This window comes from Salmo trutta, chromosome 15 (assembly GCF_901001165.1).
Source record: "Salmo trutta chromosome 15, fSalTru1.1, whole genome shotgun sequence".
Lineage (NCBI taxonomy): Eukaryota > Metazoa > Chordata > Actinopteri > Salmoniformes > Salmonidae > Salmo > Salmo trutta.
The window spans coordinates 36,737,279-36,876,874 of NC_042971.1; the positions used below are offsets into that span (position 1 = coordinate 36,737,279).

At 43.3% G+C, this 139,596-nt stretch overlaps 3 protein-coding genes across 9 annotated transcripts; 2 read left to right on the forward strand and 1 right to left on the reverse strand.

The window, feature by feature from the left end:
* The first annotated feature begins 31,934 nt into the window (after window positions 1–31,934).
* Window positions 31,935–54,239, forward strand: LOC115148910 (SAM domain-containing protein SAMSN-1). 4 transcript variants are annotated; one of them, XM_029691214.1, is made up of 6 exons: window positions 31,935–32,168; window positions 41,352–41,487; window positions 46,290–46,426; window positions 46,682–46,891; window positions 47,131–47,281; window positions 53,053–54,239. In XM_029691214.1, exons 1-6 carry the CDS (start codon window positions 32,106–32,108, stop codon window positions 53,073–53,075), a joined length of 720 nt encoding a protein of 239 aa, XP_029547074.1. In that variant the 5' UTR covers window positions 31,935–32,105; the 3' UTR covers window positions 53,076–54,239. The 4 variants fall into 4 exon arrangements, with proteins under 4 accessions (XP_029547074.1, XP_029547077.1, XP_029547075.1 ...); XM_029691215.1 differs by lacking the exons at window positions 31,935–32,168; window positions 41,352–41,487; window positions 53,053–54,239 and adding exons at window positions 35,249–35,453; window positions 35,659–35,857; window positions 47,677–48,173; XM_029691216.1 differs by lacking the exons at window positions 31,935–32,168; window positions 41,352–41,487; window positions 53,053–54,239 and adding exons at window positions 35,496–35,857; window positions 47,677–48,173.
* Window positions 54,240–57,696: 3,457 nt separating this feature from the next.
* On the reverse strand, window positions 57,697–111,409 carry LOC115148911 (glycerophosphodiester phosphodiesterase domain-containing protein 5-like). Of its 3 annotated transcripts, none has more exons than XM_029691220.1 (16): window positions 111,339–111,409; window positions 86,510–86,687; window positions 71,678–71,781; window positions 71,374–71,467; window positions 71,216–71,275; window positions 71,009–71,107; window positions 70,813–70,906; window positions 70,472–70,617; window positions 68,510–68,592; window positions 67,985–68,135; window positions 67,550–67,771; window positions 67,286–67,431; window positions 66,952–67,099; window positions 59,333–59,415; window positions 58,393–58,505; window positions 57,697–58,262 (listed from the first exon to the last, which is right to left on the reverse strand). In XM_029691220.1, the coding sequence occupies exons 2-16, from the start codon at window positions 86,627–86,629 to the stop codon at window positions 58,186–58,188; spliced, it is 1,740 nt and encodes a 579-aa protein (XP_029547080.1). In that variant the 5' UTR covers window positions 86,630–86,687; window positions 111,339–111,409; the 3' UTR covers window positions 57,697–58,185. The 3 variants fall into 3 exon arrangements, with proteins under 3 accessions (XP_029547080.1, XP_029547078.1, XP_029547079.1); XM_029691218.1 differs by having other exon boundaries at window positions 111,042–111,409; XM_029691219.1 differs by having other exon boundaries at window positions 111,324–111,404.
* A 9,879-nt stretch (window positions 111,410–121,288) lies between these two features.
* LOC115148913 (serpin H1) lies at window positions 121,289–126,739 on the forward strand. Of its 2 annotated transcripts, XM_029691221.1 has the most exons (6): window positions 121,289–121,445; window positions 122,862–122,976; window positions 123,320–123,940; window positions 124,048–124,146; window positions 124,280–124,512; window positions 124,823–126,739. In XM_029691221.1, exons 2-6 carry the CDS (start codon window positions 122,967–122,969, stop codon window positions 125,123–125,125), a joined length of 1,266 nt encoding a protein of 421 aa, XP_029547081.1. In that variant the 5' UTR covers window positions 121,289–121,445; window positions 122,862–122,966; the 3' UTR covers window positions 125,126–126,739. The 2 variants fall into 2 exon arrangements, with proteins under 2 accessions (XP_029547081.1, XP_029547082.1); XM_029691222.1 differs by lacking the exon at window positions 122,862–122,976.
* The last annotated feature ends 12,857 nt before the right edge of the window (window positions 126,740–139,596 follow it).

Genomic DNA, 139,596 nt, shown 5'->3' on the forward strand with positions numbered 1-139,596 from the left:
GTGATGACCAAGAATCCGATTGGTCACTCTGACAGAGTTCCAGAGGTCCTCTGAGGAGATGGGAGAACCTTCCAGAAGGACAACCATCTCAGTAAAAGGCACATGACAGCCCACTTTGAGTTTGCCAAAAGGCACCTAAAGATTTCCTAGTCTGATGAAACCAAAATTGAACTCTTTGGCCTGAATGCCAAGCATCACATCTGGAGGAAACCTGGCACCATCTCTACGGTGAAGTATGGTGGTGGCAGCATCATGCAGTGGGGATGTTTTTCAGCAGCAGGGACTGGGAGTCTAGTCAGGATCGAGGGAAAGATGAACGGAGATAATTACAGAGAGATCCTTGATGAAAACCTGCTCCAAAGTGCTCAGGACCTCAGACTGGGGGCGAAGGTTCACCTTCCAACAGGACAACAACCCTAAGCACACAGCCAAGACAACGCAGGAGTGGCTTTGGGACAAGTCTCTGAATGTTATTGAGTGGCCCAGCCAGAGCCCGGACATGAACCTGATCAAACATCTCTGGAGAGATCTGAAAATAGCTGTGCAGCGACGCTCCCCATCCACCCTGACAGAGCTTGAGAGGATCTCCAGAGAAGAATGGGAGAAACTCCCCAAATACAGGTGTGCCAAGCTCGTAGCGTCATACCCAAGAAAACTCAAGGCTGTAATTGCTGCCAAAAGGGCTTCAACAAAGTACTGAGTAAAGGCTCTGAATACTTTTTATTTTGAATAAATGTGCAAACATTTCTAAAAAACAGTTTTTGCTTTGCCATTATGGGGAATTGTGTGTCGACAAAAAAAAAACAAAAAAACAAAACAAGAAAAACTATTTCAGCAGTTTTAGATTAAGGCTGTAATGTAACAAAATGTGGAATAAGTCAAGGGGTCTGAAAACTTTCCGAATGCAGGAGCAGCGTCTTTCTTCAGCCTTGTAGACAACCATACTGCTAGTAATGACGTTTATTAGGCCTATTACATAGACATGTAAGCTACTGATGCGCAGGTCAGGTGTTTCTTCACCCGCACCCACCCACAGTTGCAAAACAGTATGTGATAGTGAAAATCTGAGGTCTGCACCTGACCCTAACCCGCAAATAGGCCGACAGAAAACGCGCTGTACAGTCAGAGATGGCGTAACGATTTTTTGACAGGGGGTGTGGGATTAATCCCCTCGAGTCTATTGACACACCGGTGATGTGACAACTTTTGTTTGTAGCATCCAAACTGTTTGGGCTACAAACTAATAGGACCCCACTGTAGAAAGAGGAGACGCTCACGAACATGATAGTCTTCGTTTTGCTCTATGACCCCCACAAATGTCCAGGGACTCGTCTAAAGGTAAGAGAGTTTTGTGCCAACAAAAATAAGGGGTTAAATATATGTAAAAAATATATATTTATTTCCTGATCTTTCTTATATCTCTTAGACACTTCAAAACCATATTTGTTATGATACATTTTTTGACTGTCCTTTTTGGCATTCATGAATGTGTTATTCAATGCGTTTCTATGGGTCATGTTAGTAAAGGCCAAATTCTATATTTTATCACATTTTTATTTTTGTGATACCTAAAGGGGTCCTAAAATTTGAAATCAAATAGCTAAATGATCCATTGTATGACCTTCTTAAAACAATTCCATATGTTAGCTTAGACCCCCCCAGCTTAGACTTGTAGGATTTTTTTAAAGCCTAACTTAAATATGTTTTTTAAAATAATTTCTGACATTTTGCTAGGTTATTTGTTAGTCAACTTGTCTTAGATACATGCAGCTTCTCTTCTGTCATTACTGCCCTAGAAGACTATAGTACATAAACCCTTGCGCACCAGAATAATTACATAAATTGATGAATACTTCAATCTAGTTGACATCAGTAAAGTTATCTCTTTCATCTCTGCAATACCCCCCCCCCCCCCAAAAAAAAAAACGGGAACGATTTTCCATGCAAAAAAATCCAAATGACATCAGTTTGAATGGTTTTAAGGGAATTAAAAGCTGTGAAACGGCCAACATGTTTCTGATAAGATTTCAGTTCGGTTTGGATGCATATTTTATGTGGTTGAAATACTAATCAGCTTTTATAATGCTGATTTTATGACAGAAGTTTAGGATGGCACCGACAGATATGGCAGCTCTGCTTCTAGCTCCTAAGCAACTTTGTAGTATTTTGTCTTTTTGTGTGTTATTTCTTACATTATTAGCCCTGAAAATGTTTTGTGTTATTACATACAGTCGGAAATAACTTTTGGATATCAGAGCGGCGGTAACTCTCCAGCATTATGACCAGGAATACTACTTTCCTGAATTGGATCCTTTGTTTGTACCCCCAGGGCAATTTAACTTATTCCAGAGGCTGCTGCAAAACACAGCCTGCAGAGAAGAGGTATTCGGAGTGGACTTCTAGCCCAATTCAGGAGGCGTACACACCATCCACTGCTTCCAAGTATATTACTCACTAATGTTCAGCCTCTGGATAATAAAGTAGACGAGCTCAGGGCGAGGATCTCCTTCCAGAGAGACATCAGGGATTGTAAAATACTATTTTTCACAGAAACATGGCTCTCTCGGGATATACTGTCCACGTCCATACAGCCAGCTGGGTTCTCTGTACATCCCGCAGACAGGAATAAAGAACTCCCCCAGAAGAAGAAAGGCAGGGGTGTATGTTTCATGATTAACTACTCATTGTGATAACAGACAGAAACTTAAGTCCTTTTGTTCACCCGACCTAAAATACCTCACAATCCAATGACGACCGTAGGACCTCCCAAGAGAATTGTCTTCGGTTATAGTCACAGCTGTGTATATTCCCCCTCATGTCGATACCACAATGACTGTGATATGTTCCTGGCAGCCTCTGAGAATAATATTGACAAATACACGGATACGGTGACTGAATTCATCAGGAAATGTATAGGAGATGTTGTACCCACTGTGACTAGTAAAACCTCCCCCTAACCAGAAACCGTGGATAGATGGAAGAATTTGCGCAAAACTGAAAGCGTGAACCACCGCATTTAACCATGGCAAAGTGACTGGGAATATGGCTGAATACAAACAGTTTTTCCCTCTGTAAGGCAATCAAACACGCAAAAAATCCGTACAGAGACAAAGTGGAGTCGCAATTCAACGGCTCAGACATGAGACGTATGTGGCAGGGTCTACAGACAATCACGGACTACAAAGAGAAAACCAGCCACGTCGCGGACTACGACATCTTGCTTCCGGACAAGCTAAACACCTTCTTCGCCTGCTTTGAGGATAACACATTGCAACCAAGGACTGTGGGCTCTCCTTCTCTGTGGCCGATGTGAGTAAGACATTTAAGCGTATTAACGCTCGCAACGCTGCTGGTCCAGACGGCATCCCTAGCCACGTCCTCAGAGCGTGCGCAGACCAGCTGGCTGGAGTGTTTACGGACATATTCAACCTCTCCCTGTCCCAGTCTGCTGTCCCCACTTGCTTCAAGATGTCCACAATTGTTCCAGTACGCAAGAAAGCAAAGGTAACTGTCATCATGAAGTGTTTTGCTAGTTAAGGATAATATCACCTCTATCTTACCTGACACACTAGACCCACTTCAATTTTCTTACTGCCCCAATAGATCCACAGACATTGCAATTGCCATCGCAGAGCACACTGCCCTATCCCATCTGGACAAGAGGAATACCTATGTACGAATGCTGTTCATTGACTATAGCTCAGCATTCAACACCATAGTACCCTCCAATCTCATCATTAAGCTCGGGGTCCTGGGTCTGAACCCCGCCCTGTGCAACTGGGTGATGAACTTCCTGAAGGTAGGAAAAACACCTTGGTGGTGCGATCTTCCCAATGCATCACCAGGGGCATATTACCAGCCCTCCAGGACACCAACAGCACCCAATGTCACACGAAGGCCAACAAGATCATCAAGGACATCAACCACCCGAGCCACACCTGTTTACCCGCCTATCATCTAGAAGGCGAGGTCAGTACAGGTGCATCACAGCTGGGACCGTGAGACTGAAAAACAGCTTCTATCTCAAGGCCATCAGACTGTTAAATAGCCATCACTAGCCGGCTTCTCCCCAGTTATGCAAACCTGCACCTTAGAGGCTGCTGCCCTATATACATAGACTTGGAATCACTGGCCACTTTAATAATGGAACACTAGTCACTTTAATAATGTTTCTATAATGTTTACATATTGCTTTACTCAATACATATGTATATACTGTATTCTATTCTAATGTATTTTAGTCAATGCCACTCCGACATTGCTCGATCTAATATTTATATATTTTTTAATTCCATTCTTTTACTTTTAGATTTGTGTGTATTGTTGTGAATTATTAGATACTACTGCACTGTTGGAGCTAAAAAAAAACATGCTTCTTGAATTTAATCTAACATTAGTAGCTAGTAGCCTAGTCAAGGTTGCATCATGCAATATTGGCACACTTCAATTGTGACAGACCAAGTGGAACAAAAGTAAACCTTGAATTTGAAGGTTTAAAATATCCCTCTGGTGGCCAAGTTGACCTATTTTAAGAAATTGTTGGTAGATATAAAGTCTAAGATCTTTGATATGCTGATGCGGAATTTGTTACAGAAAATATTCCCTACCAGCTGGTCAAGTTATTATAGGGCTAAATGTGCCAGGTTATCTAATGGGAACAGCTTACATGTAGAGTTTTATCACTACCTCAACAATTTTATTTGGCTGATGCGCATTTTGAGACTGAGAAAAAGTTTGAACTTAAATGTCAACTTTTTCTAATGTTCGCAAGTATGGACCCTGTGTTTCTGAGATCACAATGTGCAGAACAAGTGAAGGTGCTTCTTTTTCTGCTGCCATAGTGAATACCACTGCATTTCTAACAGCATGGGAACAAAACAAGTAAAACACTGAATTACAATGGTGGAGGAAGGCATTCACATCCACTGATAGCCTCACAGTATCAACAGACTACAAAATCCAATTACCTTATTCATACATGGAGCAATGACCTTTAGCTGTAACATTCAAATGGTCAACTCCAATATAACTCTTCCAATAAAAAGTTGCCATAAGAAAAAGTTTTCCCCCAAAAGCTTATCTTAAACTGTGGCTATATTTTCCAGGGGATCTGTTTTGAGTCCTACATAAGTCATCTGAACTACAACTCCCAAGGAGAACGGAGATCAGATACAGAGGCCCGGCATCAAGGGCGGTGACTCGATTTAAACGGGAAGTTCTCAGTCATCGCAGCACAGAATGCCAATCTATCTTCCCAGTGTTTGCTATATCTCCGTGCCTCATTTTTCATCCTTCTCTCTCAATACCCTGCTGTTTTATGCATTCCCTCCGTCTCCCTTTCTCTCTCTCCCTCTCTCTCTTTTCGCGTTTTCCATGTACCCCACCCTATCCCTCCCTCCCCCTCTCTCTCTCTCTTACATGCTGATGAGGCAGCTGTGAGGAAGCAGTGTAATAAAAAGAAGAGCTAATGAAAGGTTGTGAGGGGTCAGCATGCTAAAAATACCTTCACGAGACAAGGGGATGATAGGATGACCATTCTAAGGGGACAAACTGTTTCACTTTTTGACTAGAGGGCATCCAACGTTCAAAAGGTTGCAAGTAAGGGCGCAGGGTCATAACCCCTGGGTTTAGATTCCGAGTGCCCTGCGGTTCAGAGGGGACGGGGGGACGGGGGGGGGGTCAAAGGTTTGGCCTCCATCCTGTGTTCGGATGGGTGAACAAAGGCTGCGGTGTAAATTAACATTTAATCCTCCTTGTTTTACCTCAGTCTCAGGCTCCAGACTCACCAACGATAGTACAAACCATTTGGGACGTCAACAATTAATATGATGAATTTGTAATTCTAATTAAATATTGCCATCGTGTACAGTAGACAGTTCATGGTCATATTGCGAGTACCAATATACTGAAATATTTCCAAATCACAAGGAATATTTCATTGAATTTTAAGTAGCAAGGGAATAGTAAGAGAACTAATGAAAGCTATCTTGGTTTAGCATTTCAATAGAGATGTAGTGATCCCTAAGACATTAGTAGTGAGCTTTGTTGATTCTTACTACAGCGGCCCAAATAATTAAGCAATATTAAAATTTCATCCACTTAATAACATCCAACAAAAATCTCACCTGACAGCAAAAATTATTGTTATTTTTCCTGTGAAATGATTGATATGAACAGATTTTTTTTATTTTAAACAAAACTACTTCTTACAGTAACACAAGCGTCAATGTGTTTTGCAAGTGACAAGACGTGTGTTACATCAGTCATAGTGAGTGGAGTATTGAAAACAGTATGACATTAACCCTATTTTCCCCTGGGTTTTCTTGTGTATATGAGAACTGTGACAGTTCATGCAGAGCTCTACTGAAAAACAGTAGGAGTAACACTGCCATCTTGAGGAAAACAGTGGAGTCTGTCCCAAATGCAGTGTGGGTAACTGCTTAGAACTTCCTGTAGAGGGCCCTGCAATGCCAACTATCCAGTCCAATTTTATATGATGATTCTAACAACAGCATGAAATACATTCTAAATGTAAAGTTATTTTAATAAATCATATATATAAGATGTCACATGAACAATACAAACACGCAAGAGAAGTCTGTAAGAAAAGCCACTTGGGTTAAATCAATAGACTTGATATACAGTTGAATTAATGTCATAATTCACAGAATTTGTGATTTCATATATTCCGGCCAGCTGGTTGGATCTCAACTGTAGAGAATAAGTGGGTAAAGCAGCAGAGACATGATATATCTGTGTGTTTCCAGTAGTAGAGTAGCCTCCTCCTCCTCCTCCTCCTCTTCCTCCATCTCCTCCACCACCTCAGGATCTTGTATTCTAGCAACCCGGATCAAGTTATACACCCTGTGCCAGGGATCAGTCTGACTGAAACAATGGCAGATAACTGTAGGACAGCAGCACACCGTCAGTCTGCAATGGTCAGAGTGTGGCGTTGCAGTAATGCATGGCTTTTAATGACTATCCTACAATATTAACTGCACTCCTCAACTGTATTCTAGGCCACTTCAGTAGTCACAACAGAAAACATAGCCAATATTGGGTTTATAACTTGGCATTTCATTGCAGTAACTGTTATCTGAACAATGGATGGGTGTATTTATTATATATTTATCCCATTGATCGGGTTCCTGCCAACAAATATCTGGGCATCTGGATTGACAAAGACTTAATGTTTAAAAACATACGGATAAGCTAGTTAAAAAGCTAAGATTTAAAGTGGGCTTTTTTTTAAAATAGATCTTGCCTCTCCTTTAATTGCAGGAGGTAGATTGTACAGTCGACTTTCCTGACAGTTCTTGATTATGGTGACACCATTTACCAGATTGCAGCAGCCACTACTCTTAAACCTTTGGATTCCGTGTACCATAGCGTCATTCGTTTTATCGTTGGTGACAGTTTTAATACTCACCACTGCATCAAAAGGTTGGCTGTTCCTCATTAAAGTCCCATAGATCAATTAATTATTCCCTTTTTGTTTACAAAGCCTACTACACAAGCTTCCAACTTACCTAACTTTGTTGCTAACGTATATATTTTACATTTGAGTAATTTAGCAGACACTCTTATCCAAAGTGACTTACAGTAGTGAATGCATAAATTTCATTTCATTTTCATACATACATTTTTTTTTTCTTTTCGTACTGGCCCCCCATGGGAATTGAACCCACAACCCTGGCGTTGCAAACACCATGCGTTGCAAACACCATGCTCTACCAACTGAGCTACAGGGAAAGAATGACCTACCAAACCATTTCACAGGGTTGGTTAACTCTTCAGATTCCTCGAGTCTCCACGGAATTGGGTAAATCCGCTTTTAGTTTTTATGCTCTACATTTTGGAATCCCTTTCAAAATTCATTACATTTGGATTCCTTGGTGGCACAAGATAATTTCTAAACACCAATGATAGATGAGTTCAACGAGGTGTGCAATTGTTTTGATTGATTGATTTAATAACTTGTTTATGATGGCTGTGATGTTAGTGACGCTCTAATGTAAATTACTTGTTATTGTATATTGTTATATATATTTATTATCTTTTACTTTATGATCTCAGGGCACAATTGAAAATAAGACCCTGGTCTCAACTGGGCTCCCCTGATTAAATAAAAGTTAAATAAAAGTGTACGATGTACATGACACTGCATGTGAGATCTCTTCATGGAAAACAAATTGTACCTATTCTATTCAAAACTACTTTTAAACCATTAATGTTATGTGATAGACAGTATATCGTACAGTATATTGCCATGCAAAGAACAAGGCTGCTGCTATGCGTGTTGGAGTGAGAGTGATGACAAAGTAGTTTGAGTCTTGCTCCAGCAGACTAATCTAAATCCCCCCTCCCCAGTAGGAGCCTAGCGTGAAGGCCAGGACACACACACACACACACACACACACACACACACACACACACACACACACACACACACACACACACATACACACACACACACACACACACACACACACACACACACACACAGCTCTAATGAATTTACATGCAAGCCAAGCGATACGCCTATCCCTCTGAACCCTGACAAATGCATGCCTCATACATGAGTGGAGAAAAGGTGACATAAGGTGTTTATAACAACTTCATAACTTGCTACATGACACGTGACGTTAGCCCATTGAGCTAAAGCCTAGGCCTCAGTTCTGGTAGCTATGACAAGTCTTCAGGTCTGAAGCAACATATCACACACAATGTGGTATCAGTGCTGACAAAAGCAAGACATGTTGTTCTAAATCAGGGATAGGCAATCCTAGCGGCACCTCTTGTGACAGCGAAGAGAAAAAAATATGTTTTAAAGTTAATTTCTTGCAAATCTGCACATTTTTCCATGGGGTGCAAAGAAAATGTTGTGGACGTTTTTAAAGCACGTTTGTTGCAATTCTACAGAATTTTACTATGGGGCAGAGAGATGATTTTGCAATTTTATAACTCATTTCATGAAATTCTACAAATTTTGCCATGGCGTGGAGAGAAAAAATTGCAGTTTTACAGCCAATTTCCTGCAATTCTACACATTTTGCCATGTGGGGAGGTAAATGTTTGCAGGGTGAATGGGTAAGATTTAAGTGCCTTTGAACAGGGTATGGTAGTAGGTGCTAGGCGCACCGGTTTGATTGTGTCAAGAACTTCAACGCTGCTGGGGTTTTCCCGCTCAACAGTTTCCCGTGTGTATCAAGAATGGTCCACCACCCAAAGGACATCCAACCAACTTGACACAACCGTGGGAAACATTGGAGTCATCATGGGCCAGCATCCCTGTGGAATGCTTTCGTCACTTTGTAGTCCATTCCCAGATGAATTGAGGCTGTTCTGAGGGCAAAAGGGGTGCAACTCAATATCAGGAAGTTGTTCCTAATGTTTTGTAAACTGTTTTTTTTTTTGCAGTAAAATTATAGACCAAATGTTAATTATGTCTTGGGAACAGGAGTGGATTTCTTTATTTCTTTCATCTTGAGAAAATGAGAATGCGTGTGGTGTAGCCCAAACAAATTGCAGATTGTTCACAATGCATTAATTCTATTGATTTATGACATTATTTTGATGAGCAAGGCTTTATTTGGTATTCTAGAGTGTCACGGCTGTCGAAAGGATCGGACCAAAGTGCAGCGTCGTTGTAGTTTCACATTTTATTAAATCTGTGAAACTTTGCAAAACATAAATAAACAACCCAAAAAACAACAACATAGAAATAGAAAAACTAGAACTTAAACATAGAAATGGAAAACAGAAAAACACAAAACAACCCCTGTCATGCCCTGACCTACTCTACCATAGAAAATCACATCTTACTATGGTCAGGACGTGACAGTACCCCCCCCCAAAGGTGCAGACTCCGAATGCACCTAAAACAAAAGAAACCACAAAACAAAAGGGAGGGTAGGGAGGGTGACAATTGTCTATGGAGGCTCAAATGCAGTCCACATAACCTTAACCTCCAGCAGAGGAGGCGGCTCCGGTTCGGGGCGTACTCCCCGCTCCACCCGCTGATCCTTCTGCTTTATTACCACCTGACCGTGGATCGTCGTCGAAAGAACCGGACTGTTGATCATTGCCGGAGGTTCTGGGCTGCAGGCCGCCGCCGGAGGCTCTGGGCTGCAGGCCGCCGCCAGAGGCTCTGGGCTGCAGGCCGCCGCCAGAGGCTCTGGGCTGCAGGCCGCCGCCAGAGGCGCCGGACTGGGGAGCGTCGCCGGAGGCTCCGGACTGTGGAGCGTCGCTGGAGTCTCCGGACTGGGGAGCGTCGCTGGAGGCTCCGGACTGGGGAGCGTCGCTGGAGGCTCCGGACTGGGGAGCGTCTCAGGAGGCTCCGGACTGGGGAGCGTCTCAGGAGGTTCTGGACTGGGGAGCATCGCTGCAGGCTCCGTGCCATGGATCATCGCTACAGGTTCCGCGCCATGGATCATCACTGGAGGCTTTGTGCCATGGATCATCATTGGAGGCTCCGGGCCATGGATTATCACTGGAGGCTTCGTGCCATGGATCATCTCTACAGGCTCCGGGCCATGGATCATCACTGGAGGCTTCTTTCGTGGAGCTGGAATAGGTCTCACTGGACTAGAGAATGTCGCTGAGAGTTCTGGACTAAGGAACGTCACTGGAGGCCGGGTGTGCGGGGCAGGCACAGGGTATCCTGGGCCATGGAGGCGCACTGGAAGTCTGGAGCTTATGGCTGGCACAACCTGTCCTGGCTGGATAACCTCCATAGCCCGACAAGCGCGAGGCGTTGTGACAGGTCGCACAGGTTTGTGTTAGCGAACTGGGGTTACCGTGCGTAGAGCTGGCACAGGATAACCTGGACCGAGAAGACTCACCGGAGACCAGGAACGCTGAGCAGGCATACTCCTTCCTGGCTCAATGCCAACTCTAGCACGGCACCTGTGAGGAGCTTGCACCGAGCGCACCGGGCTGTAGCTGCGCACTGGTGACACAGTGCGTATCTCAGCATAACATGGTGCTTGCTCGATCACTCGCCCCCCACAGTAAGCACAGGGAGTTGGCTCAGGTCTCCAACCTGACTCTGACAATCTCCCCGTGTGCTGTCTCTCGCCCTTGCCTTGTTGTTGGTACAGCGCCTCATAATGACGTCGCTCCGCTTTAGCTGCCTCAATCTCCTTCCTCGGACGGCGATACTCCCCAGCCAGCCTCCAGGGTCCTTTTCCGTCCAGAATTTCCTCCAAGGTCCATTTCTGTTGCTCCTGGGTATGCTGCTTGGTCCTTGTGGTGGGTGATTCTGTCACGGCTGTCGAAAGGATCGGACCAAAGTGCAGCGTGGTTGTAGTTCCACATTTTATTAAATCCGTGAAACTTTGCAAAACATAAATAACTGAATTTACAAAACAACAAACCGTGACGCAGAGAGAAACAAACACTACTCAAAAGATAATCACCCACAAAACCCAGGAAAAAAACCCCAACTTAAATATGATCTCCAATCAGAGGTAACAAGGACCAGCTGCCTCCAATTGGAGATCAACCCAAAAAACAACAACATAGAAATAGAAAAACTAGAACTTAAACATAGAAATAGAAAACATAAAAAAACACAAAACACCCCCTGTCACGCCCTGACCGACTCTACCATAGAAGATCACATCTTACTATGGTCAGGACGTGACATAGAGCATCAATGAACGACAGAAGAAACGCTGCATGTGTCTAAGTTTACTAAGTTTACTAACAAATAGTCTACTTAATAACTAGAAAAAAAATAACTAGATGCACCCCCTGTCAAAAAATCTTTCCACCATCCCTGGACAAATTAGGAATAATCTGGATGCTGTATTATTTTATAGACCCTGGCTGTCATTCCCTCTTTTGTCTTTCATCCAGATGTTGACACTGGTTTTTATCTGGCTATGATAGGCTCTCTGCAACTGTCACTTCCTGACCAGTAAAAGGGGTTATTTGTCATTGTAGTTTGGTCAGGGCGTGGCAGGGGGTGTTAGTTTTGTGTGTTTCGGTGTTTTTGGTTTAGGTTCTATGTTTAAATCTAGTTTCTATTTCTATGTTGGGTTTTTGGCAATGATCTCCAATTAGAGACAGCTGGTTGTCGTTGTCTCTAATTGGAGGCCATATTTAGTTGTGTTTGTTTCACTTGTGTTTTGTGGGTGGTTGTTTTCCTGTATAGCCTGTGTTGCCTTATGGAACTGTTTCGTTGTTTGTTTATTTTGTTTAAGTGTTTTCTTTAAAATAAATTAAGAAGATGAGCACTTTACCCGCTGCGCCTTGGTCCAATCCTTACGACGCCCATGACAGCAACAGAATTAGGTCAAGTCTGAGAGAGTTAGAACTATAAGGAATCAAGGTAAGACCCAAGTGCAGACTGTGTGAAGTAACAATGTTTATTGTAACCACAGGGGCAGACAAACGACAGGTCAAGGCAGGCAGGGGTCGATAATCCAGAGCAGAGGCCAAGGTACAGGACGGCAGGCAGGCTCAGGTCAGGCAGAGTTCGGAAATCCACAGGTTGAGCAAAGGTACAGGACGGCAGGCAGGCTCAGGGTCAGAGACAGACAGTGGTCAGGCGGGCGGGCACAGGGTCAGGACAGGAAAAGGTCAAAAACCAGGAAGATGAGAAAAAGAGAGACTAGGGAAAACAGGAGCTGAGACAAAACGCTGGTAGGCTTGAACAAACAAGACAAACTGGCAACCGACAGACAGAAAACACAGGTATATATACACAGGGGATAATGGGGAAGATGAGCAACACCTGGGGGGGGCAGCACAAGGACAGGTGAAACAGATCAGGGAGTGTCAAGAGGGATGGGCAACTGGCGGCGAGAGGGCTGCATGGGGTCTCAACTTACTGTTGACAGTTCCAATAATAGAATACACAAGGTGCAATTTCGACATTTGGTTTTGCATCAGCAGTCACACAATTAGCCCATGTCAGCAAATGTTTTTTATTAGTAAGTTACTCTAGCAGCCAGCTATCTGAACTTGTAGTAAGCATGGTCAAATTACCGACCACGGTGGGGCCCATTGATCATCAGTAGGCTACATGTGAGGCCTACAGTCCGTGCCCAGACTTCAGTTCCTATTCCAACTTTTACTGTTTCCATCTGAACTTCAAAGGTGATAGGCATACTAAGCGAAACTGAGCGAAACGCAAAAAAACAACAGAAAATGGGATAAGATGTTTACATGTCTCAGTACCAGTCTTAGATCAGCATATCCCAGGCTTCTTATTCGGGTTTCTCAACACCAGAATAGAGCTCATTCGGGTTATTGTAAACGGAATATGATGTTTATACGCATCCACTAAATAAATTATACTTGAGTACCCCGAATAATAACGAGATATTGGTGTGCATGTAAACATGGTCAATGATGCTGACTTGAGGCAGATCTGGATGAGAGAATAGGAGGGATGCAGACCAGAAATTCAACACACATGTGCCCACCATATGAGAAATATGCTGAAGTAGTGAGTGATGGAGCAGAACTACAGTTAGAGGACAAGGAGAGGAAGGACTACACAGGGGATAAACACTGAGACTCACATCTATAATAATAATGTTCTTTTTCTGAGGCCAACCCTCTCTGGGACCTCTGCTTAGAGCAAATGAGCAATATAGCCTGGTGATTGAAAACAGATATGATTCCTTGGAATGGAAAAATAATATCACTGTATTATAAACAATTGTATTTAGAGATAGATGGGATTTGTGTAATAAACATATGGACAATATGGTTGTTTTTCTGAGTTTCTGCTGCTCTGGTCAATGGTCCGGCAAATCACCTCTGAAACAAATACTACTTTAGGACTGAGGCTGAGCCAATGGAGTTTCTTGAATAGTATTTGTGGATAGAAAATAGGTACATTTTTAAATAGTGCCCTCAAAGCTCATCACTAAGCTAAGGTTCCTGGGACTAAACACCTGCCTCTGCAACTGGATCCTGGACTTCCTGACGGGCCGCCCCCAGGTGGTGAGGGTAGGTAGCAACACATCTGCCAAGCTGATCCTCAACACTGGAGCCCCTCAGGGGTGCGTGCTCAGAGACCTGGCCGGGTGGGGCATTGGAAAACCTCCCTAGTCTTTGTGGTTGAATCCGTGTGTGAAATTCACTGCTCGACTGAGGGACCTTACCGATAATTTTATGCGTGCGGTACAGAGATGAGACAGTCATTCAAAAACCATGATTAACGCTATTATTGCACACAGAGTGGATTGCAACTTATTTTGTGACTTGTTACGCACATTTTTATGATTTAACATAATTAGGCTTGCATAACAAAGACTTGAGACATTTCAGCTTTTCATTTTAATTTGTAAATATTTCAAAAAACGTAATTCCACTTTAACATTATGGGATGTTGTGTGTAGGCCAGGCAGTAACATAACTAAATGTGGAAAAAGTCAAGGGGTGTGAATACTTTCTGATGGGGTGTCTAGCTGTGCCACAGCGTTTGATTTCCCCAGTAATCTGAGTTTAACAGCGTTGTCTACATGTTATGCACAATTCTTTGTGCATAACATTTCAGACATGACAGAACCCTGTTTTAAATCCTTACACCCAGACTTGAACCACACCTTCTCCACCGAATCGCACGGCAGGGAAAGCATAATAGTGATTGCTTTGCGATGCTCCTTGTTAGCTACTGCTTCCTTCCAACAGCTTAATGTAGATTTTGCGATTTCTGACTTGGCATGTAATGTTTATGTCCCATGGCTGATGAGCACCAAGAAATGTTATCTTTCATTTCTCTTCATATGGCAAGGATTGAAAAGGATTTGCCAGTACATTGTCAATGTGACTAATGATGATGACTGCTTGCTTGCTAGCTAAGATTTTGAAAGTATGATGTTGACATGATCAGTCCAATTAAAGCTACGGGAGATATAACGTGATTTGACTTCATTTTGATGAACTTGAGCCTTCTTGGATGAGCACTTCTACTGTAAATCAAACACTCCCATTGTTAGGGCAGAGAGACATGTATCTTGTCAGTATATCCATAATCTTCAGCCTTGCTCTCCCGTAAATTCTGCAGTGACACCATGTCCACATGAGTGACAGAAACCAGAGCCAATTAACATTAGCTTTCCCTGGCAGCCCCTCCACCACAGAAAGCACTGAGCTAGGCTGAAACAGTTGCATTTTGGAGCTGCCTGGTACTTTATGAACTCAAATATTTTTTTACATTGTTTGCTCAACTGATATGTGACATGAATTAATGCCAGAATTACATGCAAAACAGGCCTACTTTTTTATTTTATTTTTTTGCCCCACCTGCCCTGAATGACAGGTTGCCACTGTGTGTAGGTGTAGGGTTAACTACTCAAACTACCACACATGGTCCAGAATCCAAATGAAACTGCCCCGGCCATCTGTCTCAGCCTCAGTTTGTTTTTTTACACCCAACAACAGACACCCTGTTTGCTCTTATTCAGCTGTCTCATTTAACATAATCCCTCCACATAACGAAGCACTGCAATGTTGTTTTTTTTTTCACTGTTGTGTCATCTGCAAACTTGATGATTGAGTTGGAGGCATGCATGGCCACGCAGTCATGGGTGAACAGGGAGTACAGGAGGGGGCTGAGCACGCACCCTTGTGGGGCCCCAGTGTTGAGGGTCAGCGAAGTGGAGATGTTGTTTCCTTCCTTCACCACCTGGGGATGGCCCGTCAGAAAGTCCAGAACCCAATTGCACAGGGCGGGGTTGAGACCCAGGGCCTCCAGCTTGATGATGAGCTTGGAGGGTACTATGGTGTTGAATGCTGAGCTGTAGTCAATGAACAGCATTCTTACACAGGTATTCCTCTTGTCCAGATGGGATAGGGCAGTGTGCAAGTGTGATGGCGATTGCATTGTCTGTGTACCTGTATGCATGGTATCCATGGTTAAATGCGGTGGGGTGCGCTTTCAGTTTTGTGGGAATGCCGCCATCCATCCATGGTTTCTGGTTAGGGTAGGTTTTAATAGTGACAGTGGGTACAACATCTCCAATGCACTTCTTTATAAACTCACTCACCGAGTCAGTGTATAGATCGATGTTGTTATCTGAGGCTGACCGGAACATATCCCAGTCTGCGTGATCAAAACCATCGTGAAGCGTGGATTCCGATTGGTCAGACCAGCGTTGAATGGTTCTAGTCACTGGTGCATCCTGTTTGAGTTTCTGCCTATAAGACGGTAGGAGCAAGATGGCGTCGTGGTCGGATTTGCTGAAGGGAGTGTGGGGGAGGACTTTGTATGCATCGCGGAAGTTACGCATAGTGCAATCAATATGCTGATAGAATTTAGGTAGCATTGTTCTCAAATTTGCTTTGTTAAAATCCCCAGCTACAATAAATGCAGCCTCAGGATATATGGTTTCCAGTTTACATAGAGGCCAGTGAAGTTCCTTGAGGGCCGTCTTGGTGTCTGCTTGTGGGGGAATGTACACAGCTGTGACAATAACTGACGAGAATTCTCTTGGGAGAAAATATGGCTGCCATTTGATTGTAAGGAATTCTAGTTCGGGTGAGCAGAAGGACTTGAGTTCCTGTATGTTGTAATGATTACACTATGAGTCGTTAATCATGAAGCATACACCCCCGCCCTTCCTCTTCCCAGAGAGGAGTTTATCTCTGTCGGCGTGATGCATGGAGAAGCCCGTTGGCTTGAACCAATTCCAACACCATATCCCGAGAGAACCATGTTTCCGTGAAACAGAGAATGTTACAATCTCTGATGTCTCTCTGGAAGGCAACCTTTGCTCGAATTTCATCTACCTTGTTGTCAAGAGACTGGACATTGGCGAGCAGTATACTCGGGAGCAGTGGGCGATGTGCACGTCTACGGAGCCTGACCAGGAGACCGCTCCGTCTGCCCCTTCTGTGGCGCTGTTGCTTTGAGTCAGCTTCTGGGATTAGGTCCATTGTCCTGGGCGGTGGTCCAAACAGAAGATCCGCTTCGGGAAAGTCGTATTCCTGGTCGTAATGTTGGTAAGATGCGCTTTTATCCAATAGTTCTTCCTGGCTGTATGTAATAAGACTTAAGATTTCCTGGGGTAACAATGTAAGAAATAATACATAAAAAATAAAAATACTGCATAGTTTCCTAAGGACTCTAATTGAGGCGACCATCTCTGTCGGCCCCATCTTGTTTGTACAAATACTCCTGATTTTCACATACACTGCTGCCATCGAGTGGCCAAAATCTAAATAGTGCATATTTTCAAGAATTGTGGTGGCTGCAACATGTTATGGGTATACTTGTAATCATTAAGGAATGTGGATTTTTAGGATAGAGAAAACCCGCAATGAAGCTAAGCACAAGCAAAATCCTAGAGGAAAATCTGGTTCAGTCTGCTTTCTTCCAGACACTGGGAGATGAATTCACCTTTCAACAGGACAATAACCTAAAACACAAGGCCAAATCTACACTGAAGTTGCTTACAATGAAGACAGTGAATGTTCCTGAGTGGCCGAGCTTTGACTTAAATCTGCTTGAAAATCTATGACAAGACCTAAAAATGTTTGTCTAGCAATGATAAACAAATAATTTGAGCTTAAAGAATTTTGAAAAGAATAACGGGCAAATGTTGCACAATTCAAGCATGGAAAGCTCTTAGAGACTTACCCAGAAAGAGGGGTGTGAATACATACGAAAATAAGATATTTTTGTATAAAATTCAGGCTGTAACACAACAAAATGTGGACTAAGTCAAGGGGTATGAATACTTTCTGAAGGCACTGTAGATGAGCTATCGACCTTCACAACCAACAAACGGAGGAGAATATGTACATGCTTGCCAGAATTTTAACATGCATTCAATTGTGTGTCTGAACAAATAGGCCTATAGGCTACGTATGTCTCAGCTCGCTAATGTCTTATGTCCCGTTTAAATCTTGAAGTATTTCATTAAGTCATACGTCATCTTTACAGAGTCTTGCCCCGCTATTGAACGGAAAAGTGTAGTGTTTCTAACACAAGATGGAGGAGAGCCTGTCTTTTGTTAGAGATCACATTCATTTTGGGAGATTGCAAAATATGACCGGAGCAGCTAGTCAGCTAAAAACTAGGCTTTTTTTTCTCCACCTTTATTTAACCAGGTAGGCCAGTTGAGAACAAGTTCTTATTTACAACTGCGACCTGGCCAAGATAAAGCAAAGCAGTGTGACAAAAACAACAACACAGAGCTACACACGGGATAAACAAAGTACAGTCAATAACACAATAGAAAAATCTGTATACAAATGAAGTAAGGAGATAAGGCAATAAATAGGCCATAGTGGCGAAATAATTACAATTTAGCAATTAACACTGGTGTAATAGAATGTACAGATGAGGACGTGCAAGTAGAAATACTGGTGTGCAAAAGAGCAGAAACACAAAAATAAATATGGTGATGTGGTAGGTAGTTGGATGGGCTATTTACAGGTGGGCTGTGTACAGCTGCTCTGACAGCTGACGCTTAAAGTTAGTGAGGGAGATATAAGTCTCCAACTTCAGTGATTTTTGCAATTCGTTCCAGTCATTGGCAGCAGAGAACTGGAAGGAAAGGCAGCCAAAGGAGGTGTTGGCTTTTGGGATGACCAGTGAAATATACCTCGTGTGCTACGGGTGGGTGTTGCTATGGTGACCAGTGAGTTGAGATAAGGTGGAGCTTTACCTAGCAAAGACTTATAGATGACCTGGAGCCAGTGGGTTTGTCGACGAATATGTAGTGAGGGCCAGCCAACGAGAGCATACAAGTCGCAGTGGTGGGTAGTATATGGGGCTTTGGTGACAAAACGAATGGCACTGTGATAGACTGCATCCAATTTGCTGAGCAGAGTTTTGGAGGCTATTTTGTAAATGACATCGCCGAAGTCAAGGATCGGCAGGATAGTCAGTTTTACGAGGGTATGTTTGGCAGCATGAGTGAAGGAGGATTTGTTGCAAAATAGGAAGCTTATTCTAGATTTCATTTTGGATTGGAGATGCTTAATATGAGTCTGGAAGGAAAGTTTACAGTCTAGCCAGATGTCTAGGTATTTATAGTTGCCCACATATTCTAAGTCAGAACTGTCCAGAGTAGTGATGCTAGTCGGGCAGGCGGGTGAGGGCAGCGATTGGTTGAAGAGCATGCATTTATTTTTACTTGCTTCTAAGAGCAGTTAGAGGCCATGGAAAGAGTGTTGTATGGCATTGAAGCTCGTTTGGAGGTTCGTTAACACAGTGTCCAAAGAAGGGCCAGATGTATACAGAATGGTGTCGTCTGCGTAGAGGTGGATCAAAGAATCACCCGCAGCAAGAGTGACATCATTGATATATACAGAGAAAAGAGTCGGCCAGAGAAATGAACCCTGTGGTACCCCCATAAAGACTGCCAGAGGTCTGGACAACATGCCCTCCGATTTGACACACTGAACTCTGTCTGAGAAGTAGTTAGTGAACCAGGCGAGGCAGTCATTAGAGAAACCAAGGCTGTTGAGTCTGCTGATAAGAATGCGGTGATTGACCGAGTTGAAAGCCTTGGCCAGGTCGATGAAGATGGCTGCACAGTACTGTCTTTTATTGATGGCATTTATGATATCGTTTAGGACCTTGAGCGTGGCTGAGGTGCACCTGTGACCAGCTCGGGAACCAGATTGCATAGCGCAGAAGGTATGGTGGGATTCAAAATGGTTGGTGAATTGTTTGTTAACTTGACTTTCGAAGACTTTAGCAAGGCAGGGCAGGATGGAAATAGATCTGTAACAGTTTGGGTCTAGAGTGTCTCTCCCTTTGAAGAGGGGGATGACCACGGCCACTTTCCAATCTTTAGGAATCTCAGACGATACGAAAGAGAGGTTGAACTGACTAGTAATAGGGGTTGCAACAATGGCGGCAGAAAACTTTAGAAAGAGAGGGTCCAGATTGTCTAGCCCAGCTGATTTGTAGGTATCCAGATTTTGCAGCTCTTTCAGAATATCAGCTGTCTGGATTTGGGTGAAGGAGAAGCGAGGGGTGCTTGGGCAGGTTGCTGCGGGGGGTGCAGAGCTGTTGGCTGAGGTTGGGGTAGCCAGGTGGAAAGCATGGCCAGCCGTAGAGAAATGCTTATTGAAATTCTCGATTATCATGGATTTATCGGTGGTGACAAGATACCATAGTAGATAGTGACCTCCACCCAATAATTATCCTCAAAAACAAATGGCATTGCCATCACAATAAACTTAAACGGGAGGCAAAAGTCATATAATCTAATTGACTTAAAAGCCAATGTGTGTTATTTAACATTACTATTAAAATAGTTCTCACTTACAGGAATGGGTAATTGCTTACAAGTTGCTATCTATCCCATAAAGTCATCACCGAAAACCTCATATTTTCATCTTCTTATGTGGTTTGGTAACTTTCTGTTCTTCAACGGACTCTGGCTGGACTGAAGACGACGCACGCCAAAAAATAATCTAAGTATGTGTCGTCCGTCTCGCAGTGGAGCTTTCAACCTAAAGGGGGCGTTACGTTTCCACTCAGTTGTGTTCATCCCCATTGAAATGCATGACATCCGGCGCAACGTAACTGAGTGCTTATGGGTAATGTGAATGAGGCTTTATTCTAAATTAAAGCTTGCCTCTTATGCGCTCATCGTTCACTTATGCCACAGTTCGTACATCTCCATTGTTATATTGCTTATATAGACTGAGGGTACAAAACATTAAGAACAACTTCCTGATATTGACTTGCACCTCCTTTTGCCCTCAGAATTGTGTTCTTCAGGGATGCTGGCCAATTTTGATGCCGACGCTTCCAACAGTTGTGTCAAGTTGGTTAGATGTCTTTTGGGTGGTGGAGCATTCTTGATACACACAGGAAACTGTTGAGTGTGAAAAACCCAGCAGTGTTGCAGTTCTTGACACACTCAAACCGGAGCACCTGGCTCCTACTACCATACCCCTTTCAAATGCACTTAAATATTTGGTCTTGCCCATTCACCCTCTGAATGGCACATATACACAATCCATGTCTCAATTGTCTCAAGGCTTAAAAATTATTCTTTAACCTGTCTCCTCCCCTTCATCTACACTGGTTGAAGTGGATTTAACAGGTGACATCAATAAAGGATCATAGCTTTCACCTGGATTCACCTAATGTTTTGTACACTCAGTGTAGGTCTATCTCATTAGTATCTTATTCATTATTTTAAGCAATGTTAGTTTGATGTATTGCATTGTTTTGCTTACTATGTGCGTATTATAATTAGTTAATGTGCTTTTCTCCTCAAGAAGGGCATACTATATAATGTTGTTGGGTCTTTAACCGTTTTTGCCAGGGACAGTGTCTTCCCGTTCAACTATTTTTGTTCAACAAAAAGTTAAATAATAGACCCATGTAGCCTAATTCCAGTCCATATTGCGTGGGTTGTTTTGTTTGTCAATGCACTGTCTGTGCATCAGTATATTGTCTATAAAAGTGGATCCTCATGATTGTATTTTCAGTCTTTTTTAGTCCACATAATAAAACATTTAAAATGGTAGGCTAACCGCTGATTCCGCGTCTCTCTCTCTCTCTTTGACTTTCTCTCTCTCTTGTGTGTGTGTGTTCGTGGTGACTTAAAGAAGAGTAACGTTAAGTCCTCAACATCTTGCTGAATTTATTTTCACTAACATCTATATACATTTCTGTTGCTGTTGTTAGGTTCTTAACAGAGTTAAAAACTCATAATGGACAACTAGAAAAAGCTCAAACCAAGTTAAATCACCCACTGGGTCAAACAGCTGCAAAGACATGACAGATTACACAAGCACATATATTTATAACCTTCTAATAGGCAGGGTCAACTCCTTACACATTTAGAAAACCAATGCATCTCTTTTGCTAGACATGAATTTAATTAGTTCCTCTCACTGTTTCTAAAACCATTGTGGAAGTGTGTGTGAGATAGGACTGTAGTAGGAAAGTCGTTGTGGTGGGCCTCTCTGGCCCCCCTCCCAGATTTGTTGATTTTACCTTGAGATGCATTCCTCACTCCTCCCTAAAGTAGTTCCGTAGTCGGCCTGCCTTATCAGAGACTAACAATTTCCTTTTGCCTCCCTCCTTAGAAACATGGAACAGAATAGTCTTACTCTTACTCTCTAACTCTTCAGTCTTACTCACAGTGACTTTCCATATTCCTAGTTCCCATCTACCCTTCATTGACCCCAACATATACATTCCTTATACATGTGAAGTAATTCATGAGTTCTAGTATGGTAACATGAATCAGTACATTTCAAGCTAGAATCTAACACTGTCCATTTTGAAAGTTCTGAAATAATTGGCCTATCTCGTCGCAGCACATTTGCTTGCACTTGCTTATACTGAGAGCTAAGTGTTAATGATAAGAAAAACAAACATTATGCATTTACTGTACATAAATGTAATCATGTTTGTGAATGGTTCAAAATTCAAAACTCATGTCGGCATTCATTATTATTGAAGGAGAATGTGGTTCTTATCGAGTCAGCAGAAACCATATTCACTTAACAAAGTCAGCCATATCAGCTATGGTTTTTAAAAAGCCAGTAAATTAGGCTGAATTAACTGTTTGGCTGCCAGACAAGGCTCTGCTGATAGCCTAGTGTAGCGGTGGTAAGGACTCCCTCCATGGTGCTGAATGGATAAATACGTAGCCTGTGCGTCATGTTCGGGCCATTACTGTGAGTTGAGATACAATTAGGAAAAGTGAACAGCAATGAAATATAATGATTAGGTCTGATTTGGACAAATTGACCAATGTAATGAATAATATGGAAATTGCCTTTTATGTAGAGCCATGTTGAACATTAGGCCTAACCATGGTTTTCACTAGAAAAATTGGGGATGTATGAATGTAACTCATTAAACTTTTGATTTCACTATCAATCATCTCTGATTGTTCTTTTGTTTATGCAGGGGGTGAACTTCGAGGCCTGGAATCCAAACTATGAGCCCCCGGACAGCCACCAGCAGGACATGGTGAGTGTTATTGTTAGCAGGAGTGACCAGAGGCCTCATGCTCATGGAAACTGATGGTGTATCCAGTGGTGTGTCCAGGGCATTTTGTATAGGGTGGCCAAGGTGGGTCACAGACCCAATTTAGGGGGGCAATAACATTTTAAACCTTAATCGAAGCAAGTGGGTTTATTTTATATAATGATGATGGTTCAATGCATTAAATGCTTCAGCTTCGTCTACTCCAAAGTCCAGCATCCAAATAGTGCACTGTGCACACACCATTTGAATGGAAAGGGACATCTCTTAAAAACACCATAATTGTAAAAACATTCAGCCTACAAAGTGTGTGCCAAGGGAAGCTAAGCTTCTATTGCACCAGAGAAAGCATCCAAACGAGGCAAATAGCGCCCCTCTGTCTTAAAGCTGATTTAAGCTGTCCGGAGACACTATATGGAGGAAGGGTGTGACACAATTGTGGAGACCATGAAGGGCAAATCAAGCTCAGTACAGTAACCTCCCAAATTTTGTAACAATGCGTAGGGCTCCGTATAACTCCGCATTGACATGATTGGTTGATGGTAGGAGGGGGCAGTACATCCTGTGTAAACATAAACTCACATCCTTGAAAACTTCCTTCACAACAAACATGGAGAACTTTGACAAAAGGCTATCAGAACAAGTTCGCAAATATAAACAACGTTATGATACGTGTAGGGATTTCGAAGACACAAAAATGAGTTTGAACTCCTGGAAAGAGATAATGGGGAGGTATGGGGAGGTAATTGGGATGGAAGGGGAAGCTTGCCACAAGAAAGGGAGGTAGTTGATTGATTGATTTTATTTGACAATATAAAATATACTGAACAAAAATAAAAACGCAACATGCAACAATTTCAATGATTTTACTGAGTTACAGTTCATATAAGGAAATCAGTCAATTTAAATAAATACATTTGACCCTAATCTATGGATTTCACATGACTGGGCAGGGGCGCAGCTATGGGTGGGCCTGGGAGGGCATGGGCCCACCCACTTGGGAGTCAGGCACACCCGGTGGAGAGCCAGGCCAAGCCAATCAGAATGAGTTTCTCCACACAGAATGGATTTATTGCAGACAGAAATAATAACCTTTGAATGGGATATGGTAATAGGTGCCAGGCTCACCAGTTTGAGTGTGTCAAGAATTGCAACGCTGCTGGATTTTTCTTGCTCAACAGTTTCCCGTGTGTATCAAGAATGGTCCACCACCCAAAAGACATCCAGCCAATTTGACACAACTGTGGGAAGCATTGGAGTCAACATTGGACAGCATCCCTGTGGAATGCTTTTGACACCTTGTAGAGTCCATGCCGCACAAATTGAGGCTGTTCAAGGGCAAAAGGGGGTGTAACTCAATATTACAAATGTGTTCCTAATGTTTTGTACACTCAGTGTATGTCACGTCCTGACCATAGTAAACTGTTATTTTCTATGGTAGAGTAGGTCAGGGCGTGACAGGGGTGTTTTCTAGTTTAGTTTTTCTATGTTGTTCTGTTCTAGTTTTGTATTTCTATGTTGGGCTTTGTTTGGGATGATCTCCAATTAGAGGCAGCTGGTCATCGTTGTCTCTAATTGGAGGTCATATTTAAGTTGGTGTTTGTCCCACCTGGGTTTGTGGGAGATTGTTTTTGAGTAGTGTATGTTTCACCTCTGCGTCACGGTTTGTTGTTTTGTTCTGTAGTTTATGTTTATGTATTGCATAGTTTCACAGTGTAAATAAAATGTGGAACAACACACATGCTGCACTTTGGTCCGCTTCTTCCTACGACAACCGTGACAGAATCTCCCACCACAAAACTACCAAGCAGCGTGATTAGGAGTGGACCTGGGAAGACATCCTGGAAGGCAAGGGGTCCTGGACGTGGGAGGAGATCCAGGCTGGATGGGATCGCCTCCCATGGAAACAGGTGGAGGCAGCGAGAGCAGAGCGGCGACGAGATGAGGAACTAGCACGGCAACGAGGCAAGCACGAGAGGCAGCCCCCCAATTTTTTTGGGGGGGGGGCACACGGGGAGATTGGCTAAGTCAGGGTTCAGACCTGAGCCAACTCCCCGTGCTTAAAGTGGGGAGAGTAGGACTGGTCAGGCACCGGGTTATGCGGTAATGCGCACGGTGTCTCCAGTGCGTAGCCACAGCACGGTGCACTCTGTGCATGCTCCCCGCAGTGGCCGTGCTAGAGTTGGCATTCAGCCAGGAAGGATTGTGCCGGATCAGCGTTCCTGGTCTCCGGTGCGTCTCTTCGGCCCAGGTTATCCTGCGCCAGCTCTACGCACGGTACCCTCAGTTTGCCAGCACAAACCAGTGCGACCTATTCCAACGCCTCATGCTTGCCGGGCTACGGGGGTATCCAGCCAGGATGTGTTGTGTCAGTCATAAGCTCCAGACCTCCAGTGCGCCTCCAAGGCCCAGTATGTCCTGCGCCATTTCTACGCACTGTGTCGCCAGTGCACCTGCACAGCCCAGTTCATCCTATGCCAGCAACCCGCCCTTGCCGGACTAAAGTAAGCATCCAGCCAGGACGGGTTGTGCCAGCCATAAGCTCCAGACCTCCAGTGCGCCTCCACGGCCCAGTATACCCTGTGCCTGCTCTGCGCACCCGGCCTCCAGCGACGTTCCCCATTCCGGAGCCTCCAGCGACATTCCCTAGTCCGTTGAGACCTGTTCCGGCTCCACATAAGAAGCCTCCACTGATGATCCATGGTCCGAAGCCTCCAGTGATGATCCATGGCACGAAGCCTTCAGTGATAATCCATGGCCCGGAGCCTCCAGTGTTGATCCATGGCACAAAGCCTCCAGTGGTGATCCATGGTGCGGTGCCCGCAGTGATGATCCATGGCTTGGAGCCTGCAGCGACGGTCCCCAGTCCAGAACCTCCTGAGACGGCCTGCAGTCCGGAACCTCCAGCGGCAGCCTGCAGTCCGGAACCTCCAGCGGCGGTCTGCAGTCCGGAACCTCCAGCGACGGTCTGCAGTCCGGAACCTCCAGCGGCGGTCTGCAGTCCAGAACCTCTGGTGATGATCCACGGTCCGGTGACACAAAAGCGGAGGGATCAGCGGGCGGAGCGGGGGTTACGCCCCGAACCGGAGCCGCCTCCTCTGCTGGAGGATCCGCTGGATGATAAGGTTCTGTGTACTGCACCAGAGTCGCCATAGACACTTGTCACCCTCCCTACCCTCCCTTTTTTTTGTTTTGTTTGTTGTTGTTTAGATGCATTCAGAGTCTGCACCTTTGGGGGGGTACTGTCACGTCCTGACCATAGTAAGCTGTTATTTTCTATGGTAGAGTAGGTCAGGGCATGACAGGGGGGTTTTCTAGTTTAGTTTTTCTATGTTATGTTCTAGTTTTGTATTTCTATCTTGGGCTTTGTTTGGGATGATCTCCAATTAGAGACAGCTGGTCATTGTTGTCTCTAATTGGAAGTCATATTTAAGTTGGTGTTTGTCCCACCTGGGTTTGTGGGAGATTGTTTTTGAGTAGTGTATGTTTCACCTCTGCGTCACGGTTTGTTGTTTTGTTCTTTAGTTTATGTTTATGTATTGCATAGTTTCACAGTGTAAATAAAATGTGGAACAAGACACACGCTGCACTTTGGTCCGCTTCTTCCTACGACAACCGTGACAGTGTATAACAGGAAGACTGTTACTCAAGACTCTACTTGAGTAAAAGTCTGGATGTACTTGGTTTTAAATATACTTAAGTATCAAAAGTGAAATAATAAATCATTTCAAATTCCTTATATTAAACAAACCACACCATTTTCTTTTGTTCTCTCTTGATAAGTGGGGGAATTGGACAAAATTTCCTGACGTGCTAAGCATTCAACATGTAACTAGTACTTTAGGGTGTCAGGGAAAATGTATGGAGTAAAATGTAAAAAAAATCTTTAGGAATTTAGTGAAGTAAAAGTAAATAAAAATATATAAAGTACATATACCACAAAAACCTACTTAAGTAGTACTTTAAAGTATTTTTACTTAAGTACTTTACACCACTGATTTAAATATACAAGATATACACAATTAATGCAAAGATATCGATTTGCCCATCAGTGGCCTATGTTTTCTTTAAGTGCTAAATACTGACTGTAGTGTATAATAGATGACACAGCCATTGTAACGTGCGTCGTATAGAGTGGACCAAGGCGCGGCGTGTTGAGTGCTCATGATTAAACTTTAATGAAAACTAAACACTTTTACAAAGAAACAAAAACGACAGCAAACAGTTCCGTCAGGCAACAGACAACAAAACGGAAAACAACTACCCACAAACACAATAGAAAAAACCCAACTTAAATATGATCTCCAATTAGAGACAACGCGAACCAGCTGCCTCTAATTGGAGATCATCCCAAAACTCCAACATAGAAATAGAAAAACAAGAACTAAACATAGAAACAAAAACATAGAATGCCCACCCATATCACACCCTGACCTAGCTAAACAGAGAAAAAACAGCACTCTTAGGTCAGAGCGTGACAGTACCTTCCCAAAGGTGCGGACTCCCGGCCGCAAACCTGAACCTATAGGGGAGGGTCCGGGTGGGCATCTGTACTTTGCGGCAGCTCTGGTTCGGGGCGTAGCACCCCCACCGCCCGCTGATCCCCCCGCTTCTGTGTGTCCGGAGGAACCAGACCGTGGATCATCGCCGGAGGCTTTGGACCGCCAACCGCCGCTGAAGACTCTAGGCTAAAGGCAGCCGCTGAAGGCTCCGGGCTGCGGATCGCCGCTGGAGGCTCCGGGCTGCGGACCGCCGCTGGAGGCTCCGGGCTGCGGACCGTCGCTGGAGGCTCCGGACTGCGGACCGTCGCTGGAGGCTCCGGACTGGGGACCGTCGCTGGAGGCTCCGGACTGGGGAGCGTCGCTGGAGGCTCCGGACTGGGGAGCGTCGCTGGAGGCTCCGGACTGGGGAGCGTCGCTGGAGGCTCCGGACTGCGGACCGTCGCTGGAGGCTCCGGACTGGGGAGCGTCGCTGGAGGCTCCGGACTGGGGAGCGTCGCTGGAGGTCAGGACTGGGGAGCGTCGCTGGAGGCTCCGGGCTGAGGAGCGTCGCTGGAGGCTCCGGGCTGAGCAGCGTCGCTGGAGGCTCCGGGCTGAGGAGCGTCGCTGGAGGCTCCGGGCTGGGGAGCGTCTCTGGAGGCTCCGGACTGGGGAGCGTCGCTGGAGGCTCCGGACTGGGGACCGTTGCTGCAAGCTCCATGCCATGGATCTTCTCTACAGGTTCCGTGCCATGTATCATCACTAGAGGTTTTGTACCATGTATTATCTCTACAGGCTCCGGGCCATGGATCATTCCTACAGGCTTCTTGCCATGGATTATCCCTACAGGCTCCGGACCATGGATAATCCCTACAGGTTTCTTGACATGGATTATCTCTACAGGCTCCGGGCCATGGATTACCTCTGGAGGCTTCGTGCCATGGAACATCCTTACAGGCTCCGGGCCATGGATCATTACTACAGGCTTCGTGCCATGGATCATCTCTACAGGCTTCGGACCATAGATTATCACTGGAGGCTTTCTCGTGGAGCTGGAACAGGTCTCACCGGACTGGAGAGACGCACTGAGGACCGGATGCGCAGAGCAGGCACCGGACAGATCAACCAACAGATCAACAAATGTTCTCAGGTGACTGGGCAGTAGTGGAGGCTGTTGAGGGGAGGATGGCTCATAATAATGGCTGGAATGGCGCAAATGGAATGGAAACCATGTGTTTGATGTATTTGATACAATTCCACCAATTCCGCTGCAGCCATTACCACAAGATCATTCTCCCCAATTAAGGTGCCACCAACCTCCTGTGCTGGACAGACACCATGAGGTATAGATAGGCCTACTGCTCTGCTGGCCAGGTTTGGCAGGGTGGTAGGGGTAAGGAAGAGGAAGAGGTAAAAGTAGGCAGTGAACGAAGCATAAGAGACGTCAGGTGTGTGTCTGTGGCGGCAGCCACATAACAGACACTCGTCGACTTTCATGGCATGTGAAGTTTTCACTTGACAACTTGAGAGTACTAGGCATTACATAATGCACACTGATATTATGGACACTGAAAGCCTACCCATATTATTCTGCTGCAGACTGGTGATGCGGGGGCTGACATCTCTGAATCTAAGGGAACGCTGAAGAGGTTCCAGAGGCTAGTGAGAGTGAAGAAGGGAAGCCAGATGGGACTAGATGATGGAAAGACTGATAGCAATGGTTCTCATGAGTTCAATGAGTTCTCATGGGTGCACCTCGGCACAAAAAGCAAAGACAGAGCTGCCTGCCTGCCTCTTACAGAACAGATCTTATGAATTCAAAACCCCTACAATTATAGGGTGAACTCTTGTTCACAAAGCTAATGATTTTATCATTCTTTAGAGATTAACTGACGTATCATCCCACAAGGCCATAATCAGAATCTATGAATGAATAGGCCTACAAAGCCCCTTATTTCTCTTCTTGTCCAGGTCACTTGGCAGACTCTGTGTTCAGTAATGACAGTCCCGTCATTACCTGCATCAGGCTGGTGAAGAAGACAGAGAAGAAGACCTCTAAAGCTGCCAATACCATCACCACAGAAGCAGCAGACTAAGGAGACCAATGGGAAAGCTGGGGAAGGACCTTGGAGCACTGGGGTTCACGACCACCACTGGGGCCCCACAGAAGTCCCTCCACCCTGGGACGTCCTCTACCACACCTGCCACCAGGCCCCAGGCGAGTCCTGGAACTGTGGCTTCGACTTCACCCTGCCCCGAGCAACAGCCTGGGACAACTTTGAGAATCTGGTCCAGGAACTTGACAGCAAACAGTTGCCCCCAGATTTCTTGCTCCAATGGGTCATCCGCTTGATCACAGATCTTGACATCTCAGAATCCACGGTAAGATACAGTTCACTTAAAGCGGTGTGTCCCAAAACCGGGCCTCGGGTACCCTCAACAGTACATACAACAGTACAAGCACACCTGATTGTACTTGTCAACTAATCATCAAGCCCTTGACAAGTTGAATCAGGTGTTTTTGTCGGGGCTACAACAAAAATGTGTACTGCTGGATGAAATCGTGGACAGGAGTTGGGAAACACTAACTTAAAGGACCTACAATTAGGGTTGCACAATTCCTGGAACTTTCAATAAATTCCAGGGTTTTCCCAAAATCCCAGTTGGAGGATTCCCGGAATCAGGTGGGAATAAGCAGGAACTCCGTAATCTTCCAACCAGGAGTTCTTGAAAACCAGGGAATTTATTAAAAGTTCCCGGAATTTTGAAACCCTAGATATGATAGAGGTACTGTGGGACAATGTGGGACTGGTGTCCTAAGAAATGATTGCTTTGTAGGGCACACTTAACAATGACAAATAAATTGATATCCATTTTTATTAAGCATTATGATTTCTATACAAAATAATTGCTGTAATTGAACACTACACAGGGAAAATTATTATTAAGGCAAACTTAAGGCCTTAGTACCGGGTCGGACCCCCCTTTGCCTCCAGAACAGCCTGAATTCTTTGGGGCATGGATTCTACAAGGTGTAGCGTTCAAACATTGTTCAATTGGTATCAAGGGACCTAATGTGTCCCAGGAAAACATTCCCCACACCATTACAGCACCGCCACCAGCCTGTACCATTGACACCAGGCAGGTTGGGCCCATGAACTCATGCTGCTTACGCCAAATCCTGACTCTCTCATCAGCATGACAGAACAGGAACCGGGATTCGTTGGACCAGGCAATGTTGTTCCCCTCCTCAATTGTCCAGTGTTGGTGATTGTGTGTCCACTGGAGCCGCTTCTTCTTATTTTTAGCTGATGGGAGTGGAACCTGGTGTGGTCGTCTGCTGCAATAGTCCATCCGTGGCAAACACCAACGTGTTGTGCGTTCCGAGATGCCGTTCTGCACACCACTGTTGTACTGCACCGTTATTTGCCTGTTTGTTGTCACGTTGGTATGAATGATTTGGGAGAAAGGCCCAGGAATGCGTAATATTTTTTTTTATTTCACCCAAATTATGGCATGCAGTGTAAATGCACGGGGACGAAGACCAAACAAACAATACAAAACACAGGGTAGAAACCCAAACAAAAGAGCAAGGAGTACCTCGAATAAATAACACAAGCGCAAAATGATTAATACACGGGACATGACCCGTAATGATCTGGGAAATCCACAATCGCACAAAAGCCAAAACACACAGCACAGGTACTCACACGCACCAACGGACATTGTAACAATAATCGACAGGACACTGGTAAACCAAGGGCACACTTATACAATTACTAATCACTGGGAATAGGGGCCAATTGTGCGTAATGAAAGTTCCAGAGGGATCCGTGACATTTGTGGCCTGCCTGTTAGCTTGCACAATTCCTGCCATTCTCCTTCGACCTCTCTCCTTAACTATGTGTTTTCGCCCACAGGACTTGTTTGTCGCACCATTCTCGGTAAACCCTAGACACTGTCGTACGTAAAATGCTAGAGGCCATCTGTTTCATTCCACGCGCAAAGTCGCTTAGGTCACTCGTTTTGCCCATTCTAACGTTCAATCGAACAGTATCTGAATGTCTTGATGCCTTTATATAGCAAGCCACGCGACTCACTATCTGTAGGAGCAAAACAAAAATGTGAACGGGTGTATATTTTGTATTCATTTAACAATGATTTAACTTAGTAAGGTAATAGAGCTGAAACTGCAATAGGCAGGATTTGTGGAATTCACCCCTTCCTGTGTTCACCAGTCTCTTGGCCACTTCCTCATCAGTAGTTTTACTGGTTACAGTGAGTTGCATTTAACTTGGTGCATTGTCAAAAAGTGTCATGTAGGCAACAGTTTGTGACATTGATTGAAAAGTCTTTCAACTTTCATAAAATGATTTTACCATACAACAACAATCCAGCAGTCATCAATGAGGCTTTCTTGGTGCGCTGAAGATGTTTCAGTGTATGCAGCTTGTTGACGAAACTTTACACATTCCACCTAAAAGTACAACACATTCATGCCTTTGACTACAGATAAACAGACTGTGTAGATATAGTCACATCCTGCTTGACATAGAGGAAATCTACCTGCTCTGCAAAACTGTTGCGGTATAGTTGGTTGTTGATATGATGATTGGTCGAATAGGCTACAGCACAGTTGTTTTTTATCCAAAATAAAAAGGGTCCAGCGGTAATTCAGATTAAGCACAATGCTTCAGAGGAAACTGTCAAATGTCTCAAAAAAAGACCCAAAGAGCAAGACTAAACCAAAGGTGAGATCTTTTCAATGTCAGGTTTTTGGGGGGTAAAATTTGCTTTCGATTTGCTACTATCCAATGTAATAACAAAAAACAACATTTTATATGTCTAAGTCGTTGGGCATTTTGCTTGACATTTTTAAACTGTGTGTATTACAATAAATTGAAACGCTCTAAGGCATATTTGTCCAAACATTGGGCTGTATTATGCACATCAAATCAAATCAAACTTCATTTGTCACATGCGCCGAATACAACAAGTGTAGACCTTACCGTGAAATGCTTACTTACAAGCCCTTATTAACCAACAGTGCAGTTCAAGAAGAGTTAACAAGAAAATATTTACCAAATAATCTAAAGTAAAAAATAATAAAAAGTAACACAATAACATAACAATAACGAGGCTATATACAGGGAGAACTGGTACCGAGTCACTGTGCGGGGGTACAGGTTAGTAGAGGTAATTTGTACATGTAGGTAGGGGTGAAGTGACTATACATAGATACTGTAATAAACAGCGAGTAGCAGCAGTGTACAAAACAAATGGAGGGGGGTGGGGGGTCAATGTAATAGTTCGGTGGCCATTTGATTAATTGTTCAGCAGTCTTATGGCTTGGGGGTAGAAGCTGTTAAGGAGCCTTTTGGTCCTAGACTTGGTGCTCTGCTACCGCTTGCCGTGCGGTAGCAGAGAAAAGAGTCTATGACTTGGGTGACTGGAGTGTTTGACAATTTTATGGGCTTTCCTCTGACACTGCGTATTATATAGGTCCTGGATTGCAGAAAACTTGGCCCCAGTGATGTACTGGGCAGGATATTAAAGATGAAGATTCACTCAAAAGATTTGAGTTCATTATAAAAGCAATACTAGCATTTGCTGCTCTTGCTATTTGACCATTATTTCTATTAGATAGCTTTCCCCAGTAGGAGATGGTGACTGCAGCCGGCCAAGGTTCACGGTTCAGTAATGGTCAGATGGTCAGTGTTGGGCCACAAGCCAGGGTTTAATGTAGCAGATGTTGGGCGAGAGCCTCAGAATTAATCTAATGGGCCGCCAGTGAACAACGGATCATTGCTTTTCACTATCTCTCCATTTTAATGATGCTTTTGCCGATTATCTTTCAATTAGATTATCTTCAATTAGATGACAGGTTTTAGGGAGATCAGGAGGACTAGAATGTGCTAGAACAGTGGTTCTTCCCACACGTCACGTGTATCTCTATGGCCACAAGCACTGACCATGGCACAAACGGTTCACCCTTTTTGTTGGCAGAGAGATAATTGTACAGGTTTAAAGCTTATTTCCTGCAATTCTGTCCATTTTGCCATGGACAGATGTCATTTTCTTTGCCATTTAAAAGCACATTTCCTGCAATTCTACACATTTTGCCATTTCTTATTAGTGTTCATGTGATATCTGAGTGACTCAAACATTACAACAAAATCAGTGGGTAAAAAAACCTAGCTAAAAAACATTATCTGACATGATATAGTTGATCTGGACATTTCTGATGTTATAAATAGATCTCCAAGGTCTGCAATGACTGACATGACAAGAAGAAAACAGCTGATACACTAGCCGATTTTACCCAAATGTTTTTTTTTGAGGGGGGGGTCAGTGCACCCTTGCCAACCCCTCGTGTCTCCCCTAAGAGGCTCGCCCCACTCTGCTAGAATAATAAAATTCATAACAATAACAATATTATATATAACAGGAAAACAACACTGAACAAATAAAGTAGCAAAATAATAACAAAATACTATAATATTCAATGTATTAATTTAGATTTAGCATAATATATACAATCTATGGAAAATGGGATGATACAAACCTCATTAGCTGCAGTGAAGCTGAGCACCACTCAGCACTCATCCATTACTATCCAGTAGTTCTCATAATGCTCATGAGTCAAAACTGAAACTGCAGTTACATCATCAAATCCAACCCTAATCAAATGCAACATTAGATACAATTCACTACAAAAAAAATCAAGAAAAATCTTAATCCAGTGGATAAAATGCCTTAATAGAGCCTGATGGTAATACAGACAGTACTATGTAAATACATGACCAGACGAACAGCAGATTAGATGGTTTACAGGGTATAGGCCTACAGACATGACTGCTCGGAGTTCTACATAAACACGGCAGCCAGACAACATGTGTCCTGCTGTTACCATCCAAAACACATTTTAATCCGTTAATCTCCCATCTCACCCAGCGCTCCAACAGCTTTGGCCGATTTGACACCTTCAGACACCAACCAGCCCCAGTGAAGCCAGAGGAAAATGGCGATTCTTCAGTACGTGAATCATATGTCTGATTTTGTCGGCTATTTCAACCAGTAATTCCTTATAAGTGACACTGTAAACTCCCTCTGCATTTGGGCATCCGCTTTCTTTTCGTTGAACTTACATTTCACTCTTTTGACTTTTATCCGAGGTCTGTCCCTACAGGCTCCGAGCCATGGATCATCACTACAGGCTTCGTGCCATGGATCATAGATTATCACTGGAGGCTTTACTTGTGGAGCTGGAACAGGTCTCACCGGACTGGAGAGACGCACTGAGGACCGGGTGCTCAGAGCAGGCACCGGCCATACTGGGCTATGGAGGCGCACTGGAGGGAGAGTGCGAGGAGCAGGCACAGGACATACTGGGCTATGGAGGTGCACTGGAGGAAGAGTGCGAGGAACAGGCACAGGACGTACTGGGCTATGGAGGCGCACTGGAGGAAGAGTGCAAGGAGCAGGCACAGGACATACTGGACTATGGAGGCGCACTGGAGGGAGAGTGCGAGGAGCAGGCACAGGCATACTGGGCTCTGGTGGCGAACTGGCGACACAGTGCGTAGAACTGGCGCAGGATATTCTGGGCCATGGAGGTGCACTGGAGACCAGGAATGCTGAGCAGGCACACTCCTTGCTGGCTGAGTGCCAACTTTAGCACAACAACGGTGAGGAGCTTGCACTGAGCGCACCGGGCTGTGAGTGGGCGACACAGTGCGCATCACCGCATAACACAGGGATTGTTGGCTCGGTAAGCACGGGGAGTTGGCTCAGGTCTTAAACCCGCCTTAGCTAATCTACCCGTGTGCCCCCCCCCCCCAAAAAAAAATGTTGCCGCTGCCTCTCGGGCTCATGTTGCTTTTTTGCCCGTTCCTCCAGTATCGCCGTTCTGCCCTCGCTGCCTCTATCTCCTCCTGCGGGTGGCGATACTCCCCCGGCCTTGTCCAAGGTCCTGCCCCATCCAGGATCTCTTCCCAGGTCCAGTCCTCTAATCCACACTGCTTGGTCCAATCGTGGTGGGTAGTTCTGTAACGGGCGTCATATAGAGGAGACCAAGGCGCAGCGTGTTGAGTGCTCATCGTTATTCTTTAATGAAAATGAACACTAGACAAAATAAACACTACGGGAGTCTTGACGTAATTCAAGTAGTTTTTGTGCCGCGTCTCTCCCGGATACCGGAGAATCTAACACATTCCTCACCTCTACCATGAAATCTTCCAGATGGTGACAAATGGCAGATTGCTGCTCCCAAACTGCCGTAGGAGAGCAGGAGAGCGCCCTTCCCGACATTAGCGTAATAATATACGCTATCTTCGACCGGTCCGAAGGGAACGAAGATGGCTGCAGCTCAAAAATAAGGGAGCATTGAGAAAGAAAACCCGTCAGGTTCCAGGATCCACAGAATATCGCTCCGGAGGAGGTAAGCGGGGTTCTCGGGGAGCCGGGGTAGGTTGTAGAAACCCACAACTGATAGTAAACAGGTTACTGGGTGGTTGGGAGGTCTCAGAGGTGGCAGGCTGCCTATGAGCTAACTCACTGATTCGCTCCATGATAGCCTTGAACCCTTGGTCGTGGCATTCCGTCATGGAACGAAGCCCTTCCAAAAGGTCCAGCAGTAGCTCCTCTCCCTGCAGGGAGACAGCGTGGCGGAGCTGGTCCAAGTCTGCTGGGTCTGTCATGGCCAGTTCGTACTATAAGGGCACAAGGCAAGACCCAGATGCAGACACGGGAGGCAGATGGTTTAAGTCTTTGATATTTATTAACAATCCAAAAGGGGTAGGCAAGGGAACGGTCGTGGACAGGCAAAGGGTCAAAACCAGTTCAGAGTCCATGAGGGACAGTGTGGCAGGCAGGCTCGAGGTCAGGGCAGGCAGAATGATCAGGCAGGTGGGTACAGAGTCCAGAAAACAGGCAAGGGTCAAAACAGCGAGGACTAGCAAAAGAGAATAGAAAAGGCAGGAGCACGGGAAAAACATGCTGGTTGACTTGGAACATACAAGACGAACTGGCACAGAGAGACAGAAAACACAGGTTTAAATACCCAGGGGATAATGGGGACGATGGGTGACACCTGGAGGGGGTGGAGACAAGCATAAAGGACAGGTGAAACAGATCAGGGTGTGACACTCAGATCCTCAAAAGGTTCTATAGCTGCACCATCGAGAGCATCCTGACTGGTTGCATCACTGCCTGGAGTGGCAACTGCTCGGCCTCCGACAGCAAGGCACTTCAGTAGTGCGTACAACCCAGTACATCACTGAGGCCAAGCTTCCTGCCCTAGTCATAGACTGTTCTTTCTGCTACCGCACGGCAAGTGGTACCGGAGCGCCAAGTCTAGGTCCAAGAGGCTTCTAAACAGCTTCTACCCCCAAGCCATAAGACTCCTGAAAATCTAATCAAATGGCTACCCAGACTATTTGCATTGCCCCCTCCCCCCCTTTACTCGGCTGCTACTCTCTGTTATTATCTATCCAGAGTCACTTTAATAACTCTACCTACATGTACATATTACCTCAATTACCTCGACTAACCTGTGCCTCCGCACATTGACTCTGTACCGGTACCCACTGTATATAGTCTCGCTATTGTTATTTTGCTGCTGCTCTTTACTACTTGTTACTTTTATTTCAAATTCTTATTCGTATTTTTTAAACTGCATTGTTGGTTAGGGGCGTGTAAGTAAGCATTTCACTGTCTAATACAATTTGATTTAAAGTCGCAAAGAAAACAGGAGCTGCCTCCACTATTCCAGCACCATTTCAACTTCAGCATCATCAAATCACCTATGCGTAGTCTAATACAGTGACAACTAAAAGATACCAAAAAATATTTTGTCCAATCAAGGTAAGCTAAATATGATGTGGCTGTCCATGGTTTTGATTTATGTGTGTGCGTGCATTTGTGAAAGTAGAAAAAAACATGTTGACCCTATGCCATCCTCCTCTCTTTCATGTTGAAAAAACGGTCTATGACTCTTTCATACAGTAAACACTTTCAGATTTTGTTATCCTAGGCTACCTGCTAAAATGGTTGCTCGTAAGCCTAACTTCCTTTCATGGGCAACAATGTGCCAGGCCAGCCAGTTAATATTAGCCTACTACATCTAGCTACATATTGAACTTCCATTCTCTCAGTGGCACAATGTATGAATTTATGGTTGGATCAGAATATAATCATTGGCCAGTACGAATAATTAAGTAAAACCACAAGTCCAAATCCCAATATCCATCCATGGAAATGGCCAAGTTTTTTTCTGTCAAATATGTTTTGCTCTCAATGTGATTGGAGTGAAGCCAAATCCAAACTGGCTTCCCTTTAAACTTTTTTTGGTGTGCCGGGACCATTCACAGTTGAGCTCACTCAGTTTAACACAAAGCTTATATACTTTTTTTAATCAAGGGAGGCCAAATGCTCACTGGCTCCCCCTGCATTCAATGCTACAGGCAGCAAACCATTTCATACTATTTTGGACCAGACAGCATCAGATAGATGGCCTACACACAAAGATCAATCAATCAAATGTATTTATAAAGCCCTTTTTACATCCGCCGATGTCACAAAGTGTTGTACAGAAACCCAACCTAAAACTCCAAACAGCAAGCAATGCAGATGTAGAAGCACAGTGGCTAGGAAAAAGTCCATAGAAAGGCCGGAACCTAGGAAGAAACCTAGAGAGGAACCAGGATCTGAGGGGTGGCCAGTCCTCTTCTAGCTGTGCCGGGTGGAGATTATAAGAGTACATGGCCAAGATGTTCAAACGTTCATAGACGACCAGCAGGGTCAGATAATATTATTCACAGTGGTTGTAGATGGTGCAACAGGTCAGCACCTCAGGAGTAAATGTCAGTTGGCTTTTCATAGCCGATCATTCAGAGTTAGAGACAGCAGGTGCGGTAGAGAGAGTCCAAAACAGCAGGTCCGGGACAAGGTGGCACGTCCAGTGAACAGGTCAGGGTTCCATAGCCGCAGGCAGAACAGTTGAAACTGGAGCAGCAGCATGACCAGGTGGACTGGGGATAGCAAGGAGTCATCAGGCCAGGTAGTCTTGAGGCATGGTCCTAGGACTCAGGTCCTCCGAGAGAGGAGAGAGAGAAAGAGAGAGACAGAAAGAGAGAGAGAGAGAAGGAGAAAGACAAAGAGAGAGAAAGAGAGAGAGAGAATTAGAGGGAGCATACTTAAATTCACACAGGACACCGGATAAGACAGGAGAAATACTCCAGATATAACAGACTGACACTAGCCCCCCGACACATAAACTATTGCAACATAAATACTGGAGACTGAGACAGGAGGGGTCGGGAGACACTGTGGCCCTGTCTGACAATACCCCCGGACAGGGCCAAACAGGCAGGATATAACCCCACCCACTTTGCGAAGCACAGCCCCCACACCACTAGAGGGATATCTTCAACCACCAACCTACTACTCTGAGACAAGGCCGAGTATAGCCCACGAAAATCTACCCCACAGCACAAACCCAAGGGGGGTGCTAACCCGGACAGGAAGATCACGTCAGTGACTCAACCCACTCAAGTGACGCACCCCTCCAGAGACAAGAGACAGAGGGGCGCTGTTTTGCTCAATCGGATGCTTTCTCCGGTGAGATAAATTCAGCCTCTTGCGAATTGAAGGAAAATTATGAAACACAGAGAGACGAAAGATGCATTATTTTTTCTTGGTACATTTTTTGGGGAAGCCTGGCTTCCCTTCACATCCATGAATACATGTCACTATGAACAAGTTAGCCGACTCCCAGGCTTTTAGCCCAAAGACCTTGTCGTAGCGTTTGCTGTCATCGGACGGCAGGTAGCCTAGTGGTTAGAGCGTTGGACTAGTAACCAAAAGGACAAGGCAGTTAACCCACTGTTCCTAGGCCGTCATTGAAAATAAGAATGTGTTCTTAACTGACTTGCCTAGATAAAAAAAATGTGAAGACTATTATATTATCAAATCAAATCAATTAAATTAACTAGGAAGTCGGGGCACCACAGGAAAATGTTGTTTATAGAGTTTCAATTTCCCGAATATAACTCTTCAGATATTTTATTATCTTATCGATTACATTCTTCTAATAATGTATTGTTACCACATCAGTCTCATTCCTGAAAGTCGCAAACCCTTGGATATCTGCACGAACCCTAAAATAAATCATGAATCAGCGATATACAGATTGGCTTAATTATTTATTTACTAACTAATCAATCACAGAATTACATAAACATTACATAAACACACACACATTATACATTGGTTACTGACATGATACATTGAAAAGTCCCAAGTGGGCTAAGCCGATATGACGGCTTGGTAGACAAAGAAAAGGGGTGGGGCCAGCTCAAGAGTGGGAAACTCAGAGTGGACCCCCGTACATACACTACCCTCATGGAAATGCTTATACTTTGAACATGAACAACCGCTCATTCGAAAATAAATTGCAATTTACATATTTATGAGTGTATGCCTTTGTTGTCCCTCTCTGCGATCGCCGGTCTGTCTGCTGGATAGAAAGTCTCTGGTTTGACCACCAGAGATCAAAGTCTTTCGGAGTTGTAGCTTGTTGTAATGGATACGTCAAACTACCATCCGGTCGAACCGGTTCCGTTTACCAGACTAAAGTACTTAAACAGCTGCAGCCTGAATAATTGTTCTTTAGTTTGTACATTTCTTAGCCATATCAATGTGGGAATGATCTCCACATTCTCTGGTCTTGTCCTTTGGTAGAGTTGCCAACCATTTCAACATGTAGCGACAGCTTCCATGTTTTCTGGTCACTAGAGTAGTTTGAACCACTTCACACACCAGCATCACCCGGCATGTTTTGGTCAAGAGTAGTAGCCATTTCAACGTGGGGACCCTGTCCCGGCGTTATCTTGACCAAATGTAAATTTTGTCACAAGTCCTTTTATTCTGGAGTAGAAAAGGGGGTGTTCCATGACGCCGATGTAAATGTCTGTGCTCACGGGGTGTAGTCACTAACTAGTTAAAACTTTACATGAAAAACCATGCTCTAATTTAGAAGGCTAACATCACATTTAATCTTTTCAAAAGTAGTCCCGTACTCAATCAGTAATTTTATACAATATTCAGATGTAAATCTGGTAACTGAGAAATATACACATTGAGAGAAACAGTTATGTTGTTCTGCTGTGGTAGTTACATTACAAATTAGTAAGGAATTCAACACGATTGTTCTTTAAGTACCCACGGACAATTTCAACTGGTTGGAATACTGAAATATTGCTACAATATTCAAACTTTTGAGGTTACCGTACTGCAAAGTCTTTCTCTTTCTCTGTGGTAACAAAGGGATTCTCAACCTTCATTTTGGCCCTAGTGGGGTAAAGAGTTTTAGGTATTTATGACCGTCATAAACATTTGGTGGGAGAGAGAGGGCTATGATCCTCACCCAAAAAGGGCATGTCGTGACAACCAACATGTCCAAACATCACTGAGTCAGAACAGGACAAAGACTCATTACCACATCACCTGGTCACCAAGTGATTTGTGGAGCTAAAAAGAAGCAACTCTTCTCTCACAGAGAGGACCAGGGAGGTACAGTCAGAGCCTATGGTAGATTACACACACTTCCTGGCCATGTCAAGTCTCAGTAATAAATGGCAAGGCAGCTATGTGTGGATTAAGGACTCTTGGCAGAAGAGAGGAGAGGAGCTCTTCTGTGCCCTTACATAAACTGCCTGGGATACTGAGCCGCTTTGGCACATGAGAAATTAAACACGGAATAGCTTAGAGCCCTGGCCTGACCCAGCCCTCTGATTGGTTTAGCTTTTTCCTGTTCTTCTTCCTCAACTTCCACGCTGTGAGATAAGATGAGATGGGGAGTGACAGCATAAGAAGAAAAGAAGGGCAAAGAAAATAATAAAACGTGACCTTATCTGTTGTTTTTTACTGTGTAGGTTGACAGGACAGAGAGAGATGAAGAAGGAGAAGGGGATATTGTTAATGGCGTCCATTTATTTCCAAAAGGACACAGAGTGTCTAGTCACTCCCTTGAAAGTCTCTACAGTCTCAACAGTGGACACAGCAATTCCAGTAAGCTCCTTGGGCACACAGCCAAGACCTTACTGAACTAATTAAGTTCCATTTCACTCTCTACTAATGCAATTTTAGCTTACTCTGCATTACAGTAAAGCATGCTACACATTGTGGTTGATAAAAATCTAAGTATGGAACCCAATCTACAGTTGAAGTCGAAAGTTTCCATACACTTAGGTTGGAGTCATTAAAACTCCTTTGTCAACCACTCCACAAATTTCTTGTTAAAAAACGATTGTTTTGGCAAGTCGGTTACGACATCTACTTTGTGCATGACACAAGTAATTTTTCCAACAATTGTTTACAGACAGATTATTTCACTTATAATTCACTGCATCACGATTCCAGTGGGTCAGAAGGTTACATACACTAAGTTGACTGTGTCTTTAAACAGCTTGGAAAATTCCAGAAAATGATGTCATGGCTTTAGAAGCTTCTGATAGGCGAATTGACATCATTTGAGTCAATTGGTGGTGTACCTGTGGATGTATTTCAAGGCCTACCTTCAAACCTAGTGCCTCTTTGCTTTACATCAAGGCAAAATCAAAAGAAATCAGCCAAGACCTCAGAAAGAGGGAGCAATTTCCAAATGCCTGAAGGTACCACGTTCATCTGGTACCACGTTCATCTGTACAAACAATAGTATGCAAAAGTGCAAATCAACCCCAGAACAACAGCAAAGGACCTTGTGAAGATGCTGGAGGAAACAGGTAAAAAAGTATCTATAGCCACAGTAAAATGAGTCCTATATTGACATAACCTGAAAGGCCGCTCAGCAAGAAAGAAGCCACTGCTCCAAAACCGCCATAAAAAAGCCAGACTACGGTTTGCAACTGCACATGGGGACAAAGATCGTACTTTTTGGAGAAATGTCCTCTGGTCTGCTGAAACAAAAATAGAACTGTTTGGCCATAATGACCATCATTATGTTTGGAGGAAAAGGGGGACGCTTGAAAGCTGAAGATGTCATAGGCGTCGTTAAGGACAGACCAAGGCGCAGCGGGTATAGGGCTCATTCTTACTTGTTTATTTAAAGAGAACACTTAAACAAAGAAAAAACAAACAACGGCAAACAGTTCCGTAAGGTTCACAGACTATAACGGAAAATAACCACCCACAAAACCCAAAGGAAAACAGGCTGCCTAAGTATGGCTTCCAATCAGAGACAACGAAAGACACCTGCCTCTGATTGGAAACCACACTCTGCCAAACCTGGAAAACGGAACATAGAAAATGAAAACTAGAACTAAAATCCCCTAGACCAAAACCCCCAAAACCCCCAAAACAAACACCCCCCTGCCACGCCCTGACCATACTACAATGACAAAAAAAACCTTTGCTGGTCAGGACGTGACAGAAGAACACCATCCCAAATGTGAAGCACGGGGGTGGCAGCATCATGTGGGGTTGCTTTGCTGCAGGAGGGGCTGGTGCACTTCACAAAATATATGACATCATGAGGCAGAAAAATTATGTGGATATATTGAAGCAACATCTCAAAACATCAGTCAGGAAGTTAAAGCTTGGTCGCAAATCGGTCTTCCAAGTGGACAATGACCCCAAGCATACTTCCAAAGTTGTGGCAAAAGGGCTTAAACCAGTTAAGGTGTAGGGGGCAGTATTTTCACGGCCGGATAAAAAACGTACCCGATTTAAACTGGTTACTACTCTTGCCCAGAAACGAGAATATGCATATTATTAGTAGATTTGGATAGAAAACACTCTGAAGTTTCTAAAACTGTTTGAATGGTGTCTGTGAGTATAACAGAACTCATATGGCAGGCAAAAACCTGAGAAAATTCCAAGCAGGAAGTGGCCTGTCTGAGAATTTGTAGTTCTTCTTTTGATTCTCTATCAAAACTACAGTATCTGTATGGTTACGTTGCACTTTCTAAGGCTTCCATTGGCTCTCTAAAGCCTTCGGAATGTGGATTGAGGCGCATTATGTCTCTGGGCAGAGTATAGTAGCCCCGTTTCTCAGTGGTCTGCCTGGTGACCACGAGATTGGATATGCGCATTCACTTTAGCACGCTGTTTTTTCTTTTCCTCTTTGAATGAATACACTATTGTCCGGTTGAAATATTACCGCTATTTTACGAGATAAATACCATTTAAACAGTGTTTGACATGCTTCTAAGTACGGTAATGGCACATTTTGAATTTTTTTGTCTCGAAATGCAATCACGCGTTACCCTTTGGATAGTGACCTGAACGCATGAACAAAACGGAGGTATTTGGACATAACTATGGATTATTTGGAACAAAAACAACATTTCTTGTGGAAGTAGCAGTCCTGGGAGTGCATTCTGACGAAGAACAGCAAAGGTAATACAATATTTCTAATACTAATTCTGAGTTTAGTGAGCCCCGAACTTGGCGGGTGTCAAAATAGCTAGCCTGATGGCCGAGCTATGTACTCAGAATATTGAAAAATGTGCTTTCGCCGAAAAGCTATTTTAAAATCTGACATAGCGATTGCATAAAGGAGTTCTGTATCTATAATTCTTAAAATAATTGTTATGTATTTTGTCAACGTTTATGATGAGTAATTTAGTAAATTCACCGGATGGTTTTGGTGGGAATGCATGCTCTGAACATCACACGCCAATGTAAAAAGCTGGTTTTGGATATAAATATGAACTTGATTGAACAAAACATACATGTATTGTATAACATAATGACCTAGGAGTGTCATCTGATGAAGATCATCAAAGGTTAGTGCTTCATTTAGCTGTGGTTTGGTTTTTGTGACATATATGCTTGCTTGGAAAATGGCTGTGCGATAATTTTGGTCTATGTACTCTCCTAACATAATCTAATGTTTTGCTTTCGCTGTAAAGCCTTTTTGAAATCGGTCAATGTGGTTAGATTAACGAGAGTCTAAGTTGAGGACAGACGTTCCGCTAGTGGAACGCCTCACCAATATCCAATGGTAGAGCGTGGCGCGAAATACAAAAACCTTAAAAATGCTATAACTTCAATTTCTCAAACATATGACTATTTTACACCATTTGAAAGATAAGACTCTCGTTAATCCAACCACATTGTCCGATTGCAACAGGTTTTAACTTCTATGGGCTAGGTGGGACTTCTACTTCAACAACAAATGTTGTTTTGGTTCCAAATAATCCATAGTTATATTCAAATAGCTCCGTTTTGTTCGTGCGTTCAGGTCACTATCCGAAGGGTGATGCGCGAGCGCATTTTGTGACAAAAAAATGTCAAAATATTCCATTACCGTACTTAGAAGCATGTCAAACGCTGTTTAAAATCAATTTTATGCGATTTTTCTCGTAAAATAGCGATAATATTCCAACCGGGCAACGTTGTATTCATTCAAAGGCTGAAAGAAAAAAATGGAGTAGTCTCTTGAACGCGCATCTCAGTCTCACTGTCCCCAGGCTGACCACTCACAAACTCTGATGCTGTTCTTTGCCCAGAGACAGCAGACACCCCATTCCGCTTTCTGGCGGCTTTAGAGAGCCTATGGAAGCCTTAGAAAATGTCACGTTACAGCAGAGATGCTGTATTTTCGATAGAGATTCAACAGAAGGACAACAAATAGTTAGACAGGGCACTTCATGTATGGAATCTTCTCAGGTTTTGGCCTGCCAGATGAGTTCTGTTATACTCACAGACACCATTCAAACAGTATTATAAACTTTAGATTGTTTTCTATCCAAATCTACTAATTATATGCATATTCTCGTTTCTGGGCAAGAGTAGTAACCAGTTTAAATCGGGTACGTTTTTTATCCGGCCGTGCAAATACTGCCCCCTAGCCCCAACAGGTTAAACAATTTAAAGGCAATGCTACCAAATACTAATTGAGTATATGTAAAGTTCTGATGTGATAAAATGAATAAAAGCTGAAATAAATCATTCTCTCTACTATTATTCTGACATTTCACATTCTTGAAATAAAGTGGTGATCCTAGCTGACCTAAGACAGGGAATTTGTACTAGGATTACATTTCAGGAATTGTGAAAAACTGAGTTTAAATGTATTTGGCTAAGGTGTATGTAAACTTCTGACTTCAACTGTACTAAGGCATTGTCACGTCCTGACCAGTAAGGGGTAATTTTGTTATGATAGTTTGTTCAGGGCGTGGCAGGGGTTGTTTGTTTTGTGTGTTTTGGGTTGATCTATGTTATTCTATTTCTATGTTTAAATATCTAGTTTTTCTGTTTCTACGTTGGAATTGTTTGGGGTGGGTCTCTAATTGGAGGCAGCTGAAACTCATTGCCTCTGATTAGACCCCATATTTATGTAGGGGTTTTCTCATTGTGTTTTGTGGGTGGTTAATTTCTGTTTTGTATTACTTACCTGACAGAACTGTTTGGCTGTCGTTATTGGTTTCTTTGTTTCAGTGTTCAGATCAAAATAAATTCATGATGAGCACAAACCACGCTGCGCCTTGGTCTACTCCTTCAGACAGCCGTTACAGGCATGTTGTTGGACCTCAATTAACCCAACAAGGATGCCTGACAAACATAATAACAGTCAAAAGTCTAAACTGACAATGCTTCACTCACTGCCATACCTTTCATAACTTAATGTTCAAATCAGCAAGTAGGCTACCATTAGACCAGCATCAATCCTCATGAATAGACATTCATCGCATCAAGGAGCAGAAAACTCCCTCACTATGTAGCATGATGTACTACAGTACCCAAAATGCTCTGTGTAACACATTTGTCTTTGTCTTTGTAAATATTGATGTGAAGCCAAACATTATGATGTCGGTCTCCTACCAATCAAACTGTGTTGTGTGCTGCTCCCATGGTGGGTTGACCAGTGGGTCAGATGGCTTCAGTAACAGACAGTCTGAGGCTGGATGAGGAGCTGCCCTACACAGGCCAGTTCTGTGGCAGAGCCCGGGTCCACACAGACTTTGTCCCCAGTCCCTACGACACGGACTCACTTAAACTTAAGGTGATTAGCCTACTTGACTAAACCAGTTGTATCCTGATTCCTGACTGACTGAAATATTGCTGTGAATGTAGAATAATATAACATATTATGATAATTGTTATAGACTGCCTCTTTCTCAAATGTCAAACCTGTCATTCCACACATCTTCCTGGGTTTTTAAGCAGTTGAGATTGAGCCAATGTCTTGCAAAGTAGGTTGTGTAGACCTATTACATGTACAGTATTTCTCAAGTAAAAGGACCAATTCTTCTTTCAGGTGGGGGATGTGATTGAGATAATCAGCAAGCCTCCTATGGGTATATGGACAGGCATGCTGAACAACAAGGTGGGAAACTTTAAGTTCATCTACGTGGACCTCATAGTAGAGAAGGTTCCTGAAGAGCCTCAGAATATGAGGACACACAGGAGGAGTAGGAGACCCCGTCCCAAAACGCTACAGGAGCTCCTAGAGCGCCTCAATCTGGAGGTAGACTGACTCTCTTTCTCTCTCTCTTCTCTGTCTCTCTCCTCAAAGCGGTTACAAATAATCCCTTGCAAAAAAACAGGTTCCCTGCATTCTTTGGAAAAAATCCCCAGATAAATTGTATCTTTAGGGAACAATATGTTTCTGATGTCAATACAGTGCTAATAGACTGGTTTTAGTTGCATTTTTCATTGCAACATGGCGACTTGCTTACCGATTGGTATTGTTTATATGTATTGTAGGAGTATGCCTTTTCACTGTTCCTGAATGGCTATCAAACAGTGGATGACCTGAAAGAGCTGAAGGAAAAGTATCTGATGGAACTCAATGTGACTGATCCTGAACACAGACATCTTCTCATGGCAGCCATCGAGAGCCTCCAAGAACCCCAAAGTGAGTTAGGGTAGTCTTCCTCCTACTTAAATTTCCAGGTGGAATGCAAAGGCACTCAAGACAACACCCAGGCCTTTTGGCATTAAAATTGATAATTGAAACCAATAGAAACCCAATCTCCTTTAGGTGATGTACAACAGTGTTAGTTCTGACAAAAGCATATGTATTCAGCATTTGTATACAGATCGCCAAAGCAGGTAAGGAAGGATATACCATCAGCAGATGTGCTGTATCAGGGTTGTGGTACCAGGGACATAGGTAAAGAGGCTAATGATGTGACATTTCACATGTGAACAAATCACATGCGGTTTGCATACGTGTGAAGTTCCACATGACAACTTTTCATGACACAGACATGTGGTTTTCCAACATTTCACATGTACTTTTATAACCAGCAGGATTAGAACCCAGGTCTCCCACAAGTGAAGCTAATGTGTTGACCATTAGACTAAGAGGGTCAACACAAATGTTGAAGTTGCAGACGGGGATACCTCATCACATGACCATCAGCAAAAGCAACCATGACGAGTCATGTCTGCTACACTTTCACATGTTCCTTTTTTGTAATTTTAATGTCAAGTTTATCGCAGGATTTGCTGATTAATCCCAATTAATCGCAAATTCAGAATTTGCACAAATGTAAGATTTCTTTATAAAAAAAGCATTGCAAGAATATTAACGTCTTGATTTTGTCCAAAGTAACATTTAGCAAAATTAGGTTCATTGATGAGTACACTTTCTTTAACCTCAATGTCAACTTGTTTTGAAATTGCATTGTTGTTTATAGCTGTATAGATTATGTATTTTGGATATTTTCAGTATATTTTGAACGCTTTCAGACAATGCGATTAATCACAATAAAATGACAAAAAGTTAACTTGAGTTAACTGATTAACCAAATGTTTCATGTTAAACATGATAAATAAGGAGGCATCTGATACGCCATCTTTTTCTCATTGACTTGCATACAAAAGTTAGTTAGCTAGCTACTTAGCTTGGCTAAACTCATGTAAATGGTAAAAATCTCACCTTTTTTTACTTGTCAAAACTGAACTTATAAATAGAAAATGACAGTTAAACAAGTTATCTCTAGATTTTGAAAATGTAACCTTGCGTAGAAACTGTAAAACAGGATAAAATTTGGAGACACAGAGAGCTATCTTACCTGTTATTTTCATTCGGCATCTTCCAATGGTCACTGACCAACGTATGAAGAAGAGAGGCATGTGCCTGCCTGCAGCAGTAACAGTCTGAATGAATGGCTCAGAAATAATTGTAAAAAATCTTTAACACACTTGAAATGATAAAACTCAGGTAGGCTAAGTAGTAATTTGCAAAAAGAGTAACACTGTTTCACTGCCACATGTGAAAGTGAGATTTTCACATGTTCAGTTTGAAAGTGAGTTTTTCACATCATGGTAGAAGTAGTAATTAAGTTACTTTTTGGACCTGAATGCCAAAGATTTAGAAAATAGAGGTGCTCAAAGTTGACCCCATTAGCAAACCCCTTGCCTGATGACTCAAACTGAATTCTTCCGCTGCTCTGTCGTTCGCTACATACAGTGCATTTGGAAAGTATTCAGACCGCTTGACTTTCCACATTTTGTTACTTTACAGTCTTATTATAAAATTGATTGAATTGTTTATTTTTCCTTATCTACACACTATACCCCATAATGACAAAGCAAAAACTGGTTTTTAGAAATTTGTTCAAATTTATAAAAAATAAAAACTGAAATATTACATTAACATAAGTATTCAAACCATTTACTCAGTACTTTGTTGAAGCAACCTTGGCAACGATTACAGCCTCGATTCTTCTTGGGTATGACGCTACAAGATTGGCAAACCTGTATTTGGGGAGTTTCTCAAATTCTTCTCTGCAGATCCTCTCAAGCTCTGTCAGGTTGGATGGGGAGCATAGCTGCACAACTATTTTCAGGTCTCTCCAGAGATGTTTGATCGGGTTCAAGACCAGGCTCTGGCTGGGCCACTCAAGCACATTCAGAGGCTTTTCCCGAAGCCACTCCTGCGTTGTCTTGGCTGTGTGCTTAGGGTCATTGTCCTGTTGGAAGGTGAACCTTCACCCCAGTCTGAGGTCCTGAGCACTCTGGAGCAGATTTTCATCAAGGATCTCTGTACTTTGCTCCGTTCATCTTTCTCTTGATCCTGACTAGTCTCCCAGTCCCTGCCGCTAAAAATCATCCGCACAGCATGTTGCTGCCACCACCATGCTTCACCTTGTCAGGTCAGGTTTCCTCCAAACGTGACGCTTGACATTCAGGCCAAAGAGTTAAATATTGGTAACCAGAGAATCTTGTTTCTCATGGTCGGAGAGCCTTTTAGGTGCCTCTTGGCAAACTCCAAGTGGGCTGTCATGTGCCTTTGACTGAGGAGTGGCTTTCGTCTGGCCAATCTACCACAAAGGCCTGATTGGTGGAGTGCTGCAGAGATGGTTGTACTTCTGGAAGGTTCCCCCATCTCCACAGAGGAACTCTGGAGATCTGTCAGTGACCATCGGGTTCTTGGTCACCTCCCTGACCAAGGCTCTTCTCCCCCGATTGTTCAGTTTGGCCGGGCAGCCAGCTCTAGGAAGAGTCTTGGTGGTTACAAACTTCTTCCATTTAGGAATTATGGAGGCCACAGCGTTCTTGGGGACCTTCAATGCTGCAGACATTTTTTAGTAACCTTCCCCAGATCTGTGCCTCGACACAATCTTGTCTCAGAGCTCTACGGACAATTCCTTCAACCTCATGGGTTGGTTTTTGCTCTGACAACTGTGGGACCTTATATAGACAGGTGTGTCCCTTTCCAATCAATTGAATTTACCACAGGTGGACTCCAATCAAGCTGTAGAAAAAACAGGATGCACCTGAGCTCAATTTTTGAGTCTAATAGCAAAGGGTCTGAATACTTATGTAAATAAGATATTTCTGTTTTAAATTTTTAAGAGATTTGAAAAATGTCTAAACAACTGTTTTTGCTTTATCATTATGGGGTATTGTGTGTAGATTGCTGAGTAAAAAAAAAAAATATTTAATAAATTTTAGAATAAGGTTAATGTAACAAAATGTGGAAAAAGTCAAAGGGTCTGAATACTTTCCTTAGGCACTGTACTTCAGTCTGAGACTGCCATCATTGAAGTTGTTTGTGGTGATGTCAAAATATGGGTGGTTGTTCAAAACAATGTCATCAGCGATTGGATCATCTCTAACCAATCAGAGTGTCAAAGCCAATGACTCATTTTCAAAATGCCACTAAACCCACGTGGTGTTCCTGCTCTGGTCTAACCCATCGGTCTCTGGGACCAATCAGACAGTCTAGAATAGATTTCCATTCTAGAAATTGTCGGGGAGGTACTCAGATCCAGACTCATTGCGGAGAATAAACTAATGTCCGTGGGCGCCGCATAGCTTTTGGCCGGAGCAAGGATTATGCTTTCACATCAATTATCTAATATCGCCAGATGTCACATTTCTTTCTTGTTCATAATATATGTTGTAGCTTAGATCCTATTTGATGTATTTATTGATGGAGGGTTTCATTCAAATCAAAAGGGGTTCAGTCAGAAAGTAGTTGAATTCATATAGAAGACCCAGTAAAGACTGTCTGTATTAACAAAGTAATATCACTGCAAGAAGTGAACTTCAGAATGTAACATTAATGGTGTTCACCTCACAGTGTGCGTAAATAACAGGATATCAGCCATCTTGTACTGGCTAGCTAAAGAAGATGTTTTATACTATACAGTACCAGTCAAAAATGTGGACACACCTACTCATTGAAGGATATTTCTTTATTTTTTACTATTTTCTACATTGTAGAATTATAGTGAAGACATCAACACTATGAAATAACACATATGGAATAATTTAATAACCAAAAAAGTGTGAAACAAATCAAAATATATTTTATATTTGAGATTCTTCAAAGTTGCCACCCCTTGCCTTGATGACAGCTTTGCAGACGTTTGGTATTCTCTCAACCAGCTTCATGAGGTAGTCACCTGGAATGCATTTCAATTAACAGGTGTGCCTGGTTAAAAGTTAATTTGTGGAATTTATTTTATTCTTAATGCGTTTGAGCCAATCAGGGGGTAGAGGGGTAGGTAAGGTAGGGGGTATACAGAAGATAGCCCTATTTGGTACAAGAACAAGTCCATATTATGGCAAGAACAGCTCAAATAAGCAAAGAGAAACAACAGACCATCATTACTTTAAGACATGAAGGTCAGTCAATATGGAACATTTCAAGAACTTTGAACGTTTCTTCAAGTGCAGTCGCAAAACCATCAAATACTATGATGAAACTGGCTCTCATGAGGACCGCCACAGGAAAGGAAATCCCAGAGTTACCTCTGCTGCAGACAGCCTCAGAAATTGCAGCCCAAATAAATGCTTCACGAAGTTCAAGTAACAGACACATCTCAACATCAACTGTTCAGAGGAGACTGCATGAATTAGGCCTTCATGGTCTAATTGCTGCAAGGAAACCACTACTAAAGGACACCAATAAGAAGAAGAGACTTGCTCTGGCCAAGAAACATGAGAAATGGACATTAGACCGGTGGAAATGTGCCTGCTGTGTCTTTGTGAGACGCAGAGTAGGTGAACGGATGACCTCTGCATGTGTGGTTCCCACTGTGAAGCATGGAGGAGGATGTGTGATGGTGTGGGGTTGCTTTGCTGGTGACACTGTCTGTAATTTATTTAGAATTCAGCTTTACAGGTTTCTGCAGCGATACGCCATCCCATCCAGTTTGCACTTAGTGGGACTATCATTTGTTTTGCAACAGGACAATGACCCAACACACCTACAGGCTGTGTAAGGGCTATTTGACCAAGAAGGGGAGTGATGGATTGCTGCATCAGATGACCTGGCCTCCACAATCACCTGACCTCAACCCAGTTGAGATGGTTTGGGATGAGTTGGACCACAGTGTGAAGGAAAAGCAGCCAACAAGTGCTCAGCATATGTATTCAGCGTATTCCCCTGTAGCTCAGTTGGTAGAGCATGGCGCTTGCAACGCCAGGGTTGTGGGTCGTTTCCCACGGGGGGCCAGTATTTAAAAATGTCATAAAATGTATGCACTTCTACTGTAAGTCGCTCTGGATAAATGACTGTAATGTAATAAAATAATATATTTTTATTTGTTTAAAGCTTTTTTGGTTACTACATGATTCCATATGTGTTATTTCATAGTATTGATGTCTTCACTATTATTCTACAATGTAGAAAATATTAAAAATAAAGAAAAACCCTTGAATGAGTAGGTGTGTCCAAATGTTTGACTGGTACTGTATATGTAATCTATATACACTGCAAATACGCAAAGCACTGTTTATAGGCTGTAAAGAGACAGTTACTAGAAGGACATGAAAGGAAAGGCAGAGTCGGAGTCAGGAAACAACAGTGAGTGGTGCAAGACAAGTCAAGCTACTAACAGGAAATGTAATTTTCAGAGGTAAGACACTGTGGTATGGGCGCTGCACTAGCTTATCTATCTTGTTTTTCAAGCTTATGCAAACCTTTTTATCTTTTGAGCTTCACTTTTTGCTGTGGTAAGCAAATGTAACAGGGTCTCAGCTTTCACAGCCTACATAAATATCAAACATACATCTACAATAGGCATATTTCAGTGCTGGAGAGAAAGAGGAAACTTTGAAAAAAGCAATTTCTGCTACTCTGATATTGTGGGAGCATATCTGTGGCCATTACCTTTGAATAAATCAATATAAGTTCTCAAAGCCCCCATGCCCATTCCATTCTAGGTGATGGTCAGAAGGAGGGATAGTTGAACCAGGAAGCCAAGTCCCCGACTGAGAGTGTTAAAGCGGACCTGAACGACTGCCCCAGAGACTCTGGCTGTTACATCCCTTTTGACTGCTCAGACAACAGCAAGGAGGAGACAGACATCCACCTGCCAGCACTGCACCATCATCCTCCCATGGCTCAGACCTAACCTAACAATTATCGATGTGGATCGATGCAATTCACCCAGATCATGGTCTAATGTGAAAGCCCTTTACTGCATTACAAGAGCACTCCTCTTTGCTTTCATACTGCATTTAGTATCTGTAGCCTATGTGGTTGGCACTGCAATTGTTATGCATGAAGCTACTGTACACAATTTCCTGTTTCATTGAGTTGGTTTGGCTGCTGGTTTGTAAATGTTAATGATGATGTATCCCAAGCCTTTCAGATCACTGACATTGGACCTGTGAAATCATCGCAGTAGGCTAGGCTTTGTTTTTAGCACAATGTGCAATGTCAACTTTACTGTGTGTGGGTGTACAGTACAAGAGGTGCCTGTGGAAATGGGAGAGATTAAATACAGGCAGGTCACCCATGATACAAGTCAGTATTCAATGTCCATACATGTCTGAGGAGGTCGAGGGGGGGACGTTGAAACTGGCTCTAGGGGCAACAGAATGTGCTGTTATCTTTAAGTAGGTATTGTGGACAGAGATGGCAGATGTGCGTAAGCATCTGCCTGTGACTCCAAAGGTTGCATGTTTGAATCCAGCAATAGAAAGTTGTTTTTGATATTTTGCTTTAAGCCTATCCCTAACCTTAACCCTAACCTTAACCATTTGGCGTTAATGCCTAACCTTAATTCTTCTGAGTTAATAACTAAAACTTAACCTTGGAATTATACAGAGAAGTAACTAAACACTTTGACGTTTGATGTTTGGAATAACTTCAATATTTGATGTTTAAGAAACATGGATGAACGTCTAATTCTGATGTGCGACTGCGAGAGCTTGTTGATTAAATGAGGGTTTAAAGGATTTTTGTACTGTATCTTAGTTTTGATTTATGGTATTATTTAACATTTTGTTAAAGTGCTTTGAGAGTTAGTAGCATACTGTCCATTTCTTGAATGCTCTCCTTCATTAAAGCAATTGTTACACCAATGTACACTGCTCAAAAAAATAAAGGGAACACTTAAACAACACAATGTAACTCCAAGTCAATCACACTTCTGTGAAATCAAACTGTCCACTTAGGAAGCAACACTGATTGACAATAAATTTCACATGCTGTTGTGGAAATGGAATAGATAACAGGTGGAAATTATAGGCAATTAGCAAGACACCCCCAATAAAGGAGTGGTTCTGCAGGTGGGGACCACAGACCACTTCTCAATTCCTATGCTTCCTGGCTGATGTTTTGGTCACTTTTTAATGCTGGCGGTGCTTTCACTCTAGTGGTAGCATGAGACGGAGTCTACAACCCACACAAGTGGCTCAGGTAGTGCAGCTCATCCAGGATGGCACATCAATGCGAACTGTGGCAAGAAGGTTTGCTGTGTCTGTCAGCGTAGTGTCCAGAGCATGCAGGCGCTACCAGGAGACAGGCCAGTACATCAGGAGACGTGGAGGAGGCCGTAGGAGGGCAACAACCCAGCAGCAGGACCGCTACCTCCGCCTTTGTGCAAGGAGGAGCAGGAGAAGCACTGCCAGAGCCCTGCAAAATGACCTCCAGCAGGCCACAAATGTGCATGTGTCTGCTCAAACGGTCAGAAACAGACTCCATGAGGGTGGTATGAGGGCCCGGTGGGGGTTGTGCTTACAGCCCAACACCGTGCAGGACGTTTGGCATTTGCCAGAGAACACCAAGATTGGCAAATTCGCCACTGGCGCCCTGTGCTCTTCACAGATGAAAGCAGGTTCACACTGAGCACGTGACAGACGTGACAGAGTCTGGAGACGCCGTGGAGAACGTTCTGCTGCCTGCAACATCCTCCAGCATGACCGGTTTGGCGGTGGGTCAGTCATGGTGTGGGGTGGCATTTCTTTGGGGGGCCGCACAGCCCTCCATGTGCTCGCCAGAGGTAGCCTGACTGCCATTAGGTACCGAGATGAGATCCTCAGACCCCTTGTGAGACCATATGCTGGTGCGATTGGCCCTGGGTTCCTCCTAATGCAAGACAATGCTAGACCTCATGTGGCTGGAGTGGATCAGCAGTTCCTGCAAGAGGAAGGCATTGATGCTATGGACTGGCCCGCCCGTTCCCCAGACCTGAATCCAATTGAGCACATCTGGGACATCATGTCTAGCTCCATCCACCAATGCCACGTTGCACCACAGACTGTCCAGGAGTTGGCGGATGCTTTAGTCCAGGTCTGGGAAGAGATCCCTCAGGAGACCATCCGCCACCTCATCAGGAGCATGCCCAAGCATTGTAGGGAGGTCATACAGGCACGTGGAGGCCACACACACTACTGAGCCTCATTTTGACTTGTTTTAATGACATTACATCAAAGTTGGATCAGCCTGTAGTGTGGTTTTCCACTTTAATTTTGAGTGTGACTCCAAATCCAGACCTCCATGGGTTGATAAATTGGATTTCCATTGATTATTTTTGTGTGATTTTGTTGTCAGCACATTCAACTATGTAAAGAAAAAAGTATTTAATAAGATTATTTCTTTCATTCAGATCTAGGATGTTTTGTTTAAGTGTTCCCTTTATTCTTTTGAGCAGTATATTATTAAAATGCCTATGAAACATTTTTCCCAAAGTATTTTTTGAGAATTTTCTGCTGCTGTTAAATTATTTACAGTGAGAATGGCACACAGGGCAAAATCATTTTGGGCTGAAGTTTCAATGACAAAAACAACCAGCAGAAGTATGGCAACATATACAGTTGAAGTCAGAAGTTTACATTCACTTAGGTTGGAGTCATTAAAACTTGTTTTCAACCACTCCACCAAATACTTGTTAACAAACTATAGTTTTGGCAAGTCGGTTAGGACATCTACTTTGTGCATGACACAAGTATTTTTTGCCAACAATTGTTTACAGACAGATTATTTCACTTATAATTCACTGTATCATGATTACAGTGGGTCAGAAGTTAATATACACTTAGTTGATTGTGCCTTTAAACAGCTTGGAAAATTCCAGAAAATTATGTCATGGCTTTAGAAGCTTCTGATAAGCTAATTGACATCAATTGAGTCAATTGGAGGTGTACCTGTGGATGTATTTCAAGGCCTACCTTCAAACTCAGTGCCTCTTTGCTTGACATTGGGGGACAATCAAAAGAAATCAGCCAAGACCTCAGAAAAAAAATTGTAGAACTCCACAAGTCTGGTTCATCCTTGGGAGCAATTTCCTGAAGGTACCATGTTCATCTGTACAAACAATAGTACGCAAGTATAAACACCATGGGACCATGCAGCCGTCATAACGCTCAGGAAGGAGATACTTTGGTGTGAAAAGTGAAAATCAATCCCAGAACAACAGCAAAAGACCTTGTGAAGATGCTGGAGGAAACAGCTACAAAAGTATTTATATCCACAGTAAAACGAGTCCTATATCGACATAACCTGAAAGGCCACTCAGCAAGGAAAAAGCCACTGCTCCAAAACCCCCATAAAAAGCCAGACTACGGTTTGCAAATCCACATGGGGACAAAGATCGTACTTTTTGGAGAAATGTCCACTGGTCTGATGAAACTAAAATAGAACTGTTTAGCCATAATGACTTTATGTTTGGAGGAAAAAGGGGAAGGCTTGCAAGTCGAACAACACCATCCCAACCGTGAAGCACAGGGGTGGCAGCATCATGTTGTGGGGGTGCTTTGCTGCAGGAGGGACTGGTGCACTTCACAAAATAGATGGCATCATGAGGCAGGAACATTTATGTGGATATATTGAAGCAACATCTCAAGACATCAGTCAGGAAGTTAAAGCTTGTTCGCAAATGGGTCTTCCAAATGGACAATGACCCCAAGCATACTTCCAAAGTTTTGGCAAAATGGCTTAAGGACAACGAAGTCAAGGTATTGGAGTGGCCATCACAAAGCCCTGACCTCAATCCCATAGAAAATGTGTGGGAAGAACTGAAAAAGCGTGTGCGAGCAAGGAGGCCTACAAACCTGACTCAGTTACACCAGTTCTGTCGGGAGGAATGGTCCAAAATTCACCCAACTTATTGTGGGAAGCTTGTGGAAGGCTACCCGAAACTTTTGACCCAAGTTAAACAATTTAAAGGCAATGCTACCAAATACTAATTGAGTGTATGTGAACTTCTGACCGACTGGGAATGTGATGAAAGAAATAAAAGCTGAAATAAATCATTCTCTCTACTATTATTCTGACATTTCACATTCTTAAAATAAAGTGGTGATCCTAACTGACCTAAGACAGGGATGTTTTCCTAGGATTAAATGTCAGGAATTGTGAAAAACTGAGTTTAAATGTATTTGGCTAAGATGTATGTAAACTTCCGACTGTATTACCTGTTAGATACTGCTGCACTGTCTGTCGGATCTAGGAGCATAAGCATTTTGCTACACTCGCAATAACATCTGCTAACCCTATGTATGTGACCAATAAAATTTGATTTGATTTGACAATGCAAGAACAGTTCATTCCCATAATGCAAAATGTCATTCACACATCGATAGGAGAGGACACACATGTTAGTGAATTCATATATCATACAATTCAGAACTCCAAACCATGAAAATCCTCTGAGGGAAAATAAAATAACAGAAAAACTCAACTCAATGTACAGAGCAGGACGCTTTTCCTCTGCTATATAAACAAATTAGCGAAGAAAAACATCCCATGATCCGTCAGAACAACTTCTAAAAAAGTCACTCCAGCAAAAAGGTCAACAGTCTTCAAAATATTGAACATTCAGAACTTTTTAAAGTTCAAACTACCGACATGTTGGTAGAAACATCCATGTTTACAGTAGCAGCCATTGTGATTCTGCCTGTTGCGGTCACCATGTTATGCCGTCATAAGTGTAGCTGTCACCACCAGCTCAGACAGGTACAGAGACAACTCATCCTTCCTGCACATTGGCATAGTCATTCTCATGGTATAGAGACAGTTCATCTGAATGGACCATTGTCCTGGCCATTCTCCAGGTATTCAGACACAGCTCACTTGTACTGCCCAATGTCATAGCCATTCTCTGGATATAGATGTTCATCTGTACTGGTCACTCCATTACTTACCTCTAAAAAAGGAGAGAAAAGAAGAGTTAAACTTTGACCCTCACTCTTTTCCATTCTTGATTAGGTCAAGTGGGTTAGTTCGACCATGGTGCTGGCAACACACATTTTTCCCCTTTTCCTGTGTTTTGGTACCTGAGAATATGAGCTTCTCCTTCATGATGTTGACATCCCGGCTGGGCCTGCGTGCCACAGCACTCAGCATGATCTGCTCTGGATTGTAGTTCTGCATGCCACTCATCCTCCACCTGGTGCAGCACAGAGAGGCACAGCACCGTCAGACACACCGTTAGAATCAGTGGAGGCTGCTGAGGTGTGGGCGGCTCATAATAATGGCTGAAATGGAGTCAACGGAGTGGTATCAACCACATGGAAACCATGTTTTTAACGTGTTTGATACCGTTCCATTGACTACATTCCAGCCATTATTATGAGCTGTCCTTCAGCAGCCTCTACTTGTTAGAATTGATAAAACATTGATAAATGATGAATACATTAAGAAAAATGAAACCTATAGTGTTCACTGAGTTCATGAACTTTAGAGAAACACGAGAAGCTCAAGGATAGAAGACAGATAAGACAGAAAACAAGGAAGCAACATGAGCCAGTGAAGTCACCTCAGTTACCTGATCACATGATAGCTGACAGACGCCAGAGTGCAGCAGAGAAACGTAGCATGCAGATCAGGCAGAACACAGGACAAACAAGGCAAAGAGAGAGGAAGGAATAAATGAGAGACAGTGAGAAGGAGAGAAATGGAAAGACAGTGATGAGGAGAAGAATGAGAGACAGTCAACAAGGAGAACGTGAGAGAGCAGAAAGGCAGGGCAGTGAAAGGGAAAGAGCAGAAGAGTCAGTTCAGAAGCAAAAGGCTATGTAGCACAAACCTCCTCACAGAGATCAAAGTAGACTCAGACCTCTACAACTACACAACAGTTATGTTAAACTTTTACAGTGAAGCAGACATATAGTATGAATGCAGTGTAAAGTATGTTACAAATATACAACTGCTCATAGCAACATGAGAAGGAAATCAAGTTTGATAATAGAATCTCAATAAAAAATGGGTACCTACTTTTGAAAGATGAATATTCCTATAACTATGGCGATGGAGACTAGATCGGAGGTGATCCAGACCAAGCAGTATTTATCTGGGCTCTGGAACAACAAGACAGCCACTGAGAACCAACATCCTCCACCACTAGATGGAAGCATAACCACACAAACATACAGTACGTCTCACAGTACCTCTCATAAAAAAATTTTGCAGAAGGAGCTCTATTTTGGTGGCATCTGGTAAATTCTAATGACTGAATTCCATCTGAAATACACAGCAAAATGATTGAATACTTTATCGAGTTTACCTCCCAGATTAGACAAATTTGTTGTAGTACTGTTTAGAAAGACATGACTTTACAATTTAAATGATTGAAAATGTATGAATTCAGTGTATTATTAGTTGTTTTTGATATTGTCTTGGTCTAGGCCTATATGATCAAGACTATTTTCTAAGTAAGAGAACATTAAACCTTTTTAACATTTAACCGGTCTTCTCTTGAGATTAGTCTTATTTACAGTTTTACTGCAAGATATTAATTGCCACAATGTTTGTCTTCAAATTATGTATTTTATTAAAACAGAAAAAATAATTAAATAGCCCACAATTATATTGAAAAATAAATGAAAGGTTTTGTTTTTCCAGGTTCCTGTTTTACTTTTTTATTAGAAAACCCACAAAATTGGATGTTCTAAATCCACAACAATGCTTAAACCACATTTTGAGGTCTGGAAAAAATCGAATGAATTTTAAACATGATGAATATAATCATGATATCATTCTTCCAGGTAAGCATAGGCTACTTTGTAGTTAACATTTAAAACCTCTCTGGGATAGGGGGCAGTATTTTCACGTCCGGATGAAAACCATGCCCAAAGTAAACTGCATGCTACTCAGGCCCAGAAGCTAGGATATGCACATTATTAGTAGATTTGGATAGAAAACACTCTGACGTTTCTAAAACTGTTTGAATAACGTCTGTGAGTATAACAGAACTGATTTGGCAGGCGAAACCCTGAGCACAATCCATCCAGGAAAAATTATATTTCAGGTCAATCTGTTTTCAATTGATTTTCTATGGCAAGCCCGTTTTAATAGAAATATACTTGCAGTTCCTATAGCTTCCACTAGATGTCAACAGTCGTTAGAAATTGGTTGATGTTTTTCTTTAGAGAAATGAAGAAGTACCGCTTTTCAGAACAAGGGTCCAGCCGAGTGGACTCTACTGTTTTGATGCGCGCTCCAGGTCACACACTTCATGTTGTTTTAATCCGGTATTGAACACAGTTTATCCCGTCTTAAATTGTATCGATTATTTACGTTTTAAAATACCTAAAGTTGGATTAGGAAAGTTGTTTGAAATGTTTGGACAGCGTTTACAGGTAAGTTATTAGATATTTTGTAGTCATGCTGGGCGAGTTGGAATCGGTGGTTTGGTAGTGTTGGAACGCGCCAAATAAATTGACATTTTGGAGATATAACGACGGAATTAATCGAACAAAAGGACAATTTGTGATGTTTATGGGACATATTGGAGTGCCAACAGAAGAAGTCCTTCAAAGGTAAGGCATGAATTATATCATTATTTTTTAGTTTTGTGTCGCGCCTGGCGGGTTTAAATGTGATTGTCATGTGTTTGTAAGCGGGGTGCTGTCCTCAGATAATCGCATGGTTTGCTTTCGCCGTAAAGCCTTCTTGAAATCTGACACGGTGGCTGGATTAACAAGAAGTTAAGCTTTAATTTGGTGTATTGCACTTGTGAATGTATGAAAGTTAAATAGTTTTAATAATTGTTTTTGAATTTGGCGCTCTGCCATTTCACCGGATGTTGTCAAATCGATCCCGCTAAAGGGATTTGATCCATAAGAAGTGAATTAATTAATTAATTAATTGATAAGGTTTTTGGGAAAGCCTTTCATCTACCAGAAGACTGTTTTCATTAGCACCATTGCTAACATCTACACAAAGTGGTAGACGTGCGCAACGCACACACACAGACGGGCATTCTCGTTGCTTTTCAGAAAGTTGCAGGAAATTCAAATCACTGATGCATTCTGTTCATGTCTTATGATAAACTTTGGCAAACGAATACATTTTCAATACATTTAGTTGATTCCCTACTAAGGTCAATACATATTTGAATATTGTTCAATTCTGTTTTAATGCCTGTATTCCGTGAGGGCCCGAATGATCATATTTGGACTAGAATGAGGCTCTCCAATACCTATTGTTCCTGCAGTGATGATTCACCATCTTCATCAAATTATTTAATAATTTATCTGCAGACAATCGGCAAAAAGCCTAGGCCTACCAGTAGCCTATGCAAATTAGAGAGCCAAATGAACGGCTCTCTTTAACCAATGCGATTCGGTAGGCTGCACTCACTACCTTTGTTTCCATTAACTTTTCCAGTGATTTATTTTGTACATGTAGAAGGTTTGCATAGAAAATAGATACAACAATTGCCTGCTAGGCTGTGTTTCCATGTAACTATCTTGTGTTGATAAAAACAGCTGGATGTAATGATGTCATACCAAAAACCAACGGTATTGAATAAAAATGTAGTGTTTGAAGTGTTTCCATTAGCCAATTAGGCAAATTGCTCATTAATAAGGGACAGATCTAAATTTACTTGGGGGGAGGGGCTGGTCCAACACAAGGTGTCATGAAAAAAATGCACTCCCCTCCCCAACGTATAAAACATTTTCACATGACCCTCCCCTTGAACGATGGCGCCGGAGGAGATGGCTGCCGTTTTACGGGCTCCTAACCAAGTGTGCGTGTTTTTGCGCATTATTTGTAACTTATTTTGTACATAATGTTTCTTCCACCTTCTTTTATGACCGAAAAGAGCTTCTGGATAACAGGACAGCGATTACTCTCCTCGTACTGGACGAAGATTTTTTCTTTAACAAGTCGAACGCAAAGGATTTATTTCAGACACCCGACAAGGCCCAAATCCCCGTCATTCGCATGAATAAGAGAGAGAGATATCGGGGACGTAGGTCAGGGTGCTTTGTAAGGATCCGACAGCAAGTGAGTACTACCATCAGTCCTATTAGCCAATGTGCAATCATTGGATAACAGAATGGATGAGCTCCGATCAAAACTATCCTACCAACGGGACATAAAAAACTGTAATATCTTATGTTTCACCGAGTCGTGGCTGAATGACGTTATGAATAACATACAGCTGGCTGGGTTTTTGGTCCATCGACAAGATAGAACAGCTGCCTCAATTAAGACAAAGGGTGGCGGTCTGTGTCTATTTGTAAATAACAGCTGGTGCACAATATCTAATATTAACGAAGTCTCAAGGTTTTGCTCGCCTGAGGTAGAGTATCTCATGATAAGCTGTAGACAACACTATTTACCAAGAGAGTTTATCTATATTTTTCATAGCTGTCTATTTACCAGCACAAACTGATGCTGGCACTAAGAAGGCACTCAACGAGCTGTATAAGGCCAAAAGCAAACAAGAAAATGCTCATCCAGAGGTGGCACTCCTAGTGGCCAGGGACTTTAATGCAGGGAAACTTAAATCCGTTTTACCTCATTTCTACCAACATGTTACATGTGCAATCAGAGGGAAAAAACTCTAGACCACCTTTACTCCACACACAGAGACGCGTACAAAGCTCACTCTCACCCTCCATTGAATAAATCTGACCATAACTCTATACTCCTAACTCCTGCTTACAAGAAAAAACTACAGCAGGAAGTGCCAGTGACTCGCTCAATGAGGAAGTGGTCAGATGACGCAGATGCTAAGGTACAGGACTGTTTTGCAAGTACATACTGGAATAAGTTAAGGGATTCTTATTCTTCCGATGGCATTGAGGAGTACACCACATCAGTCACTGGATTCATCAATAGGTGCATCGATGACGTCGTCCCCACAGTGACCATATGTACATACCCCAACCAGAAGCCATGGATTAAAGGCAACATCCGCACTGAGCTAAGCGGTAGAGCCGCCGCTTTCAAGGAGCGGGACTCTAACTGGGACGCTTATAAGAAATCCCCCTATGCCCTCCGACGAACCATCAAACAGGCAAAGCGTGAATACAGGACTAACATTGAATAGTACTACACCGGCTCCAACACTTGTCAGGTGTTGCAGGGCTTGCAAACTATTACGGACTACAAAGGGAAGCACAGTCGCAAGCTGCCCAGTGACGCGAGCCTACCAGACAAGCTAAATAATTGCTATGCTCGCTTCGAGCATGACTGTTTGATCACACTCTCGGATGACTGTTTGATCACACTCTCAATAGCCGATGTGAGTAAGACCTTTAAACAGGTCAATTTTCACAAGGTAAGATGGATTACCAGGATGTGTACTCCGAGCATGCGCTGACCTACTGGCAAGTGTCTTTACTGATATTTTCAACCTGTCCCTGACCAATTCTGTAAAACCAACATGTTTCAAACAGACCACCATAGTCTCCCTGTGCACAACAACACCAAGGTAACCTGCCAACATTACTACTGATCCATAGCACTCACGTCTGTAGCCATAAAGTGCCTAGAAAGGCTGGTCATGGCACACATCAACACCATTATCCCAGAGACCCTAGACCCACTTCATTTTGCATAACGCCCCAACAGATCCACAGATGATGCAATCTCTATTGCACGCCACACTGCCCATTCACACCTGGACAAAAGGAACACCTATGTGAGAATGCTATTCATTAACTACAGCTCAATGTTCAACACCACAGTGCCCACAAAGCTCATCACTAAGCTAAGGACACTGGGACTAAACACCTCCTTCTGCAACTGGATCCTGGACTTCCTGACGGGCTTCCCCCAGGTGGTAAGGGTAGGTAACAACACATTTGCCACGCTGATCCTCAACATGGGGGCCCCTCAGGGGTGCGTGCTCAGTCCCCTCCTGTACTCCATGTTCAACCATGACTGCATGGCCAAGCACAACTCCAACACCATCATTAAGTTTGCCGACAACACAACAGTGGTAGGCCTGATCACCGAAAATGATGAGACAACCTATAGGGAAGAGGTCAGAGACCTGGCAGTGTGGTGCCAGGATAACAACCTATCCCTCAACGTAATCAAGACAAAGGACATGATTGTGGATTACAGGAAAAGGAGGACAGAGAACGCACCCATTCTCATCAACAGGGCTGTAGTGGAGCAGGTTGAGAGCTTCAAGTTCCTTGGTGTACACATCACCAATAAACTATCATGGTCCAAACACACCAAGACAGTTGTGAAGAGGGCACGACAATGCCTTTTCCCCTCAGGAGACTGAAAAGGGTCCTCAGAACCTCCAAATGTTATACAGTTGCACTACCGAGAGCAACCTGACTGGTTGCATCACCGCCTGGTATGGCAACTGGTCGGCCTCCGACCGCAAGGCACTACAGAGGGTAGGGCGTACGGCCCAGTACATCACTGGGGACAAGCTTCCTGCCATCCAGGACCTCTTCACCAGGCGGTGTCAGAGGAAGGCCCTAAAAATTGCCAAAGACTCCAGCCACCCTATTCATAGACTGTTCAATATGCTACCTCATGGCAAGCGGTACCGGAGCGCCAAGTCTAGATCCAAAAGACTTTTCTTTCTTAACAGCTTCTACCCCCAAGCCATAACACTCCTGAACAGCTAATCAAATGGCTACCCGGACTATTTACATTGCCCCCCCCACCCTCTTCCACGCTGCTGCTACTGTCTGTTATTATCTATGCAAAGTCACTTTAATAACTCTACCTACATGTACATATTACCTCAATTACCTCGACACATGTGCCCCCGCACATTGACTCTGTACCGGTATCCCCTGTATATAGCCCCGCTATTGGTATTTACTGCTGCTTTTTAATTATTTGTTATTCTTATCTCTTAGTTTTTTTGTGGTATTTTCTTAAAACTGCATTGTTGTTTAAGGGCTTGTAAGTAAACATTTCACTGTAATGTCTACACCTGTTGTATTTGGCACATGTGACAAATCAAACTTAATTTGATGCTACACGCTTGGCACACCTGTATTTGGGGCGTTTCTCCCATTCTTCTGTGCAGATCCGCTCAAGCCCTGTCAGTTTGGATGGGGAGCGTCGCTGCACAGCTATTTTCAGGTCTCTCCAGAGACAATCAAACAGGTTAAAATCCAGGCTCTGGCTGGGCCACTCAAGGATATTCAGAGACTTGTCCCGAAGCCACTCCTGTGTTGTCTTGGCTGTGTGCTTAGGGTAATTGTCATGTAGGAGCGCTGAGTTCCTGAGCGCCCTGTAGCAGGTTTTCATCAAGGATCTCTTTGTACTTTGCTCCGTTCATCTTTTCCTTGATCCTGTCTAGTCTCCTAGTCCCTGCCGCTGAAAAGCATCCCCACAGCTTGATTCTGCCACCACCATGCTTCACCGTAGGGATGGTGCCAGGTTCCCTCCAGATGTGATGCTTGGCATTCCTGCCAAAGAGTTCAATCTTGGTTTCAACAGACCAGAGAACCTTGTTTATCTTGCCCTGATAGTCGTTTAGGTGCCTCTTGGCAAACTCCAAGTGGGATATCATGTGCCTTTTACTGAGGGGTGACTTCCGTCTGGCACTACCATAAAGATCTGATTGGTGGAGTGCTGCAGAGATGGTTGTCCTTCTGGAAGGTTCTCCCATCTCCACAGAGGAACTCTGGAGCTCTGTCAAAGCGACCATCGGGTTCTTGGTCACCTCCCTGACCAAGGCTCTTCTCTCCTGATTGCTCAGTTTGGCCGGGCATCCAGCTCTACGAAGAGTATTGATGGTTCCAAACTTCTTCCATTTAAGAATGATGGAGGCCACTGTGTTCTTGGGGATTTTTTTGGTATACTTCTCCAGATCTGTGTCTCGACACAATCCTGTCTCAAAGCTCTAAGATCAATTCCTTTGACCTCATGGCTTGATTTTTGCTCTGACATGCACTATCAACTGTGGGACCTTATATAGACAGGTGTGTGCCTTTCCAAATCATGTCCAATCAATTGAATTTACCACAGGTGGACTCCAATCAAGTTGCAGAAACATCTTGAGAATGATCAATGGAAACATGATACACCTGAGCACAATTTCGAGTCTCATAGCAAAGGGTCTGAATACTTATGTAAATAAGGTATTTCTGTTTTTTATTTTTTATTTATTTGCAAAAATGTCTAAAAACCTGTTTTTCGCTTTGTCATTATGGGGTAGTGTGTAGATTGAAAAAGATTTAATACATTTTAGAATATAGCTGTAATGTAACAACATTTTCTACATTGCAAAATAATAGTGAGGACATCAAAACTATGAAATAACACATATGAAATCATGTTGTAACCAAAAGAATCAAGGCGAAGGGTGGCTACTTTGGAGAATCTCAAATCTAAAATATATTTTGATTTGTTTAGCACTTTTCTGGTTACTACATGATTCCATATATGTTATTTCATAGTTTTGATGTCTTCACTATTATTTAGCAATGTAGAAAATGTTATTACATTACAGCTATATTCTAAAATTGATCAAATATTTTTTTCCCCTCATCAATGTAGAAAATAGTAAAATTAAAGAAAAACCCTGGAATGAGTAGGTGTGTCCAAACTTTTGACTGGTTCTATATATATATCTATATATAGATATATAGATATATATAGGCGGAGCTGCTTACCATAAGCCAGATGGGGTAAGGCACCTTGCGGAGGACCTGAGGGGTGTCAGAGGAGACAGAAGACACCCCGCTGCACCACAGCACTGAGTAGAGCCATGGCTCATTCACCGGGTACACCGTCACACTCATGTTGTTTGCCAAGAAGTCCCTACAAAGACAAACAGTTATTGGACATGCTGGCCTGTGAGTAATACAGGGTGAGGTTAGGGATTTAGATAACATTTGTGGACCTACTAGATACGTTTCTTGGGGCATGTCCGGTTAAGATTGTGGATGATCACAACAGATGAATGGTTAGGGTTAGTGTTTGAGAGTAACAGTAGGTATGTCTTACTGAATGTCCTTGTTGCTGGCCTGTGAGTAGCGCAGGGTGAGACTGCTGATGCCTCTGTGTCTGAGCTCCTCCACTGACAGCTTCTCCAAGGAGGTCTGCTGCAGCCCCCTGACACGGCCCCTGTCTGTGTCCGGGGTCCACGTCACCTAAAGAGCAATAGGGCACAAGACACAGGGTAAGAGACTGGACCTGCTTTTTGATTCACACTTTTCTACCAATATTACTAATAAGGATTCAGTGAGATCCATAAACAGTCCTTCTCACTCTCTTCTGTGATATCCCAGACCTCTGGACGGCCCACAGGGTGTCCATGATCCAGGTCTTGTAGTGTGGGTGTTCTGGGGGAGGTCTGCGGAGGTACAAAAGGGCTGAGCGGTTGGCCCTGGCAGCCAGACGCAACATCTCTACCAGGCTACACACTGTCAGGTTCCGTATACGGTTCCGGTCCCTCCCTGTCAGAGACCCAACAGTCCAGAAGGGGTCGTTCTGGAGAGACAGAGTGGGTATTTTATTTTATGAGGTGATGCAAAAAAAGATACATTCTAAAATTGTCTCGGTGTAGGGAGAGGGAGAGGTAGACTAGAGAAGGGAGAGACAAAGAAAAAAGAGCAATACAAGAAGAAAGAGAGTGTCATAGATACTGAGAGAGAGAGCGAAAGAGATAGAGAGCGGGAGAGCGAAAAAGAGAGAGAAAGGTACCTCCAAAAACCACTGCCCCGCATTTAGAGAGCGAATCTCTGTCCAGTTGAAGAGAGAGGCGTCCTCGTGCTGCCTGTCTGGAAAGACCTTGGCGATGTCAGTGGTCCGTTTCAAGGTGCGGTCTCGCATCAGGAAGGGCACCCCGTCCAGACTGGAGGGGAGAGGAGGGACCACAGACTTACATCACTGAACCAGCAACACATGTCATTCACACTTATGTCACTGCTTTCATAAACAAAGGATATGTTTCTGTGGCAATGTAAGTAAAAAAAGGGCTTGTAATAAAAGGCCTATAATACATTGAAAAGGAATGGATGTGAGATTAAAATGGTCTTAAAACATGTTGACTACATCAAAGGCAGCGACAGAATGGGGCTCTTTAGATTTGCTCTATAACCATTTAAACCCTGAGATTGTTGCTATAGATTCGTTACCAGCCTACTATAGAGAACTCATTGCTCCTAACATTGAGGTGGTAGGGTGGGGTGGGGTTAGGTTATTGGCTGGTCGAGTGTGGTTGGTTACCTGACGGTGACGTCGGCCTCCAAGGAGCTAACCCCCTGCTGCAGGGCCTTGTTGAAGGACATCAGGGTGTTCTCTGGAGCCAGCTACAGCACAGGAAACACAGGCAGAGGGACAGACAGAGAGAGGTATAATGGGTTATTATGGGTTGTTAGAATCTGATGGTGGTCATTTGATCTAGTGGTGGGTGGCATTATTATTTCAGTATTTTAATAAATAGGTAAAAGGTCAGCAAAAGAGGTAATTGTATGTGCGGGAGTTATCTTTTATCATAAGCTTTTTAAACGTTGTACAAATGGTTAGGTTGGTGAGACCTGTAAAAAAGCCATTGATCTTTCTAGCAAGTGGATGTCAGAGAGGCACGTTTACTTAAACAAAGAGGCATTTACAGCAATACACCTCTGACATCATTTCTCTGTGACAAAGATAGGTATCTACACCACAACTTAAACCTACTACAGCCTTACAATGTTAGACATACTAATCCACTTCTGAATATATTGATCCTTTGATTTCTCCTGAGGGAAGAGGTCCTTGTCTGAGTTTGTAGAATAAAGCTCATAAAAAGACAGAATAATGGATCTGTCTTGTCCTTTGGGAAGCAGCTTTCAAGCACTGGTCTCCTGTCTCTTTCCACAGACAGCTACCATATTACCCACAGCAGGAGTCAATAGAGGCAAGCCCTGACGGGCTGAAAGTGTGTGTTTGTGTTTTTGTGTTTGTGGAGTGTGTGTTTGTGATTTGAAGGCAGGTAGACAGGCAGAGTGTGTGTCTGGGCTACAGTGTGATTGTGTATTTGTTTAAAGCAAGTGGTCTGGAACAATGTTTACTTACCCAGCTGCTTCGGGACAGGACAGTATATTGTGTTTCCTACCAACAGTAGAAAACAAACCAAACATCTACAATCCTAACAAATGTGCTCTTAATCAATGAACCTATTGCTACTCCGTTGGGGGAGGGGGGCGACATATGGAATTGTTTTAAGAAGGTCATACAATGGATCATTTAGCTATTTGATCTACAATTTTAGGACCACTTTAGGTATAAAAAATATATATACACATTTTTGATAAAATATAGAATTTGGCCTTTAATAAAATACTATAGCCCATAGAAACAAATTGAATTACACATTCATAAATCGCAAAAAATAAGACAGTCCAAAAATAAATCACAAGAATAAGGTTTTGAAGTGTCTGTCCTATATCTATATCTCAGGAAGTATTTGTGTATTTTTTTACACATATTTAGCCCCTTTTCACAAAACTATCTCCATACTTCTTTTCATTTGTATGGGTTACCTTTAGACGAGTCCCGTGACACTTGTGAGGGGTCATAGAGCATAACAGAGAACATTGTGTTTGTGAGAGTCTCCCCTTTCTATAGAGTGGTTTGTATTAGTTTGTAGGCCAAACTGTTCGCATGCTAAATACGTTTTTGTGAGAAGACCAGTTTTCGGGATGTCTCCTTGTCTGACAAACAGCGTTGTAGCTCTGCCACTTTCCACCGCAGATGCGGAAGGGTGACATAGGAGGATGCGGTGGATTGAGACACAGCCCATGCAAAAATATATCTGTAGCTTAAACTAAAAAAGTATTATTACCGGTGCGTCAATAGACTAGGTTATACACTGACTGGACCAATGCTGTTTGTCTGGCCCTATATAGCCTGCACTCATTACCAGGTCAGGGCAGCACAGTCAGTGCATGTCACAAAGCAGACCTGTTTTAACCTGATTGTGAACTCCACCTATCCAATAAACTGTTTCATTGTCCAGCAAGTAAATAGTGTTCGCTAATGGGGCTCTTTATTGGGGCTCCAAGACATTCAGTACATTCATTACCCTGAAGCAGAACAGCTCTCAAATTGAATGTGATTGTGAACTCCAGCCACCATTATCGCTTACACCTATTTAATTATTTATGATCTACATGAAGAGGCTAGAGGGTAGAGCCATTGACTTACCATTGGCGCTCCCCGTCGTCCAATGACGTCAGGTCGAGATTTGAGGCTGTTCTTGTCCATGATGCAGGGTGAGGAGATGGCGAGGGGAGCCATGTAGAGGGCCAGCAGGACACTCAGGTAAACCAGCAGCAATATCATGTGGAACTCTGGGAAGGAGGAAGACCACAGAGTGATGACATTAGGTCTCACAAATTTCTGAATGCTGCTGCAGTTATTGTTCGTTATCAAACATTATAATGGTTAACAATGATAATAATTATGATGTAATGTAATATGTATAATATTGGTATTACTGGTCAGAGTTACAGTGAAAGCCAATCAAAAGCCAACACAACACTTACTGGTTCTCTCTGCACGGACCACATGTTCAGCAACTAGCCAGCCCAGCGCTGTGACGGCAGCCAGAGCTCCTATGTGCAGGAAAGGCCCTGTGGACTGAATTACAACACAGGAAGAGAGGAGTTTTATAACCTTGTTTACACACAAACATCTACCAAAAAGACCAATAGAGAAACGCAGACAAATAGAGATGTAGACCTGTAGAGATATGAGGATGATGTCCCATTCGTCCCCCCACACGTCATCGATGGAGACCACGCCACTGACAGTGGTGATCAAGGCAGCCAACACACCAACCTGAGGTAAAAAACATACTAACAGTTTGATTTGTTCTACACATTCCTACACAGGCTAATAGTAATACGGTATTTATTTCCGTAGGTCAGAGTTCATTTGGAAGCCTACCTTGTGGATCCAGTAGAGGTTCAGCTGCTGTCCCAGTGAAATATGACAAAGTGCTAAAATCTGGAAACGAACAGAGCCACAATCAGGTTAGATCATACTGAAGCTGCTGCAGTAACTGTGTGTATAGGCATATAACCAAACATGGGTAACTCACTCACCATTAAAAATGTAATGTAACTAAAGCCAACTGCGGTGGTTGCGAGAATGGGGACAGTCCTGTCCTTCCATTCCCCAGAACGGTTGTATAGTAACCTGAGGATGAGAGGCAACGGGTGGAGAAGGTGAACCAGTGCCTTGAGAAGAAGAGGATAAAACAGACAAGCCCTTCTAGGCGATATTGAAACATGCACACATTCAATTACTATTTTAAAACTGCTCAAAAGAGTGAGTGCTTCTGAGGGACAGAAACAATGGTACAAACAGCTCACAGTCACTCTGGTAAGGACTAACTGCCCCACTCACCAGTTGAATTGGTTGTAGTCATTGTGGGCCTCCAACCAGAAGTAAGCCCAGAAGAGGAGCAGGGAGAAGGTGCTGCACAAGATGATGAACCATGCACACTCCCACTGGTGAACACACAACAGACAAGAAGAAGACATTTGTGACTCGTTTCAGGAAATTAGGCATATGTCACACGTCACTACTTCACAGGAGAGTCATTTGAACATAAATATTTTTTAATCAAAATGCTTTTTTTGGGCAGAAATGCCTTCTGGAACAAGTGAACTTTCAGGTTCCTTAATAACAAACGTGTATTCCATCCGTAAATACAAATACAATTGTTAAATGACGAGCGTAGTTGGTTTAGCCTTGGAAAACGTCAAGAACTTTCCCACTAGCCATGATTGGCTTAGATAATGGATGGGCTGGACATGCCGGGAGATGAGTTTGGATTGGTCTGCCATGTAGTATGCTTCTGTTTATAACGTGAGCTGCTCAGTATGTGTTGATAGTCCTTTCTACTGCGCCGTTTTTGAAATATATAATGTTAGCCATCGAGAACTACAAAAGTTTAGCTACTTTTCTCAAAAACATTGATGCCCTGAATTTAGCAGGCGCTATCGACAGATCAGTTGGAAAAAGTGATTTGCTACTTTCTGCACCTGCCATGGTCAGTGTGAACTGGAGTGACTTGACACAACGCTGGCCTAACAAGATGTAGTTACAAACAAAATGGAGTTAAATGGTTCCAGTCTGTTGTGAAGCATTCATTCATGTACACGGGTAAGAGTCTAGCTATATTTTCAGATATTATACGTTTCTAATTTTGTCAGAAAGTTGTTTTAATTGCAAGTTAAAGCGTACTGTTAGCTAGCTAGCGAGCGTTAGCTTGCTGGCTCGCTAGCTAACATTACGTGTATGATCTGTGTAGTAATATTATTCAATCATAAACTATTTCCATTTTTCGTTATAGCCTAATGTTAGCTACTGTAGCTAACATTGAAACTGGTTGGTTAGCTTTAGCTACCTGCAGATTCATATTACAGCTATGACAATGTTTGTATTGGTTGGTAGTAGTATGAGTTGGGATAATGCCGGTTAATTGTTTAGTTAGCTACATGTTTAAACAAAAGACAAAAGACTACATGTCTAAACAAAACACTTCGCCAGATAATTACATGACCCATCAAGATAGCCAGGTGTCCGGGGGTGATTACGGCCATCTATTGTATTTCATGAACATGTGTACATGTCTAGAGAATAATGACTCATCCACTTAACTAGATGTGGCTGGGGAGTGGTTATAGCATTTATTTCACGTGACCCATCAATTTAGACAAGTGTGTCAGGTAAGCGTCATCTAATAATTCAAAAATATTAATCAAATATTTTTATCTGGACACTTTCTGTTTTTGATATTGTTACTATGCAAGTAACCATTTCACTGTACTGTTTACACCTTCTGTATCCGGTGCATGTGACAAATCAACTTTTTATTTTGTTTGATATAGTGTGTTTACCAGACGGTAATGTGAAGAACAACATGACCTGCACCAAAGTCAGATTAGGATATAGGCCAAGGACTAGATAAAGAGTTTTTTTTTTACCTGGAGTTTTTCCTTATTGTAGGCTACTACTTTTACCACTTTTAGTCTTGAAATCTTTGGTTGTTTACTAAACTAATCACTCTGTTTAGCAAATGGCCTCACGTGAATCGTTAAAGAGATGGGTGGGGCTAAGGGTTAAGAGGGTGTGAACGATGCTGAATGGATTCTCCAGAAAGTAAACCAAAACATTCAAGGGCCATTTTTTTAAAGAACAATTACTTTCCCATTGTTCTTCAACTGCAGTGTGTTTTACCATTTTCTAGCTCTTAGTCTCTACTTTTATCCAGTGTAAAAAAACACAATTTAAAATTCTGCTACATAAGACCAAATCAAGGCGATCGGTCACAATTATATTCTATAACACTTTTAACATAACGTTCCACAACTTTAAGCTTAAACAATCACACAAAGGCAAAAAGTCCTAAGAGTAAAGAAATTCTACAACACATGACCTCTTAAATAAAAATACATTTTCCCCTTGATTGCTAACAGAACCTTCACCTTTTGTATGTCCTCTGGCTTGACTTGTAGAGTGAAAGTATAGGAGAAGGTTTGGACAGATTACCAGGCACTTCCCCCAAAATAATGAACTGGATTGAGGGGGATAAGACAGGTCAGGGGCCCATGCAGCTGGGCACAACGTTGCGGAAGAGCAAATTTCCCAAGGATTATAAAGAATATGGTATCATGTCAGCGCTATTCATGACATCTCTTTCTGCAAAGTTCTACAACGTTTGCCTACTGAACGTGGCCCAGGTCAAACCACAGCCAGGTGGAGTTGACCAGTGATCAGTTTTACACCTCATGCTGGCCAGACTAGTGAGGCATCTCCTTCACATCTCCTACAGTCTATTATTAGAGGTGTGTAGATGTGTGGTTAGAGTGGAATACCACATTAACACTTCACACTGCACTCAGAGGAAAGATGAGCAACCTGATCAGAGAGGTCTCACCTTCTGCTAGTTAGAGTTAATGCACAGGGGAGAATGGGAGAGTAGAGGGCTGCTGTTTTAATGAATTCTGGTTTCTGAGGTAACCACCACACTACTTCTGTTGAGACTTTCAATTGCCTTGTCCTGCACAATACTTGACAGCCTTGACTTGACTGTGTGTGTGTGTGTAAGCAGTAAAGTTAGGCCCTAGACCTAATGCGACTAAGGTAATAGAGGTAATACAAAGTGACAGTGGGGCAGGGGCTCTGACAAAGTCAGGTTGTAGTATTTAATTGGTCAACTTACAGTGAGCTGAAAGTGCATAGGTGTAGGACTACAGCCACAGTCACATGGTGAATCTCACATTCACTCAAGAACAGTCGGAGGAATCTCTCCAAAGCAGGTTTGGGGTGAAATGAATTTCAGATTGCGTTAATTTAGGAAGTTAGCTAGTGTTACGAGAGAACCAAGGAGAAGGATATTTTGTACACATTTAGCAGACAACATATTACAGTGGGTGACTCATTCATTGTCACCAAGCTGATGACGTCTAATCCTGACATCCTTCCAATCCCATTACATCCTCCTCCAGAGCACAGTAGCATATGGGCACCCAGACGGTGTCTGGTCTTCCTTCTCCTTCCCTCTCTAACGTCTTCACAGCCTGCTAATTATAACCCTAATAGACAGTGCTGATCTACCACACTGTTACATCTACTGAGAAGAACACTGATTAATCACCATGAATGCGCTTAATCAGACAACCAGTATGACTGGTTGCCATTACCGGCAAACCTTCTCAGACAGACAGTTCACATCTCGCTTCTGTATTATAAAGTACACACACACAAGTTATCCTATGGATTTTGCCATATCAGGTGTGTGGTACTACATGGAAATATGTACATAAAAAATAAGGTGCAATATTACAATGTGAATATTGATGCTTTGTGCCTCAATAATAACTTGCAACGTATGATTGAGCTATGGATCATAAGATGACCTCCAGCTGGAATTCCCTCCTCACTTCTGTTCAGCATGGGCTGCTTCATGGTGTGCTAGTGTTGAGCGAAAGTATTTCTAGGTCATTTATTACAAAGTTCTCTATTGGCTCGAAGAGCAGGAAAGAGCTAATCTGTTTCTGAGAAATACCAGCCTACCACTAAGTACCAGCAAGCAATGATATACAAACACAGGAGGATCAACTCACGACTGGGAATCACAGCAGTACTATCTCAATGGCCAAGTCAATATTAGAATGAACTCTAATAATAAGAGTGAGAGAAATAAGTATTGTTAGAGAGTTGCATTTACTCTGAGTATACCATAGACCCACTACAGTTTACATACTGCCCAACAGATCCACGGATGATGCAATCGCCATTGCATTGCACACTGCCCTATCCCACCTGGACAAGAGAAATACCTATGTAAGAAAGATTTTCATCGACCACTGCTCAGCCTTCAACACCATAGGTCCCTCCAAGCTCATCACTAAGCTCAGGGCTCTTGGTCTGAACCCCTCCCTGTGCAACTGGGTCTTGGACTTCCTGACGGGCTGACCCCAAGTGGTGAAAGTAGGCAACAACACCTCTGCCACGCTGATCCTCAACACGGAGGCCTCACAGGGGTGGAAGCTCAGCACCTCTGTGGGGCAATTGCAACATCCGCAACGGCAGGGCTCCTCAGAGAGTGGTATGGTCAGCCCAAGGCATCGTCGGTGGCACGCTGCCTGCCCACCAGGACATCTACAGCACCCGGTGTCATAGGAAGGCCAAGCAAATCATCAAGGACCCCAGCTACCCGAGCCAAAGCCTGTTCACCCTGCTACCATCTAAAAAGGCGGAGACAGTACAGGTGCATCAAAGCTGGGACCGAGAGACTGATAAACAGCTTCTATCTCCAGGCCTTCAAACAGTCACCACTAGCCGACCTCTGCCCAGTACCCTGCCCTGAACCTTAGACAATGTCACTAGCCGGTTACCACCTGGTACTCTAAGCTGCACCTTAGAGAACACTGGTTATTTCAATAATGTTTACCTAATGTTTTACCCAATTTATATGTATATACAGTATTCTAGTCATGGCTCATCTATATAACTACTGTTATACAAACCTTTTATATTCACATTGTTTGGTTCTAAATTAATCTATTAAAACTCACAGACGATTAGTAAAGCTTAATTAAACCGAGTTTATTCCCCCATTGGGTCATTCAGCTGTATAATATATATACCCCAATTTGGGTGGAGTCTCCTTCTCTCTTAACATTACATCTTTATTACTAGGCAGGAAATTAAGTGATGCGGGCCACAAACTGTTCCTTCTCCCTTAAGGTGACCTGACCTCAACACCCTTCCTCACTTCTCCACAGCTCCCCACCATTATCAGTGACTGCAATCATGTGATTTCCTCTCCTCTACTCAGCACCTCCCAAAGCCCCCTGGATCCTATCCAACCTTCCTTGAACCCACCATAAACATTACTCCTACAGATAACCATTAACTTCTTGTGAATAAACCAGACTATGGCACTACTCATGTCTCTAGTATAACTGATGATTAACAATATTTAAAAAGTTTAGAAATCCGAACCCATCAACATACTTTCCATACTGTCCATATTAACATACACTACATGGCCAAAAGTATATGGACACCTGCTTGTCGAACATCTCATTCCAAAATCATGAGCATTAATATGGAGATGGTTAACCTTTTGCTGCTATAACAGCTTCCACTATTCAGGGAAGGCTTTCCACTAGATGTTGGAACATTGCTGCAGGTACTTGCTCCATTCAGCCACAAGATCATTAGTGAGGTCGGGCACTGATGTTGGACGATTAGACCTGGCTCGCAGTCCGCGTTCCAATTCATCCCAAAGGTGTTCAATGGGGTTGATGTCAGGTCTCTGTGCAAGCCAGTCAAGTTCTACCACACTGATCTCGACAAACAATTTCTGTATGGACCTTGCTGAAACAGGAAAGGGCCTACCCAAACTGTTACCACAAAGTTGGAAGCACAGAATCGTCCAGAATGTAATTGAATGCTGTAGCGTTAAAATTTCCCTTGACTGGAACTAATGGTCCTAGCCTGAGCCATGAAAAACAGCCCCAGACCATTATTCATCTTCTACCAAACTTTAAAGTAGGCAGTATTCATTGGGGAAGGTAGCGTTCTGCTGGCATCCACCAAATCCAGATTCGTCATTCAGACTGCCAGATGGTGAAGCATGATTCATCACTCCAGAGAATGAGTTTTCACTGCTCCAGAGTCCAATGGCTGCGAGCTTTACACCCCTCCAGCCAACACTTGGTATTGCACATGGTGATCTTAGGCTTGCGTGCAGCTGCTCGGTCATAGAAACCCATTTCATGAAGCTCCCGACGAACAGTTATTGTGCTGACGTTGCTTCCAGAGGCAGTTTGGAACTCGGTAGTGAGTGTTGCAACCGAGGACAGACGTTTTTTACGCACTTCAGCACTCGGTGGTCCTGTTCTGTGAGCTTGTGTGGCATACCACTTAGCGGCGAGCCATTTTTACTCCTACACATTTCCACTTCACAATAACACCACTTACAGTTCATCGGGGCAACTCTAGCAGGGCAGAAATTTGACAAGCTAACTTGTTGGAAAGGTGGCATCCTATGACAGTGCCACGTTGAAAGTTACTGAGCTCTTCAGTAAGGCTCAGTGACTTTTGCTATGGAGATTGCATGGCTGTGTGCTCTATTTTATACCCCTGGCAGCAACGGGTGTGGCCGAAATAGCCGAATTCACTAATTTGAAGGGGTGTCCACATACTTTTGTATATATAGGGTATCAAGTTGTTTCAGATCTATACAAATGAATGTATGAATGAAATTGTATTTTTGTGTCAAATCACCAGTTGGCAGCCCATCCCTTATGGAATTAATTGACACATAAACAAACATTACAATAATTCCGTGTGATAATTCTTCAATACAAAATAGTAAATAAGGTTATCCAAATAATAATTATATGCCAAGAGCAGTACAAAAAATACATACATATACATATACAGTTGAAGTCAGAAGTTTACATACACTTAGGTTTGAGTCATTAAAACTCGTTTTTCAACCACTTCACAAATTTCTTGTTAACAAATTATAGTTTTGGCAAGTCGGTTAGGACATCTACTTTCTGCATGACACAAGTCATTTTTCCAACAATTGTTTACAGACAGATTATTTCACTTATAATTCACTGTATCACAATTCCAGTGGGTCAGAAGTTTACATACAATAAGTTGACTGTGCCTTTAAACAGCTTGGAAAATTCCAGAAAATTATGTCATGGCTTTACAAGCTTCAGATAGGCTAATTGACATCATTTCAGTCAATTGGAGGTGTACCTGTGGATATATTTCAAGGCATACCTTCAACTCAGTGCCTCTTTGCTTGACATCATGGGAAAATCAAAAGAAATCAGCCAAGACCTCAGAAAAAAAATTGTAGACTTTCACAAGTCTGGTTCATCCTTGGGAGCAATTTCCAAACGCCTGAAGGTACCACGTTCATCTGTACAAACAATAGTACGCAAGTATAAACACCATGGGACCACGCAGCTGTCATACCGCTCAGGAAGGAGCGGTATGTCTCCTAGAGAGGAACGTACTTTAGTGCAAAAAGTGCAAATCAATTCCAGAACAACAGCAAAGGACCTTGTGAAGATGCTGGAGGAAACGGGTACAAAAATATCTATATCCACAGTAAAACGAGTCCTATATCGACATAACCTGAAAGGCTGCTCAGCAAGGACCGCCATAAAAAAGCCAGACTACGGTTTGCAACTGCACATGGGGACAAAGATCATACTTGTTGGAGAAATGTCCTCTGGTCTGATGAAACAAAAATTGAACTGTTTGGCCATAATGACCATCATTATGTTTGGAGGAAAAAGGGGAAGGCTTGCAAGTCGAACAACACCATCCCAACCGTGAAGCACAGGGGGTGGCAGCATCATGTTGTGGGTGTGCAGTGCTGCAGGAGGGACTGGTGCACTTCACAAAATAGATGCCATCATGATGCAGGAAAATTATGTGGATATATTGAAGCAACATCTCAAGACATCAGTCAGGAAGTTAAAGCTTGTTCGCAAATGGATCTTCCAAATGGACAATGACCCCAAGCATACTTCCAAAGTTGTGGCAAAGTGGCTTAAGGACAACAAAGTCAAGGTATTGGAGTGGCCATCACAAAGCCCTGACCTCAATCCCATAGAACATTTGTGGGAAGAACTGAAAAAGCGTGTGCGAGCAAGGAGGCCTACAAACCTGACTCAGTTACACCAGCTCTGTCAGGAGGAATGGGCCAAAATTCACCAAAGTTATTGTGGGAAGCTTGTGGAAGGCTTCCCAAAACGTTTGACCCAAGTTAAACAATTTAAAGGCAATGCTACCAAATACTAATTGAGTGTATGTAAACTTCTGACCCACTGGGAATGTGCTGAAAGAAATAAAAGCTGAAATAAATCATTCTCTCTACTATTATTCTGACATTTCACATTCTTAAAATAAAGTGATCATCCTAACTGACCTAAGACAGGGAATTTTAACTAGGATTACATGTCAGGAATTGTGAAAAACTGAGTTTTAATGTATTTGGCTAAGGTGTATGTAAACTTCTGACTTCAACTGTATATTACTGAAAATGTAAGAGTATGGTGACTCCCCTACCGGGTCTCAAACCGAGGACACCAGCAACAATGTCAAACGCCCTAAACACTGTCCCAATAAGGGATATCTGAAGGGCATGTGCTTATTGGGCCAGTATAGTTAGGCCCTGTCCAGAAGAAACCCCTCCTACCTAGGAACTTCTGTATATGAAACAACTTGATAGGTGTAAGGAATAGATAAATGCAACTTTGAAATAAATCTCAGCTCTGTTAAAAGTACACTCAAGAAAAACTATTTTATTGAGCATAGTGATTCCGGAGTAACAATAAAACAGGTTAACATGCCCCACCAACATTAGAAAATTATACAAAAAGCCTTTAAAATCGCTGAAGTAAGTAAGTCAAATCAATGATGAGACTCATCAGATTAACTGACATCTGGTGTAGTGGAAAGATCAGAGTATCGTGGTTTTGAATTTAAATCTCAGGTGAAGACATTAATAATAATTACTATATGCACGAACATGCACAATGAAATCATTTATGTAAAATATGTAAGTTGAAAACTGCATGTTAAAAGCAATGTGTCGGTGTGAAAGTATCCCTAACCTTGCCAAAAGACAAAGACCTATGAATGGATCAGTGGTTCACTTGTCAGGGCCTTGATTGGCTCTGCAAAAGTAACAAGGCGTGATGTTAATGAAACATTCATTTTTGGGGGATTGTTTCTTTGGGCAAATCAGGCGACGTTCTGACAACTGATACACAGAAATGTTCTTGCAACGTTCCCATGAAACATGTCTAGAACATTAACATCTTAGATTCTGAGAACACGGCAACAGTCTGGACACATTAATGTTCTACCAAAGTTACCATGAAACTTGTCTAGAACATTAATATCTTCAATTCTGAGAACATGGCAACCACGTTCTGGGTAAGTTCTATTTGACAATAGGGAATGGTCTCTTGGAAATGTTCCTTGTACATAATGGAAACATTCCTATGAAAACGTTAGTTAATGACCTTATGAGACTCTTAATTAAGGGAACGTTCTCGAAGGTTTTGGGAACATTTTTTGTTAGCTGCATCCTCACCAACTGCACCATGCAGTCAATTCCTGGTTAGTGGAATGCAATGTTTGTCTGTCTAATCATTAGGGTGTTTTTGGTTGACCTCTGCGAACGTGACCAAAGATGTGACTGAAACATTAACCAACTTTAAAGCAATTCTAAAGATACAAGCAGAACAGAGGATACAAATGAAAGTGACATTTGAGACCTCTCTCTTACCAATTAATTGTACACATGTTATGTTTTCAGTTTGTAAGTGTGTGATATGGGGGTTAAGAAAAGTTTATTTCAACATTTATAAACAATAGCGGCTATGTTGACACTGCCTGTTGATCTGAGCCTTGCTGTTGGAAAACCACTACAGTGTCCGACTTTCGGCTGTCACAGATTCATCTCCCCCAACTACACTCATCGACTTCCGTACAGTTGGTGTTGTTAGCCTTACTACTCAAACACACCCAATGAGATGAACATTATGCAAGACTTTGCTCTCACATAGTCACACAGAGTATCTGCACATGTGCACGGGTGTGCTTCACGCTGCTACAACCGGATAGTTACGGGACCAAAACAGCTGAGAAGTTTAACCTCGCACTACAACACTCCTGGTTGTGGTGGAAATTGACCCACTACTACTGTTTACTTCATTAAGCTACAACATCTCACTGAGTGTACCTTTAAACCTAACCTAACCTATGTCCTGACCAAGGCCACAGGGTTCCGGTCTAGAAGCACACTTTCCACTGTACCCAGAGGACTTTTTTTGTCTTTCGGTTTGCAGTTTAGTTGAATTCAAGCCCAAAAAGACAATTGCCATAGAGTAGTCCACACTGAAAATTGCAAATAAGACACCTTAGTCATCACCTTTAGTCAAATAATTGTCTTAGATGCCATTTTTTTCCCCATCACTCACTGCCAAAGATATTAACATTTATACTTCACAAAAATATAAACGCAATATGCAAAGTGTTGGTCCCATGTTTCATGAGCTGAAATAAATGATCCCAGAATTGTTCTATACGTACGCACAAAAAAACATTTCTCTCAAATTATGTGCACAAATTTGTTTACATCCCTGTTAGTGAATATTTCTCGTTTGCCAAGATAATCCATTAACCTGACAGGTGTGGCATATCAAGAAGCTGATTAAACAGCATGATCATTACACAGGTGCACCTTGTGCTAGGGGACAATAAAAGGCCACTCTAAAATGTGCAGTTTTGTAACACAATGCCACAGATGTCTCAAGTTTTGAGGGAGCATGCAATCGACATGCTGATTGCAGGAATGTCCACAAAAGCTGCTGCCAGAGAATGTAATGTTAATTTCTATACCATAGAATTTCTATACCACCTGCGGGATCATCTGAGACCAGTCACCTGGACAGCTGATGAAACTGAGGAGTATTTCTGTCTGTAATAAAGCCTTTTTGTGGGCTTTTGATTGGCTGGGCCTGGCTCCCAAGTGGGTGGGCTCATGTCTGTGCTTCAGCCCTAATCTTCATAGATTAGGGCCTAATGAATTTATTTAAATTGACTGATTTCCTTATATGAACTGTAACTCAGTAAAATCATTGAAATTGTTGCATGATACGTTTATATTTTGTTTAATGTCTGCCATGCTTCTGGATGAAGTGATGACGCTGCTTGCGTTTGCTCCAGTGCGCACTGAGTGCTAGCTATCGGCTCTATAAAGCAGATGGCAACCACCATGAAACGGGGTATGTGAACGTGAGTAAATAACGTTTAAAACAACGGGTATCTATCTTGGACTATAACTCAAAAGACTTGACCCATCACCTTATGCATTACTTCCCCACAGTGGCAAGAAGTGACATCTCAAAAAACACCAAAACTATACAAAACATAAATGGCTCCTAGCCTCCCACACATAGGCTACTTTCTGTCCCTAACACTAAAACTGAAACCAAATAACATAAAAACTAGTAAATCAGATCTGAAAACTGACTGAAACTAAACTGAATTTCAAAGAAAAATCTTGAAACTAATAGAAATATATACTAATATAAAAACACAAAATTATAATAACCTTGGTGTGCATGTGTGTGTGACTAGATTCTGCTTTGTAAATGGAGAGAGGGAAAGCAGGCGTGCGGCTGTGTGTTCCTATTTTTCCTCTTGGTCAGCACTTCATTAATGCCCCGCTTACACATTCCCTAACTGGCCTAATTTATGGACAACCTACTGAGTCTTTATAGTCCAATGACAAGTCAAATACAGCAGGAGTGGCTGTAATACTCCAGTCTGCGTCACACACAGCTGGGAGTCTGGGTCAAAGCATTACATTAAAACACCCCATTGACTTCTACACTAAGCTTATGGCTGCCAATGCCTGCCATAAAGCTAAAACTTTACAATGAGCAGACCACTATTTACAGAACAATGAATTTGAGTTGCATTTCATAACAAGACAATAACTGTATTTTGGAAAGTATTATTTTGAATCAACTGAATAATGTCTGTCTATCTTTCTTTATGTATGTATGTTTGGAAAATTGTTCAAATATTCCTGAGGTGTGATCAGGTTTCAATACAGGATGGGCAGAACTGTGTCTTGCTAGCCATTTAAAAGGAGTTTAGCGTTGTAGTACACACTGACCTCTATACCTATGCACACTACTCGCTGCCTCCCTCTGTAACATTTTACAGAGAGCTGACAGGTATAAAACTATATTACTTGTTATATGCATATATGAACTATAATGTCTTATTATAAGGCGTATAATACTGTGTTATTTCTCTCTATGAAGCCTAAGGCAGAGGTCATACAGGCAGGCTCTTGCCTTGCAGGCTGACTGATATTGTTGTGCCCCATCTCACACGTGTCAGGTTACTGTATCTCAGTCAAGTTTCCTTTGTCACTGTTTTTTCCCTGCAGGTGATACTGTATGTCACCTGACTTTGTTTTGCTTACAAACAAGCCTCTACCGCTGCCATAATCTCACTAACAAATTTGTTGGAAAATCATCCATCACCCACCCATGGTCTGAATAAGCCAGTTCTTCAATAAACAAACTTCAAACTAAACTAGTATATGGAATGGATTTAAGATGGTCATACCATGGATCATTTAGCTATTTTATTTAGAATTGTAGGACCAATGTAGGTCTAAAAAAATATACATATATATATATATATATATATATAAAAAAGATCAAATATACAATTTGGCCTTGTCTTCTATAGCCCATAAATGCATTGAATAACACATTCCTAAATGGCAAAACATACAGTCAAAAAAAAAATCATAAGGAATAAGGGTTTGAAGTGTCTGGAAATATAAGGAAGCTCAGGAATATGCACTGAACTAAAATATAAACGCAATATGCAAAGTGTTGGTCCCATGTTTGACGAGCTAAAATAAAAGATCCCAGAAATCTCCATTTGCATAAAGAAGCTTATTTCTAAAATAAATTGTGCACACATTTGTTTACATCCCTGTTAGTAAGCATTTCTCCAAGACAATTCATCCACCTGACAGGTGTGGCATATCAAGAAGCTGATTAAACAGCATGATCATTACACAGACAATAAAAGGCCACTCTAAAATGTGCAGTTTTGTCGCACAACACAATGCCACGGATGTCTCAAGTTTGAGAGAGCGGGCAATTGGCATTCTGGCTGCAGGAATGTCTACCATGTTAATTTCTCTACCATAAGCCACTTCCAACTTTGTTTTAGAGAATTTGGCCAACCGGCCTCACAACCGCAGACCACGTGTATGGCGTTGTTTGGGCCAGCGGTTTGCTGAGGTCAACCTTGTGAACAGAAAGCCCAATGGTGGCGGTGGGGTTATGGTATGAGCAGGCATAAGTTACAGACAATGAGCACAATTGCATTTTATCAATGGCAATTTCAATGCAGAGAGATACCATGATGAGATCCTGAGGCCCATTGTCGTGCCATTCATCCGCTGCCATCACCTCATGTTTCAGCATGATAATGCATGGCCCCATGTCGCAAGGATCTGTAGACAATTCTTGGAAGCTGAAAAAGTCCCAGTTCTTCCATGGCCTGCATACTCACCAGACATGTCACCCATTGAGTACGTTTGGAATGCTTTGGATCGATGTGTACGACAGCGTATTCCAGTTCCTTCTAATATCCAGAAACTTCGCACACCCATTGAAAAGGAGTGGGACAACATTCCACAGGCCACAATCAACAGCCTTATCAACTTTATGTGAAGGGTGATGTGTCGCACTGCATAAGGAAAATGGTGGTCACACCAGATACTGACTGGTTTTATGATCCACGCCCCTACCTTTTTTTAAAGGTATCTGTGACCAGCAGATGCATATCTGTATTCCCAGTCATGTGAAATCCATAGATTAGGTTCTAATGAATTTATTTCAATTGACTGATTTCCTTACATGAACTAGCTCAGTAAAATCTTTGAAATTGTTGCATGTTGCGTTTATATTATTGTTCAGTACATATAAATATATGTATTTTTTTACACATATTTAACCCCTTTATTTGGAGCACAAAATACTTCCAAACTTCCTGGTACTGGGAGAACACCATCGTGTTCGTGGGAGTCTCATCTTTCCATCAAGTGGTTATATTAGTTTGTAGGCCAAACCGTTCGGACGCTACAAACGTTTTTGTGAGAAGACTACCGGTCTGTTAAACAGCACTGTAGCTCTGCCACGTCCCATTACAGATGCAGAACACCAACATAGGCGGATGTGGTGCATTGAGACGCGGCCCATATCTCTAGCTGAAACAGACTGATTTTTATGGGGATTTTTATATTATGTTAATTGGATTGACGCAAAGCAGCCAGTCCATACACATTCGAACGTCAGACAGTAACCTGTTTGTCAAAGATCATTCTGGTTTAAACATGTTGATTCCACTTAAGTACATGGAGCTAAATCAGGTATGCTGCAGTAATGTTAATGACAGCCTAATAAACAGTCTAGCCCACTTTTTTCCTACATCCTGTACACACACGCACAAACACACAGACACACCACACACACATGCATGCATGCACAAACACACTCACACACACAAATACTAATTGTGCTTATGAAGGTCTATCAATCCCTATATTGGTAATTCATCATTACCATTGATATTTTGCAGTCTCCTGCTGCTCAGTAAATGTCAGATGAGGAGATCCAAAGCGTTTTCTTTTGAGCTCAAAGCATAGTTAAGCAGCATTAGCACAGATTCTGTTTGGGCCTCAATCCATGTGGGTAAATAGATATTATGACTAACGGTCATTCAGTGCATCTACTGGTTATTAGTGATGGGGAGACGGGAAAAAAATCGATACAGTTACATATCACAACATTATTTTGTAGGTAGCATTAGCTAGTGCTAGTTGGCTGTACCTACGCCCAAAACTCCGGTATTTTTCATCCTATAGCTTGTTTAATAATGTAATTTGACTGATTGAGGACTAGAGTGGTCCTCCGTAACAAGTCCAGGCATGTTGCCAGCAGGTGCATTTAAAGGTCAGGACAATCTAGCTCTCAGACATTCCACTGATTTGTATGACTAGAGAATGTACACATACACCTATCATTTGTCCACAACAAAACATCTTGTGACATTTGCAGAAGTCTTGTCTCTCACCTTGGAGCTGTCGTCATGTGAACGCTGGTAGCGTTTCCAGCGGCAGCCATAGATCCCAGTGAGGAAGGACAAACACAGCTGCTTCTCATAGACCTGCTGCAAGGGTTGGTGCTTCACCATGCTCCTTCAGCCTCGGCTCGCCACCGGTCCGCTAGCATTCCACACTGAACAAGGAAGCCTGCAGGAGAAGAAGACCGAAACATCTTGAAGATAATTAAAACTGGAGATATCATTTGGAGAGAATAAAGTAACTTGAAGGAAGATAAAGGAGTGTTTGTGTGGAATACCATTTATTATATTTTCCAGCTACTCAACATGATGACTGTCTTTCCAGTAACTGAACTCCATGGTGATTGTTGTGATGAACAACAGGAACCCTATAAAATCTTAAAACATGCATGAATATTCAGTGCCTTAGTCATGTAACTGGGGTAGTCGGATTGTGGATCAGTGTATTGGTTTCTTTATCTTTACTCATGGTTACTCTGCCACCCGAAGCCTCCAACCATCCTATGATTAATGAGTTCTTGGCAACCAAGCACACATCAGCACATTTCAAAATGGCCTGTTAAAAGAATAGCCTGCTCAAGAAAGAGGCCCATTATGTTCAGCTCCCATTTGCCTCATGCTTTTTAAAATGTTGGTTGTCTTGGTTGCGTTTAAAAATGTCCTCTTGGCAAAGATAGCTTTTTCATGCCCCTTTGGAGAACAAGGAAACCTTTCCTCAAATCACTGACACTTCTGTTCTGGAGTCGCTGTCTATCATTTGTTTTATTACTCTCTGGTTCAACATTTTCATCTTGACAGTCATTTAAACAACAGTACACAGCATTACGTAAACAATACCTTTGAAAGTGTCTCAATGCAACTACTGTAGTATGAACCTTCCTCATGGCTTCATAATACTTAGACACAACCAATGGGTCAATTGTCTACAGTTGCAAAACGATTTTGTGAAACATTGACCTTCAGTTCTCTTTCTAACTGCTCTCGATGGTGCAGCTGCAGAACCTTTTGAGGATCTGAGGACCCATGTCAAATCTTTTCAGTCTCTTGAGAGGGAATAGGCTTTGTCGTGCTCTGTCTTGGTGTGTTAGGACCATGATAGTTTGTTGGTGATGTGGGCACCAAGGAACTTGAAGCTCAACCAGCTACACTACAGCCCCGTTGATGAGAATGGGGGCGTGCTCGGTCCTCCTTTTCTTGTAGTCCACAATCATCTCCTTTGTCTTGATCACACTGAGGGAGAGGTTGTCATCCTGGCACCACATGGCCAGGTCTCTGACCTCCTCCCTATAGGCTGTTTCATCGTTGTCGGTGATCAGTGTTGTGTCATCGGCAAACTTAATGATGGTGTTGGAGTCGTGCCTGGCCGTGCAGTCATGAGTGAACAGGGAGTACAGGAGGGGACTGAGCATGCATCCCTGAGGGGCCCCCGTGTTGAGGATTGGCGTGACGGATGTGTTGTTACCTACCCTTACCACCCGGGGACAAATAGAATACAGTATATACATTTGAAAATGAGTAAAGCAATGAGAAATTGGAGAGGTGCCCTGAAATAGTAGGTAAAACATATTCACATTAATTATGAACGAAAAGCTGGAAAAAGCATCCTAGTCCCATAATAAAAGAGTGAACAATCTCAAGTTGCAGCCTTCTCAATTATTGTGATAAATTCTTATTACAATAAATGATTTATGTTGTGTGACTAGGAAAGGAAATCATACTATATATCTGTAGGACTGAAACACATCATCCATCCTCTGGCAACGCTCTTGATACTGAGGACCAATACCATGTTTTAATGGACAAAATGACAAATCAATGTCCTTTCAATTCAACACATATCAAGCCAAACCCAACCTCAGCACCCACAACCAAATCAGCTGAGGCTGTCATGAGAGACTACGCCTAACCACATGTGATGTACTTTCCAACATTCAATGAAAGTATTAATTACATGTAAAACAGAACATGATTGCACTTTTTGTCTATTATCTCATCTACAGTGTATTTGGAAAGTATTCAGACCTCTTGACTTTTTCCAAATGTTTTCCTCATCAATCCACACATACCCCATAATGACAAAGCGAAAACAGGTTTTTAGATTTTTATGTACAAATGTATAAAAAATGTAAAACAGTAATACCTTATTTACATAAGTATTCAGACCCTTTGCTATGGGACTCGAAATTGAGCTCAGATGCATCCTGTTTCCATTGATCATCCTTGAGATGTTTCTACAACTTGATCGGAGTCCACCTGTGGGAAATTCAATTAATTGGACATGATTGGGAAAGGCACACGTCTGTCTATATAAGGTCCCACAGTTGACAGTGCAAGTCAGAGCAAATTGAATTGTCTGTAGAGCTCCGAGACAGGATGTGTCGAGGCACAGATCTGGGGAAGGTTACTAAAACATTTCTGCAGCATTGAAGGTCCCCAAGAATACAGCGGCCTCCATCATTCTTAAATGGAAAATGTGTGGAACCACCAAGACTCTTCCTAGAGCTGGCCGCCCGGCCAAACTGATCAATCGGCGGATAAGGGCCTTGGTCAGGGAGGTGACCAAGAACCTGATGGTCACTCTGACAGAGCTCCAGAGTTCCTCTGTAGAGATGGGAGAACCTTCCAGAAGGACAACCATTTCCACAGCACTCCACCAATCAAGCCTTTATGGTAGAGTGACCAGATGAAAGCCACTGACAGCACGCTCAGAGTTTGCCAAGAGGCACCTAAAGACTCTCAGACCATGAGTACCAAGATTCTCTTTTCTGACGAAACCAACACTTTGGCCTAACTACCAAGCTTCACATCTGAAGTAAAGTTGGCACCATCCCTATGGTTATGGCAGCATCATGCTGTGGGGATGTTTTCAGCGGCAGGGACTGGGAGACTAGTCAGGATGGAGGGAAAGATATACTTTGCTCCGTTCATAGAGATCTTTGATGAAAACCTGCTCCAGAGTGCTCAGGACCTCAGACTGGGGCGAAGGTTCTCCTTCCAACAGGACAACAACCCTAAGCACACAGCCAAGACAATGCAGGAGTGGCTTCGGGACAAGTCTCTGAATGTCCTTGATTGCCCCAGCCAGAGACCGAACTTGAACCTGATCGAACATCTCTGGCGAGACCTGAAAATGGCTGTGCAGCAACACTCCCCATCCATCCTGGCCGAGCTTGAGAGGATCTGCAGAGAAGAATGGGAGAAACTCCCCAAATACAGGTTTGCCAAACTTGTAGTGTCATACTCATGAAGACTCAAGGCTGTAATCGCTGCCAAAGGTGCTTCTACAAAGTACTGAGTAAAGGGTCTGAAATGCTTATGTAAATTAGATATTTTATTGAAAGCTGACCCTTACATACTGACTCTTACCTTAACCCTAATCTTAACCTAAACTTAACGCAAACAAATTTGGAAATTATATATCAGTTTGCATGTCAGCCACATGTCCCTAGTTTTACCCTACCTCAAGCTGAAAATCAATCTTACATGAGAACATACGGTATCAATCATTGCCAAAAGCTCCATTTCCCCTATCTCCTTCACTCTGTTGATTTATCAAATCAATGCTACCATGCCAACCTAAACGAGATAAGCACGGAAATATTGATTGGTCTTTTTAATCACACCAGTGGACCGGGTGAGCGTCAGTGTTCTCTCAGTGAATGGCTGTCAGATGAAGACATAGAACAGTGACAGGAGCCCATTTCCTGGTTAATCTTCCCAGACAAAGAGAGCAGTGAATTTCCCCCTGTTCTTTATCTCCTAACAGACTGACCGATTCTCAGAACGGAGAGATAGAGAGAGTGAGATTGAAAACGTGAGTGGCTGGCAGCTCCAGCTGTATTATCTGGTTTCCTCAGCTCAGCTGTGTTTGTGTAAAGCTACTGTGCCAGGTCCACTGTTTCCATGACGCTGAAACGAGCTCCGTATCAGCCTTTCACAGATCTAGCCTGGTCCAGGAATAGGGTGTATTCAAGAAATAAGATTGATGCTTTATTGAGTAATGGCCATATAAACCAGTGGAGGCTCTTCTTCAGATGAGAATGTGGAGGAGCATCCTCCTCAGTTTAATTAATTATTGCCACCGGGGTCCACAGGTGTAACTGCTAAACTGTTTGCTGACTGTACACTGTACTGCATGATTGTATTGGGTTTACTAACGAGTTAGTTCTAGTAGCTATGTTGACTATGACGTTAGCTAATATAGAGACAATAATGTAGGCTGTGTGTAGCGGTTAGTGGTTATGATATTAAGGTTTGGCTTGGAAAGGTTTTTTCACCTGGTCACAGACAGCTGATGTGTTGTACACTGAAGTCTACAAGCAAAGTTAAAAGGTAAGAGGAGGAAAGCGTGTAGATGTGAGAAGGGATTATACAATGAGCAAAATTATTATGCTGTTTGTATGTGGCTGCTATGAAAGTGAACTGTGTTTGCGTGTGATCAGGGGTGTATTCATTCCACCGAGTTTGTTGAAAACATATCTTAAGCGGAAGCAAACGGAACAAAACGGAGATAAACATACACTAACTATACTGAACAAAAATATAAACGCAAAATGCAACAATTTCAATGATTTTACTAAGTTACAGTTCATAGTAGGAATCAGTCTGAAATAAATGCATTAGGCCCTAATCTATGGATTTCACATGACTGGGAATACAGATATGCATCTGTATTCCTATGACTGTACCAGATAAGGTATCTGTATCTGTACAGACACCTTAAAGAAAATGGGCCCCACAATGGGCCTCAGGATCTCATTGCGGCATTTTTTGTGCATTCAAATTGCTATTCGATAAAATGCAATTGTGTTCGTTGTCCGTAGCTTATGCCTGCCCATATCATAACCCCACCGCAACCATGGGGCACTCTGTTCACAATGTTTACATCAGCAAACCGCTTGCCCACATGATGCCATACACATGGTCTGCGGTTTTGAGGCCAGTTGGACATACTGCCAAAATCTCTAAAACAATGTTAAAGGCGGCTTATGTTAGAGAAATGAACAATCAATTCTCTGCCAACAGCTCTGTTGGACATTTCTGGAGTCAGCATGCCAATTGCATGATCCCTCAAAACTTGTGACATCTTTGGCATTGTGTTGTGTGACAAAAATGCACATTTTAGTCTGGCCTTTTATTGTCCCCAGCACAAGGTGCACCTGTATAATTATCATGCTGTTTAACCAGCTTCGTGATATGCCACACCTGCTAGGAGGATGGATTATCTTGGTAAAGGAGAAATGCTCACTAACAGGTATGTAAACATTTTAGAGAAATAAGCTTTCTTGTGCACATTTCTGGGGTCTTTTATTTTAGCTCATGAAACATGGGACCAACACTTTACATGTTGCGTTTATATTTTTGTTCAGTGTACATTACCAAAAGTATGTGGACACCTGCTTGTCGTAAAATCTCATTCCGCTCAGCCACAAGAGCATTAGTGAGGTCGGACAATGATGTTGGGTGATTAGGCCTGGCTTACAGTTGGCTTTCCAATTCATCCCAAAGGTTTCGATGGGGTTGGTCAGGGCTCTGTGCAGGCCAGTCTTCCACACCGATCTCGACAAACAATTTCTGTATGGATCTCGCTTTGTGCACAGGGGCATTGTAATGCTGAAACAGGAAAGGGCCTTCCTCAAACTGTTGCTACAAACTTGGAAGAACAGAATTGTCTAGAATGTAATTGTATATTGCAGGGTTAAGATTTCCCTTCACTGGAACTAAGGGATCTAGCCCGAACCATGAAAAACAGCCCAAGACCTTTATTCCTCTTCCAGCAATGGTGATCTTAGGCTTGTGTGCGGCTGCTCGGCCAACAGTTCTTGTGCTGACATTGCTTCCAGAGACAGTCTGAAAGTCGTTAGTGAGTGTTGCAACTGAGGATGGATGATTTTTACGAGCAATGCGCTTCAGCACTCGGCGGTCCCATTCTGTGAGCTTGTGTGGCCTACCACTTCGCGGCTGAGCCGTTGTTGCTCCTAGACGTTTCCACTTCACAATAACGACATTTACAGTTGACCGGAGAAGCTCTAGCAGGGCAGAAATTTGACGAACTGACTTGTTGGAAAGGTGGTATCCTAGGACGGTGCCACGTTGAAAGTCATTGAGTACTTCAGAAAGGCCATTCCACTGCCAATGTTTGTTTAAGGAGATTGCATGGCTGTGTGCTCAATTTTATACAGCTGTCAGCAACAGGTGTGGCTGAAATAGCAGAATCCACTAATTTGAAGGGGTGTCCACATACTTTTGCATACACAGAGCATTTGGAAAGAATTCAGACCGCTTCACTTTTTCCACATTTTGTTACGTTATTTCGAAAATGGAATACATTAAAAAAAAATCTTCATCTATTTACACACAATACCCATAATGACAAAGTGAAAACAGGTTATTAGTAAAATTTTGCACATTCATAAAAACTAAGAATACCTTATTTACATACAATTGTCGTCGGAAGTTTACATACAACTTTGCCAAATACATTTAAACTCAGTTTTTCACAATTCCTGACATTTAATCAGAGTAAAAATTCCCTGTCTTAGGTCAGTTAGGATCACCACTTTGTGTGAAATGTCAGAACAATAAGTAGAGAGAATGATTTATTTCAGCTTTAATTTATTTCAAGTTTACATACACTCAATTAGTATTTGGTAGCATTGCCTTTAAATTGTTTAACTTAGGTCAAACATCTCAGGTAGCCTTCCACAAGCTTCCCACAATAAGTTGGGTGAATGTTGGCCCATTCCTCCTGACAGAGCTGGTGTAACTGAGTCAGGTTTGTAGGCCTCCTTGCTCGCACACGCTTTTTCAGTTCTGCCAACAAATGTTCTATGGGATTGAGGTCAGGGCTTTGTGATGGCCGTTCCAATACCTTGACTTTGTTGTCCTTAAGCCATTTTGCCACAACTTTGGAAGTATGCTTGGGGTCATTGTCCATTTGGAAGATCCATTTGCGACCAAGCTTTAACTTCCTGACTGATGTCTTGAGATGTTGCTTCAATATATCCACATAATTTTTCTGCCTCATGATGCCATCTATTTTGTGAAGTGCACCAGTCCCTCCTGCAGCAAAGCACCCCCACAACATGATGCTGCCACCCCGTGCTTCATGCTTGGGATGGTGTTCTTCGGCTTGCAAGCCTCCCCCTTTTTCCTCCTAACATAACAATGGTCATTATGGCCAAACAGTTATTATTGTTTCATCAGACCAGAGGACATTTCTCCAAAAAGTACAATCTTTGTCCCCATGTGCAGTTGCAAACCGTAGTCTGGCTTTTTTATGGTGGTTTTGGAGCAGTGGCTTCTTCCTTGCTGAGCAGCCTTTCAGGTTATGTCGATATAGGACTCGTTTTACTGTGGATATAGATACTTTTGTACCTGTTTCCTCCAGCATCTTCACAAGGTCCTTTGCGGTTGTTCTGGAATTTATTTGCACTTTTCGCACCAAAGTACATTCATCTCTAGGAGACAGAACGCATCTCCTTCCTGAGTGGTATGATGGCTGCTTGGTCCCATGGTGTTTATACTTGTGTACTATTGTTTGTACAGATGAACGTGGTACCTTCAAGCGTTTGGAAATTGCTCCCAAGGATGAACCAGACTTGTGGAGGTCTAACATTTTTTTCTGAGGTCTTGGCTGATTTCTTTTGATTTTCCCATGATGTCAAGCAAAGAGGCACTGAGTTTGAAGGTAGGCCTTGAAATATATCCATATGTACACCTCCAATTGATGTCAATTAGCCTATCAGAAGCTTCTAAAGCCATGACATAATTTTCTGAAATTTTACAAGCTGTTTACAGGCACAGTCAACTTAGTGTATGTAAACTTCTGACCCACTGGAATTGTGATACAGTGAATTATAAGTGAAATAATCTGTCTGTAAACAATTGTTGGAAAAATGACTTGTGTCATGCACAAAGCAGATGTCCTAACCGACTTGCCAAAATGATAGTTTGTTAACAATACATTTGTGGAGTGGTTGAAAAACAAGTTTTAATGACTCCAACTTCAACTGTAAGTTCTCAGACAAGGGATGCACGATATATCGGTGAACATATCGGAATCGGACGATATTAGCATAAAATGCCAACATCGGTATCAGCCCAATGTCTAGTTTAATGGAAATGTGCAAAACCGATGTCAAAGCTGACGTGCATACCTATATAACGTAGGTACATGACGTGATGACACTACGGAAAATGTTGTGCTACACATGCAACACAGCATTTCTAACCCAGCCCACAATGTGTGCTGTGTGGATTGAGCAGTAAACAAGTTGAGCAGTCATTTGAAAGAGTAATAAAATTCAGTGAGACAACTCTAATGGAATTCATTGCCCTTGACAATCAACAGTTCTCTGTCGTGGGTGATGTTGGCTTTCGCCGACTGGTCGAGCACCGGTACACACTACCAAGTGAGCTATTTTTCAGATGTTGCCCTACCGGAGTTACACATTAATAGCGTCACCGTTATTAGCTTCACGGCATACTATGGAATGCCGTTTGGGTCTTTGCATGATACACATAAAATAACACTATTTGACGAGTTAAATAACACAGTTCTATTATAGAATGTTGTGTGTGCTGAATTTGCATGTGCAAGTCAAGCGCCACCACTACTATCAGTAGCACTGTCAAAGCTGTACAAAAATGTCTGCAAACAAGCAAACACCGGCCACGAACAATGTACAATACCGCTTTGATAATAAAGCATAATTTGTTCGACCGCAACTTCTGGGGTAGCTAGCTTTAGGTACCTAGCTAGCACCAATACAACCAGCCTGAAAACAATGACCAGTAGAAACTGCAGTCATTTTCATTATTCTTAGCAATGATTTAAGAATCCTTGTGAATAAGTATTAGCTAGGTAGCCACTTGTTGTTCGCCTATTGAAATTTAACTTCAGTTCATGATAAAAAATAGCTAGCCAGCTACTTAACCCTGTTGCCCAAAGCTAATGTTATAAGCAGCCAGCTAGCTTTATCTGGCAAGTGACGCTCGACCGGACTGAGGTATGTGTTGTTAAGCTAGCCACAATAAGGATTAGGCACAATAGTGGAATTTGCTGTTTGCCTTCAAAATAAAAGTACTTATTTGAAAGTGATGCAGAAGGTTACAATTGGTGGATAATGTTAAACAAGGTTGGAATGTGAAGCAATGAAATGGGGTATCAATTTACTCGTTGACACCCACAGAACACATTTGTAAAGAGTTCACGCAAATTTTAGCATTGTAGCTCTTATCGCGGGACTGTGACTGTGAAATCACCTCCCCAGTAAGCCTATTTTGTGTATTGACATTCACATTGCACTGTACAGCTTTACCTAAAGATTGCACATTTTTGCAAATTAAACAATTATTGTCTTCTGTTGATTTTATATAATAACATTCCAACCTCGTTTAGCATGATCTATTCAATTATGGCATAATTCTACTATTTGTATTTATTTGCATCACTGTCAATTTTAAAGGCTAACAGCAAAGTTCACTAATCCACTAATCCTTATTGTGGTTAGCTTCACATAGATGGGTCCGACCACCATTAATCAAATAAGACCTGTCTTATAAATTAGGGTTATTTTAGATGATGACACCAACTGTAGCTATATAGTTAGCTAACTTTACCAGCATCATAACATGCATATCGATGACTCGTTATGACATATGAAATACGAGTGATAGTGTAATCAATGTGTAATAACTACGTAAAAAATGTATGAACACGTTAAATTATTATGTGGCGTGCAGTCATATTCAGGTCCTGATTGGTCAACAAGCTTATTTGACACGTGTTAATAAAATAAATAAAACACTATTTGACGTGTCAAAGAATGCTTGTTGACCAATACCAATATATATCTTGTATTTGTGTTATTGGTGTTAAATAGTGTTATAGTGTTATATATTTTTTGACACGCGAAGACCCAAACGGCGTTCCATAGAAATCCTGATTGAGAATGAAACGACTGAACAAATGAACAACGAAACAGCACAGCAAGTAAGTGAAAGAAATAGGTTTTGATTATGTTTTTCTGGTAATGGGGACATACGTACATGCCAACAAAATAACTTTTTGGTCAGTGGTGTGTGTGTGTGTGTGTGTGTGTGCGTAACCTTTATTTAACTAGGCTAGTCAGTTAAGAACAAATTCTTATTTACAATGACGGCTTACCCTGGCAAAACCCGGGACGACGCTGGGCCAATTGTGCGCCACCCTATTGGACTCCCAATCACGTCCAGATGTGATACAGCCTGGATTCTAACAAGAGACTGTAGTGACGCCTCTTGCACTGAGATGCAGTGCCTTAGACCACTGCGTCCATGTGTTTGTGTTAGCTATTTAACTGTACTAGTATGCTTAAAAGGCCGCAAAAACGTTTAATATTGGTTATCGGTATCGTTTTTTTTGGCAATGAAAATATCAGATATCAGTATCGACCAAAAATGTCATATCGGTGCATCACTACTTCAGACCCTTTGCTATGAGACTCGAAATTGAGCTCAGGTGCATCCTGTTTCCATTGATCATCCTTGAGATGTTTCTACAACTTGATTGTAGTCCACCTGTGGTAAATTCAATTAACTGGACATGATTGGGAAAGTCACACGCCTCTCTATATAAGGTCCCACAGTTGACAGCACAAGTCAGAGCAAAAACTAAGCCATGCGGTCTGAAGGAATTGTCCGCAGAGCTCCAACACTGGATAGTGTCGAGTAACAGATCTGGGGAAGGGTACCAAAAAATGTCTGCAGCATTGAAGATCCCCAAGAACACAGTGGCCTCCACTCTTAAATGGAAGAAGTTTGGAACCACCAGGACTCTTCCTAGAGCTGGCCGCCCAGCCAAACTGAGCAATCGGAAGAGAAGGGCCTTGGTCAGGGAGGGGACCAAGAACCGATGGTCACTCTGACAGAGCTCCAGAGTTCTTCTGTGGAGATGGGAGAACCTTTCAGATGGACAACCAGCTCTGCAGCACTCCACCAATCAGGCCTTTATGGTAGAGTGGCACGACGGAAGCCACTCGTCAGTAAAAGGCACATGACAGCCTGCTTGGAGTTTGCCAAAAGGCACCTAAAGGATTCTGACCATGAGAAACAAGATTCTTTGGTTTGATGAAATCAGGATTGAACTGTTTGGCCTGAATGCCAAGCATCACGTCTGGAAAAAACCTTGCACCTTCCCTACGGTGAAGCATGGTGGTGGCAGCATCATGCTGTAGGATGTTTTTCAGAGGCAGGGACTGGGAGACTAGTCAGGATTGAGGGAAAGATGAACAGAGCAAAGTACAGAGAAATGCTTGATGAGGTCCTGCTCCAGAGCACTCAGGACCTCAGACAGGGCTAAGGTTCACCTTCCAACAGGACACCGACCCTAAGCACACAGCCAAGATAACGCAGGACTGGCTTCGGGACAAGTCTCGGAGTGTTCCTGAGTGGCCCAGCCAGAGCCTGGACTTGAACCCGATCTAAAATCTCTGGAGAGACCTGAAAATAACTGTGCAGCGACGTTCCCATCCAACCTGACAGAGCTTGAGAGGATCTGCAGAGAAGAATGGGAAACTCCCCAAATACAGGTGTGCCAAGCTTGTAGGGTCATACCCAAGAAGACATGAGGCTGTAATCGCAGCTAAAAGGTGCTTCAACAAAGTACTAAGTAAAGGGTCTGAATACTTATGTAAATTTAATATTTCAGTTTTTATTTTTAATACATTTGCAAACATTTCTAAAAAACTGTTTTTGCTTTGTCATTATGTGGTATTGTGTGTAGATTGAAGAGGGGGGAAAAAACGATTTAATCCATTTTAGAATAAAGATGTAACGTAACAAAATGTAGAAAAAGTCAAGGGGTCTGAATACTTTCCGAATGCACTGCATAGTGTACCTGAATTTGTCCAATAGAATCTCCCGTTTGCAACCCTAGATCAGCTAGATGCAGGCAAGAGTGTGCAAGGCAGTATTGAATGTGTCACTGTATGTCACCTTGATTACTCCAAATGTTCTCTTGCCCTGTGCACCTACAGTATGTTGTAAACTTTAAATCCTAGAGACCTAGCCCAGAGCAGCTCACTATGCTGGGCATGCTGGGCCGTGGGCACCCTGCCAGAGTCCACACCCTGGACGGGCCCCCAGGAGAGGGTTATGCAGGGCCACCCAGCCCTCCATCACAAGGGAAATATTTTACCCAGGTCAGGTCACCCACCCCTCTATTGACACACTCTGCCTTTTCAGAACAAGAAATCTGATGACAGGTTAAATGTTTATCCCTGTTAGGCAGTTCCAGTCAAATGAATAGTTGAACACAAAAGTAAAGGCCTTTATTTTTCTTTTGAATAGGTTTCAAACAGACAAGTGGAGGACAGGTGAAGCCAGCAGCTAGCTGCTAGAGGGATGAAGTTGCAAAAACACTCACCTTTCAATAAATCAAACTGCCTTAAACAGAGACAAAGTCAGACCGATAATTATTTTTGACAATATTCTCTTAACAAGTTCAAATCAAATCAAATGTTATTTGTAACATGCGCCGAATACAACCTGACAGTGAAATGCTTACTTACAAGCCCTTAACCTGTTTAGGATAGGGGGCAGTATTTTCACGGCCGGATAAAAAACGTACCCGATTTAATCTGGTTATTACTCCTGCCCAGAAACTAGAATATGCATATAATTGTTTGATTTGGATAGCAAACACCCTAACGTTTCAAAAACTGTTTGAATGGTGTCTGTGAGTATAACAGAACTCATATGGCAGGCCAAAACCTGAGAAGATTCCATACAGGAAGTGCCCTCTCTGACCATTTCTTGGCCTTCTATAGCCTCTTTATCGAAAACAGAGGATCTCTGCTGTAACGTGACATTTTCTAAGGCTCCCATGGGCTCTCAGAAGGCGCCAGAACGGGTAATGATGACTCTGCAGTCCCTGGGCGAAAAACAGTAGGGCTTTTGGAAAGTGGTCGTTCTGAGAACAATGACACGGGTGCGCGCGTGCATGTGAAGACTCCATTTTCTATTTTCAGTGTTTGAACGACCCGGTCGGAATATTATCGCTATTTTACGAGAAAAATCGCATAAAAATTGATTTTAAACAGCGTTTGACATGCTTCGAAGTACGGTAATTGAATATTTTGAAATTTTTTGTCACGATACGCGCCGGCGCGTCACCCTTCGGATAGTGTCTTGAACGCAAGAACAAAACTGAGCTATTTGGATATAACTATGGATTATTTGGAACCAAAACAACAGTGGGTGTTGAAGTAGAAGTCCTGGGAGTGCATTTTGACGAAGAACAGCAAAGGTAATCCAATTTTTCTTATAGTAAATCTGAGTTTGGTGAGTGCCAAACTTGGTGGGTGTCAAAATAGCTAGCCATGATGGCCGGGCTATCTCTCAGAATATTGCAAAATGTGCTTTCACCGAAAAGCTATTTTAGAATCGGACACCGCGATTGCATAAAGGAGTTCTGTATCTATAATTCTTAAAATAATTGTAATTTTTTTTTGTGAACGTTTATCGTGAGTAATTTAGTAAATTCACCGGAAGTTTTCGGTGGGTATGCTAGTTCTGAACGTCACATGCTAATGTAAAAAGCTGTTTTTTGATATAAATATGAACTTGATTGAACAAAACATGCATGCATTGTATAACATAATGTCCTAGGAGTGTCATCTGATGAAGATCATCAAAGGTTAGTGCTGCATTTAGCTGTGGTTTTGGTTTTTGTGACATTATATGCTAGCTTGAAAAATGGGTGTGTGATTATTTCTGGCTGGGTACTCTCCTGACATAATCTAATGTTTTGCTTTCATTGTAAAGCCTTTTTGAAATCGGACAATGTGGTTAGATAAAGGAGAGTCTTGTCTTTAAAATGGTGTAAAATAGTCATATGTTTGAAAAATTGAAGTTTGGGGATTTTTGAGGATTTTTGAGGAGTATCATTGGATATTGGTGAGGTGTTCCGCTAGCGGCACATCTAGATGTATTAACTAACAATGCTATTCAAGAAATAGAGTTAAGAAAATATTTACTAAACAAACTAAAGTAAAAGAATCCACATCAAAAAGTAACAAGAAAATTACATAACAATAATGAGGCTATATTTATTTTATTTTATTTGACTTTTATTTAACTAGGTAAGTCAGTTAACAACAAATTCTTATTTACAACAACGGCCTACCAAAAGGTCTCCTGCAGGGACGGGGGCCTGGGATTTAAAAAAAATAAATACAATATAAATATCGGACAAAACACACATCACAACAAGAAAGACGACACAACAATACATAAAGAGAGACCTAAGACAACAAAATAGCAAGGCAGCAACACATGACAACACAGCATGGTAGCAACACAAAACATGGTACAAACATTATTGGGCCCAGACAACAGCACAAAGGGCAAAAAGGTAGAGACAACAATACATCACACAAAGCAGCCACAACTGTCAGTAAGAGTGTCCATGATTGAGTCTTTGAATGAAGAGATTGAGATAAAACTGTCCAGTTCGAGTATTTGTTGCAGCTCGTTCCAATCGCTCGCTGCAGCGAACTGAAAATAGGAGCGACCCAGGGATGTGTGTGCTTTGGGGACCTTTAACAGAATGTGACTGGCAGAACGGGTGTTGTATGTGGAGGATGAGGGCTGCAGTAAATATCTCAGATAGGGGGGAGTGAGGCCTAAGAGGATTTTAAACATAGGCATCAACCAGTGTGTCTTGCGTCGGGTATACAGAGATGCACAGTTTACAGAGGAGTATAGAGTGCAGTGATGTGTCCTATGAGGAGCATTGGTGACAAATCTGACGGCCGAATGGTAAAGAACATCTAGCCGCTCGAGTGCACCTTACCTGCCAATCTATAAATTATGTCTCCATAATCTAGCATGGGTACGATGGTCATCTGAATCAAGGTTAGTTTGGCAGCTGGGGTGAAAGAGGGGGGATTACCATAGATGAAACCAAGTCTAGATTTAACTTTAGCCTGCAGCTTTGATATGTGCTGAGAGAAGGACAGTGCACCGTCTAGCCATACTCCCAAGTACTTGTATGAGGTGACTACCTCAAGCTCTAAACCCTCAGAGGTAGTAATAACACCTGTGGGAAGAGGGGCATTCTTCTTACCAAACCACATGGCCTTTGTTTTGGAGGTGTTCAGAACATGGTTAAGGGTAGAGTAAGCTTGTTGGACACCAAGAAAGCTTTGTTGTAGAGGATTTAACACAAAATCCGGGGAGGGGCCAGCTGAGTATAAGACTCTATCATCTGTAAATAAATGGATGAGAGAGCTTCCTACTGCCTGAGCTATGTTGTTGATGTAAATTGAGAACAGCGTGGGGCCTAGGATCGAGCCTTGGGGTACTCCCTTGGTGACAGGCAGTGGCTGAGACAGCAGATTTTCTGGCTTTAAACAGTGCACTCTTTGAGAGAGGTAGTTAGCAAACCAGACAAAAGACCCCTGAGAGACACCAATACTCCTTAGCCGGCCCACAAGAATGGCATGGTCTACCATATCAAATGCTTTGGCCAATATACAGGGGCTACCGGTAGCAAGTCAGGTTAGTCGAGGTAAATCCTGGATGTCAGGATGCTTGGCCCCAGTGATGTACTGGGCTGTACGCACTATCCTCTGTAGCGCCTTATGGTCAGATGCCAAGCAGTTGCCATACCAAGTGGTGATGCAACCTGTCAGGATGCTCTCGATGGTACAGCTATAGAACTTTGAGGATCTGGGGACCCATGACAAATATTTTCAGTCTCCTGAGGGGGAAAAGGTGTTGTCGTGCCCTCTTCACAACTGTCTTGGTGTGTTAGGACCATGATAGTTTGTTGGTGATGTGGACACTAAGGAACTTGAAACTCTTGACCCGCTCCACTTCAGCCCCATCGATGTTAATGGGGGGTCTGTTCAGCCCTCCTTTTGCTATAATCTATGATCAGCTCCTATGGCTTGCTCACATTGAGGGAGAGGTTGTTGTCCTGGCACCACACCGCCAGGTCTCTGACCTCCTCCCTATAGTCTGTCTCATCGTTGTCTGTGATCAGGTCTACCACTGTGTCATCAGCACTTAATGATGGTGTTGGAGGCGTGCTTGGCCACACAGTTGTGGATGAACAGGGAGTACAGGAGGGGACTAAGCACACACCCCTCCTGTACTAAGCACGCACCCCTCCTGGGTCTCGGGTTTCCGGCATGATGGTGTTGATGTGAGCCATGACCAGCCTTTCAAAGCACTTCATGGCTACCGACGTGAGTGCTACGTGGCGGTAATCATTTAGGCAGGTTACCTTTGCTTTCTTTGGCACAGGAACTATGGTGGTCTGTTTGAAATATGTAGATATTACAGACTTGGTCAGGGAGAGGTTGAAAATGTCAGTGAAGACACTTGCCAGTTGGTCCACGCATGCTTTGAGTACACGTCCTGGTAATCCGTCTGGCCCCGCGGCTTTGTGAATGTTGACCTGTTTAAAAGGTCTTGCTCACATCGGCTACGGAGAGCGTGATCACATAGTCGTCCGGAACAGCTTGTGTTCTCATGCATGCTTCAGTGTTGCTTGCCTCGAAGCAAGCATAAAAAGCATTTAGCTCGTCTGGTAGGCTCGCGTCACTGGGCAGCTCGTGGCTGGGTTTCCCTTTGTAGTCCGTAATATTTTTCAAGCCGTGCCACATCCGACGAGTGTCAGAGCTGGTAGAGTAGGATTCAGTCTTAGTCCTATATTGACATTTTGCCTGTTTGATGGTTTGTTTGAGGGCATAGCATCCACGTCATCTGACCACTTCCATATTGAGCGACTCACTGGTACTTCCTGCTTTTGCTTGTAAGTAGGAATCAGGAGGATAGCATTATGTCAGATTTTCCAAATGGAGGGCGGTGGAGAGCTTTGTATGCGTCTGTGTGTGTGGAGTAATGGTGGTCTAGAATTTGTTTTTCCTCTGGTTGCACATGTGACATGCTGGTAGAAATTAGGTAAAAATTAGGTAAAAAGGCCAGCATTAAAGTCCCCGGCCACTAGGAGTGCCGCTTCTGGATGATCATTTTCTTGTTTGCGTATGGCCTCATACAGGTCGTTGAGTGCAGTCTTAGTGCCAGCATCGGTTTGTGGTGGTAAATAGATGGCTACGAATACTATAGATAGAATACTCTCTCGGTAGAAAGAGTGGTCTACAGCTTATCATGAGGAATTCTACCTCAGGCGAGCAATACCTCGAGACTTCTTTAATAATAGACATTGCGCACCAGCAGTTATTGACAAATAGACACACACCCCCGCCCCTCATCTTACCAGACATAGCTGTTCTGTCCTGCCGATGCATGGAAATTCCAATTCGTCGTTTAGCCACGTCTCGGTGAAACATAAGATATTACAATTTTTAATGTCCAGTTGGTAGGATAGTCTTATTAATCGTAGATCATCCAGTTTGTTTTCCAATGATTGCATGTTCGCCAATAATACGGAGGGTAATGTGTGGTTTACGTACTCGTCTGTGAATTCTTCAAGCTCTCCTTGGGGTTTAACATACAATACTGCAAATGAGTGATGCAGTTAACTGGAGAAATATCTATAACAAAGCCTTTCAAGCTTTTTGGAATGTAGCTTTTACCCTAGGCAGGAAAATATCCCAGGTAGTAAGACTTGAGAGGCCTTTAAAGGATCGCTGCAGGGAGTTTCATAACTGGCGCCTTACTGTAGCTGAGGAACAAGTGTCCCAGGGGCAAACAGAGAAAAGCAAAACAACCTGAAACAAGACAAAACAAAGAAAGCAAAACAACCTGAAACAAGACAAGAGACAGGGCGATGTGTATCACAAAACAACTGGCAAATCAAATAACAGAGAAGGGTATAGTCCACTTTGGGAATTAGTTGTAAGTTGTATAAATTGTTAAAAACTAGAGAAACAGTCGCAGGTGTGGGGATGCTGTGCAATGTTGGTTTCTCTATTTTTCCATGGAAAAAAATACCACAATTCCATAATCCACTGCAAATGTCTGTCAACACACTCTATCAGACGGCACTGTCTAGTTCCACCTGTGAGAGATGGATAAATCAGTCTGGTTGTCTGTTTGCTGACCGGAGTGTCTTCAACACCTGTTGTTTTAACGTCCCCCTAGCAACTTGTAATAACCATGCAGAAGAGCCACCCAACTGACTGGCCCCTAAACGTCTTGTGACATCTTTCATCAACAGTCTCCTCACAGCTGTTTGTTGTTATCTGTCCATAGCCAGAGGGACTGAACTGAAGAGACAGGACTTCCTTCCTGTTGGGGTGTCATTATGTCTTTCCTCTGAGTCTGGCTTCCCTGGTCAAAATATCTACCACACTCCATCTCAATCATCTCAAGTGGCTTCCTCTGCTCATCTCCTCTTTGAGTCTGCTTTCTTTGAAGCTACCGACGAACACTGCTACATCTCAATAATCTAAAGTGGCTTCCTCTCCTTGTCTCCTTTTTTAGTCTGCTTTCCTTGATGCTACCTACCAACATGGCTGCATCTTAATCATCTAAAGTGGCTTCCTCGTCTCCTTTTCTCCATCTGCACTACTATGAGAAGACAAGCCAAGTAAAAGCCTTACAGCAGAGGGACTTGTTTTCTTCTGTCCAGCATGAAGGTAAAGGAGAGGAGACAAGAAGAGCGAATCTGTTTAGATTATTTGAGAGGCTGCCCACAACACCATGAGAAGACTTCTCTAGGTTTCTCTCTGTGTGTCTCACTTCCTTGCCAAATCTGTTCTAGAACCATACTCTCAGACGATAGCAGTGTTCTAGAATTGGGTTCTCAGATGACAGCACATGTTAAAGTTGCCTGTCACGACTTCCGCCGAAGTCGGTCCCTCTCCTTGTTCGGGCGGCGTTCGGCGGTCGACGTCACCGGCCTTCTAGCCATCGACGATCCACTTTTCATTTTCCATTTGTTTTGTCTTTGTCTTACACACCTGGTTTCAATCCCCCAATTACCTGTGTGGCACAGTTGGTAGAGCATGGTGTTTGCAATGCCAGGGTTGTGGCATTGCCACAACCCTGGCATTCACAAGGGGGACCAGTACAGAATTTTTTTTAATGAAATGTATGCATTCACTACTGTAAGTCGCTCTGGATAAGAGTGTCTGCCAAATGACTAAAATGTACCTGTTCATTATTTAACCCTCTGTTCCCCCATGTTTGTTTGTGAGTGATTGCTTCTATGTAGGAAGGTCTGTTATTGTGGGCTCTGTTTTTGTATTGCATTTATTATATGTTGAGTAAAATACGTTTTATTTACTCATATCTGCTGTCCTGCACCTGACTCCTATACACCAGCTACAACAGACTTCCTTACAGAATCACTCACCCCATAAAATGGAGTCAGCAGGAGCAGCTGTCCACCTAAGGCAGGGGACGAGGAGCGCGCAGGATTTTGCATTGGACTTCCGGACCCTGGCTGCAACCTGGTGCGTATCCGGGAGGGGGACAAGTGGAAGACAGCATTTAGTACCCCCTCTGGGCACTATGAGTACCTCGTCATGCTGTACGGGTTGATGAATGCTCCATCAGTCTTCCAGGCCTTTGTTGACGAGATTTTCCAGGGACCTGCACGGGCAGGGTATAGTGGTGTATATCGACAACATTCTGATATACACGCACCGAGCATGTGTCCCTGGTGCGCAGGGTGCTTGGTCGACTGTGGATCATGACCTGTATGTCAAGGCTGAGAAATGTCTGTTCTTCCAACAGTCCGTCTCCTTCCTAGGGTACTGCATTTCCACTTCAGTGGTGGAGATGGAGAGTGACCGCATTTCAGCCGTGCGTAATTGGCCGACTCCCACCACGGTAAAGGAAGTGTAGCGGTTTCTAGGGTTTGCCAACTACTACCGGAGGTTTATCCAGGGTTTTGGTCAGGTAGCAGCTCCCATTACCTCACTGCTGAAGGGGGTACCGGTGCGGCTGCAGTGGTCGGCTGAGGCGGACAGGGCTTTTGGTCACCTGAAGGCTCTGTTTACCTCGGCTCCCGTGCTGGCTCATCCGGATCCCTCTTTGGCGTTCATAGTGGAGGTGGACGAGGGATAGGAGCCGTGCTCTCTCAGCGCTCGGGCACCTCACCAAAGCTCCGCCCATGTGCTTCCTTTCCGAAGAAGCTCAGCCCGGTGGAGCGAAACTATGATGTTGGGGACCGCGAGCTGTTGGCTGTTGTCAAGGCTCTGAAGGCGTGGAGACATTGGCTTGAGGGAGCTAAACACCCTTTTCTCATCTGGACTGACCACCACAATCTGGAGTACATCCGGGCGATGAGGAGACTGAACCCTCGCCAGGCAAGGTGGGCCATGTTCTTTACCCGTTTTGTTTTCACTCTGTCCTACAGACCAGGTTCCCAGAACGCTAAGGCAGACGCACTGTCCCGGATGTATGACACAGAGGAGCGGTCCATGGATCACACTCCCATACTTCTGGCCTCCTGCCTGGTGGCACCGGTGATGTGGGATTTGGACGCGGACATAGAGCGGGCGTTACACACAGAGCCCACTCCCCCCCAGTGTCCAGCTGGGCGCCTGTACGTTCCGTCTGCTGTCCGCGACCGTTTGATCTATTGGGCCCACACGTCACCCTCCTCTGGTCACCCTGGCATCGGTCGGACAGTGCGATGCCTTAGTGGGAAGTACTGTTGGTCCACCTTGGCAAAGGACGTGAGGGTTTATGTTTCCTCCTGCTCGGTGTGCGCCCAGTGCAAGGCTCCCAGGCACCTGCCCAGAGGGAAGTTACAAGCCCTACCTGTTCCACAACGGCCGTGGTCGCACCTGTCGGTGGACTTCCTGACAGATCTTCCTCCATCACAGGGCAACACCACGATCCTGGTCGTTGTGGATCGGTTTTCTAAGTCCTGCCGTCTCCTCCCTTTGCCCGGTCTCCCTACGGCCCTACAGACTGCGGAGGCCCTATTCACTCACGTCTTCCGGCACTACGGGATGCCTGAGGATATAGTCTCTGATCGAGGTCCCCAGTTCACGTCCAGGGTCTGGAGAGCGTTCATGGAACGTCTGGGGGTCTCGGTCAGCCTCACCTCAGGTTTTCACCCCGAGAGTAACGGGCAGTTGGAGAGAGTAAATCAGCATGTGGGTAGGTTTCTGCGGTCATATTGCCAGGACCGGCCGGGGCCGTGGGCGGCGTTCATCCCCTGGGCAGGGATGGCCCAAAACTCACTCCACCACTCCTCCACTAACCTCTCTCCTTTCCAGTGCGTACTGGGGCATCAGCTGGTTCTGGCACCGTGGCATCAGAGCCAGATCGAAGCTCCTGCTGTGGACGAATGGTTTAAGCGCTCGGAGGAGACCTGGGACGCCGCCCATGTGCACCTGCAATGGGCCGTGAGGCGGCAGAAGGCGAGCGCCGACCGCCACCGCAGTGAGGCCCCGGTGTTCGCACCGGGGGACAGGGTCTGGCTTTCGACCCGAAACCTGCCCATCTGCCTGCCCTGCCGGAAGCTGGGTCCGCGGTTTGTGGGGCCATTCAAAGTCCTGAGGAAACTGAACGAGGTATGCTACAGGTTACAGCTTCCCCCAGATTACCGTATTAATCCCTTGTTCCATGTGTCTCTCCTCAGGCCGGTGGTGGCTGGTCCACTCCAGGAGTGTGAGGTGCAGGAGGTTCCTCCGCCCCCTCTGGACATCGAAGGGGCCCCGGCGTATGCTGTTCGAGCCATCCTTGACTCGAGGCGTCGGGCAAGGGGCCTTCAGTACCTCGTGGAGTGGGAGGGCTACGGTCCGGAAGAGAGATGCTGGGTGCCGGTGGAGGATGTCTTGGACCCTTCGTTGCTGCGGGAGTTCCACCGTCTCCATCCGGATCGCCCTGCGCCTCGTCCTCCGGGTCGTCCCCGAGGTCGGTGTCGGCGTGCTGCTGGAGCCACACGTTAAGGGGGGGTATTGTCACAACTTCCGCCGAAGTTGGTCCCTCTCCTTGTTCGGGCGGCGTTCGGCGGTCGACGTCACCGGCCTTCTAGCCATCGCCAATCCACTTTTCATTTTCCATTTGTTTTGTCTTTGTCTTACACACCTGGTTTAAATCCCCCAATTACCTGTTCATTATTTAACCCTCTGTTCCCCCATGTTTGTTTGTGAGTGATTGTTTCTATGTTGGAAGGTCCGTTATTGTGGGCTCTGTTTTTGTATTGCATTTATTATATGTTGAGTAAAATATGTTTTATTTACTCATATCTGCTGTCCTGCGCCTGACTCCTATTCACCAGCTACACACAGACTTCCTTACATTGCCGTTGTCATTAGAATCATCAGCTCATGGTTATTCATAGAATAGTCCACTGAGTCTCTGCCATGGATATGTATAAAATTAGCTCTTTATATTGGTCAGTGTTACTTATCTCCAGGCTCCCTCATCATTCATTCATTCCCTCATGAAAAATATATTACATGAGTTATTCATTCCTGGATCTCATATTCAGTGTATTCACCTCCCCACAATAGGGTTTTCATTAGAGCAATGTTCTCATTATAGCTACTCATCAAAGGGGTGGGAAGACATTGAACATTTACTGACACTACCCTCATCATTCAAACCATAGGTTCAGATATGACTCATACTACATGTGAAATCAATCATCACTGAGGTTGCTGGTGCCAGAAATAGACTTTGCTGACGCTGTGTTATGTACCTGACTTTATTAGGTAGTGGGTGGATGTGACTTAAAGCTGATTGAGATGTCCCTTAATAGCAACGCTGTGCAACCTCTTGGCCTTCATTTGATCATTCATGCAGAGTCTGCCACTTAGAGGCCAAATCATTATTTCATTAATGATGATTCAGACCTGACAGATAATAACCTCATGATGACGTAGGTTGGGAAAGGCAGGGTAAGATACAGACTGGAAAGTGTTGTTATAAAAGCACTGTCTCTACACTCTTAGAAAAAACGGTGCTATCTAGAACCTAAAAGGGTTCTTTGGCTGTCCCCATAGGAGAACCCTTTGAAGAACTATTTTTGGTTCCAGGTAGAACCCTTTTTGTTCAAGGTAGAACCCTATTGGTTCCAGGTAGAACTTTTTTTCGTTCCATGTAGAACCCTTTCCACAGAGGGTTTTACATGGAACCAAAAATGTTTCAACCTGGAACCAAAAAGAGATCTCCTTTGGGGACAACCGAAGAACCCTGTTGGAACCCTTTTTTCTAAAAGTATAGTCTCTCGACCAGAATCTCAAAGGCAAAAAAAAATAACTACTTAATTAACCCAATTAATTAAAATGGAGATCCTAGAGTTGCTTATGCCTGAGATGTTACAACTGCCCTGGTGCGATTTGCTGCTGTGATTACTAGAGCCCATCCCAACCTTCTCTCTAAAACTATTGACGGATCTGGTACAGGACAAAGATAGGAAGAGATCCACATCACAACCTGGTTGGCCAACACCTGCTGAAAATATTTCAGGCGGTCTACGGGCTCCCGAGTGGCACAGCAGTCTAAGGCACTGCATCTCAGTGCTAGAGGCTTCACTAGAGACCCTGGTTCGATTCCAGGCTGTATCACAACCGGCCGTGATTGGGAGTCCCATAGGGCGGCACACAACTGGCCCAGCGTTGTCCGCGTTAGGGTTTGGCCAGGGGTAGGCCGTCATTGTAAATAAGAATTTGTTCTTAACTGACTTTCCTAGTTAAATAAAGGTTCAATAAATACAAATAATAACCTGTCAAAACAGGCCTCAATATTCATTGTATTAAAATACAAAGCTAACTGGGTGCATTCACAAATGTTGATCTTCTCTCAGAAATCATAATCTCTATGACAGGCCCAAGCTAGACAGACAGATAATAGCAGCCCAGAGATGTTTCATGTCACCCCCCTCCCCTATCATGATGCCTTTGCTGGCCCAATCCTATATGGCAGAGGACCCAAATGTAACTATGAGCCATTTCTTCATTTGGCCTTGAATTTAACTCTGGTTATAGATCAAGAGATATGAGTTGGGAAACAGTTTGCATAAAGTTGCCCTTCTGCAATCTGTAACTATATAGTATTGTCTAATTACTCAGCTGGTACTACACTGTAATTGCAGACACAGTGCATAAAACAACTAATTAAACTAGAATTGAAGCAAGTGGCCAAGTTCTTTCTGCATTGGTTACTAGTACAGTTACTGTGTAGTTATTTGGTAATTACACAAGTGAATTCAATTTCTAATTAACTAGGTATCAGTGCAACTTAATGTAAGGGTTGACCAGGAGTTTTAGGCTACTGTGAGAAATAATACAGTAAGGTATGATGATGGTGATGATGTGATAGAGGACAAAACTAATCTTTAAACTGTCCAGGTCTGGTCAGCCACTGTGAGCTACCTTACCTGTGCCAATTAACATGTTTTATATAAATTATATAGATCTGTATTTTATCTACCCAGTTAGCGAACATAAATACAACTTTCTGGTCATCATGGTCTCATTGCGCCTCATGAAATGATAGCAGGTAAAAAAGGCAAATCACACAGGTCAATAGACTATGTGACAGCGATCGGATTATATGAAACGTAATCCGTTAACCTGCGCACAATGTCAACACTCACCTTCCCTCCACGACGGTGTATCTTCTCCAAAGCAAAAAGTATAAAACAGGTTCCTATCTGTCACAGCTATGTTCTTGTGATATTTGGCTACACCAATAATTGTCCCCTCTTTGAAGTTATTGCAGATTCAAACTTCAAATAATACGCAAATGTGTGGTTTCTGTTTGGCAACCCATCTAATGACAAAACATCACATGAAATAAACTTAACGCAGCGAGAATTATATTTCAAATGACAATGTCCAAAGTTATTTTTCCTTAAAACTCCAAGAAAATTACTCACAGAACTGTGACTCACCGAAGATTTACACACTTCGCAGATAATGAGAGAACCTTAATCCATTCGACACGGTGTGGGTGGAGCTGCAGTGCATCCTCTGCACTGCCCTGGTTCAGAGTAGAGGGCGTTAGAAACTAGTGACACAATGAGCATCGGCAGTATGATCAACTGAATCAGGTCTACACGTTGGATAGGTAAATAAAAGTGCACACTGTAAACGGCATATTCCATTAATGACTCAATAACTCAATTGTCAATTATTTTTCCATGGGTTCCCAACAAGAATCATATTCCTAATCAGGGCCAGATTAATCCAGGCCCATGGGAGAGCCAAGAGGCAGCTAAAAATAAAATAAAATGTTAAACTAATACATCAAGAAAAAAACACTGAGTGTACAAAACATATAAACATGCTATTTCCATGGCATAAACTGAGCAGGTGAATCCAGGTGAAAACTAGTATCCCTTATTGAAGTCACCTGTGAAATCCACTTCAATTAGTGTAGATGAAGGGGAGGAGACAGGCTAAAGAAGGATTATTAAACCTTAAGACAATTGAGACATGGGTTGTGTATGTGTGCCATTCAGAGGGTGAATGGGCAAGACCAAGGGTTGAAGTGCCTTTTCACGCTCAGCAGTTTCCCGGGTGTATCAAGAATAGTCCACTTCACACAACTGTGGGAAGAATTGGACTCAAAATGGACCAGCATCAATGTGAAACGCTTCCAGCACCTTCTAGAGTGCATGCCCGATGAATTGGGGCAGTTCGGAGGGCAAACAATGTAAAACTCAATATTAGGAAGGTGCTTTGAATACTCAGTGTATGTATGATATACAGTTGAAGTCAGAAGATAACATACACTTAGGTTGGAGTCATTAAAACTCGTTTTTCAACCACTCCACAAATTTCCTGTTCACAATCTATAGTTTTGGCAAGTCGGTTAGGGCATCTACTTCGTGCATGACACAAGTAATTTTTCCAACAATTGTTTACAGACAGATTATTTCACTTATAATTCACTGTATCATAATTCCAGTGCATCAGAAGTTTACATACACTAAGTTGACTGTGCCTTTAAACAGCTTGGAAAATTCCAGAAAATGATGTCATTGCTTTAGAAGGTTCTGGTAGGCTAATTGACATCAATTGAGTCAATTGGAGTTGGACCTGTGGGTGTATTTCAAGGCCTACCTTCAAACTCAGTGCCTCTTTGCTTGACATCATGGGAAAATCAAAAGAAATCAGCCAAGACCTCAGAAAAAAAAGGGAGACCTACACAAGTCTGGTTCATCCTTGGGAGCAATTTCCAAACGCCTGAAGGTACCACGTTCATCTGTACAAACAATAGTACGCAAGTATAAACACCATGGGACCACGCAGCCATCATACCGCTCAGGAAGGAGATGTGTTCTGTCTCCTAGAGAGGAATGTACTTTGATGCAAAAAGTGCAAATCAATCCCAGAACAACAGCAAAGGACCTTGTGAATATGCTGGAGGAAAGAGGTACAAAAGTATCTATATCCACAATAAAACGAGTCCTATATCGACATAACCTGAAAGGCCGCTCAGCAAGGAAGAAGCCACTGCTCCAAAACCACCATAAAAAAGACAGACTACGGTTTGCAACTGCACATGGGGACAAAGATCGTACTTTTTGGACAAATGTCCTCTGGTCTGATGAAACAAAAATAGAACTGTTTGGCCATAATGACCATCATTATGTTTGGAGGAAAAAGGGGGAAGTTTGCAAGCTGAAGAACACCATCCCAAACATGAAGCGCGGGGATGGCAGCATCATGTTGTGGGGGTGCAGTGCTGCAGGAGGGACTGGTGCACTTCACAAAATAGATGGCATCATGAGGCAGGAACATTTATGTGGATATATTGAAGCAACATCTCAAGACATCAGTCAGGAAGTTAAAGCTTGGTTGCAAATGGGTCTTCCAAATGGACAATGACCCTAAGCATACTTCAAAAGTTGCGGCAAAATGGCTTAAGGACAACAAAGTCAAGGTATTGGAGTGGCCATCACAAAGCCCTGACCTCAAACCTATAGAAAATTTGTGGGCAGAACTGAAAAAGTGTGTGCGAGCAAGGAGGCCTACAAACCTGACTGCGTTACACCAGCTCTGTCAGGAGGAATGGGACAAAATTAACCCAACTTATTGTGGGAAGCTTGTGGAAGGCTACCTGAAATGTTTGACCCAAGTTAAACAATTTAAAGGGCAATGCTACCAAATACTAATTTAGTGTATGTGAACTTCTGACCCACTGGGAATGTGATGAAAGAAATAAAAGCTGAAATAAATAATTATCTCTACTATTATTCTGACATTTCACATTCTTGAAATACAGTGGTGATCCTAACTGACCTAAGACAGGGAATTTTTACAAGGATCAAATTGTGAAAAACTGAGTGTAAATGTATTTGGTGTATGTAAAGGTGTATGTAATTTTCCGACTTCAACTGTATTATATATACAGTATATATCAGTGTTCCCCAACTGGTGGCCCGTGAGCGGAATTTGGCCCACGGGTGTTTTTATTTGCCCCGCTAAGTTTTCCGAGCAAAAAATACCATGGCAATTTCACTGTTAAATGTATGGGTGCGCTAACAATGGCTGCCAGTCCTGACTGCCATCTATGGATTATATTTCTATGGTTGTTCTCAAGAAAAACGTACAGTTTGGAAAGCAAATGTTTAAAGCTGAAAAGAGAAGACTAATCTGTCTGTAGAACCAACAGAACATTTTATTTTCTCAACAACTCCCAATTTTTAACAGCACTGTTTTTCAAAGTAGCTCATCTTTAGAAAGGCTATTGCCACGATGAGGGCATCAGCCATCACTGTGAGGAGCCTATGACTTAAGCTTTGTTATTAGGTGAGTCAGTGCGCCATTGGAAATGTTATTTAGTAGCCTACTGTAGCCTATATTCAGTCCCCTTGACTTTTTTCAAATTTTGTTATTTTACAGCCTTGTTCTAAAATGGATTAAATAGATTTTTCCCTCGTCAATCTACACACAATACCCCATAATGACAAAGTAAAAACAGGTTTTTAGAAATTTTAGCAAATGTATAAAAAATACAAAACTGAAATATCACATTTACGTAAATATTCAGAACCTTTACTCAGTACTTTCTTGAAGCACCTTTGGCAGAGATTACTGCCTCGAGTCTTCTTGGGTATGATGCTACAAGCTTGGCAAACCTGTATTTGGGGCGATTCTCCCATTCTTCTCTGCAGATTCTCTCAAGCTCTGTCAGGTTGGATGGGGAGCGTCGCTGCACAACTATTTTCAGGTTTCTCCAGAGATGTTCGATCAGGTTCAAGTCCAGGCTCTGGCTGGGCCACTCAAGGACATGCAGAGACTTGTCCCCGAAGCCACTCCTGCATTGTCTTGGCTGTGTGCTTAGCGTCATTGGAAGTTGTCCTGTTGGAAGTTGAACTCTTTCCCCAGTCTGAGGTCCTGAGCGCTCTGGAGCAGGTTTTCATCAAGCATCTTTTTGTACTTTGCTCCGTTCATCTTTCCCTTGATCCTGACTAGTCTCCCAGTCTCTGCTGCTGAAAAACATCCCCACACCCTTCACCTTTGGGATGGTGTCAGGTTTCCTCCAGACGTGACGCTTGGAATTCAGGCCAAACAGTTTAAATTTGGTTTCATCAGACCAGAGAATCTTGTTTCTCATGGTCTGAGAGTCTTTTAGGTGCCTTTTGGCAAACTCCAAGCGGACTGTCATGTGCCTTTTACTGAGGAGTGGCTTCAGTCTGGCCCCTCTACCATAAAGTCCTGATTGGTGGAGTGCTGCAGAGATGGTTGTCCTTCTGGAAGGTTCTCCCAACTCCACAGAGGAACTCTGGAGCTCTGTCAGAGTGACCATCGGGTTCTTGGTCACCTCCCTGACCAAGGCCCTTCTCCCCCGATTGTTCAGTTTGGCCGGTTGGCCAGCTCTATGAAGACTCTTGGTGGTTCCAAATTTCTTCCATTTAACCTCTACGGGATCGGTGTCCATAAACCGGGACAGTTGTTGCTAAAGTGCGCTAATGTGACCAATTTACAGTATTACAGTGAAAAGATACCACGCTATTGTTTGAGAAGAGTACACAACAACAAAACACTTTTATCACGTCAACTAGTTTGATACATTCACCTCTGAAGGTAAATAATGTACTTACGTTCAGTAATCTTGCTCTGTTTTGTCATCCTGAGGGTCCCAGAGATAAAATGAAGAATAGTTTTGTTTGATAAAATCATTTTTTATATTCGAATGTAGGAACTGGATTCTACAGTTTGAACCCCTGCTGTCTCTGGCCCCACACCCACACCTAGACATGTGAAGGTTAGTGTTTTGTCTGTAGGGAAGCTAATTATCCATCATGTATGACATTCCTGGATATGTGTAAACTTACATTTTTCATTACCATAGCATTTTGTATGTCCTCTATACTTATGTACTTGAAAATGTATCAATTGACCAATTCGGCAGATTTGGGCAAACTCCTGGCAGACTATAGTGTAGGAATGTAATACTTCTCTGGATTAGTCTGAATCTTTGCACGACACTGCTACCACCTGGTGGTCAAAATAAAAAATGACACATAAACTCCTTTCTCTTGCATTTCAAATATGATGGAACAAAAAAATAAATAGAAAATGCATGTTTTTTGTTTTTATTATCTTTTACCTGATCTATTGTGTTATATTCTCCTACATTCATTTCATATTACCACAAACTTCAAAGTGTTTCCTTTCAAATGGTATCAAGAATATGCATGTCCTTGCTTCAGGTCCTGAGCTACAGGCAGTTAAATTTGGGTATGTCATTTTAGGCAGAAATGGAAAAAAAACGGTCCTTAGAATGATGGAGGCCACTGTGTTCTTGGGGACCTTCAATGCTGCAGATATTTTTTGGTACCCTTCCCCAGCTCTGTGCCTTGACACAATTCTGTCTCGGAGCTCCACGGACAATTCCTTCGACCTCATGGATTGGTCTTAGCTCTGACATGCACTGTTAGCTCTGGGACCTTATATAGACAGGTGTGTGCCTTTCCAAATTATATGCAATCAATTGAAGGATGATCAATGGAAGCAAGATGCACCTGAGCTCAATTTTGAATCTCATAGCAAAGGGTCTGAATATTTATGTAAATGAGGTATTTCTTTTTTTTTGGTTTTATACATTTGCAAAAATGTCTAAAAACGTGTTTTCGCTTAGTCATTATGGGGTATTGTGTGTAGATTGCTGAGGATTTTTTTCTATTTAATCCAATTTAGAATAAAGCTTTAACTTAACAAAATGTGGAAAAAGTCAAAGGGTCTGAATACTTTCCGAATGCACTGTACATATATATGAAAAATAAAAAGCCCTGGGGCCCGTGATTTCTTAATCCGGCCCTGTTCATAATCATGGTAGATGGTGATTTTCGTTGGTGAATTAGGTGTCCATGCCTTAATGGACTATACTATTTGTGTATGGTACTTCCAGTAATCAGGATGGCTGGCCTACTACAGGTGCCATCAATACAGGTCGGAGGCATTGAGCCAACACCAGGCACAGGGAGTGACATCCAACAGGATATCTTTTTCAGGCCTAACAGCCACAGATTAACCCCTGGCTTGGAAGATGATTGCGTCAATTCCCTCTAATCTTGTGCAACTGACAAGTGGAGTTAATTTACTTTTGCATACTGTACAGTAGGTGACTAGAGACTCTGTGAATCTGTGTCTGTCTCTGAGAGCACTCTGCTGGAGATTGACTGCAAGGATTTATAAGGCGGTTTATAAGGAGTTTATAAACTGTAACTGTTAATTACTGTTACTTTTAAATATATAGATCGTTTCTAAGTCTATAATCAATGGTTGAAATTGTGTGACTGTCATTGGATTAAACAAACAGATATCTAAATGCTATAATCAAGTGGAGATAAAAAAATTATAATAATTTTGCAACAGAGCTTATGGCTGAATATTCCCTAGTATTTGGTAGTCCCTGGCGGTGAATCGTAATCGTCTCCTCTCTCTATAAGTCCCTGATCCCTGCTCTGTCATGATCATGGCACATTAGCAGATTTTCATCCACCAGAGGATGCCGTTGCCATCTGTAGCTCACTTTGCTAACTTGAGGACCTCTCTCTAAAACATTTGTCCAGTTCCAAATGTACACTAGCCCCTACTCCTACACACAACGCCTGAAAGTATTGGCAATATGTGTCTCAGCAATATGACTGCATGATACAAATCTTCTACACAAACTCTACTCATTTGTGCAGTGGTCTTCAATCATGGTTTGAAAGACCCACAGTGTGTGCAGGATTTTGCTCTAGCCCAGCAGTAACACACCTGATGTCAACTTACCCCCTGATTAATTGACTCACATTCATTAGTAAGGGGCTGGAACAAAAGTCTGCTCACCTGGCAGTGGGTCCTCAGGAACGTGATTGAAGAACACTGCATAAATGGGATCAGAATAAACTGTAACAGTATATCTCTGCACACTTCCACTCTTTCCAGACAGGCACTAAACTACTGTACCAGAGTTTATACAGTAAATCACATCTTTGAGTGGGTTTGGCAATAGTTGGTGAGAGTTAAACAGCTGAAGGTTGCATCAGCATGCAGGGAAACATTACTGAGGTCTTACATCATGAGAATATCAGGCAAAATTCTATTTCTAAAGGAAGAAACCCTCTGTGACCCTGCTTCCTCTTACAGAGAGCTCGTATTTCAGAGAAAAGTCAAGGTTTGCTGAAAAAAAGTTACAAAGAATAAGAAGGTGTATCTTGAGGATGCTCCTCGGCTTCAAAATATGTATGAGCTATAGGCCTAAGATATGGAAGTTGCCATTTACCTTTTTTATTTTATATGATACACAAAAACCCTTATAAATTACTTAAATAAATGTAATAATTTAAGCTGAAGTGCTGAACGAATTGTAGGGGAACTGAAACCAGATGGCTTTGGCAGTTTTTCATATGAATACTTATTTTTCCCCCTCCATGATCAGCATCTCCATCCCTCTGCTACATGGTATTTCTGGATGTGGAACCAAGGCAGGTCATCACAGGAAGCTGCACAACATGAAGACGGATATACGTTCTGTTCCACTGCCGCTTTTTGCTACCGTTTGTTGATGGGATTCCCATGCTGCCATTGTTGCTATTGTTACATGCATCTTGACGTGCAGTATTGTGCAGGCAATAACCAACGTGAGCTATTAAGTCCTCAGTGAAGGTATACAATACAATACAGCATAGGAGGTTGGTGGCACCATAATTGGGGAGAACAGGCTCATGGTAATGGCTGGAGCAAAATAAGTGGAATGCTATCAAATACATAAAACACATGGTTTCCATGTATTTGCCATTCCATTTGCTTCGTTCTGTCCATTATTATGAGCTGTTCTCCCCTCAGCAGCCTCCTGTGCGATACAGTAATCTATTAATGACAGAGAACATTGTGTTTCGCATTGCCTATAAGAACTTAGTTGGAGACTGCACTATATATCCCTTTATATACTGTACACAGCCTTACCACAATTAAACCATTCATTGATTGATCTGTAAACATTTGTAGAAATATGCAGAAAAGGCACAAGATGTTTAAAACCATTACAGTATCTTAAGAGCGTCTGTCCATCAGTTTTACCATTATGTCTCTCCTACAGATGTAGAATGAATCTTAATTTGACCAGTTTCTCACAACAGGAAAATAAGCCTGCAGAAACAGGAAATTATAAATATTGTGTGGATTATAATTAATGGGCATTTTTGTAGGGGTTGATGCATTTTTAGTTAGGGCAAAACTTTAGAAGCCTTGAATACACTACAAATGTGCATTTCCAGCTGTGCAGGACATTTCCTGCAACAACAGGGTGACCAAATTGAGATCCTACTTCTGTATCTGCCGTTAATCAGTGACAGTGAGTTTGAGTTCAATAAAAGTATATCTGAACTGTATAGATGTTTGAAGTCCCCTCTCTTGGCTAGCTGAGTGTCAAGGGGTGAGTGTAGCTGATGCATGGAAGTCAGGCGCAGGAGAGCAGAGATGAGTGGACAAAGCACTTCACTTAGGCAATCATAATAACAGAACGCAACCGCGTCACAAAACAAATGCCCAAAGAACAAGAAAGGCAGTACAAAGTACAAAACCCAAGTACAAAGTACCGGCTGTCACAAAGCACGGGTATAACACAATACCCGGCGCAAACCAGCAAGAAGCGTGCCAACCTCGACAATAAACAATTTCACACACAGACATGGGGGAACAGAGGGTTAAATACACGACAAGTAATGAGGGAAATGTAAAGCAGGTGTGTGGGAAAACAAGACAAAACAAATGGAAAATGAAAGGTGGATCGGCGATGGCTAGAAGACCGGTGACGTCGACCGCCGAACGCCGCCCGAACAAGGAGAGGAACCGACTTCGGCGGAATTCGTGACACTGAGCTGCAAGCCTTAGCAGCAGAGTTAATTGAAGCTGCCTAGCCCTATATGCACGCAAAACTAAACCAATGCTGCCCTCAGGCAGTATATCAGGCCAACCAATTCTTTTGAGACAAAGAGCCAGTTTGGAATTTAGCTATGTAATACAAAAGCATGTAGCCAAGTGCTATGCTTTTTCATGTTGAGGGTGGAGATGTGTTGTGGGTGAGTGGGGATTCTTCTTTTGTAGTCAGACCAATGTTGGCTCTATGTAAATTGTTCATTTATCTAAACATCAACAGAACATGTGTCTTATGCATAGCCTTTTCACTCTAGCAGTGCTGAGGCATAGCCAATGTAATATGACCTAATTTCTAACATGATGTCACAAATCCCTTGGCACCAAACACTGGGCTACTGTGGCATGTTGAGGGATTTCCTAAACTTTATTGCTGTTCAGCAGAAACACTCCATGTTTTAGAGTGCCTGAATAGGTTTTTCGACAGGGAATAATCAGATACACTGCATGCATGTCCACAATGACATATTGTTCATTTTGGGGAGAAGTGAGTCAGTTAGACACCAGGGGATAATTTAACAATTTGGCATGGCTAGGCAGACCAGGCAGGGGGGCTTGAATGGACACATCCCCCATCCTGCATCCCACGCTATCAGTCTCTCAAATCAGACAGACACAGCCACAGACGTGGCACTAAGAAGGGGGAGGAGGAGGAAGAAGAAAAAATGGTAAAATCTTCACAACTTGCAAGCAACATTTACGAATCATAACAATTATAATACCAAAGTACTTTCTACCCCCTAACAATTATTATTCTTCGGTCTCATGGACTTTTAAATTTTCAATGACCTACTTAGAAAACTTCCCTGCAACTCTGTTCGCAGTAGGTAACCCAAACAGATGGCACTATTATTCATTTTATGTTGTTTGCCATCTGCGTCTGACTTTAATGTACCCAGCCCGCTATACACTCGTGTCCACCAGGGACCAGCTCATATATAAAGCATCATCCATTCAGGCTGCAAAGGCGTCAATTTCCTCCTTAACTTGATTTAATGGCACACACAAAAACTAGGAAAATATGTGTACTGTCTTAATAATAAAACACAATTTCCCACCACTATTTTCAGATTTTCTCACAATTTACAGATGTTGCACACTGTGTTCAGTCCAGCAGTCTGTTGTTTACCCCTGGTTTAAAGCGGTGTGCAACATCTAGAAGTTGTCAGAAAATCAGAAAATGGAAGTGGAAAATGTTGTTTTATTAAGACAGTACACATATTTTCCCCGTTTTTTTTAGGCAGGAGGGCCATTAGTACAAAATAATGTTGCTCTATGATGCATGGTCTGAAACTGTGTACAGTATATTACAGTAGCAAAATTTGAGAATACAGAACTATGAAATTTATAGAAACTCTGCCAGATGTCTGTCTGCAGTGTGAATGAGCTTTCAGTGTGTCTCAGGCTTTAGGACCTGGAGGGGGAAAGTCCCGCTCACATAGCTGCTCAACAAATACTGTGGGAGGGCCCAGTGCAGCTCACTGTGCATTGAAAATCACTGTACATCATTAACATTTTCCATTCCCCAACTTCCAGAATATTTCCCCCACGGTTTGTAGACCAGCTAAAGGATCGTGTGGAAGCTGAGAGAGAAATTAGAGGAAAACTGCTGAAAGAGCCTGGTAAGTTAAAAGGGGATGCGATGAGGGGGGGGGGCGGGAGGCTGGACTTGTGTTAACTGCAGGAAAACCTCTGCCCAGGAATGTGAAAAGTCCCTCCATTTTGGGCTTATAAAATTATTTTTGCGAATTTAGTTCTGTATTACAATACAGCTTCATGTGATTGAGCCAGTTGAAAGGAAAACGTTGCCAGGCTAAAACATACTTCTTCCTCCCAACTTCACTGTTCACACTTAATGAATGTGTCACATAACAGTGAAAATGCTATAATGATCAAATAAAAGTCATGGCCAATTAACAGTGGCAATGCTGCTTTGAATTGTGTCATGTCTGAGGAAGCCAAACGTATTAGTAGCGGTCCCACCCAGCAACAGACTATTGTGCTCTGATTTGAGTCACAGTTGCCTCTGCCAGGGGGCATCTCACTTTACTTGGTCAATTGAACACATGCTGCGTGGTGGTAGAAAGTGTAGAGAAAGTATCAGATAGATTATCAGAAGAAATGAGCTGTGTAATTTATAAACATATGTTCAGACAGATATTAATGACGATGCACGGAACTGTAAACCAGCATATTCCTCCTCCTCTAAACTTTCTCTCACACTGGTTTCTGTCCAATAAGATGAGACCGTCATTGCCGGTATTTGTACGTGTCAGGATGTTTCTTAGTTATGACTTATAAGGGCATTGAATTACGCCCGATGTCCACCAGATGCATATGCATTTTGTTTTGTCGGATGTCTGGCCCACATTTTCCGTACTTGACACACGTGTTTCGCTTTTCTACTAGCTAAAACCTAGCTAGTTGGAGTCAGTGGGTTTACCTCCATTTGTACCACCGCATTATAAAGCAAAGCACAAGTTGAAAATATTGAAAACATACAGTACACAGACAGCTGTGGACTGCTCCATTCACAATGAAGAGTTTGATGTATCTAGTGGACATGAGGCGTTAGCTTGTGCTGTGATTTGTAATTATGCATGCAGAATCAAAATAATAGGTAATGCAAATTTAGAATGTGCTGAAATAACTTGTAGTTCCAACAAAACTTCTTAAGGCATCATTGTTACAGTAAAGATCAAACTTTCTGTTTAAGACTGAAAAATGTGAAACCTCACGCCCGCTTAAGGTCACTCATTCCAGGCCTCAGAGGATTCATAGCATCCTTTTGTTTAGACTTCATGGCTTAGCCTGATCATGTTGCTACTTGTCTGCTACCGTAAGCCTCCTGCAGGGCAACACAGAGCAGAGAGAGATAAATAAAAAGTGATTGGTCCCCCAAATGAAGTGAGAGCTTGATTTCAATTAAAAATGTTCTTCTTGAGAGAACTTGTATTCTTCATTCAGTAGCTAATGGCCCTCATTAGTTGCTGTAGAATTATTCCACTTAGAATGTTGACCACTGTTTCATCTTCTAGGCATTTTACAGCTGCAGTGTCAACGTGGCTCTTGAGTCTTGCCTTGAATGTCTACTTGGAGACTCTCCATTGGCACGGTCAACCCTGCTCTCAGATTCTCTACCAATGAATTCAGGTCTATAATTACATTACAGACTGCATAATGAAAGCTTAGTATACCACACAGCATGTCCATTCTGCATCATCCAGGTTGAATAAAAGAGAATGTGGTATTCCTCTTGAATCTCAGCAAAGTGTTTGAGAAGTGCGTTATCTCCTTAACTCATGCTATCACTGGCAAGAGCAAGGAGAGAAGTCCCACAAGAGGTTTTCTGTATTCAAAATCCAGGACAAATGTAATTTCATTTGCCTCTAACACCTGGGATTTGAGACTCTGTTACTGTAATCCCTATGATGCTCCATAAGGAAGTCCACTGTATAAATCTAACACATACACCTTTTCCATGTCCCCTCTCAAGTTTCTACTGATTTGGTTGACACCATGTGGGTGACTAACCTGGTAGCCATGGCCCTATTGGCCACTGCAGCCTCCGCTGCCACCGCCGCCTCGGCAGACAAGGTCCTGAGCAACCACGCCACCCTGCTGGCTGACAACAGCGCCAGCCTGGCCTTCAGCCTCTACCAGAACATAGCCAAGGAAAAGGACCTGGAGAACATCCTCATCTCCCCGGTGGTGGTGGCCTCTTCCCTGGGCCTGGTGGCACTCGGGGGCAAGGCCTCCACCGCCTCCCAGGTCAAGACTGTGCTGAACGCTAACAAAGTGAAGGACGAGCAGCTGCACGCTGGCCTGGCCGAGCTCCTGGAGGAGGTCAGCAACTCCAAGGCCCGTAACGTCACCTGGAAGATTAGCAACCGCCTATACAGCCCCAGCTCGGTCAACTTTGCAGATGCCTTTGTCAAGAGCAGCAAGAAGCACTACAAATATGACCACACTAAGATAAACTTCAAGAACAAGAAGAGCGCTCTGAAGTCCATCAACGATTGGGCGGCCAAATCCACCGATGGCAAGCTGCCCGAGGTAACCAAGGATGTGGAGAAGACTGATGGGGCCATGATCATCAACGCCATGTTCTTCAAACGTGGGTTCTCTCTTACAAAGGACCAGAATTTTGTAGATGCACTCTTCTCTCTTTCGCTTAGTTCACATATTTACAGTACAATTGTATTTTACTTTATATCTGAACAGCCCATTGGGATGAACAGTTCCATCATAAGATGGTGGACAACCGTGGCTTCCTGGTGTCTCACACTCACACTGTTGGTGTACCCATGATGCACCGCACAGGTCAGCCCTCATTATGATATCATAAAGTACCTTTGAACTGAACTGGGGTGTTCTCATTTCAAATTGAAGGAAGATGTAAAGAAATGCCCTAGAAATGTCTCTGAGTCTGTATCCATACTGACTGTACCTGCAGGTATCTATGGCTTCCACGAAGACACAGTGAATAAGCTGTTCATCCTGAGCATGCCCCTGGCCCATAAGAAGTCCAGCCTGGTGTTCTTCATGCCCTACCACATGGAGCCCCTGGAGAGGCTGGAGAAGCTACTGACCTGCAAGCAGCTGGAAGACTGGATGGGCAAGCTAAAGGAGACGGCTGTTGCTGTGTCTCTGCCCAAAGTCTGCATGGAAGTCAGCCACAACATCCAGGTACTGGAAATACCTACAGATGACACAGGTCATTGTTTAAAACAACACTTATTAATAATTTTGTTAACTGTTTAAAAGATGCAAGTTTGAATAACAATCATTTTGTTAACTGTTTATGAGATCCAGGTTTGAATAACAATCATTTTGTTAACTGTTCATGTTAGCATACAGTACACATCACTGATTCTCTTAGGTGGCTGAGAGTTCCTTCATGCTTCAAACTCCTTTACAGTAAAGATCTCTCTCTCTCACACACTCTCTCACTCTCTCATTCTCTCTCTCTCTCTCTCTCTCACTCTCGCTCTCACAGAAACACCTTGGGGAGCTGGGTCTGACTGAGGCTGTGGATAAGACCAAGGCGGACCTGTCCAACATCTCTGGGAAGAAGGACCTGTATCTGTCCAATGTCTTCCATGCCTCTGCCATGGAGTGGGACACCGATGGGAACCCCATAGACAGAAGCATCTTCGGCACAGACAAGCTGAAGAACCCCAAGCTGTTCTACGCTGACCATCCCTTCATCTTCCTGGTGAAGGACACCAAGACCAACTCCATCCTTTTCCTCGGCAGACTGGTGCGGCCTAAGGGCAAAAAGATGAGAGATGAATTATAACACTTTGGAGTCTTATGTGAAGTGTTTTTGTATGTGTGCGTGTTATGGTGTTTGTGTGTGTGTTTATGTGTTTGTATTTTTCTATGCAAAGAGAGGAAAGGGAGAAAATGAATTTTACGTCTAATACCTCAAGAGTACATTCCCATTTGATCATCAATGTGCCAACATTTGTACCTGTTGTTCACTATGTATGATTCAGAATCAGAATTTTTGTGTTGTAAGAAACAAAGCATTGTGTACTCTAACTTCACCTTGACATGGTATTATCATCTAGCCTGGTTTCAAAACTGAATATCGCCCCATTTCACAAAAGAGAGTGATATTGGGTTTGGTCACCATCATGCTTGAGTATTTAAAGTAAGATGAGATCACAGGATGGATACTTACATTAAGTATGATCTACCAAACTATTGCTTAAATGTAAAATAAGTGTTCCTCTGTTTTCCTCTCCTGTCTCCAGTTGGGATCGCAACTGATTGCACACTGTTTCATTTCACTTTGGATTATAGGCTATTTTTCTGTAGTAGTTGTTTATTTGAATTTCACCGAATCAACATCAACTTGCTATTGCCTGGGTATTCAGTACTCTATATTCAAGAAATAACTAATTTAACCTTTATTTAACTAGGCAAGCCAGTTAAGAAAAAGGTATTATTTTACAATGACGGCCTACCCCGGCCAAACCTAACACTGGGACAATTGTGCGTCGCCCTATGGGACTCCCGATCATGGTTGGTTCTGACACAGCCCAGGATCAAACCAGGGTCTGTAGTGACAACTTTAGCACTGAAATGCAGTGCCTTAGACCACTGCACCACTTAGGAGCCCACTCATCCATTTGATAGTCATTCAAAGGTGCTGAGCAAATTGCTACTTTTATTTTTTTTGCCATGATTACCATGTACCTTTCACCAAATGTCTAATTGTGAGTTTGTGAAAGGGTCGCGCCGCTGTCTGCTACTCTGCATGGCTTTTTACTGATCCACACTGAAGGCACTGCGCAGCACTCTATAGCTAACTTACTAGTGAAAGAAAAAAAGTATCAGGGATCAAGGTAAGACCCAGATGCAGGCTGTCGAAGTAACAATGTTTATTGTAGCAACAGGGGCAGGCGGACTCAGGGTCAGGGACAGGCAGAGTTCAGTAATCCAGAGGTGGAGCAAAGGTACAGGACGGCAGGCAGGCTCAGGGTCGGGCAGAGAGGTCAGGCAGGCGGGTACAGGGTCAGGACAGGCAAAGGTCGAAAACCAGGAGGACGAGGAAAGAGATGCTGGGAAACGATAGGAGCTTACAGGAAACATGCTGGTAAACTTGAACGAACAAGATGAACTGGCAACAAACAGACAGAGAAAGCAGGTATAAATACACAGGGGATAATAGGGAAGATAGGCGACACCTGGAGGGGGGTGGAGACAAGCACAAGGACAGGTGAAACAGATCAGGGTGTGACAGAAAGGCCATGTCTGTGGAAGGCGTTTGACTAACTAATCAGTCTTGTCGTGTCTCCAACACTATCACGTTTTGCCACAAAAAACAACTTTTTGGGAACAATGGAATGGTATGAGATATTTACAAGTTTCCTCTTTTTCCAATAAAATGGTAATACAAAAGAAAGTTGTAATGTGACTTTGTTCGATAGCGGGCTGTGGGTGACTACTAGGATGAAATGATAGCCATAGGTAGTGTGGCTAGCATTTGTGATGTCATGCAAAGTAGCCAATAGGTTTTTTTCCAACTGGTTGGCTGTAAAGGAATTCTAGCTATGGGGCTTTAGAGTACACAAGGAATGATTAGTGGATTCAAATTAGTGGATTCGGCTATTTCATTGTATGCTGTAGCGTTAAGATTTCCCTTCACTGTGCGTGGTGATCTTAGGCTTGTGTGCGGCTGCCTGGCCATGGAAACCCATTTTATGAAGCTCCCGACAAACAGTTCTTGTTTTGATGTTGCTTCCAGAAGCAGCGTGGAACTCGGTAATGAGTGTTGCAACCGAGGTGTAACGGCTTGTCTGTGGTGTGGCGGAAAGAAGCGCAGGAAGCAGCGAACACGGTGTGGTAATTTTAATCAAACCACAACGTACAAAATTAAAGGGCTCCCAACAACAGGGAAAAATACAACCAACAAGCACAGTCGAACAAACTGCAGCCGACACACAGAAAGACAATCCCGCACAATAGGGAGCGGGCCAGCTGAACTAAATAGCCCTCTTAATGACTAACTCAGGGCAGGTGAGAAAACATTAAAAAAGGGAAAAACAAAAAGGGAATCGGTGGTAGCTAATAGGCCGGTGACGACGACCGCCGAGCGCCACCCGAGCAGGAGGGGGCGCCACCGTCGGTAGGAATCGTGACAGTACCCCCCTCCTGACGCGCGGCTCCTGCAGCGCGCCGACACCGGCCTCGAGGCCGACCCGGAGGACGAGGCGCAGGGCGATCCGGACGGAGGCGGTGGAACTCCTTCAACATGGATGGGTCCAAGACGTCCTCCGCCGGCACCCAGCACCTCTCCTCCGGACCGTACCCCTCCCAGTCCACGAGGTACTGCAGGCCCCCCGCCCGGCGTCTCGAGTCCAGAATGGCCCTTACGCTGTACGCCGGGGACCCCCCGATGTCCAGGGGGGGTGGAGGGACCTCCGGCACCTCATCTTCTTGTAGGGGACCAGCCACCACCGGCCTGAGGAGAGACACATGAAACGAGGGGTTAATACGGTAATAGGAAGGGAGTTGCAACCGATAACACACCTCGTTTATCCTCCTCAGGACTTTGAAGGGCCCCACACACTGCGGGCCCAGCTTCCGGCAGGGCACGCGGAGGGACAGGTTCCGGGTCGAGAGCCAGACCCTGTCACCCGGTGCGAACACCGGCGCCTCACTGCGGTGGCGGTCAGCACTCCTTTTCTGCCTGGCACTGGCCTCCTTCAGTGAGTCCTGTACTGCTTTCCAGGTCTCCTTGGAGTGCTGAACCCAGTCCTCCACCGCAGGATCCTCGGTCTGGCTCTGGTGCCATGGGGCCAGGACCGGCTGGTACCCTAACACACACTGGAAGGGTGACATGTTAGTAGAGGAGTGGCGAAGTGAGTTCTGGGCTAACTCTGCCAAGGGAATATACCTCGCCCACTCCCCTGGCCGGTCCCGGCAATACGACCTCAGGAACCTACCCACCTCCTGGTTCACCCTCTCCGCCTGCCCATTGCTCTCGGGGTGATAACCGGAGGTTAAACTGACCGAGACCCCCAGCCGCTCCATAAACGCCTTCCAGACCCTGGATGTGAACTGGGAACCCCGATCAGAGACAATATCCTCCGGCACCCCGTAGTGCCGGAAGACGTGGGTAAATAGGGCCTCCGCAGTCTGCAGGGCCGTAGGGAGACCGGGCAAGGGGAGGAGACGGCAGGACTTAGAAAACCGATCCACAACCACCAGAATCGCAGTGTTCCCCTGAGAGGGGGGAAGATCTGTCAGGAAGTCGATAGACAGGTGCGACCATGGCCGTTGTGGAACGGGGAGGGGCTGTAACTTCCCTCTCGGTAAATGCCTAGGAGCCTTACTCTGGGCACACACCGAACAGGAAGAGACATATGACCTCACGTCCTTAGCCAAGGTGGGCCACCAATACTTCCCCCTTAGACTCCGCGCTGTCCTCTCTACACCAGGACGATCCGCCGCAGGTAGCGTGTGCGCCCACCGAATCAACTGATCGCGAACATCGAGCGGCACATACATGCGCCCCTCGGGCACCTGCGTCGGCGCAGGTTCCAACACCAGTGCCCGCTCGATGTCCGCGTCCACCTCCCACACCACTGGTGCCACCAGCCTTGACGCTGGAATGATGGGAGTTGGATCGATGGGTCGGTCATCCGTGTCATACAGACGGGACAGCGCGTCGGCTTTAGTATTAAGGGAACCCGGTCTATATGAGATGGTAAACCTAAACCGGGCGAAGAACATGGCCCACCTTGCCTGACGTGGATTCAGTCTCCTCGCTGCCCGGATGTACTCCAGGTTTCGGTGGTCGGTCCAGATGAGAAAGGGGTGCTTAGCCCCCTCAAGCCAGTGTCGCCACACCCTCAAGGCTTTGACTACCGCTAGCAACTCCCTGTCCCCCACATCGTAATTACGCTCCGCCGAACTGAGCTTCCCTGAGAAGAAAGCACAGGGGCGGAGTTTCGGTGGCGCACCCGAGCGCTGTGATAGCACGGCACCCACCCCAGCCTCGGATGCGTCCACCTCTACTACGAACGCTAAAGGCGGGTCAGGGTGCGCCAACACGGGTGCGTCGGTGAACAGTGTCTTCAACTTCTTGAAGCCTCCATCCGCCTCCGTCGACCATCTCAAACGCGCCGGCCCCCCCTTCAGCAGTGAGGTAATGGAAGCCGCTACCTGGCCAAACCCCCGGATAAACCTCCGGTAGTAGTTGGCAAAGCCCAAGAACCGCTGCACTTCCTTCACCGTGGTTGGAGTCGGCCAATTACGCACGGCCTTAACGCGGTCACACTCCATCACCACCCCCGTGGTGGAAATGCGATAACCCAGAAAGGAGACGGCTCGTTTGAAAAACTCACACTTCTCAGCCTTAACGTATAGGTCATGCTCCAGCAGTCTACCAAGCACCTTGCGCACCAGGGACACATGCGCGGAGCGGGTGGCGGAATATATCAGAATGTCATCGATATAAACAATCACGCCCTGCCCGTGCAGGTCCCTGAGAATCTCGTCAACAAAGGATTGAAAGACGGCTGGAGCATTTTTCAACCCATACGGCATGACGAGGTACTCATAATGGCCTGATGTGGTACTAAAGGCGGTTTTCCACTCATCTCCCTTCTTGATACGCACCAGGTTATACGCGCTCCTGAGATCCAATTTTGTGAAGAGCTGTGCTCCGTGAAATGATTCCACCGCCGTAGCGATAAGAGGTAGTGGGTAACTAAACCCCACCGTGATCGCGTTTAGACCTCTATAATCAATGCACGGACGCAGACCTCCCTCCTTTTTCTTCACAAAAAAGAAACTCGAGGAAGCGGGTGAGATGGAGGGCCGAATGTACCCCTGTCCCAAGGATTCCGTGACGTATGTCTCCATAGCCGCCGTCTCCTCTTGTGACAAGGGGTACACGTGACTCCTGGGAAGCGCAGCGTTAACCTGGAGATCTATCGCACAATCCCCTTGTCGATGAGGTGGTAATTTAGTCGCTCTCTTTTTACAAAAAGCGATCGACAAATCGGCGTATTCAGGGGGAATGCGCACGGTGGACACCTGGTCTGGACTCTCCACCGACGTGGCACCTATGAAAACTCCTAGACACCTCCCTGAACACTCCTCCGACCACCCCTGGAGAACCCCCTGTTTCCATGAAATGAGGGGATTGTGACCAGCCAGCCAGGGGACCCCCAGCACCACCGGAAACGCAGGTGAATCAATAAGGAAAAAGTTAATGCTTTCCTTATGATTCCCCAGCGTTACCATGTCCAGCGGCACCGTAGACTCCCTGACTAGCCCTGACCCTAATGGTCGGCTATCTAAGGAGTGCACGGGGAAGGGGGAATCTATCGGCACCCGTGGAATGCCCAGCTTAATGGCAAGTCCACGGTCCATAAAGTTCCCAGCTGCGCCTGAATCGACTAGCGCCCTATGCTGGGAAGAGGGAAAAAAGTTAGAAAATGAAACAGGCAAAAACACATGACCAACAGGGGGTTCTGGGCGAGTCTGGTGCTGACTCACCTGAGGTGACCGAGTAGTGTTCTGCCTGCCTTCTCGACTCCCAGACTGGCTCCTCCAGCACCGGTCGGCCGTGTGTCCTCTCCGACCACAGCTGGTGCAGGAGGAGCCACCTCCTCCGGTGCCCCTTGACACGGCCCCCCCTACCTCCATAGGGGTAGGGGCGGGGGTGCCCGGGGGTGGAACGGGCAGGACCCTCTCCGAACGCCCGCGGGCAGCCAGCAAATTGTCCAACCGTATGGACATATCAATAAGTTCGTCCAGGGATAGGTTGGTGTCCCTACAGGCCAGCTCCCTGCGGACGTCCGCCCGGAGACTACACCGGTAGTGGTCTATGAGGGCCCTGTCATTCCACCCCGCTCCAGCAGCCAAGGTCCTAAACTCCAGCGCGAAGTCTTGAGCGCTCCTCGTCTCCTGCCTGAGGTGGAACAGCCGTTCACCCGCCGCTCTACCTTCGGGGGGGTGGTCGAAAACAGCCCGAAAGCGGCGGGTGAACTCTGGGTAGTGGTCCCTCGCCGAGTCCGGAGCGTTCCAGACCGCATTAGCCCACTCCAGAGCTCGGCCCGTCAGGCAGGAAACGAGGGCACTCACGCTCTCCTCTCCTGAAGGAGCAGGCCTGACGGTGGCCAGGTACAACTCTAACTGGAGAAGAAACCCCTTGCACCCAGCCGCCATCCCATCGTACTCCCTCGGGAGTGCCAGGCGAAGCGCGCCAGAGCCAGACGTCGTAGGAGGAGGAGATGGTTGTATCGGGGAGGGGTATAGGTGGAGAGAGGATAACACTCCTCTCCCATCGGTCCATCCTCTCCATCACCTGGTCCATGGCGGATCCGATGCGATGCAGGACCGATGTATTTTGTAGGACACGTTCCTCCATCGAGGGTAGTGAAGTGCCCGCTGCTCCCGCTGATTCCATGCTCTTTTTGGTGCGGGATTCTGTAACGGCTTGTCTGTGGTGTGGCGGAAAGAAGCGCAGGAAGCAGCGAACACGGTGTGGTAATTTTAATCAAACCACAACGTACAAAATTAAAGGGCTCCCAACAACAGGGAAAAATACAACCAACAAGCACAGTCGAACAAACTGCAGTCAACACACAGAAAGACAATCCCGCACAATAGGGAGCGGGCCAGCTGAACTAAATAGCCCTCTTAATGACTAACTCAGGGCAGGTGAGAAAACATAAAAAAAGGGAAAAACAAAAAGGGAATCGGTGGTAGCTAATAGGCCGGTGACGACAACCGCCGAGCGCCACCCGAGCAGGAGGGGGCGCCACCGTCGGTAGGAATCGTGACACGAGGACAGATGATTGTTACGCGCTACGCGCTTCAGCACTCGGCGGTCGCGTTCTCTGAGCTTGTGTGGCATACCACTTAGCAGCTGAGCCGCTGTTACTCCTACACGTTTCCACTTCACAATAACAGCACTTACAGTTCATCGGCGCAGCTCTAGCAGGGCAGAAATTTTACAAACGGACTTTTTGGAAAGGTGGCATTCTATAACGGTGCCACGTTGAAAGTCACTGAGCTCTTCAGTAATGCCATTCTAATAGCAATGTTTGTCTATGGAGATTACATGGCTGTGTGCTCGATTTTATACACCTGTCAGCAATGGGTGTGGCTGAAAAGCCAAATCCACTCATTTGAAGGGGTGTCCACATACTTTGTATATATTATTGGATACAAGTAAGTCAGGTTCGTATCCTGCTGCTCTTGGTACGATTGTCAGTTCAGCCAATTATTGTCATTCAATGAGTTGCTCTTATACCTTGGTATTAAAGAGATTCTCAGATACTTTTATATACTTTTTAGCCAGTAGTTCTGAAAGTAGTGCTCACGAGACAAAAGTGGTTACCAAAAATAGCGTAATGCGTCAAAAACGTGTATATATGTGCTATATGTCATTGCTCCCTTTTTCTCTCTGCTGTGTGTGCATCTTGATAGCTGTCACTCAAATGGTGAGGGGCTGAAGCTCATTGGATAAAAATCAAATTGCTTGGGGGCTGGCCCACGTGGGAGAAAAAGTAGGGAAAATAGCGCATCACAGCTTCCAGAAAAACAGTCGCTTTAAATCTAGGGATTTCATGGCTAATTAAGTAAAGGTTATTCAGCTTATAGATTATACATGTATGAATGTTCCAGAACATTAAATATATGTTGTTACTGTAGTAATTAATTACACAGGTATAAGAGCAAGTGTTACGCAGTTGGTCAAAGCAGTAAGCCTAAATCTAAATCCATGTATTTTGTCATAGGCTACATGCATGGTATGCCTATCTCTAATGAAGTGGCACTGTGGATAATTTAAGTATCTCTCACCAGCTAGTGGTTTACATTGCAGGCCTACCAATGGCCGCGCGACAGCTTCATTCACGGATCGCCCGTGACAGCCGTGCTCCTGCCATTTTACTGACAGAGCCCAGCCGCCCTTCAACCAACGACACTACTACAGCTGCCAGTTGGATGCAAGACGCTAATTTAGCATCAAGCCAGCAGCATACCTACTACCTGTCAGCACTTACTTTTATAGATTCTTATTATTTAAGGTACATTGGATGCCATGTCCATTTGAAAAAGGTTTGCGGAAAGGTGCTGTAAATGATTATGTGTGTGAAAAACATATCAGATAACGAGGGTCAATCATAATCACCTGGATCAACTGCTGATGACTAATCAAATGTTATTGTCATGTACTTGCAGGTGTCGTGTCTTTGCTATGCCGGATTAAGTGATATGACATGCTATTCTATAAAATAATTTCTCTGTAATTAATATTACCTGAATGAACTAATTATGTAAATGTATTTAACTAGAAAGTTGGGGCACCACGAAAGAATGTATATAGAGCTGTTATCTTCCAAATAAACTCTTAAAGACCTGGTAATCTTTTACATCAATATCAGTCAATTCTTAATCGTCACCTTATTCAGTCTCATCTGAAGTCGTAGAATTCTTGGTTATCTTCACGAACCCTGGCTAACAAGTTGAATCAGCAATACCAAATTTGGTTTAATAATTCATTTACTAAATACCTAAACAATCACACAGAATTACATATACACAGGATGGGTCATACATTGATTACTAATTATGTCATAAAAGAAAACGTCCCTGGCGGACGGAACAGATATGACGGCTGGTTACACAAAGAAAGGGGGTTGGGGTTTGAATGAAAGCGTGGGAAGACTGAGGAACAAAGGATTTGGTCTCTGATCGGACTTTGTAAAGCTATGCTATCGTAAATACAGAATCTTATGCATTCTAAATAACCGCCCATTTGGAAAAGGAAAATGCAAGAAATATTTACTCTGAGCTGTGCTTCAATAGGTTGGTCGTAGATGGAAGGCCGTGTTGCCCAACAGAGATCTTCCTGTCCTCTGAAGAATGTCTGGTAGAACGGATGCGTTGTAGTACCGTCGTGTGTTTGGTAGAAGAGATAGTTTGTCCGTCCTTTCCTAGCCCACGTTTACAGCTGCTGCTGCTCACTCAACGGCTAGGAGGTATCACTTCTTTAGTGTATAAGAGTTCAAAGTTCATACCAAGTTGCCATACTTTAAGCTCGCGCTGAAGTTGGCTTAGTTCTGTAGTTTGATATTAGCCCTTTTAACGTATGGACCGTTGTCCTCACGTCCTCGGGAACACAAATGTTACATTTTTGTAAAGGGCTTATGTAGTAGGGAGAGAAGGGCGTGTTTCATAGTTCACAACCAATGTCTGTTCACATGGGCGGGGCCACTGAGATGAGCCTATGTCACGTCCTGACCAGTATAAGGGTTATTTGTTATTGTAGTTTGGTCAGGACGTGGCAGAGGGTATTTGTTTTATGTGGTTCGGGGTGGTGGTTTATTTAGTAGGGTGTTTGATTTATTATTTCCGGGTTTTTGGGAACTGTTCTATGTTAGTGTTTTTCTATGTTCTGTCTAGTCTTTTGTATTTCTATGTTTTGTTTATTGGGGTTGGACTCTCAATTGGAGGCAGGTGTTTTCTCGTTGCCTCTGATTGAGAGTCCTATATATGGGTATGTGTTTGGTTTAGTGTTTGTGGGAGATTGTTCCATGTATAGCTTATGGCCTTACAGGACTGTTTATTCGTTGTTGTGTTTCATTTGGTGTACGTGTTTATTTTGGTTTTTCCTTCTTTCCGTAATAAAAGAAGATGAGTACACATATACACGCTGCGTTTTGGTCTCAATCCGACAACAACCGTTACAGCCTAGTTCACTTATGAAAACCAATTCTCTCATTTAGAAGCTAAAATTACATTTAATCTGTTCACAAATAGTTTCATATTTAAACATTTAAATTGCACAACAATTCCATGTGAATCTGATCATTATAATGTGTAGACTTTCCAAGATACAGTTTATGTCATCCTATCATCAGTAATAATGTCTCAGATGACAACTGATCTGATATCATATTCTTTATGTACCAACCCATATTTTCAACTGGTTGGATTACCGAGATATGGTTCTGTTCACCACCCATTTGATGTTAACAGACTCTCTCTATGGTAAAACCTGTTGGGGCTAGGGGGCAGTATTTGCACGGCCGAATAAAAAACGTACCCGATTTAAACTGGTTACTACTCTTGCCCAGAAACGAGAATATGCATATAATTAGTAGATTTGGATAGAAAACACTCTAAAGTTTCTAAAACTGTTTGAATGGTGTCTGTGAGTATAACAGAACTCATATGGCAGGCCAAAACCTGAGAAGATTCCATACAGTAAGTGCCCTGTCTGACAATTTATTGTCCTTCTTTAGCCTCTCTATCAAAAATACAGCATCTGTGCTGTAATGTGACATTTTCTAAGGCTTCCATTGGCTCTCAGAAAGCGTCAGAATGTGTAATGAGATGTATGCAGTCTCTGGGCTAATTACAGCAGCTCTGTTTGTTACTGGTCAGGCTGAGGACAGTGACACTGGAGATGCGTGTGCATGTGAATTCTCCATTTTGTTCTTTCAGTCTTTGAATGAATACAACGTCGTCCGGTTGGAATATTATCGCTATTTTACGAGAAAAAATGCATAAAAATTGATTTTAAACAGCTGCTGCACGGGACCTTGGTCTGGAGCAATGACTTTCTTGGTAGGCTACTGTTTACTGCTAATTTTTTATATTTTGTTACAAGCCGTGTTTCGTTAAAGCCTATTTATTTTTGTTACAAGCCGTGTTTCGTTAAAGCCTATTTATTTTTGTTACAAGCCGTGTTTCGTTAAAGCCTGTGTGAAGTTAATTTGTTACAATGTACCGGTAAGCACCTGCGGCTTATAGACATGTGCGGCTTATTTATGTTCAAAATAATATATATATTTTTTAATTCAGTGGGTGCGGCTTATATTCAGGTGCGCTTAATAGTCTGGAAATTACGGTAGTCAAAGACTCAGCTTCTGCAAAAGGTCTGTACAGTTTATTCAGAGAACGTTCTGAAGTCCATAATACATAGACATCCATTTTATAATTCACTCCCTACTTACGCACATACATACACACGGACAGTATGTATCCTATGCACATACATCCACACACACAGTGGGTGAGTTGTATCCACTGTTTATTACCACCAAGCCGGAAGTTCCATTCCCCCGAGATTAGAGGAACCTTGAAAATACTCCATGTCCTATAGTAAGTTTCTCAGAGTTCTAACCAGGTCGGCTCACACACAGTTGAATTGTTCTCCGTATTTTCTTAGACACACACACACACACACACACATTTCTATCCCTCACCTGTCTCTACCAAACCTTATTGGACTTATGTTTAGTACTTTAATCATTCATTATATATGCTACATAAACTAGTAATCACTAATAGTTACGTTTCAAGGTGGAATCCTTTAATCATTACCTTTAAGCATGTCACGTCCTGACCAGTAAAAGAGGTTGTTTGTTATATTAGTTTGGTCAGGGCGTGGCAGGGGGTGTTTGTTTAGAGTGTTTCGGGGTTTGTTGGGCTGTGTTCTTGTTAGTCTATTTCTATGTTATTTCTAGTATGCCTATTTCTATGTGGTGTTTATTGGGTTGACCTTCAATTGGAAGCAGCTGCTCCTCGTTGCTTCTAATTGAAGGTCCTATTTAAGAGGGGTGTTTTTTCTATGGGATTTGTGGGTAGTTATTTCCTGTTTTGTGTTCGTGCACCTGACGGGACTGTTTAGTGGCATTTGTTGTTTTTGTATACGTGTTTCTTTTGTTTTCCTACACGTTCCCGCTGCGTTTTGGTCCAATCCCTACGACACCCATGACAAAGCATATAATTCCCTTATCAATTTGCTAGCTAAGTAAGTGAAACTGAAAGTGAAAAAAATCGCACTCTCTCTCTCTCTATTTCTCTCTTGCTTCTCCTTCATTTAGGAAGAAATGTCTCTCTCTTTGAGTCAACTACTCACCACATGTTATGCACTGCAGTGCTAGCTAGCTATAGTTTATGCTTTCAGTACTTGATTAATTATCTGATCCTTTGGGTGGACAACATGTCAGTTTATGCTGCAAGGTTGGAGGACGTCCTCGGGAAGTTGTCATAATTACTGTGTAAGTCTATGGAAGAGGGTGAGAACCATGAGCATCCTAGGTTTTGTATTGAAGTCAATGTACCCAGTGAAGGACAGAAGCTAGCTGTCCTCCGGCTACACCATGGTGCTACCCTACAGAGTGCTGTTGATGCTACTTCAGACTTTTTTTTGCAAAATAGTGAGTTTTAATTAATTATTTGGTGACATGATTATATTTAGTATAGTTTTATCTAAAAAGGATAACCTTTAAATGTTTTACAATTGTATTTGTATGAAATTCACTGAGGAGGATGGTCCTCCCCTTCCTCCTCTGTGGAGCCTCCACTGTTTGGGATGCTCTGGATCAACGTGTACGACAGCGTGTTCCAGTTCCCGCCAATATCCAGCAACTTCGCACAGCCATTGAAGAGGAATGGGACAACATTCCACAGGCCACAATCAACAGCCTAATCAACTCTATATGAAGGAGGCAAATGAAGCATGAGGCAAATGGTGGTCACACCAGATAATGACTGGTTTTCTGATTCACACCCCTACCATTTTTAAGGTATCTGTGACGAACAGATGCATATCTGTTATATATGCATATCATGGAATTTTGGGGTGGCAGGTAGCCTAGTGGTTAGAGTGTTGGGCCAGTAACCAAAAGGTTGCTGGATCAAATCCCTGAGCTGACAAGGTAAAAATCTGTCGTTCTGCCGCTGAACAAGGCAGTTAACCCACTGTTCCCCGGTAGGCCGTCATCGGAAATATGAATTTGTTCTTAACTGACTTGCCTAGTTAAATAAAGGTTAAAAAATAAAAATATATATCTGTATTCCCAGTCATGTGAAATCTGTAGATTAGGGCCTAGTTAATTTATTTCAATTCACTGATTTCCTTATATGAACTTTACCTCAGTAAAATCTTTGAAATTGTTGCATGTTGTGTTTATATTTTTGTTAAGTGTAGGTTTGCTTTTCTGTGTTAATCCATTGAGTTTGGTAATTACATATTTGAAACGGTCCTTTAATTGAGTCTCCAATATAGGATAAATCCCGTTATCGCAAATGTGATGTAAGTAGTTTGGAGGACAGCATTTTCAAAATGGTACAGTAAAAATGCTTCTAATACATAACATAGATAGTGGAGTAGTTGTACTACATTAATCCATTGAATTTGCTGAAAAAGTATTTTAAACAGTCCTTTAATTGAGTCTTTAATATGGGACAAATTCCATTATCACATTATGTGATGTAAGTAGGTTTGGAGGGGTGGAGAGGGGTAGAGAAGCTAAATGTATCTCATTGGAGAAAGGATCCGATCGAGCGAAACAGCGCCCGTCTGTCTCTCTATGTGTAGGCATCCATCTGATGCTGTCTGGTCCAAACATGTATGACATTGTTGCCGCCCGTAGCATGGAATGCAAGGAAAGCCAGCGAGCATTTGGCCTCCCTTGAGAAAAAAAATATAGAAAATGATAGCCAATCAGTGTTAAGCTAAACTGAGTGAGCTCAACTGTGAATGGTCCTGGCGCACCCAAAAAAAAGTTTCAAGGGAAGCCAGCTTGGATTTGATGTCTCTCCTATCAAATTGCATTGAGAGCAAACATCATTGACAGAAACAACTTGAACTGTTGCATCTCGTTGTGTTGTTGTTCTCCGGTGGCTAGCTAGCTAGCTAAAATTATCCCTTTACTGAATTAGCCATGGACAGAGATAGGGATTTGGACTTAATTCTCTGTACTGGCCAATGATTATAACTGCGATTTTGATCCAACCATTAATAAATACATTGTTGTGCCCCTGGCCTAGAGGATGGAAGTTCAATATGTAGCTAGATGTAGAAGGCTAATGTTAACTAGCTAACGTTGCCTATGAATGGAAGTTAGGCTAGCAAGCAAGCATTTTAGCCAGGTAGCCTACAACAACAAAAAAATGTAAGCGTGTATTGTATGACAGATTGATAGACCGTTTCATCAACATGAAAGAGAGGAGGATGGCATTAGGGTGAGTCGGGTGAGTCAACATGTCTTTTTCTACTTGCACAAATGCACACGCACGCACACACACACTAAATTGTTTTTGGTATATTTTTGTTGCCACTGTATTAAACTAAGCATAGGTGATTTGATGATGTTGAAAGAATGCTGGAATAGTAGAGGCAGCTCCTGGTGTCTTAGGCCTTAGGTTCCTTAATACACAGATAAACAATACAATTTAAGACGGAGAATCGTTATTGTCTTTACCGGAGATAAACAAAAAGAA

Excerpts from the sequence above, each read along its gene's own strand:
- LOC115148910 (XM_029691214.1), top strand. The coding sequence starts at position 32,106 with ATGCTTCAGAGGAAACTGTCAAATGTCTCAAAAAAAGACCCAAAGAGC. Across the intron at positions 32,169-41,351 it reads AGAGCAAGACTAAACCAAAG|GTTGACAGGACAGAGAGAGA; the intron begins GTGAGATCTTTT and ends TTTACTGTGTAG. Across the intron at positions 46,892-47,130 it reads TAGAGCGCCTCAATCTGGAG|GAGTATGCCTTTTCACTGTT; the intron begins GTAGACTGACTC and ends TATGTATTGTAG.
- LOC115148911 (XM_029691220.1), bottom strand. The coding sequence starts at position 86,629 with ATGGTGAAGCACCAACCCTTGCAGCAGGTCTATGAGAAGCAGCTGTGT. Across the intron at positions 71,276-71,373 it reads GTTACATTACATTTTTAATG|ATTTTAGCACTTTGTCATAT; the intron begins GTGAGTGAGTTA and ends GTTCGTTTCCAG. Across the intron at positions 67,432-67,549 it reads CTGGGATATCACAGAAGAGA|GTGACGTGGACCCCGGACAC; the intron begins GTGAGAAGGACT and ends ATTGCTCTTTAG.
- LOC115148913 (XM_029691221.1), top strand. Across the intron at positions 124,147-124,279 it reads ACCCATGATGCACCGCACAG|GTATCTATGGCTTCCACGAA; the intron begins GTCAGCCCTCAT and ends CTGTACCTGCAG. Across the intron at positions 124,513-124,822 it reads AAGTCAGCCACAACATCCAG|AAACACCTTGGGGAGCTGGG; the intron begins GTACTGGAAATA and ends TCGCTCTCACAG.